Here is a 144,179-nt window from a genome sequence, read left to right on the forward strand (position 1 = left end):
CACAATGGGCTCTGCAGATGACGTTAGCTGAAGTCCAGTGTCTGGAATTCATACTGAACTCAGGTTTTGTCTGAACTCAGTTTTTATCTGCATCAGCAAGTAGTGTGGTGCAGTAGGAGCAGTCCTGTAGAGCACTTTCACTTGCTGTTGACAATAGGCTACCTATACTATATGTGGACATGGACACAATCTAACTACCAACTTTGTATCTTAAACATCAGCTGTATCCCTAGTTGGCACCTCAGCAAGGGTTCCGAGTACGAATACCTGTACAGAGCCCAGAAGGCCACATCTGTGTGTAAAGTTTCTCTCTATTCATGGGCCTGAAGGTAAAGCCTCATCCCAAAACTGACAACTAAACTGAATGGAGAGTTTTTTCCAAAACAACACAGTGGAGATTTTAAGAGATGGAAAAAAGACTCCAACAAAGCCAAGTGCGTATGAGACTTGTCCCCTTCTCCCAAATAACAAGTGGTAGAATGAGAGGAAACAGCCGAAGTTGTGCCAAGGGAGGTTTAGATTGGATATTGGGAAAAAATTTATTCACTGAAAGGGTTGTCAGGCACTGGAACAGGCTGCCCAGGGAAGTGGTTGAGTCATGATCCCTGGAGGTATGTAAAATACCTTTATATGTGGTGCTTAGGAACACAGTTTAGGGTGATGCTAGGTTTATGGTTGGACTCAATGATGTTAAAGGTTTCTTCCAACCTGAATGATCCTATGATTCTAAACCAGCAGCTGGGATGCACACACATTCTTTGGGGTTGAAATGCCATAAACTGGAAAGAAACACAGAGCAGAGAGTTATGTGAAAGTCAAGTCATGTTCACAGGGACAGGTATCTCTCTGAAGAGTCTTCATAACCTTTCAAAGAGTGCTGGGCACTGGGGTACAATATTTCTTAAAAGAAATATTTTAAAATAACGTTTTTTACCCTTTTTCCTCCCCTCACGTTTGTCTTCCTGGTGTTGCCCACTCCGGCTTGTGCCCTGTGGAGCACGTCACGGCACAACCCTGCGGGAAACAGCCACGGAGAACCAGGTGTCCAAAACGCTGCTTTACCTCATCACTGCACTTTGCAGCAAGTTAAAAGAAGCACGGGGTGGCAGGATATCTAGGGCAAGCACGGGGAAAGGCAGAGGGGAGACCGGCACAGACGCGTCCAGCCTTGCCTGCGGGTGACGGCGGGAGGGCTTCTCCCTGTGCCTGCGCGGTGGGAGCGAGCAGAGCCCCCACGGCCGGCAGGGCTGGGGCGGCCGGTCAGAGGCGGGAGCCGCCGCGAACCACCGCCCGTGCCCGCCCGCTCCCCGCCGCCTCCGGGGCGGGCCGGGCCGCGGCGGGACTTCGGCCGGCGGGGCGGGCGCTGGCGGGAGCGGCGCGGAGCGGGGCCGGCAGCGATGTGCGCGTCGCTCGGCAGGGTCACGGAACCGGCCGGCCCCAGGGCAGCCAGGGGCCGCTTCTGGGCTGTCGTCCTGGGAGCAGCGGCGGTGTGCTTCCTCCTCGGGTTCCTCATCGGTACAGTGCAGACGCCCTTCGGATCAGGGGGGGCTCTCCCGGCCACCCCCGGCTGCCGCGGGAGGGGGCTCGGGCCAGGTGGGGGGAAGGAGCGGGCGGGCTTCCAGTGCCCTGGGGTTTGTGCCAGGGGTGCCCCGGGTGAATCCGTGCTCGGCCCGGCCGGCACCTCCCTCCCTCCCTGCTCCTCGGGCCAGGCCGGTGCTGTCGCCGACCCCCCGGGATTTTCTGGCTCTGCCGCAGGTAAAGGGTTGGGGTTTTTTTAGAGCATCTTTTTGACTTGTTTTTCGATTTCCCTTTAAATAAAGTGGTTATTATTGTACCATATCATTCTCCTGCTATGAGCAAGAGAAGAGGCTCAGGGTCTGTGAAGAGGGGACAGAACATGGGCCCCTCGACCCTGCTGCATCGAAACCGCACATGCCCAAACCAGAAAGGTGGGACCACTGACAGGAGGGCTGAAATAGTCTTTAATTTAATGTGCTGCCAGCTCCTCGGTCCAAAAAGGCAGGCCTGCGGGTTGCTGCCACAAGAGATTTCACCTCCTTTGCCGCCCTTTTGTTTCATCGATGGATCAGGCTCAGTTTGGAGGAGGAGGCAAAACAAAAGAGACACTTGTATTTTGAGTGCCTTTTGGTATGTACTTGGGGTTCCTGCTATTGGAAGTCCTGACTTAATTGCTTTTTCCTGTGGAAAGAGCTTTTTTGCCGTGCTGGAGACCAGTATCTTGTTGGTGCCAGCTTGTTACCCGCTCTCTGCTCCCCACCAGTTCTCTCATTTGCACTATTCATGTAGCTGCTGCAGCATTTGCACTGAACATGTCCAGTCTGACTTAAAAATGAAAACCAGATGTCAGAAACACTTCATTTCTAGCCAGGTGTTCTTCTCATCACTTACCGAGGTAATGCTGTACAGTAAGGGAAGGATTCCTGAGTAAGAGCCAGACAGACCAGAGAGTGAGAAAGGAGTTACAAGACATCTGTTCCTTACAAAGGGGGTCTGTTTCTGTGCTTTTTTGTAAAGCTGCTGCCTTATTAGTCACATGACTTACAGCAGGATGTTCTGGTGCTAAAGGAAGATAGTAAAGTCACCTTAGCATCTACAATAAAATAACTGTGGTGAATAAATACAGTATTTTATTCCCCTCGATATCTGCCTAGGTAAATAAGTTATCTCACTGTGTGGGTGACTGCCAGTGCCATCACTGTGGAGGCAGCATTAGGTTGTGGCTGCTTGTCTGTGCTGAGACAAAAGCAGTTGTAAAGTACACAGTGAAAATCTTGTGGTGATACCAAAGAGAAATGCTGGTGTTGTGGGTACACTGCTCTGATGTTTTTACTCTTGTATTTTGGTGTGTTGAACAGGCTGGTTTGCAAAACCTGCAGGAAAGAAGACATCTGCAAGTCCTCATGAGGACATGAAGGCGACATTTATGGCTGAAATGAAAGCTGAAAACATCAAGCAGTTTCTTTAGTAAGCAACATGTCGACTAATCGGTCAGAAAAATTATAGTTCAAGCCCGAACCAACCCAAGGATGCCACCAGACATTTATGTAATGTGTCCCAGTGAGCTGTGATTGACAGTCCATCTCAGCTCCTGTCATTCTTGTTTGCATTGGAAACCACTGAGGAGTTGTCAGTAGTCTCACTACATAAGTAATTCAAGATTGGCTGAGTTCTTGCTCAGCCTTTGGTAAATGCTTGTGCAGTAGAATAGAGTAGCCTTTCTCCTACATGTCCTGTCTACAGTTTCTATCTTACGTTGTGGTTTATGGAGAAGTTATTCACTTCAAATTAGGCTGTATGAATGAAGACATTAAATGGAAAATAGGGGAGTACATCAATGTAAAATAGAAGAAAATCGTACTAGTGTTCAAGTTTTTACTTATTCCTACACCCTGGGCCTAATACCTTTTTTCTACTTTCCCTTCACACTTCCTCATTCTCTAATCAAATTTATGTGTTAATCTGTCACTATTCAGATCTTGTACTCATTTTCATGAAGAAAGAAATATTTCTAAACTCTATTCCTGCACAATGAATAGCTAGAAGAGACTCAGTAGATACCAGCTAATAATCTGATGATACATTAGACTATTTGTAATAAATCCAATAGTCCTCCATAGACTCTTTAGATTCTTTTTAAAGACCATATTTTCCCCAATGTTTTCATCTTATCTATCCTTTAGTACTTAAAGTAGGTGTTTTAAAATATACTAAGTATAAAAATACACTCTTTTCAGATAAAGTATCTTTTATTAAATCCTAAAAGCAAAGCTGCTGACATTTGTTCCTGAAAATTCAAACAATGGAAGATGTTAATACAGATTTTAAAAAATATATTACAGTTTACGTACTGTAATTAATGTCAAAATTTCTGTAACTTAGAAGCTTGAACTACGAGGAAGCTGGTGTACTATTTGCTTATTTTAGGAATCTTATAAACAGATTCTTTTTCACTTCTGAGAGTGTAGGATTTGTTAAAAGCTATGTTTATTCCAGTTAGTAATAGAGCAGAAATCATAATTTATTGATAGAAATTTACTTTCTGTGTAAAAAAGTGTTAGAGTATCAGTTATTTCAAAAGTAATAATCAAATTTGAGTTTGCCTTAAAGTCCCAGTCTGATTAACTAGCATGAAATTGTATCTCACTACAAAACCAAATTACGTAAAAAATCTTTTCAGTTCACAGTTTTGTGGCAATCCCACTAATTTAAGTGCACAAACAACAAACTATTGGAAACAAATTAACTGGGAAGTATGTTCTCTTTACTATATAACAGCCATGTCGAGGACTACATAAACATTAAAACCTGAAGACTTAGGGTTTTTTACAGTCTTAAGCTGTGCTTTGGCTCCTACAAAATCAACTGTTTTTAAACAGCTCTGTAACAGGACTGCTTTCTACCCTCTAAGCTCCCTGTCTTTATGCCAACAGAAAACATTGTACTGTGTTTACTGTCATGGAGCCAGTTCTGTGATGAAATAGGGCAGATACTTAGTTGCTACTTAGCAGTACAGGCAGTCAACAGATTAGGAGAAAAAACGAAGAAAAAGACAGCATTTAGTTAAATGGCAATATAATACAGGAGAATGTTACTGCATAGGTAAAATTTTAATGTAAACACAAGACTTAAAAATTCCTAACTCTTACAGAACAGCCATTGGTTCTAACAATAGCACATACCTGTGCTCTTGACTCAGTATGTCATCCAGAAAATGTTGCAGGGACTTGTACACTGTTGGTACTGGATGTTGACAGTATCAGAGGAACATGATTCTATCTAGCAGCATTCAGTACAAAAGCAGAACTATCTAGTTCTTTCTTAGCACTTTGATGGCATTGTTCTCACTGGAACTCAAAAATTCAATTTTTTCCCAACCTTATGCCCCTTCCTTATTGAAGTTCTGATTTTCTTCATTAACACCGGCTGGTGCAATACATTCTTCTGTGACTTGTTGATGGCATAGTCATATGACAGTTGAGGACATCATTATGACAGCCTCATTCAGCTGGGAGATTCTTCAGCTCACTTCCCTGAGCTTTCTCAATGGTCTGAACATTATTTTTTTTTTTTCAGACAATGGGTTGCTCACTCTTTATGGTATAATATTTCACTCTTTGTTGTGCATACTGGATAACTGTTAAGTCACAAACTGATGAGTTTTTCTGTTTCTTCTTTGTAAGCCACTGTGGATGCACTCTCTTACTTGCCAACAAGCCATGCTCAGGGTGAACTTTAGATAAATCAATATTTGTCCCAAAGTTAATTAAAATAGTGGAGTCCAAGGAGAATACCCAGTTAATGAATTGTAGGGATCAGAGTAATTATGCACATTTCTGCATTGAATACGCAGATAAAATTACACTAAATTCTTTTATCACTTTGCAAGCAAGGTCATTCTCATTATGCATAGGAGTGATTGGCCTAAGGTCACCCAGAAGACAAGGAGTAAAGCAAGGACAAGACCCCACAGCTGACATCATATGCCAATACAAGACAGACTGAAACCATTTACTTCAACTTATGTGTAAGAGAAGCAAAAACATAAATGCAGAGGACTCAGGGCACTTGTTTAGCCTCGGTACATCTGGTCGTCTCAAAGGGGCTTATTTCCAGCTAGTCTAAGGGAATTCTGATTATGAGCTGCAATGCCTGATCCTGACTCCTTGCTTCTTTTTGTCTAGCAATTTTACACGGCTTCCTCACCTGGCAGGAACAAAGGAGAATCTGCATCTGGCACAGCAAGTCCAAGCTGAATGGAAGGAGTTTGGATTGGATTCTGTTCAGTTGGTTCATTATGATGTCTTGCTCTCTTACCCTGATGACACTAAGCCCAATTACATCTCCATAATTGATGAGTATGGAAACGAGGTACAGAAAACACCAGTTTTTGTAGCCAAGGGAAAAAAATCACCTTCAAACACCTGGGAAACCTCGGAAGGAAAGCTATCCCCTGCTCTGTTAATGGTGTTTGGCCTGTTCCAAAGCTCACAGAACTGAGGAGTTCCATTTTGCTTTTTTATTTTGTTATCTTTGTTTCTTAATGTATGTGCTAGGGATTCTAGTAATTACCCTGATTCATTTAGCATACTGACATATATGGATTAAAGGAGAATTATGTAAGATACTTACTTCATATACTTCAATTATTTTAAAATTATGTTATTATTCAGAAAGAGGAAAGCAACCATGGTCAGCATCATTATTTGCATTGACTCACTATACAGTACTGGTGGTAGTGCTAAATTCAGTTCCTTGAAGAATAGAGTGTAGGTCTCAAGACGTACGGCCACAAACAGCATCAGTTCTTTAGAGAGCAGCTCTAGTGCTCATGGAAGCTCCAGGGATGAGCAGAATGTGAGCATTTTTTACCATAATGGTCTACCCTTCTCTTACCTGCTGAACTGAGACCACCTTAAGAGTTCCTGTGTTCATTTAAGCAGGATTCTCTGTGAAGGGTGGAGGTGGGATTTGCAAGATCACATACTGAACCTGTGTACTGAAGAGGTTGCCCCATGCTTGCTAAATTTTTGGCCAGTCCTCATTTAGTCCTTTAAACTGCAAATGCACTTGAAATGTGCCTGAATAAACAGTACTTCTTTTCCATATTGCCTGATTAACTTTTTTTCTTTTATTCTTTCCCACTAGATTTTCAACACATCATTATCTGAGCCGCCTCCTCCAGGATATGAAGGTGTTAAAGATGTGGTGCCACCCTACAGTGCATTTTCAGCCCAAGGAATACCTGAGGTAACATAATAGAATAGTAAAATAAAGAAAAGTAGAAAAGGAAGCAAAAATAGAAGGAGGAACAGAGGTAGAAGTAGAAATAATAGAAACAAGAAGATGGAAATCACAATGTAGTTTAACCTAGTAGGCAATACAGAATAATGTGGAAGTTCTTAGACTTTAGTTAAAAACCTGATGTATCACCAATAGGAAAGCTGTCCTAACTGATGTTTAGAGTTTTGTGATGGAGCAATGTTCAAATTGAGCAGCCATTCATATATGTTTATTTTTCTCTAATTTGATTCAGAGCTGTATTTCATTTTCATCTTTTCTTTTAAAAGTATGGTAAAAATCTTTCATGCTATCAGCTGCTATAAGCTTTTCCTGATGTTTCTGTGACTGTGCAACATTGTTTCCCATCTTGGTGAAAAAATAAGACTTACATTTACATAGTCAAATGAACAATCTAATTTTCGAAATGTTGCTTGCCCAAGGCTCACACTGACAGGTATCACAGCACAGTGTACAGCATGCTTGAAAATGGCTTTTGCTAGCATTTCTACCTGGCTGTAAAGCTTAACACTAATCCTTTGTATCTTCTTGAACTGTTGCACCAGCTGATAGGCTTTCTTTTGTAAAGCTGACCTGTATAATAGGAGTTTTCTATCCTGTGATCATTAGTGGTTTCGATAGTTTGTAAGATAAGAATTTTTTTGTCGTTCTCAATATCTTTCCCATCTGTATATAGAATAATGTAGGTTGGTAGGGCCCCCTGGAGGTCACCTGGTCCAATGTCTGCTTTAAATGGCGTTCTGACTTTGAAACCTGCACACAATGCTTTTACTCACACAGCCTTGTACTAGCCATGTGCTTTCTGAAGTTTGTTAATAAGCTGTGCAAGTCTAAAAAGCGAAAGGTGTCCTGTATTCCTTTGCCTCAGATACTCAGAGAAATCTGGAAAACCACGCCAATAGTCTGTGGTGTAGGATATAAGAGCTTTGAGTGTTTCAAGAATTGCAATGGGAATTTTGGAACATAATGTAAGGTAAAATTCATGGCTTCTGGCTTTGTATCATAAAATAATGTTCCCAAAGAAGGACAGAATAACCTCATTGCTTTATTTGGTTTGTGGAGAGCTACTAAGAGAGTTAGTGTTGGGTTATCGGAAGTAGTAAGAACAAGAAGCTGCAGGTTCCTTCTTTAGAAAATTATTTTAATTTAATTAAATATAAGAACTTAGTTTCCGGAAAAAAACAACCAACAACCAACACTTAAAAGACAGATTGTCTTTTCAAAAGGTAGTGCTTATATTCACCTTCTTACATAGCACTTTGACAAAAGCTCCAGGTACCTACCTAGTGCTGTTAACAACAACATTCTCCAGTGAGCAGTTTTTTGCACCTGTTCTGCAAACAGCACAGGAGGGAGCACCTATATAGCTCAGCAGTGGGAATGCTTAGTGGGTCCAGGGCTCTTCTGAGTTCTTCCAGGCCTGTTTATATATTTTATATTAAAACTATACTATTAAAAAGCAGAACTCAGCTGTGGAGAGAGATATTTGGACCTTTGTAAATGCAGTCGTCAGTCGTAAGTTCTCTTTCTGCTCACTAATTTGCAAATGATTCCTGCATAAACCTCCAAGCTCAATGAAGGCAGAAGGCTACAAGGTACCTGCATCCCAGGCAAACTGCAGTCTCATGAGTGGGTCATATTCCTGGAAAGTGGGAGAAATGGTCAAAGTTCTTCTTACTGAGAGTGGCAAAAAAACCAGCTCACACATTTTCTGGGTGAGTGCTATGATCAGGGAGTTGTGGAAATACAGTTCAACATTGCTAGCACTATTACTTTTCTCTTCAGCTGCTTTTAAAAAATAAGTAACAGTGACTGTGTTTTGACAGTTAAAATACTGTCAAAGTGGGATGATAGCTACTTGCCTGCTGAAGTGAGACCCTACAAAGATTTAAAAGTAGTTTCCACTCATTTCAGGTTCTCAGTAGAGTGCAGATGGAATATATACTGGCTGTCTTACAGATTGTCAGAAATTGTGTGTTTCTTCTGTGTGGTGTATTTTAACTAAATCTCAATAAAGGGTGGGATGAAAAAATAAGTTAAGTTTTGAACAGAATCTTATTTTAACAGAAATATATAGCAGAAAGCAGAAAAACTAACAAGCCTGCAAATGTGGGTATTTTGTACAATATATTCTAAAGAATCTGTGTTAAAATGCAGGACCAAATTCTCCTTTTGCTTAATCTAAATAGACTGAAATAACTTTCTTGACTTCAGTAGAGTTACACTTGATTTTACGGAGAGGGAAAACTACTCCATAAACTCAGAAAAGCCTCCCCAAGAATAATCATTGTGTTTATGAATTATTCTGTGAACAGAGAGGACCAGGATCTTATTAGGTGTGAAACTTTTCTCCTGATTTGTCTTAAATTGAGGATCTCTCTGGAGGTGTCTGGTAATATTGAGAAATGCACTAAGGAAGAGTTTCCTGTCACCTAATTTTAGTTGTCTGAAATTGTAAGCATCTTCCCTAAACCAGTCTTTGAGACTTTTTATAGGCATTTACTCTGAAACAGTCTTTGAGGTATAATCAATGAGAGGTATATCCAGAGGGCAATTTATTCCTTCCTAAAAAGGGTGTTTAAAACATGTTGGAGTGAGTTCTTTAGAAGTCAGTTGCCTACCTAAGCATGGAATCACAGGATCACAGAGTGTTAGGGGTTGGAAGGGACCTCAAAAGATCACCTAGTCCAACCCTAATTGTCTCATGATCAAAGAAGAATTCATACCATTCCCAGAGCTCATTGTTCTCAGTTTATTCTCTTAGTAGATCACATCCTCCTTTCGATGCACTTACTAACATTTTTTTCAAATTCTGCCTCTTTCTATCAGGGTGAGTTAGTGTACGTGAATTACGGCCGCACCGAGGACTTCTTTAAGCTTGAACGTGAAATGGGAATTAACTGCACAGGAAAGATTGTTATTGCCAGGTATGGGAAGATCTTCAGAGGAAATAAGGTAATGCCTCTATATAAAAATGTTACTTGTGCTGTGCTGTCCTTCAGTTGATTTCAAGAGACTGAAACATGTAAAGTGTTCCGAAAATTTTAGCATAACTGAGTTTTCATGGAGTTATGTTCAAAGATGATTCCTTAGTAGAAGATACAATATATATATATATGAAATGTATTTAATCAATCTATAGGAAAAAAGTAAATAAGTTGGAAAACCTTACATAATTTTATATTCATTTGCATACTATAAATTGTTCCAAAATGTTATTAACATGTTTGAATAAACTGTAACTCTGAACTAGATGTTTCTTCCCTATTGGTTCAGCTGTGCTTTAAGAGACATGTATTATGTTTCTCTATAATGGCCTCTGTATGCCAAGCAGAGACTATAACTATATGGAGGTTATTTGAAATTCTTTATTTGTTTATTCAGTGTCCCTATGATATGAATATTTTTAGACTACTGATTTCAGCAGATTACCATGTCCTGAGAGGAAAGGAGATAATAATGTGCATACTTCAGGCATGCACTCATGTTATTTCCTCAGTAGAGATGTAAGAAAACAAGTCTGTTTTAAGTATGTTTGGCTCTTGTACAGAATTTAGGTAAACCTTAATCTGAGCAGAAGTATAATTTGCATTTCTCAGTTACCTAAGGGTATCAAACACTGAATCTCCTCACTGGATTGCCAGCTCTTCATTATATGCTGTTGACTAATCAGTTAACTTTTAAGTGGGTAACTCACTGGTTTACATAAATACCATTATCACCAGTGAAAAGGGGCATGTAACTCACTCCGGATCAGATGATTTTTTCATGTATTTTTTACCACTCTTAAAGATACTATCTGAATGGTCAAGATTTTAAAACTGAAGAAGGTTTTTCTGTCTAGGAATCCTTTCTTAAAATGAAATACAAGGCCCTCAGGGTTACTAATGTCTAGAGGGGCAGTTGACCTGTGTTTTGGAAATTACACACCCTTGTTGACACAAAAGGATATGTTCATCCTTATAGTAGTATTTCTAATAACTGTTTGTATATTAAAGAATGTGGGAGCCAGTATAAATTCTGGAGAACTGTACTGTTGTTTTCTGACTTCCTAATGGTGTGCAAGAATAGGAAAGAGGATGAAGGAAAATAATATAATTCATTAAGAGACTCTGGTATTTCTGAATTAAAATACCCAAATTTAAAACTGTTGAGGATAAGTTGTCATTCAGTCACTACACAACGCCATGATATCTAGTAGCAAAACAGATTGGCATGTCAGAATGACATATATTTTCTCCCTTTCACCCTCTAGCAATCAATATTATGCAATAATAAAGTTGCCTGAGAAGACTTTTTTAACCAAAGCTTCATGCAAGGCAGTCCTTCTGCCATGAATAGCCTAAGATACACACTCTTTGGAGTTAGCCTTGTTCACAACCAAAGATAATTTTAAGCTCTCCAATAAAATCTTCCTTTGTAGTCTGAACCCTGAGATACATTCAGGAGACCATTTAGACAAATAAGATAAGCATGTAACTAATTGAAAAGTAAGGTTGTCTCTATGTGATGCAGTTTTTTCTATCTATGATTTAAATAGTGACTTGGTTGTGTTAATCTGTATTACAAATACAAACTCAGGTTGTATAGTAATACTGCAAAGGATGTTTTCCATGTCATTGCATTTGTCTCCTAACTAAAATTCAAAGCAACAGTAAACCTCTTACTTTCAAATGGAACCTGGTATCTGCATATATGTTTTCATTAAATTTTATTATATGAGACGATTATGGGTCCTTCACTTTGCCCAAGCTCTGTAAAAGGCCTGAGGAATAATCACTGTCATTTACAATACTTTTTTTTTGCTCCTTGAACTCTGGGATGAAGCTATAAAGAACTGGATAGGGACTAGAGATGTGCTTTGCAGGTGAAGAATGCTGAACTGGCAGGTGCCAAGGGAATTATTCTGTACTCTGACCCTGCTGACTACTGCGCCCCAGGAACAGATCCCTATCCAAACGGCTGGAACCTTCCAGGTGGAGGAGCCCAGCGTGGAAATGTTTTAAACCTCAATGGGGCAGGGGATCCTCTGACACCAGGTTATCCTGCAAAGGGTGAGTGACACTAGAGAAGTCATGCTTTGAGGATCTGGTTTCAGGAAGTGGGGAAGAAGGTAATGGGCATATCCTTTCCCTGGTAACAAAACACATTTTTTCCTGCTCTTCCTGTTGCTCAAAAGAGGCAGCTTTGGGCTTCATGTCAGTCGGCCACTTCTGTAAATGGTGTGTGAAAGAAAGTGAGGAGATATTAAGGGAGCCACACAGTGCAGTGCTATGCTGCTTAACTTCACAGACATACCCAAGTTAGCCCAGAGGTCATTACACTGAAGTTCTAGTGTTTTCTTTCTGCTTCTCATCAGTAAGTCAGCAAGGAGCCAATCCGCACAGCTCACAGGTTTCTTGGCTTTTGTAGTTCTCCTTTCTGTAGGGTTTGGGCTGCTTTCCTTCTAAAAGAGCCCTTACCAGCAATGCTGAGATGTTTCATGCTGGGACTCATGTCACCCAGCTGCAGCTGAGCCTGATGAAAAGATAATTGCTCACTGGTTCATCCCCTTCACCTTATGCTTCTTCAGCTGCTTCTTTGAGCTCTGCCAAAGCTGTTTCATTTAACACCTAACCCAGATCATTTTGACTGAAATGCATTAGGAACTGTTCATGCCAGGAGTTGAGCCAGCAGATCTGAGGGAGGCAGTCACCTGGAGAAGAGCAGTCGCTAAGTGATGGGGAAGGTTGCCTCTAGCCAGCACACTTGAGGTGGATGAGGGTATGTGTTTACAACAGCAGCGTGGCAGAAGCAGACCATGAGGAAGACTTCTGGTTCTTCATGCCAGAGTCAATGATCTCATAGATGAATCCCTGTCTGCTTCCTTCACCAAGGGAAAGTTTTATTCACAGGAGGAAACTATTCTATACCTGCTAGCTTGCAAACATCAAGTTTTGTCTGCGTTGTGAAAATTTAGATTAAAATTTGTAAAAAAACCCTGTTATTTTTATTTGAGCTTTGTTAGAACAAAACCTAGGCTTCATTTTGTTCATCAAAACAGCCAAACAGAATATTAAGTAGCCCAATACATACAATTTTATCTGCATCTGTTATCAACTGACAATTTTTTTTTTTTAGTTTCCAGCTGAATGTTCTGAGCATCAGACTAGAGGCTCCCTGTTTTCTCTTGTTCTTCACCTGTGGCTTAGTCTGAAGTTATTTTCTATGGAGAAAAATACTTCTACCTAAAAAATTTCAACACAAAAACAATAACAAAAATGTTAAGATTTCCAGCCAGCTCTAAAAGTATGCTTACAGAAACTATGGCAGAATCTTTGTTATTGTCTGTCTAAAACATGTTGATAAAGTATAAAGAATGAGATCACTGAAGAAATGCCAGCCTGACTTGGAAGAAAGTGAAATTATCTGACTCCAGTGTTAGGACTGTGCTGTGAACTGCACAGATTCCTTCTGAGAGCTGGAAATATGAAAATATCTGTGTTTTGCTTTCAGAATACACCCACCGGCTAGACAAAGCCAGTGGTGTAGGTCTCCCAAAAATTCCAGTTCATCCCATTGGCTATCATGATGCTGAGACATTACTTCGGTAAGTGTATGGGAGACATGAGCAATTCTAAACAGGCTGTTTTTTGAAAAGAGAGTTTTTTTAAGACTTTTGCACTGTGCTTCTACAGTAGCTGTTGAAATAGTGTATGTTTCTCATTAGGTTCTCTGTAGGGGCAAATGTTATCTCTTAATACATATCAGATAGGTGCAGAGTGATCTGGAAAGGATAATTTGTGATATATCACAATCAGTCAAGTATAATGAAGTTATAAAGTGCCTCTGAGTTTGAATAAAGGCAAAAAAAAAATATTTGAGAACGGCATGATACCTGTCTTGTGAAAAAAAAAAACAACAAAAAACAACAAACAAACCCCAAAACAAAACACAAATGAAGTCATTCATTTTTCCAGGGAAATATTTGCCATGCCTGGTCAATGGGACAGTATCAGTACTGTCCTCTGTGAAATTAAGGCATGTGCTTTCTCTCATCAGGTGTATTATATTGCATAAATATGAAATGATGCAGGCAAACTAATACAAGGAAAATAGGGAAACTCTGAAGTATTATAGGTAATTTAATAGACATCTATCTGTGAGTAAGTGTGCTTACTAAATATTCAAGTGACACGAAAACAGGCTGCCAACTTGCCAGAGGACAGCATTCAAATTCAGAATTACCTTAACAAACCAAGTAAAAGATCTGAAAAAAAATAGTATTTGACTGAGTTGGCAAGTGTATTTTCCCCTAAAAATGTAGAAGTTATAATCAGTATTAACTGTAGAGATACAGAGCAGGAATTACCAGGGTTTGCAACAGTACCATGGATAAGTGTTTAGGGAAATAAGTGAACATGATGTATGGGAAATTTACATCTAAATCATAAGAGCATTCATTCTGCTCTGTCTGATGCTTCAGTTTTAGTATTGAGTAAAAATATTTTAACTTTTCTTCTCTGTGCAGTTTTCTTCTGAAGTGTTGAAGCTATTCATTTTTTATATGAGTCAGAATTTTACTGTCTTTGGTGCTTTTGCACATCCGATGTTCATTAACTATTTCAGTGTTTTTCCTATTTCCTCCCAAAACTAATACATCTCCAAACTGACTTTTCTTTAAAACTTTATGGTCATGTTATGAGGAAAACTGCTTATGTTGATAGAGATATAGGTTAAAACCCCCTCTTTTTTCCACTGCAAACTAATAGTGGTAGAGCAGATTAATGTATATAAATATTATGTAGCTAGATAGTTCTCTTCAATAAGTTGGAAATAATACTAGAATTTTTTTTTTTTATAATTATGAATGAAATCTAAATTTTCTAAAAAAGACCTGCTTCTTGTCTTCACTTTTGTCTTGAGAAGTCATAACTTCTAGGTATTCCTGCTATCATATTTTCATATAAAAAATATTCCAAGGACTTGAAGATATGCTCAAGTGTTCAGTGGAATAAAGATTGACTGATATACTCTAGGTGACCCTGCCTGGCAGGGGGGTTGGACTAGATGATCTTTCGAGGTCCTTTCCAACCCCTAAGATTCTGTGATTCTAAGATTCTGTGAAGTATGCATTTACAGTAAAGGATGTGCTTTCTTTTATAATAAATATATTTTGCCTAATAAGAGCCAGAACATCCAGCATACTTTATAATATATTTTGTATTTGTTTCTCACAAATTCGTGTGCAAAATATATAACCTTTAGAATAAGTGGATAAATATTGAGATCCACTGAATTAGTGCATTTCCAGTTGTGTTAACTGAGAAAAAACATCTCACCTTTAGAACAGGAAAAGGTGACTTGAACCGATCATGTTACTTCAGTTTTAGACATCTTTGAAACATATCAGCTCTATTTATGCTACTAGATTAAACAGTGTCCAGGGACAGGCACTGGAAGACAGCTGCCTGTGCTGTCAAACTGTTAGAATGGTCCAAGTTACTCTCTGCTGACTCAAATGGAAATGCAGTTCAAGGCAGTAGAAAGTTCCAGGGAGCCTTTGCAAGAGGCAGTTTTTGTGCAAACACTATATTCCAATGCCCAGGACTATTCTGCTAAGTTAAGTTGCTAGTATTAACGTATTCCAGAAGACGTATGTTTCTTCTGTGGAAGCTTGTAGTAGAAATTGTCTAAGATTAAGACTGTCACTGTGGTCTGTGTGTGCTTGTGACCTAACAAAGTGTAGTTCCTCATTTGTGTTTGGTGCTATTGCAAGATGTCTGTACTAATAATGTTTTGTTTTTCTTTTTCTTTCATAATAGTAATATGGGAGGATATGCACCTCCACATAGTAGCTGGAAAGGAAATTTGAATGTATCTTACAACGTTGGTCCTGGTTTCACAATAAATTATTCTACAAGGTCAGTTTTGTTTCATAAGAAAATGTACTCAAAATCAGAGGAAAACAGGTGGAGCAAAAGAATTTGACCAAAAGTTGAGTAGCTGGGGTTACTTGCATCATTTCTTTGAGTATGAGTTGTCTCATTTTCTGCTGCCTGAGGTGCCACATCTGTATTGACTGTGCTGGATTACTTTCTGGATTGCACCAACCTCTAGATGATTAGAGCTGTTTATCTTTTTAGCATTGGATGGTTTGCATTTTCCTTTTACTCTTCCAAATTCAAAAACTACCTGCTAGCAAAAATTCTCTGAATTTGTTTCCCTGAGCCTGTTATCCATATAGATCTTATTTACATCAATAACAGTACATAGTTTTAAAGGGCTAAATATTGTTCTCAGTTGTACAAGTTAAATCCAGAAAAAAACTCACTGAAATATTTTCAGATTTACTTTGGTTTAATGGAGGGTCAATTTGGTGAAAATGCTTTCCTTACTTTTGATATTATACACTTCTGAAAGGTGTCAAGATATTTTATTATCTAATCTGGTGGATTTTTTCTTTGGAATTTCTTCCCAATACACTAGCAAGGTGAAAATGCACATTCATAGCCACAACAAAGTTACAAGGATTTACAACGTGATTGGTACCATCAGAGGCACAATGGAACCAGGTAAAAATCATTTGTCTTTACTGTGATTTAAGCTTGCAGTGACCTTTCCATGCACTTCATAGTTACAAGGGAGAAATGAGGAACATAGTTTTCTCTGAAACATTGCACTACATCATCATTGGTGTTGAAATATTTATTACACCAGGTTTCATATGGTTCAGGGTATGTCAGCATTTTCACTTTAAATGGTGATTTTCAAGGGGGAGTCGTAATGAGCAGAGAAACGTTTGTTTTCAGGTAAGTTACTTTACAATTGAAATAATATTTTAAAGTGGAGATTATTCCGTGCTAACATGGGAATGGATTTTGTATTCCATCTAAAGACATATCCACCACTATTGACTTTCTCTTGCAGTCTCTTGTAACCAGTGTGATTTACACCCAAAAAACCTGGACATCCCTAGAATGATGATAACATCATTTAACTCGTAACTGCAGAACTTCTCTGTTGCCTGAAACACAACTGTTAACCATATTAACAGTGGTGCAGAGAGATCTAGTCTGACTTTGGTCTTACTATTCCCATCTCTATTATAATTTGGATGATTGACTATATACGTAGTCAGAGAAATACTTCATTTATCATGCCTGAATGTTGTAAGATGGGGTGCTCTACAAATACAATCAGTGGATCAGCTTTACCGTGACCTACACTATTGTAAAATATTGAAATATGCTTTATCTTTAGAGAAAATCTGCAGTATTTCTAATAATAGAAGTAACATTATAGAATATAAGTCGTTTTAAATCTTAGGAGATCAAGTTACTGTGTTTGACAAATTTTTCATCACTGGCTGAAAATGTAGAAAAATGTCTGTGGAGATTTAAAATGTCTTTTGCTCTTCTCATATGTACTAAAAACTATTAAGGTATGTTGCCCAATACCTACATGGAAAATTAGAAATTGCTTCCAAATAACAACTCTGTTGCAGGAAAAAAGTTTTCTAAGTAAAATGACATAATTGTTTTCTTTAGACAGATATGTCATCCTGGGAGGCCACCGTGACTCATGGGTATTTGGTGGCATTGATCCCCAGAGTGGGGCAGCTGTGGTTCATGAGATTGTGAGGAGCTTTGGAAAACTGAACAAGAAAGGTAATATAACCATAGAATCATATAATCATAGAATCATCCTGGTTGGAAGGGACCTTGAAGATCATCAAGTCCAACCATAACCTAAATCCCGCTACCATAACCTAATCTACCCATTCAGTGCTTAAATCATGTCACTAAGTACTATATGTGTATTTCTTTTAAAAACTTCCAGGGATGGTGACTCTACCACCTCCCTGGGCAGCCTGTTCCACTGTCCAACCATTCTTTCGGTAAAGAAATTCTTTCTAATATCCAATCTAAACCTCTCCTGGTGCAGCTTCAGGCCATTTCCTCTTGTCCTGTCATTATTCACTTGAGAGAAGAGGCCAACACCCACCTCCCTACAACCTCCTTTCAGGCAGTTGTAGAGAGCAATGAGGTCTCCCCTCAGCCTCCTCTTCTTCAAACTAAACAATCCCAGTTCCCTCACTCTCTCCTCACAGGACTTATTCTCCAGACCTTTCACCAGCTTGGTAGCTCTCCTCTGGACACGCTCCAGCAACTTGACATCCTTCTTGTAGAGAGGGGCCCAGAACTGCACACAATGCTCGAGGTGCAGCCTCACCAGTGCTGAGTACAGGGGCAGGATCACCTCTCTACTGCTGGCCACACTATTCCTGATGCAGGCCAAGATGTTGTTCTTGATCTTCTTGGCCAACTGGGCAGCCTGCTGGCTCACGTTAAGTTGGCTGTCAACCACCACCCCCAGATCCTTCTCTACCAAGTAGCTTTCCAACCACTCATCCCCAGGCCTGTACCTTTGCACTTGGTTGTTGTGACCAAAGTGCAGCACCCGGGACTTGGCCTTGTTAAACCTCATACAAGGAGGTAATGCAACAAAGGAATAAAGCAAACCAAAAATCCCTGCTTTCAGTGTGCCCATTGATTTGTCTGGGATTTAAGTATATGCTTAAAATGAAACATATGCATATCACTGGTGTCTTAAATGAGCACACTGCTCTGCAGATGTTAAATAGTTCCAGTTACAACCTTGTTATATGTGAGGTGCTTCTACTCAAGAGAAAGCACACCTAAAGGAAAGCAAAACACAGTGGGGCGATAATGAAACAGATGTAACAGTTAGGTACAACTGATTACTGCATATTTGAGGCTAGACAGACTGGGTGTTTCAGTGGTCTTATAAAATGGATGGCAGTGGTGGATCAAGGCTTCATTTGGATAACATCAAGAGCCTTCTCAACACTTGACCACTTTGGAGACAGAGCCAAAAATAAACAAAGCATGGGTGTGTAGTGCAGAGAATGAGCTGTGCAAACATACTAGGAGGTAATGGTTAAAAATACCTCATGCCTAGTAACATTAGAATAGGAGCAAACGCCAACTGTACCAAGTTTCTGCTGCTGTTAGAGCAAATTCTTCCTGCCTGTCTGACCTGCCACGTAAAGAAGCTCTGACATAACTCACATACTGTGCTAGAGGAACTTCCTTTGCCTACCCATTATCCTTAAAACTTCCTGACATTTAGTTTTCTCTCCCTTCCCTTGCAGTTATTGAATATCAGGGGAAACTCTCTTTGGAATGTAAGCTGAAAAGAAAAAATACAGTAAAAAAGAAAGGGAGCAAAAGATGAAAAGATTCCAGAAGCTTAAAAGAAATCTTTGGGCAGAGATACAGAGGCAGGGCCATAGTGCCTGTTCCGTATGATTTGTCCTGGTTTTAAATTGAATACAGAACTTCAAGTGAAATATCTTTGTTTTGAACGTGGTCTGTCAAAGTTGGAGGGAATTTCTTAGATTTTGAAATCCAGCATTTGGGAAACAGGTCAAACAAATTCAGTAATAGATACAAAAACCTGCCAAACACTTTTCTGTCAAAGTAGACGCTGGTATACAATGTATACTGAATTGAACAGAACCAAAAGACTAGAAAAGCTTTCTTTCAAGAATTTATGCAAAACACAAAGTGTTAAAGTTGCTTAAACAGACTTCTTTCCCCACAGATCATAGAATCATATAATGGTTTGGGTTGGAAGGGACCTTAAAGATCATTTCGATCCAACCTCCCTGCTTGGGCAGGGACTCATCTCACTAGATCAGGTTGTTCAGAGCCCCATCCAACCTGCTTTTTAATACTTCCAGAGATGGGGCTTCCAGAGCTTCCCTGGACAACTCCTGCCAGTGTCTCACCACCCTCACACTAAAGAATTTCTTCCTAATGTCTAACCTAAATCTCCCCTCTTTCAGTTTTGATCCACTACCCCTTGCCCTCTCACTGCAAGTGCCTTTGTAAAAAGTCCCTTCCCAGCTTTCCTGTAGCCCCTTCAGGTACTGGAAGGTCACTATGAGGTCTTCCTGGAGCCTTCTCTTCTCCAGGCTGAACAATCCCAACTCGCTCAGCTTGTCTTCATAGCAGAGGTGCTCCAGCCCTCAGATCATCTTCATGGCCCTCCTCTGGACTTTCTCCAGGAGCTCCATGTCCTTCTTATGTTGGGAGCTCCAGAACTGGACACAGTACTCTAGATGGGGTCTCATGAGAGCAGAGTAGAGGGGGAGAAACACCTTTTATCAGGATAAAAGATGAGCTGACCAAAATGACATTGCCGTGTTAGCAAGCAGTCTTTATTTCTGTAATACAATTTTTATGGTCTTCTATTGCAGGATGGAGGCCAAGGAGAACAGTGATATTTGCAAGCTGGGATGCAGAGGAATTTGGCTTGTTCGGGTCGACAGAGTGGGCTGAGGTAAACCCAATAATGCTCAAAGAGAAATTTACAACATGACAGATCTTTAAGAAATCTGTACTAGAAAGCAACACTTTTTACCTCTCACTCTTTCTCTTCCTCTTTCTCTTCCTCACGCACACACATACAAATTCTTAAGTTTCTTTCTGAACTACTAAGAATATATGGATCCATGCACTATATGGTTTCTTTCCCTGAAACAGCTGTTCCTGCTGTGGATGTGAAAACAGTTGTGAGGGAAAAAATGTCAAACATTTTCTTCCTCTCTTCTTTCTTGTAGGAAAATGCCAAAGTATTGCAAGCACGGGGAGTGGCTTATATCAATGCAGATTCCTCCATTGAAGGTACATAGTTTTGATTTGTGTTTTATATGAATGATGGTGGTATGTACAGGTAACTGGGAGGCATTTTGGCTTAGAGATCCATGAAATCTCCAATGTGATTATTTTGTTGCATTAGCTTAAGAGAAGATAGGGTGGAAACTGTGACCCAGAATCACAAAGTATCCTTCAGAAGTTGCTGTTGCTTCACAGAAGAAGTCAATTGCAGTAGGTACACTATTTGGAAAGTCATGGGAAGGGACTAAAAGTGTTTTACCCTTGTTGGCAGTTCTATAGCAACTCTTTAGAGTCAGCTCCTCCTCTTATAATGTGCTTAATAAATATAGGGACATCAGAAAAGCTCTTAAGAGTTGCTTCAAAAGCTGGGCTGTAATTCACCCTGACCAATAAAAATGCACTGACAAAATCACAGGAGAACTCTTCTACAGGGAGAATCACCTCATTCTTTAAAGAGAATATAGGTCTCTAGTCCTTTTCTTATTAACAAATAATGGCACAAGGTTTCAGCTGAGTTGAACTTGCTTCTTCAAATAGTTTTTCCTGTTTTTCAGGAAACTACACACTACGAGTGGATTGCACACCACTGATGTACAGACTAGTGTACAGTCTGACTAAAGAGGTAATATTGCTTGGAATTTTTTCCAGCATGTTTTGTGCTCACATACTGGAGGGGGCTCTGTGTATAAAATATGGGATCAGGTGTTTCTTTTCTGACTGCTGTATACCTTTTAAGTCAATAGCTAAGTAACTGGAGCTTTTCCTCAGAAGTAGCAAAGGGATTTGAAATTGAAGTTGTGCCAGGGAAGGTTTAGACTAGATATTAGGAAGAATTTCTTTTCTGAAATTCCAGGCACTGGGATGGGCTGCCCAGGGAGGTGGTGAAGTCACTATCCCTGGAGGTATTGAAATAACATGTAGATGTGGCACTTCAGGACCTGCTTTAGCAGGCATGATGGGTTGGTATTTGGGCTTGGTGATCTTAGAGGTCTTTTCCAACTGTGGCGACTTTGTGATTCTGTGATGTCAAGCTTATTTCTTTAAATTATTAGCTATATGAGATTAGGGAATTTTTCCACTCCTTCTGTGAAAGTATTCCTTCTAACAACAAATTAATAAAAGTGAGCCAGAGTACAGAAACGAGAATAAACCTGGTTATCCAGTCAATCTGTTAGGGTCTCTATGATAATGGAAGACTAATGCCCTTCAGGCAGGAGAAGAAATCAGTGTTCTTTTTGGTATGATGTGACCGATTTGGTCAATGTGCTCAACTTCAGTGTATCCTGGTAGATATTCATTAACTCTGACCATGAAGCTCTCACACATATTTGTGTGGCAAACAAAATTAAAATGTATGAACCTTTTTCAGGAAATAGCCTCACTATCTTAGTTGCGAGATGTTCCTTGCTTTGAGAGTGGGTCATAGAGGCTGCCACTAAAGACTCTTTATTTCTCCTTTTTTTCTGTTCACCTGTATTAAAGCATGAACATTTAATTACTATTCTTTGTGTGTGTTTTATATAAATATACATATAAAATATAAATATACAGCTACTGTATATATTCTATTAATCTACTGTATCTGTCTTCATTGCTGTATATGTTCAGTCATCTCTCCTTTCCAGGGTCAATAATATGTTATCTCTTGGAAGCTGGCATTAGACTGGTACAACAATAAAGGAAATGTAGTAATTCAGTATAATAATTTTTGGGCAATTGAAATAAAAAATAACTGTTAAAATTAGCTGCCCAGATAAAGATATTTCTGTCCTGAACTGCTGAAGAGCTCATCACCTGCAGTTCCCATGGTAACCTGTGCAAAGTGCACAGGTTCAGAACAGTCTGAAAATCAGGTCAACAGGGTCTCGTTTTGGACACCAATAGCCATTGTTAAAATGTTGACCTAAATACCAGTAAACATGGTTGTGTAACCCTTCCTTGTGCTGGGAAACAGCAACAAAGGCTGATGAATGCATGTAACAGCAGCTTGTTGGTAGCTGATGTCTGAAGAGAATGCTGATCAGGAATTAGGTCCCTTGTGATCCAAAGTTAATTTATGGCAAAAAGTGTTAACTTTGTTAACGCTGTTCTGTGAGCAATTAGCTTTGTGAGTCCCTAAATATATTAGTTTTATTTTGATTCCTATTGTGAAGTAACTCTTAGATAGTAGATAAAGATTTTAATAGTAGAATAGATATTAGTAATCTTTAATAGGCTAAAGATAATAAAACCTCAGCAGCTTACCAATAAAAGGAAAGATGAAAAACCCCCACAGTGTTTAACCTGCTCAGTAATCTGGGAAGTAGTCAGAGTGATATGAATTAATTTTAGGTTGATCTTGATTTGTATATCTCTGTAGCAGCTATGATGACTTAAACACCAACTACTTGAAGCTTTGCCCTTCTAAAATTATTGCTGCATCAATTAAAATAATTTTGTGACCTAAAACAAGGCAGAAATGGTTTTGAATTAAACCAAGACAAAACAGAAATTTTCTGCCAAAGTGAAACAATGTTTTGGTTTTGTGAGGCATTTTTGTGTTGGATATTTTAAAGGGATGAAAATCTCATAAAGAAATATCAGAATGCAAATATTGCCATGAAATATTTTGCTTTTCATGTGATTTCTTCCATCTAAAATTACCTATTTTTAGCAAATAAACTGTTCCTCTCAAAAAGGCTGTGCATTTGAAATGTTAAAATGGATATGCAAAAAAGGTTAAGGGACTTGAGGCTGTGTCTTATTCATTGCCCTAAGCCATAGGATTTACATGATTGTAGGTTGTAGATTTGTTTCTTTGTAACATTTAAAATTGTACCCTTTGTCTTTTTTTTACAATATATTTTTCTAGATACCAAGTCCGGATGAAGGGTTTGAAGGAAAATCTCTTTATGAGAGCTGGTATAAAAAAAATCCATCAAAAGAATATAAAGAGGTCCCCAGGTCAGTGACAAAACAGAATAAATTATATATCAGAAGTATGGTATATTACCAGAAGTAAATTGTAGAGTATGGGTTTTAAATAAATGTCCACTTGAAAAACTGAGCACCCAAAAAATATTGTGTGATTCTCAGCTGGTATAAATTTCAGAGTTTTAATGATTGCAGCTGATACACTATTGTACAACAGTTTGTGAGCTTGCCTTTGTAGCATGAACAGGAGGCTTTATATATGAAAAGTCAGGTGTTTACTTTGTAGAGATTTAGACAAATAAGGGTGGTGTGCACAAGCCAGCAGCAGGCAGACAAATGCTTTCCCTTGCACTTGCTTCCAGTCTCCTGGAAGGCCTCTGAGTTTGGGTGGCTGGGGAGTACACCAGGGAGGATTTTACAATACTGTCCTTCAGATTTACCAGGACTTCTCTATAGAATCTGAAAGACTGATTCTATTCCATGGAGCCATGCTAGTACTGTTGAGATTTCTCTTGAGTTGGGAGCTTGAGATACTGGAAGTTCAGCAGGAGAAAGGTCATTGCTTCTTCTCAATGATTAAAGGCAGTGAGTTAAATTATCCTCCTGAGAGTTTGATTTCTCTGACCTGAGAATGATGACTTTGCTCCTCTGAGAATGCAATGAGGTGCTTGTAATGTAGGGGTCACAGACAACTCATGGTACATTGACAGAAAGAGCGTACTAGGAAAGACTGTAGTGGCTGTGACTGCAGAATAAATACTTGCCACAGTACTTGGAAGCAGACTAAAACTAGAAGTATTGTCAGTCAAGGCATTTTTCTCTTTCTTATTAAAAGAATAAATAAGCTGGGTTCTGGCAATGACTTTGAAGTCTTTTTTCAACGTCTTGGCATCGCTTCAGGCAGAGCACGTTACAGTAAAAATTGGGTAAGTCTGTGTCTTTGTAATTTTCTGTCTTCTGTAACAGCCTGAATAAAATCACCTGTAATTGAGCCATTTAGACAGCCAGATTTTTGGAGTAGTTCACTTTACGGTGTCAGAGTAGAGTCCCATTACTAGAAGTCTGTGTGCTACTACAGCACAAATATTTAATAAATATAAATGGTCACCTTAGTGTCAGTCAGATAAAAGAACCTTTGCTCAGGGTAAATGGGTGTGTTTGAAATTACCTATGGTTGATGAAGGCTTATGAGTGACTTATGATGTCTTTTGAATTATTTATAACATATGAAGCTTTGAATTAAAAATGGTTCATGTTTTATGGAAAATATGGATATGACTCTGAAGCCTACTGTGAGATTGAACAAACAGAGAAATGCTGAAGGAGCAATCTATTCAATGTAGTCTTTTCCTCTGAAAAACCATGTCCAAAGACAAAACCAGAAATGACTGTTGAGATCCAAGCAAAAAGAGGAAGGGTAATCTCAGCTTAGTTTATCCAACTAAGAGTTAGGAGTCCTTAGCTACCATCTTTGGTCTCTCTGTATATATCAGAGGAGAGAGACATCTCCAAATTACTGTTCATCTCATCGTAGGTTGATGTCTAAGAGAGCCACCACTGATCAGTTCTTCTCATTTGACTGCCTATAATGGCTGTTGATAGGATTAGTGTGACCTGAGCACTTAATTTACAGTTCCTTGGATCCTACAGCAAAGGCTTTCAAGCAAAGCTGAAGTATCTACATCTGAGTGATGGTTTTGTTTCAATTTGTTTGTTACAGGATGTAGAAAAATACAGCAGCTATCCAGTTTACCACAGTGTCTATGAGACCTATGAAATTGTGGAGAAGTTTTATGATCCCACTTTCAAGAATCATCTGACAGTAGCTCAGGTACGGGGAGGGCTGGTGTTTGAATTGGCCAACTCCGTTGTCCTTCCTTTTGACTGTAGAGATTATGCATCAGCTGTGAGCAACTACGCTCACGTCATCTATAATTTGTCAAGGAATCATGAAGAGGAACTGGCAACATACAATGTATCCTTTGGTACGTACAGTCTTTCATCACATTCCTCCTCTATTAATGGTAGCATCATCTTAATGTATTCCTTAGTTATGACCTGTTATTTACCTTGTGCTCTATGAACAGTAAATAAAACAAGAGCCACACCCTCCAATAATTTGAAATTTTAATCTATTGTCACTAGTGTGCCTGTGTAGAGACTATGAAACTGCCAAGTAGAGTTAACAATTACAGTTGAATGTTGTTTGCCATCTGCATGATTTACTGATGTGTGCAACAAGATATCTTTGTCTTGGTCCCTAGGAAAAATCACACTGCTCTGCTTATGGTGTTTGATAATTGTCTGTCCAACACCGCTCATAGGTTCATAGGGTAATTCAGGTTAAAAGGAACCTCAGGAGGTCTCTAGGTCAACCTTCCCAAGGCACAGTCAGCTCTGAGGTCAGATCAGGTTGCACAAAGCTTTATCACATCCAGAACACTGGAACAGGCTGCCCAGAGAGGTTGTGGAGTCTCCTTTGCTCAAGACATTCAAAACCCGCCTGGACACGTTCCTGTGTGATGTGCTCTAGGTGATCCTGCTCTGGCAGGGGGGTTGGACTAGATGATCTTTTCAGGTCCCTTCCAGCCCCTAAGATTCTGAGATTCTGTGATTCTGTGATCTGGTCTTGCAAATCTTCCAGGACACAGACTACAGAACCTCTCTGGACCATAATGTTTGACTGTCCTCGGGGTAAAAATATTCACTCTATATCTGGTCAGAACTTCACAGAATCACAGAATCACAAAATCACAGAATGGTAGGGGTTGGAAGAAAGGTCTGGAGATCATCTGGTCCAACCCCACTGCTAGAGCAGGATCCCCTAGAACAGATTACACAGGAACAGGTCCGTGTGGGTTTTGAATGTCTCCAGGGATGGAAACTCCACAACCTCCCTGAGCAGCTTATTCCAGTGCTCTGTTACCCTAAGAGTAAGAAAGTATTTTCTCATATTCATGTTAAATCTCCTGTGTACCAGTTTGTGACCATTACCCCTTGTTCTGTCACTGGACACCATTGAGAAGAGTCTGAGAACTTCTATTATTTTGATTTATGGGCACACAATGGCAAGTGCAAGCACCTTGAGAAGTTTGTCTCGGGGCTTGGTCAGGCAGGAGTTGTTCATCCCTATGCCACACTAGGGATCTTGTTTTGGCATGTGAAATTTTCTTTCGTTACAGGAATTCACAGGATGCTTCCTGCCTGAGAAGCCTTTATTTTATTAGCAACATTATATACTATTCAGTTTAGGACTTGGCTGCTAATGACCAATACTGGGTACATGTGCATGCGCGCACACACACACACACGTGCTCTCAGTCTTTCTCAATACTTTGCATGTTTTTACCAGTAAAACATAGGTCATTGGGATTTATAAAATCCCAGACCTACTTGAACAATCTGGTTCTGGCAATCCATGATTTAGTTTTTGGTAATTCTGTACATTCTTCAAGTAGCCAACAATAAGCAATACTCACAGAAATACTGATTTCTATTGTCTTCAAGGCAAGTTTTCACACAGAGTTATGTAGCTTTTAATGCAGGAATATGAGGTCATCTGATTTGCATTCAGTAAGAGTTGACAGATAATGATCACAGTGAAAAAAAAGCTTTAATTTGAATAATTTGCTTTAGTAAATGGTTCCTTCAGAATGTGAAGTTAAAGTCTTCCTGCTCCCTCCAGATGCTCTCTTTTCAGCTGTGAAGAATTTTACAGAAGTTGCTGCTAGCTTTCATGAAAGACTGCAACAAATAGATATCAATAAGTAAGTTTAACTCTTTTTTTCTTCCAGTCAAATACTCCATTTAGTCTTCTGGGCTTAGAGGGCGTAGTCTTCACTTGCATTTAGTTCCCTGAACACCCTTGCTGACAAATGACTGACAGTAATTTGTTTGATTATAGGTCCTTGTGGACTCTTGTATTTGCAGATCTGGTTACTCTACAAAACAAAATACAGAAATGTTGAATTAGTGAATATAGAGACACTGCAGAGCCTGGGAAACTGGCCATGTTAGCTTTGAAAATTTCCAAGTTAATTCGTGTCAGTTCTTGATGGGTTTTAGTTGAGGAGCAGTGTCAGGATGATACATGGATATGACTAGAAGTCTGGTTAGCATGAGCACATCCAGTTCAGATGTGTAAGTTTCTCTAAGTAGAGACACATCCTGAGACTTTGTAAACTGGATTATCATTAAAGAACAAGTGTTGATTTGTGGGTTTTGTTTGCCAGCATTCTAGTTTTCAAGGTACTGGTACCATTTAATGAAAAAAAAAATGAGATGGCTCTACCATGAGTGAGTGTAGGCAAGCTTTTTGGTGAGCTTTCAAAAAATTCTATGCACAGCCTATGCCAAAAGGCCTGATTTGTACTTAACTTAATGCTTAATTCATTCTTTGTAGACCATGTTCAGAATGGTCAAACATTTGTATATGTTACATTTCTTGTGAAGAATCTCATTTAGCCATATGCTTTTCCTTATGGTACACTAAGTGGGAATAAAAGCCGTATTTTTAATGGCAGCAACTTTCAAGATAAAAGAGTTACAATAATTTCTTATATAAAATATGAAAATTATGACATATGACATGTATGTGACATTTTCAAAATGGTTTTGTTGATGGATGACCTAAATTTAAGCATTAATTCAACCAACTAGTTTTGGTTTCCATTTACAACAATGAAAACTTGAACTAATCTTGTTGAGTTACTCCAGGCTTACTGTGATATAAATTCTATATTTTTTTTTATTTGTGAAAGCCTTTGAAGTTCTACAATAAGTTACTTTGGATATAAACTGCCAAACCCACATATATTCAGTATAATCTTCTCCACTGGTCTTTTATTTGTTAAGCATCAGTAGTAGTCTCAGAGCTATTCAAAGCACACAGATACAGATGGCCTCTGCTCTAGGGAATTTACAATCTGCTGTCAGAAAAACACAATTCTGGGATGATTCAAAACATGATTCTAACATCACAAGGTTCATGTTTCTCAGATGTTGTTGTTTTACATAAAAATGTGATTTTATTGAAGCAATTTGCAGCTGGCTGGCTTGATGGAAACAGGGTCTTTAGAAAACTGCCTTATGAAAGAAGAGAATGATCTGCCTAAGCATCCTAATGAAAAGGAGATTCAGGAATAACATGCAACATGAGATTAAATACCTGAAAGGCTCTGTCTTCTTTGATACTATTCTTTGGCCTGTAAAAGTATTTTTAAGAGACTTTCAGGTTATGAATGAGACTGTCTCACAGTAGAGATCAGCATCATTCTGTTGTGCAGGTCAGCTGACGTAGGCTGTCTTCTGTGGGCTACACTGTAAGTTCAACATCCTGGATCTAATGTCCTTCCTAAATCCAGAGATGTGTGCATTCAGGGATGGGATGAGAGAGGGCCCACACTAAGAGCTAACATGTTCCTCTGATTTCTTTTTAGCCTACTTGCTGTCAGATCAGTAAATGATCAGCTCATGTATCTAGAAAGGGCTTTCATCGATCCTCTTGGATTGCCTGGCAGGCCATTCTATAGGTAAGAAAGGCTTATTTTTCACTTTCTGCATGGACTACACTATAAGGATTCCTTTAAGATTTCCAGGTCTCTAAATTAAATTGTAATTATTTAATTCAACATAGTAGAAATAGATTATGCAGGACAAATAAGATTGAAAAGGGAAAACAATGTTATGAAAAACTCCAGTGAGATACAGTATATAGAATGAGGGAGTCTTGTTGGAAACCTGTTCAGGTCAGTGAACTCATCTCCATTGATTTCAGTGGGCATCTAAACAAATAAAAAAGTTTTGCCCTGGAATGAGTTTAAGTAATTTCTGTGGTAAAGGAAGTTTTTACTATTTGAAAGTGAAAAAGGATGTAATTGAAGTATCTACAATTTGATCGTTTATAGCAGAACAGTCATGGTAGAAAAAACAGTGTTGAGGGCAGTACTTCAGCAGCAGTGAATGCAGTAGTTCTCTCATCCAGTTCTAGAAGTAAATCTTGTTTGAGAGGCAGAAGAGTCAAATCAGATCTAGCTTTTTGGTCCTTCTAGCAGTCTGCATAATTCAGAACAGTAACCTTTCCAATAAAAAGTTTCACTAGAAAGTCACTGTAGAAGGAAAACTTAAGATCTACAGTCTTTGTAGCCTCATAGCTTCTGTGGAGAACAGTCTCTTGTTAAATCACCAGCTTCCCGACCTCAAAACATGCCTTTTATCTGTTTGAGATTGTGTATCCATAAGAAAAGAAGACAGCTTTTTTAACATTTCCATTTCATCTAAAATGAGGGAAAGGAAAATACTTTAGTCAACAGATTTTATCTCAAATCTTCTTAGCTGTAAAGCTTTGGAATTCAAAAAGAATAGTTTAGCTTGTATTATTTTCTTGCTACAAAGATTATAGGTATTATTGCTGCAATAATCTTATTTATTTACAACTTCAGTGTCAGGTATTCAACAGATTATATAGAAACAGATCAGTTTCATTCAGAAAGTTGTTTTCTTTTGCCAATGCATTGATATTGTCTTCCCTCAACTTCCCTACAGACATGTTATCTTTGCTCCAAGCAGCCACAACAAGTATGCAGGAGAATCATTCCCAGGGATCTATGATGCCATGTTTGACATTAAAAACAAAGCTGATCAACATGAAGCCTGGGAAGAAGTGAAGAGGCAAATTTCCATTGCAGCCTTCACTGTGCAGGCAGCTGCAGAGACACTGAAAGAAGCCACATAAGTATCAACAACATCATCATCAACAAAGACTAGGAATGACAGTTTGCAGAAGCCTTAAAAATGGAACATTTAGAAACACTAGGAGGGTTATTAAAAAGAACACAAAATTGAAATAATCTTTTTCTTTGCAAATTATGCACCCAAATGGAATGCATCTAACAATGTTAACAGGATAATGTGCTCCATTTGGAGAGCTGAGCTAGGTTTTAGACAATTTCTGAAGTGAGAGTGAAAAGGTTTCATGTTTTCTCTCAGTTTAATATTCTATGAGTTGGTAACTGCTGGATTTATTTTTAGAGCTTTGAATTTTGCTGGCTTTCTTATTATAGCACTACTCGCAGCTCATTAGGAAACCAAAAGTCATCTCATATTTCTCTCAGTTTCTGACTTTGTTGTTGTTGACTTTTTATTGTTTACCTTGGACTTGCATAATTCTACTCCAAGGTAGCCCTTTCAGGTCTCCTTATACACAAAGAATCATGCATGAAGATGGAAAAACTGTCACATACTGTGTGAGGGATGTATAATGATCACAACAAGATTTGGGCAGCCAGCCCAGAATACTCATTCATGACGTTCTTCTCTTCACATGCTTAGTCTTGCAGCTGTTTGCAAATAAAATTAAGCAAGAAACCTTCTAGTCACTGGGGTAAAAACAAGGCAATACATCTTGTCAGATGTATAATCATTTCACAAAACATGTCTTTTGAGATGAAGACCTACTTTTATTCTTTCATCCAAAATCTACCCCTGTTATGCTTTGTCCATGTCAAGGTATTTTTAATTTGAAGAGAATTAGAAGCAAAGAAAATTCATCATGTCCTTTGTTTGAAAGGATACCAAATTATTACCATCTTAGTAAAGTCTATATTTCTGATTTTGGTGTGCAGCTTACTCTTATGACATTCTGCTCAAAATACTACAGAGGGACAACAGCAATCAGACAGAGAAGAGTCAGTAAAATCAAGTCCCTTCATCTGCCAATCTGCCACCAGAGTATTCCTAGCCTCTTGCACAGCAAACATTTTTTGTAATTTGATCTGCCAGTTTTAGCTGAGGCCTCCATCATGTGTTAGGAGACTGTCCCATTATCTGATGGGTTTCAGTGTCATGGTAGATTTTTTTCTTTTCCTTAAGACCTCATTTTTTTGTAAATATTTCTGCTCTTCACATTAAAACCCTCTAGGCAAGCTACTATAATTAAGTCATTATTTTACTTAGCTGTTGATCTTTCTCATAAAATAATCCCATTTTTCCAGATAATGGGAGCTGCTCTTAACAGTTATTGCTCAGTTATTTTTCCATTTTTATGGAAGTGATTGAAGTAAAACCATGGAGACATTTCTTCCTCCAAATCTAGTTGTGCCAATGGGAGATGTTGCTGTCTCTATTTTGTTGCTGCTGGCTGCTCCACTGCTCCTTTTTGCCAATAGAGTATCCACCTCTGAAAAAATGGCTCAGATTAATTAGATCATCAGTTAGGCTGATCTAGTGGATTTTGTCTGCAGCCATCAAGGGAATGATAACACAAATCTTATTTCAAGTGTTGTTTTGGCTGAGGCAGAGCGATCATTGGTAATCAACATCTTTGACATGGGACCTGTGCTCATCTCTTGTATGAACAGTTTGAAATGTGCTGCTGGACTGCAGACAATGCCATGGTGGAGCAGAGCAGCCAACTCTCACAGCTGGAGTCAGAGTAAATTGTATTCTTACCCTTGATGGACAGCAGCTCCCCAGGGCAGGAGACTGTAATGAATGGAAGAATATCACACAGCCATACAATCACAGGGTTAGAAGAGAACTCAGGAGATCTCTAGTCTAAAATCTCAAAGCAGGGTGAACTTCAAGGTCAGACCAGGTTGCACAGAGTTTTATCAAGTCTAGTCTTGACAGCCTCCAAGGATGGAGACCACATAGCCTCTCTGTGCAACATATTTGTCTGCTTCTCTGCCCTTATGATGAAAAAGTTTTCCTTATATCCAGACAGAACCTCTTGTTTCAGTGTATGACTGTTGTTTCTCATTCTCCTGTCATGCACCACTGAGAAGGCTGGCTGTGCCTTCTTGAGGAACTTCTTGTACATGCTGGGAGATGTGATCTGGTTTGTGTTCCATGCACAGTCCTGTAGTCTCTCTGCTTCACTGGGTGCATTCCTCTTGTAGAAGAGAGGGTCAAAGTTTGCAAGCTGAACTTGTCAGCAATGTAAACTTTATTTTAGCTGGACTCTGATAATGGACACCTGAAGGCCAGGATAACAGAGTCTGACTCAGTGCAGGAAAATATACTACTTCTTTAATCTGGTAGCCAGATACACTGCAGAGGCCATGAGATTGTTGTGGGGGACTGTGCAACTGTCAGAGGTAAATACTGATTTGAAGCTGTAGTTGAGCATTCCCCTGTTGCCATTTTTCCTGCAAGATCTGCCTTTCCCACAGACCATGGCTCTTTGATCTCTCTAGCGACAAGTTCAACCTTTAGTCAAACAACAGGTCAAGCAGGACAACAGTAGCATATCACTCTTGCTGCACATACCAACCTTTGGGGCCCAGTTGCTGAGCAGCTACAAGTGAGAATTTACAAGCCCTGGCATTTGTTCTGTTCATTATGTACTGCTGCTGGGTTTGCTAATTGGCTTCATAGTGTAATTATGCATTCAACAAACAAATGCATGCTAGTTTTGCATTTGACATGGGATCTTTGCCATCTTTTGAGCTTTTCTAGTTTACAAAGGATTTTATTTTTTTTTTAATATATGTAGATATCTGCAAGTTCTGCTGCTTCAGCTGAACCTCACTCTTGTTTTCAGTCTCAACATGTGCAATTCTCACCACTCCTGAGCTCAATATGAGGCCTATGCAGTAACTGGTAGTTTTCTTGGTAGTTTTAAAAATGACATTAATTTGAAGAAGTACTGTGTGTTCAAGGGTTTCTATGTGTTTTGGACCTTTTCTCAGTTTTGTCACCTGGTCTGAGAAAAGAAATCTCTTTTCTTAATAGTTGTGGGGAACAGTTGCAACAGTAATCGTTTCACGTTGCTTTTATTGCATCATTTTTGTGACTGCTTAGGACTGGTTTTATCTCTCCCATCAGCCTCGAGTCATAACTTTGATTAAACTTAGGCTAAGGTTGCTATTTTCAGCACTGAATAAAATATCCAACTATTATCAGAGAACCCATCCCAGCAGTCTCTCATACTGATAATACCTTAGTTCTAGCAGGAAAAAAGGGGAAAAAAAAAACATGTAAAAGAATAGGGTGGCTAAGAGATGTGGGTTTTATTTGGTCAGGAAGTGACTCAAAGAGGATGACTCTTGTAGGATACTGATTGTCTTAACAGCTGTGAGCTCTGACCTTGGCTGCTAAGTGAGATGCTAAGTAACAGCTAAGAGTTAGAGTTTAGCTTGGAGCAGCTTCTTCCACCTCCTCACAGATGTGACACTGCATTCCAGGCATGCAGTTCTTCAGATGTCACCCTGTCAGGCTCATTTTTCTCTGCCTCCAGTTATTCTGAGGAGCATTTGTAAGACATGATACTACAACTTTGGCTTTGTGATTGAGTTATGTGTTTAGGCCATGACCCAAGACTCGGGAAACTATGAGATACTGCATTCCTTATGCTGTATATCTTGGCATTGGTAGTACCAGCAAAGGGGAGAAAGCAGAGGAGGTACAGAAACAAAAAGAAGGAGACAAGAAAGGAGCAGCTAAACGACGCTAAAAAGACCCCTTCACCTCAGTCCAAGCACTGAGGAAAAGGGAAGCTGGTATAGGAGGAGGTAGTTTTATTCCCCCTCCCTTCATTTGGAATGCTTAGCTCCAGCTGCTCTCTGCTGTCTCCCCACATTTTTTAAGAAGCATTTGGATGGCTGCACCCTGCTCATCCTTCCAAAAAGGGAGACAAAACTTCTGTTTTGCCTGGATGACTGGTATTTATTTAGCCTTTACATGCTGTTTTTCTCATCCTCTCAGGAACTGCATAGATGAGATAGCTCAGGGAAACTTGTGCAATGTATCAGCAAGCAATTTTAAATATCTATGTGTAAAATTGATATGATCCAAGAGGGACAGTAAAAATTACTGTGTAGTAATCTCATTCCTTACATTGGCCTCCACAGCAGACCAAGCTGATTCATAGAATAGAATAGTTTGGGGTGGAAGGGGCATCCAAAAGTCATCTAGTCCATCTCCCTGGCAGTGAGCAGGGACATCTTCAACTAGATTAGGTTGCTTAAAGCCCCATCCAACCTGACCTTGAATGTTTCCATGTAGCGAATTAGGCACAGACCTTACTTCTGGTTCAATCAGGAGAAGTTTATTGCAGGTGAAAGTTGGTACAGACGAACATTCCCTCTTGAACACCAGGTGAAAATCCTCCAACATAAATGTGTAAGTGAATCTAGCAAGCCAAGCAACAACTACAGCAGCAGTAGTAATAGCAGCATTATCATTATTAATAGCAGCAATGGTCATTCACCTATTGTTAGTACATCACTTAATTTATACCCTAAGGTTTGTTTTTCTACTGTCTCGCACACTATCTAACCAATCAGTTTCTTGCTCATGCAGTGTTCACGTAAAGATTACATAAGCACTTTACCTATTCATTGGTCAATTAAATCTAAACAAGTGTCCAACAATTATTATAAGTCCATTATTTAATCAGGGAGTCTTTTAATCTTGTGCTCCTTTTATCCTTTTAATTCCTTTTATGGAATTAGTTGCAGAGACAGAAGACATTCCTTATCTCTGTTGAGAAGCAAAGAAGAAGAAACAAAAAGAAACTGCTCAAACGTCTGCATCAATGTTTGGATCAGTCCAGGACATGCAAGATCTCTGCTCTTTTCAACCCACTCAAAATTACCACCTCCAAACATTAAAAAATGGTAGTAATTGTCACCAGGGTAAGATAAAATCCGAAAGCACATAGTTAAGAATAGGTCTGCAAGACAGTGGAATTTCTGCCTGCTCATTTTAATCCCTGCTTAGCCACTTTTATTGTACAGATTCTCACTCTCCTGAGAACACTCTGCAAGCTGCTTTTGCCTCCTGTATTGCAGTTTCACCTGGTCAGAGCAGGAAGACCAATGAGTTTAAGGTTCAGAGTCCCATCTAGAAAGTCTTCTAATTGTGTACCTTAGTGGCATTGAATTATGTAATTACCAATCCCATTGATTAAAATAATAATAAACATAATTGCAGAAAAGCACCAAATGAGGTTTCTTGCCTCTCTGCCTGTGGCCCAGCTTTCCCTTTTCCTGCCCTCTCCCCTGCTCTCTCCCCTGCCCTCTCCCCTGTCCTTTGCTCATCCCTGGGCTCACCTCCACCCTTACAGGCTCAACACACAGCCCTTTTTATGCTCTCCCTGGGCTGGCCATGGCACTGACGCCCCTGTGACACAGCCCCTGTCCACGTTCTCCCTGCTGTGACAGAGCCAGGGCCTGATGGAAGCCCTCACTGCCCAGGGAAAAAGGGCTGTTGCTCTTCAGATTTACTCAAATGCAGAAGGACAGATGATAACTCAGGCCTATGAGGAAAACGGCCAACAAAGCTAAAGCTGCTGTTGTTTCTGTGTGTGGGGGGTTAACCACTTGCCCATGGCTGCAGTCACATCACAGCCCTTCATCACACCCAGCCCATCCCACCTCCCCTTGACCTTCTTGTTGCTGTCACAGCTGGGGTAGGGGGAGGTGGAGCCCAGCATGAAGGTGCAAACACATAAATGTGGTGTCTAAACACTGGGGAGCAATTCAGGTGTTTAACATACTGACCTAGTGTAATTTTGGCTGTCTGAAAGCCTAATATCCCATGAATATACATTAAATTGGCAGAATACTGGACCTGGGAGAAATTCATACCCAGGTGGGATACACAAAGGAATCTGAAATTGCACTAGATATGTATTTTAATTTCAGTTATAGTGCCTGGAACTCCACTGACTCCATTTATGGACAGTTACTTCACAGCTGGCTGCACAGAGAAGGATTCAGTTGTCTGAAAGTGGGCTCTGCAGTATCACTTTAGGGTTGTGGGAAGTCTCATCTGATCTGTAGCCACTACACCAGAACATGCTGCCCTGTTCTTGTCTGCTCTCTGAAGAGGTGTTGGAAACTCCACGAGTTCCCAAATGGTACTGGGCATTTTTCTGTTGGGAACTGAGCACTCTGTGCAGAAAAATTCAAGTGCTTAAAGTTAGATGTCTAGTGCACTTTAGATATCCTAGGGTATCTGGCCTGATCCTAGAAGGCCTCCCATAGATCCTATGTCATATATAGCAGCTCTATGAGATAGAGGACTGGGGAGTGGAGAAGTAAAGTTAAGCTGGAAAAACTGGGTGCAGTGTGGGAGAAGATGTTTTTGTCTTTGTTTCTCACTACCCATGTCTATATTAATTTGCAATAAATTAGATTATTTTTTCCTAAGTTGAGTCTGTTTGGCCCATGATGCTAATGAGCAAATGATGTCCCTATCTTTATCTCAATCCATGAGCTTTTTCATCTTATTTCTTGCCCCTGGCCTGTTGTAGAGGGCATGTGATTCAAGGCATATATTTGATACTGGCTTTTAAACAGAACATAATATATTTCACCAGTGGCCTATCCATGGAATGTAAGAACATGCCTCAACTAATAACTAATAATACTAGGACTGTATTTTAATTGGTAGAAGCCACTTGGTTGCTGCTATTGTTCAACCTCAGCATTGCTGATTTTCTTAACACTTTCAAAAGGTGTAGGCATAGAAATAAATGCATTTCATACTTTCTCACTGTTGCTATTCTTACCTTCTTCCTCCACTGATGTTACCATCATGTGAGGTCTAATTTAGATAGTAATATCCAAAAGTCTTTGTCACTTTACTGTCTATTATGTGCCAGTCCTACACCTGTGGTGCTATATAAATGCTGATAATACATCATTATGCTCATTCTTTTTAAGTTCTGTCAGTGGAATTCCATCTGGTTTGTATATGTCAAGTGAGATGTTGGTGTGAAAAGTCCTTGCTGTTCAGAATTTGTGTTGGCTTATGAGCAGTTGGAAAATCACAGAAAAAAAAGATCTCAAAACTGGACGTGCTTATCATTTGAACTAAGACATCCAGACATATGCCTGAGACAGGGGCTGTGACTGGTGCAGAATACCCACATGCTGTAATTCTTCTCTAATCTCTGAAAAGCCTTAGTGAAATAATTAGGACATTAAACAGTCTATTCAAGTGTTTCTGAATATTTCCAACTCAACCTAGCCTATTGAAGAAAATTTTTATACTTGGAGCACTGGCATTTCTTTCACATGATGTATTTACTTTGGACTCTTGTGGGAGTGAGTGGTAAGAACTCAGATAAAGCATGTCTGGGCTCCCAGAAAACCTTTCCTCCTTTCAGCCAGATAACTGGTCTCAGATGTGCAGGTCCCCAGGTCCAGAAAGATCAGTTTTAGCTTCCACAAAGCTGTGACTGAATTCACCAGCAGGGAGTGATGTGCAGGGCCAGGGTAAGTTTGTACAAAATATGGTGATTCTATGATTTTATTAAAATATCTTGACTATTTCCTGGTCTGAAGTTGTGCTCTTTCCCATGAGATATGGATTGATTTGGCTGAATTGGACTAGGAACACTTGATTCTAAGAACCTTGTAATCCAAAATGTAAAAAGTCAGACAATATAGGAAACAATTCTCCAACTCTTTCCAGTTGCAACTGGATGATGTCTGGATGTGTTCCCATTGGCTAATCTAACTTGTATCCTGAGTTGCTCTAAGTATTCATCACTTGCCAAGGATTAATGTAACCACAGATTACAGAGAGGAGCAATTCAGTGCCTACTTGATAAAGAAAAAAAAAAGTATTTCCCTGCCTCCATTTCATCTCTTGGCCGTTTTCACTAAAACAAATACTGATTGGGATTAAGCCTAAAACAGGAATTTTCATAACCAGAAAGTTCTGATAATTAACAGAAATTAGCCTTTAAAATGGTGCATATTTGTTACAGAGATACACGTCCAGCCACACACAAACTGTTTTGTGGAGCCAGACTAAGAAGTGGAGGTGTTTCATTGCACTCAGAAAATCGTATCATCATCATCATCCAGGGATTAAGGCTGGTTAGGAAGGGCGAGAGCTGAGAATCGCAGAAGCTGGGGCAGCCCCAGGGGCTGAGGGCGGGAGGAGGAGGAGAGAGAGGAGGTGGAAGGCGGCTGCTTGGCTGCGCTCCTCGCTGCTGGCCCCGCTGCCGGTATGGCCAGGAGCAAGGGCACCCTCTGCACATGGCTGGGCTGCCCCGGGCTGCTGGGCTGTTTCTTGCTGGGCTTTCTGGCAGGTGAGTACAGAGACATCGGGGCTCAGCCCACAGCCTTTGCCTTCTACAGATACTTAGGTGTGACTCCTGTCGTGGTTAATTCCCATCAGGGAACTTTTACTGCTTTTTAGGGATGTGATAAAATATTTGTCCTTCTGTTTTACCAAGGGGTTGCTGCTTCTGGCAGTTTAGATGTTTAGAGAGTGAGGAGTATTCCAGCTGCATGCTTCAGCCCCAGACAAGCCCTGGTGAATTGACAGCTTCCCATAACAGGCAGTCAGACATTCAAATAGGAGAGATTAATAGAACAATTTGATCACAAAACCTCCAAGATTACTTTGTATTTGTATTTCCTAATTTTTACTGAAGATCTCTTTAAATGCTCCTATTTGGTTGGTATTTTAAAAATTAAGGGCAGAATGCAAAGGAGGAGGAGTTTTGACTGACACCCAAGAGTGAAGTTGCTGAATTTTCCATCACGTGGAATGAACTGCACTGGAACATCACATTCTTTTCTGCAGTCACTTGCAGCATTTCAATTTAAGTTTAGAATTGCATGTTTGCATCTGTCCTTTTTAAGCTTTTATTGTAGCACATACTTTATGTTGTAGCACATGCATGCTAAAGCATGAAAGAAAAATCCATGAGGGCTATTTAACAGAAAAAAAACCCATTAGTTTGATTTAGGAGATCCCTGAGCTGCAAATCTCTTGTGTTTCTGCTGTTCTTATACAGTTCCCTGAACATCATCCTCTGGCCACGCTCCAAAACACGATACTGGGCAAGATGGACCTTTGGTCATTGTTCTGTTCAGCGTGTTACAAAAATTACATTTAGGTCTAATGGATCATGTGTATTGTGTATGTGGCAGCACATCTACTTAGCTTTGCTATACAATTTTCTCAGTTTGGGATTTTCTAGCTGTAATAGTAAAATGATTTGGGTGGTTTTTAAAGGCAAATTCATGCAGTTGTTATACTCTCTCAGATTTATGGAAACTGAAAAATATTTAACTTCTTAAAGCAGGCCAGGGTCACAGTTAACTTTATTAATTTAATCATTAAATAGACTAACTCCACCTTTCCCCAAATCTGTTACTGTTATAGTGCTGACAGGGTGGCTGATGAGTCCGAGACCTTCACTTTAAAGATGCTTATGCACATATTTTTAAATATATGTATCAATTCAATAAGGGAATTTCAGAATGAGTATCAGTAGTTCAATCCTCCTACTGCAAATGTTTAACTGAGAATTTAAACTATAGTTTAAAATTAATGAGAGTTGAATCTGCCTTAAAAAGGGGGACTGTATTTCCCAGAGACTTAGGATGTACTCTTTTAATTATGTCCTTTTTTGGCAATTCAGTCAATGAAATATATTTTACTTTTCCGTTTCACTTCCATTTTTGAGCCAGCAAACACTGGCAGAGGGTGCTCTAAGCCCTGTTTATCCTTGTGGTTTTAATGAGACTGTTCAGTATTTTAAGTTGCACATGGGCTTAAATACATGAGGACTAGGGTTCTTGCTAAGCAGGAAGCTTTTCAAATGTATTCCAGGATGGTTTACAAAACCAACTGAAAAAAACCCCAACTCTTCAGATGTCGATCAAAATGTGAGACAGAAACTTGTGGCTGAAATGAAAGCAGAAAACATCAAAGAATTCCTTCGGTAAGCCCTCTATGTGTTGGTTTTTGAATAATTTTATGAGCCACAAAAGCCAGAAAGTGGCAACATCAGGAACAGCCTCTGAAAGCAGAGCAGTTAAGATGCTTTGGAAGTATTTGATTTGTACAGCATGTCTGGGGGAAGAAGAAGGGAGAGACTCACAATCCTCCAGTTCCCCCACCTCTATTTTTGAAGTTGCCTTTTTGGAGTGTTGTATTTTTAAGTGTATTTCCCTCAAGCTGCGTTACTGGCACCACTTATTATGCTTTTTTTCATTATGGTTTTCCATAAATTCAAAAGACACCAAGGTCAGGAAGCAATATTTGCCAAAGTTTGTTACCTCTGTGGAAATAAACACCAGGCACCAATACAGATTAGGGGTTGAACTGCTATAAAGCAGCCCCATGGAGAAGGACCTTGTGGTCCTGGTGGACAACAATTTATCCATGGGACAGCAATGTGCCCTTGTGGCCAAGACAGCCAATAGTATTCTGGGATGTGTTAAGAACAGTGTGGCCAGCAAGTCAAGGGAGGTTCTCCTCCCCCTCTACTCTACCTTAGTAAGACCACACCTGAAGTATTGTGTTCAGTTCTGGGCTCCCCAATTCAAGAGGGACAGGGATATACTGGAAAGAGTCCAATGGAGGGCTACAAGGATGATTAATGGACTGGAACATCTGTCTTATGAGGAAAGGCTAAGAGACCTGGGGCTGCTTAGTCTTGAGAAGACTAAGAGGGGACCTTATTAATGTCTACAAATATCTGAAGGGTGGATGTCAATAATAGGGCAATTTCTTTCAGTGGTGCCCTGTGATAGGAAATGGCACCAAGTTACAACACAGGATGTTCCACCTCAACATGAGGAAAATCTTATTTACTGTGAGGGTGACAGACCACTGGAACAGGCTGCCCAGAGAGGTTGTAGAGTCTCCTCTGGAGACTTTCAAGATCCATCTGGACATGTTCCTGTGTGACCTGCCCCAGATGTTCCTGCTGCAGCAGGGGTGTGTGAGTTGATGATCTTCAGAGGTCCCTTCCAACTCCTGTGATTCTGATTTTATGATTATGTGCTGTTAATTGGGTGCTTGAGGTTCTGTTATAGCCATGCACAATGTTTCTGTATGGTTGGTTAAGTTTGGCATGATGTAGTTGTTATTAAATATACTTTTCTGCATTCTAGTGTATCCATGTGGTCCTTTCAAAACATGTAAAGTGCTAGGGATATAGAAATACCCTCTTGTTTTCCATAGAATCACAGAATGGTTTGGGTTGGAAGGGACCTTAAAGATCATCTAGATCCAACCCCACTGCATTGGCAGGGACATCTTACACTAGATCAGGTTGCTCAGAGCCCATCTACCCTACCCTTGTTGTGCTTTGTATTCTGTGCAGTATTGCTTCATGGAGCATTCTTTTGCTTTTCACTCGAAAAGAAAAAAAATCATGACTGTGGACTACAGACAAAAAGTAAACAAACAACTAACCTTTGGTTATTGGTATTTAGCATGTAAGCCAGAAGTTGCATCAGAAACATTGAAGGACTACTGACAAATTTTATCAAAAAGCTTTATTTTCTAACATCAGTTAGCTTTTCAAGTCGATTTCTTGCCCTCAGTAGATCAGAGAGTTCCTGAAGATTATGTTTGAGTCAGAGTCTAGACAATGCAGAGATTGATGACAGCATGAAATAGCTCTGCAATTATGTTAAAGTTTCTTGGCCACAGGGTAGCTGGTTTGTCTGCTTACTTTGATGATGGGCCAAATGCTTCATACTGTTTGTTTTTGTGGTTTGTTTGGGTTTTCCCCTCCCCCCAAATTCCAATAAAAAGCAGAAAATGCAGAAAAATTATCTTAATAAACTATCTAAAAAGTTTGTTAGAAACATAAAAAATAGGGACTTGAGAATTTTGATCCATATTCTTAGTTTTTAAAACTACTCAATCTGCTTTTATCAATTGAGGAAAACAAACTCTAAGTCTCAGAAAATGCAGACACCTAGACTTTAGCACTGAATCATAGCTCTGGAAAGGATGAAACTGGAAGTATAAAATTTAAAAAATGCATCATATGTTGTCGAGTATATTTATCCTAATGGCGTATGTAGTATTTAGACTAGAGTACTTAAGGAATCAAAAGATAATGAAAATACCTAGAGAACTAAAGTGCAAGAAGAAAAGAGGTAACAAACTTGGGCAAATTTTGCTTCCAGACCTTCATGTATACCTGCACAGCTTAAAGAGAGGAAGAGATAGCAGCAGAGAGCAGAGGGCTCTGGTCTACAAAGAGAATCTAGATGCATTCAAATCCAGGGAGCCAGGTGGGATTGGATTCACATGAAAGACCTGCAAGTTATAACCACAAGACTGCTGCCAATGAGAAGCTCCAGTGATTAAAGGAGGTCCCTGGTGGCTGAAAAAGGCTGATGCTGTGCCCATCTTTAAGTAAGGCAAGAAGGACAACCTAGGGGGCACTGTGGGCAGGTCAGCTTCACTTCACTCCCTGGAAGGGTGACCAAACATCCTTCTGGAATTTTTTTTCCCCTATGTTTTTATATGATCACCCTTACTAGGGTGATTGTCTTCTCTGAGGAAATGACTGGCTGTGTGTATCAGTGGAGATGTTACCTCAGCTGTTACATCCTTGACTTTAACAAGGTTTTGAACACTGTCTTCCACAATATTCTCATTTGAAAGCAGAGGGAGCTCACGCTGAAGCACATATTGATGCATGGGTTGAAAATAGTCGGAACGGGCAGGTTGAAGAGGTACTGATCATGGTCTTTGGCACTACCAATTTATGATAATTAAGAGTATCTGACATCCCTGAGGCAGACATTAACAAGTAGCCTGTTGGGAATTCAAAGCTGGTGCCTCTTACCTGGTTGACTGATCAGCATTCACCATAAGTCATTTGTTCAGTGGGGCAAACAAACTCTAGACAGATTTGTGAAGGGTTGCCCAGAGGGGCTGGATATTATTTCTGACTTTTATCACCATTAAGTGTTATATCTGATCTGGATGTAAATGCTATTAAGAAGACTTTTATTATTCAAGATTTTAATTAAGAAAAAAATAATAAATAAATATGTGCAGATGATTTGACATAAAGATTTTCAAATAAAACACATTGGTATATGTCATGGCAACAATGTACAAACCCATCAACAGATACCACAATTATCTGGAAGGGGTCCTTTCTGAGTGTGTAGCTTTTCTGTATCTATTTCTGCTCCTTGCATACTGTTCATATTATTTTGTTGAATGTCTGTGATTTTCATTGCTTGTGTGTAGATATGTAGAATTCCTGTTATTCGAAGAGAATGGTTCAGCTGACTACCATGAAGGTCTTAGGAAAAATCCTCTGCTCTGGCTACATTTTGTGCTTATGCTGATGCAGACACTGATAAACAATGATGTTATACTGCTCAGACTTTAGGACCTTACTTCCTATGCATGTAGCTTGAAGATGAGCTTTATACACACTGATCTGAGTTCACTATTGTGCCTCTCTGCATTTGCTGCGTGCTAGTGATTTTCTGTTTTATTCTAGCTCATTTACCAAGTTGCCTCACCTCGCAGGAACTGAACAGAATCTTCTTCTTGCCAAACAAATTCAAGGCCAATGGAAAGAATTTGGACTAGATTCAGCAGAGCTTGTTCATTATGATGTGCTTCTTTCATACCCAAATGAAAAGCAGCCAAACTACATCTCAGTAATTGATGATCAAGGGAATGAGGTGATTTTTTAATGATTAAACTACACTTATGTAAGACTTCTTTAAAGAAACAGTGTTTTACTCTGTTTTCCACCCACTCATCACTCATGCTTTATAATATGATTAAAAAATCCAGTGCAAAGGGAACTCATATTTAGAAATAGCTTCCCAGACTGTGCAGCAGAGTGGCTGAAATATCACTGTCTCTTACAGTAGACAGAGGATGTGTGGAGAGGCTGTGATTAACACCAGTAGACTGCAAGGTGTAAGAATGTCCATAGTGCTTCAGATTAAGGATAAATCTTGGCCAGTGTGCTGCTTTCAGAAACAGCCTTAAGAGGACACACAGGGAAATTTAGGAACAAAAACATGTATTGAAGTCATCCAATTTTTCCAGTGTCTAGCTTTTTTCAGCTCAAGAGTACTCTGAGCATGGTGCAATTAGTCTCTTCAGGAATCCTCATTAGATCTCTTTTCCAAATATGTATCCAGTTAGTGACTGTCATTAGATCTCTCTTCCAAGTAACTACCCAAACCCTGCTTGAACATCTGTACCATTTTTGTTTCCACAACATGCTGGGCTCAGGAACATCACATAGGCACTATTCACTGGATGAAGTACTGCTTTGTTTCATTTCTTTGAACCTGATCCTACTGGCTTCCTATGTTGTCTCCTCAATTAGTATTGGAAGTCATAATCAACAGCCAGTCTGCAGTCACCTTCTCCATTTTGTATACTCAGGGGAATATAGAATTAGATGCAGAGTCTGACAATGTACCAGAATGAGGAGAGGAGATGGGACTGCTAGAGAAGCATTTTAGCACATAGGTAGGGAGGAAGCGCCCCCGTAGAAACTAAGGAAAATGTGCTCAGGGATGGCATAAGCTTAGAGGTGAAAGAATGGAGAAATTCTTCTAGAAGCTTCATAACAGTCTGTCAGGTATGAATCTTTCCAGGTGAGAAAGAGTGTACATGAACCTTGAGGCAACTTGGGTGTTACAATAAAAAGCAGCACATTTAACTGGAGCGTAACTAGCAAAGAGGTGAAGAGAAGAGTAATAATACACGTAGGAGTAATCTCAAAAAATACCTGTGGTGGCATGGATGAACTGTGTCTTTTTATTGTCAACACCACTGGGCAATTTTCAGCTACTTCTTTGCTTAAGTTCATGCAGTGACTGATGAGCATCTTATGACAAGCGATCTATGTCTCTATAGTCAGTCACATCTGCATTCTGTTATAAAAATTCAGCTATGTATCCCAACTGGTTTTTGTTTGAACTTGTTCTTGCTAGTTAGAATTGTGGTTTTTGCTAACACTTTATGGTAACTAGCCTATTGTTTGCAATAAGCAAGCTTAGTGTACAAACTTGTACCTGGAGGTAGAATTTTGACCAAAGACTTCTGTTATTTATTGATAGATTTTCAATACATCATTGTTTGAACCACCTCCAACAGGATATGAAAATGTTACTGATATCCTGCCACCATATAATGCTTTTTCAGCCCAGGGAGTGCCAGAGGTAAGAAAATAATTATATAAGAGTACTATTAGCTGAAGTAATATTTTGCAAAACCCTTGCTGGGTTAGATCGTTCCAGCTTCTCAAAATATTTCTTGTAGTAGTTTTAATTTACCATTAGTATAAGAGAATACAGGCCACATATCGTGTGAAGGGTAGAAGTCTCCTTATATGAAAAAAAAGGCTTTATCAAGGTGCTAGAATTCTGATTCCCATAATAAGTGAAAAGCTTTTATCTTTATGAAAAATGTTGGATACATCTCAGGTTACTCCACATTATTGGGTCATATAGAAAGGACTTACTTAAGTAGAAATAGCAATATATAAATAATTTATTAAGACATTTTGGATTAAGTAAATGTCTTATAGTACTTTCAACAAGGCCAAATGTTGGGTCCTGCACTTTGGCCACAACAAGCCCTGGCAGCACTACAGGCTGGAGAGCTGCCCAGAAGAGAGGAACCTGAGGGTGCTGATTGACAGCAGCTGAACATGAGCCAGCAGTGTGCCCAGGTGGCCAAGAAGGCCAACACCATCCTGGCCTGCATCGGGAAGAGTGTGGCCAGCAGGACCAGACAGATGATCCTGCCCCTCTACTCAGCCTTGGTGAGGCTGCACCTCGAGCACTGTGTGCAGTTTTGGGCACTGCAGGATAGGAAGGACATTGAGGTGCTGGAGAGGGTGCAGAGAAGGGCAACTAGGCTGATAAGGGGTCTGGAGAACAGTTTTTCTGAGGAGAGGCTGAGGGAGCTGGGGCTGTTCAGCCTGGAGAAGAGAAGGCAGAGGGGAGACCTCATCACCCTCTACAACTACCTGAAAGGAGGCTGTAGGGAGGTGGGTGTTGGACTCTTCTCCCAAGTAAATAATGACTGGACCAGAGGAAATGGCTGGAAGTTGTGGCAGGGGAAGTTCAGATTGAATATTAGGAAGAATATCTAAACTAAGTGGTCAGTAACTGGAACAGGCTGCCCAGGGAGGTGGTAGAGCTACCATCCATGGAGGTCAAGAAACATGTAAATGTGGCATTTCAGGGGATGCTCTAGAGGCTGAGGTTGTAGAGGGATTTTTTGTGGGTGTTTTCTGGTGGAGTGTGTGGTTGGTTGTGTTTGTTTGCGGTTTTTTCTGTGTTGATAGTTGGACTCAGTGATCTCAGAGGCACTTTCCAACCATGAGGATTCTGTGATCGTGAGTGTTTGTGCGTACGAGGAATACCACAATTTTTTTATGGCTACAGAACTTTGTCAGTTTAGCAAAGTACATTGGTTTGTTTTCCAGCTTCAGTATATACGACAGGTCTGCTTTAAGTGCAGGGCAATATAAAAAAGTCAGAAGTTTGAGCCAAGACCTCCTATAGAGTATTGTGAAAATATTTTGGGTTTATGGGTACTCATTCTCATTTGTAGAAATGCATAAAAATAACTATGTCATACATAGTACATAAAACTGTGTACTTCTGAAAAAAAAGACTGATTTTTTTTTAGTGACCTGTTGCCATGAAAGTGCTTTCCTTTCTGTCCAGGCAGATCTGATATACGTGAATTACGGCCGCACTGAAGACTTTTTTAAGTTGGAACGTGAAATGGGAATTAACTGTACAGGAAAGATTGTCATTGCCAGATATGGGAAAATCTTCAGAGGAAACAAAGTAAGGGTTGTGTTTTATTTTTCTCTCTGTGGGTCAGACACTGTTCATGGTAGAGCTGGCAGGAGCTCTAAATTGGAGCATTTGAGCAGAAGGAATCCTGCAATGTATCTGTTGTGATTTCATTCTAAGAATAACTTCTAAAACACTAGAAATAGATGAATGTATTGATATCCTGACACTGAGATAACTACAAACTTCTGTGACAGTTCTTGCAAGAGATTGGTTTGGGGAACTGAGTAGTTTATTGAGCCAAGGCTTTTAATACTTTTAATCTATAGAACTGTGATATTTTGAAGAAGTATTTGGCAAGGAATCTGGTGAGCAGAGACTGAATAACTAGCTCTTCTGACTTTAGACAACTGACAAAATGTATGGTATTTGGTCAGTGGGTATAGCAGACAGTTTTTGTGCCTCAGTTTTATGTCCTGTGCTTTTATTTTATATCCTTGAGCTATGACTAAAGGTGTGACACAAATAATGAACAGACTGTGTTTGACTGCGGTTTGTTCTTCTGCTGAGCCTGGGGTCATTTCCTCTCTTCCATGTATACAACTTCTAAAGCTACCTCTCCATGGAAGTAAATTGCAACATTCATATTTATTACTGCATTAAAAAAAAAGCAAAATAATTTCTTAAAAGCACATAATTTCACAGGTTAAAAATGCCATGTTATCAGGAGCCCAAGGGATCATACTTTATTCAGACCCTGCTGACTACTGTGCTCCAGGAGTAGATGCTTATCCACAAGGCTGGAACATTCCAGGCAAAGGAGTCCAGCGTGGGAATGTGTTAAATTTGAATGGAGCTGGAGACCCTCTAACACCAGGTTATCCTGCAAAAGGTGAGAGAAAGATCTGTTCCCTGGGCCATCAAGTCCTTTATAAACTGGTGCTGGAATTTATTGTGGCACTAGAAATCAAACTATTTTCAGTACAGATGCAAAGAAAAAAGCTGCTTAAAATTATTTTTAGCAGTAGCTAATTTTCCTATTGCAGACTAAATTCTACCTGTATGTCATGTCAACTAGTTATTGAGTTAGGCAAAGAAAGTAAGTTTTTAGGAAAATCTTGTTCTATGATTTCAGCTTTGTAACTCTTAGAATAGCAGGACATGTAGGTTTACAGGCTGTGAAGCAGTAGGAAATGGCTGAGAAATTACAGCCATTTTTAAATATCAGTGTTTCTCAAGAGAACCAGTTTAAACTATATTATAGTCTACCTTCAAAGAGTAGTAGTTTTGCTTGGAGGTATGTTTCCTTGCTGATCCTGAATTCCAAACAGAAAAACAATTTAAAATCCTCTGTACAGGTAGTAAAATTTCTGTATTAAAAGTAACAGTAGCCTGGAGTCTTTCAAAACTTGACATCATGTGCTTGGCTTGTCCCTGTGGACATCCTGGACTCAGTCTGAACTAAAGTGCCTACCGGTCCTGTCTGCTAATAGGCTGGCAACACAGGGGTGCTTCTGGAAAGCTCACTGGCTTGTATGACCATTGTTGAGGTCATAGGACAACACCTTACTGAAAAAAACAGGATAGATTGTGTGTGCTTGGCCCACCAGATATTGACTGTCTTTGATAGAGTTTAATGCATCTGTGGATGTCTTCTGTAGCTTGTCTACAGGTTGCATGGGGACAACTTCACCTCACACACCAGCTTAGTTATGCCAGTCAGCTTTGAGGAGATATAATAATATGGATGGACAAGAAATCTAACCTCGGATCAAATATGGGGACTTCTCTTCCACAGCTCAGCAGATGCAATATTGGCTTTGTGGCTCTGTCATTACATTTTGCTTTCCAAGAAGCAATATCTAAGAAAAGATGTAAATTTTTAAAAATGATGCATGCTTGTGGCTACTGTGTGACTGCACCGTTCAAAAGTATTTTCAGTTTGGCAAAAGTTGCTAAGAACACTGTAAACTTTTTTTGTTCTGGTTTCTCAGAATATACTTTCAGGTATAAGGTTAATGAAGGTGTAGGGATTCCCAAAATCCCAGTTCATCCCATTGGATTTCATGATGCAGAAGTATTATTACGGTGAGTATACATCAATCCTCCTCACCAGAAGTCAGTATTCACAAATGTGCAGTAATTTTTATTTATATTAAGTTGGCAAAGGGAGCCACAAGGATGGTCAGAGGACTGGAGGACCTGCCACATGAGGAGAGGCTGAGAAAACTGGGTTTGTTCAGCCTTGAGAAGAGAAGGGTCAAGGGAGACCTTATTACCATGTTCCAGTACTTAAGGGGCGGCTGCCAAGAGGATGGACACTTCCTATTTACAAGGAGTCACATGGAAAGACAAGGGGTCATGGGCACACGTTGCTCTTGGGGAAATTCCAATTGGACACAAGAAGTGAATTTTTCACCATGAGGGCAGTCAAACCTTGGAATAGTCTCCCAAGGGAAGTGGTAGATTTGACAGTTTTAATTCTCAGCTTGACAGGGTGCTGAGCCATCACATATAAACTATAGTATTAACTAAAAAGGTTGGACCAGATGATTCTTGAGGTTCCTTCCAACCTGGCATTCTATGAGTCTGTAATTCTATACTGTGACTTATGGTTATTGCTCTTTTGTAGCAGTATGTGCTTCAGAAAATACAGAGAATTCAAAGCAGTCTGGTTTTGGCATATGTTTTTAAGGAATTTGTAAACCTACCTTGTTTTAGGTACAGTAATCATTGTGGGAACTTAAAGGTTTAGCCTACTGGTCAACTACATTTCTCTTGGTTTTCATTTAACAGTGAAATGGGAGGACCTGCAGCTCCAGACAGCAGCTGGAAGGGAAGTCTCAATGTATCTTACAACATAGGGCCAGGATTTGCAGGAAACTTTTCTACAAGGTCTGTTTCAACACTTGCCTATTTATAAAATACTGAAAAACAATCTCAGCAAGAGAAACATGGTGAAGCAACACATCTAGAGATATTCTGGAGAAATTTCCTTCCTTCTGAATAGGCAGCACTTCGTGATTATCATAATTTGCAAAGGAACAATAAAAAAACTATGGTTTTGCTCAGTGTCAATGGATAGACAGATGCAGAGTGTACAGGTTCAGCCCTGTCATTCCAAATTTCAGCCTTACTTTAGGGTTCAGGCATTGTTTCACTGGTTGTCACAGAACAAATCAGGACATTGGTCCTTTTAAAAATGGCTATATAGTTGTATGTAGACATTTTTTAATACTATTGAATTAACCCTAAACTTCCTTCTCTCTTCAAGCTTTGGTCTTTCTGTTTCGATGACCAAGGTCACAACAGGACAACCAGCATGTAGTGATCCAACAATTCAGTAGTTCTCTTCTATGCATTTTTCCCTTGTCCACTGGAAGCCTCCCAGGATTTCTGTGAACTTAGAGCTACAAAGTGTGGAAATTATATGGGAGTCCATCCACTGCTTCCCAGAGATGGCAGGCCCCACTCTTGAAAGCCCTGGACAGTAAGAGGATGGAAGAGCACAAAGTACATGTAATTACTGATTTTTTTGGGAGGAACTGGCCTTTGACCAGTTGAATTAGGAATAATATGTTTGTGGTTTACATGTATGCAGCTCTAATAGACAAATGGATAACAGACAAGGATTTTACTGTCAGGGACTGTCATAGCATCCCTTCTTGTTTATTACTGATAATCTAGATAAAGCTAAAGATCACTTCTCTTTAGGAATAGGTAACATAAAAATAGTTTTAGTTTACATACACTTTTATGCTACAAGGAGCAGAGAGCAATGACGAGTGTGTAAAAATGATATATCATCACTGCTCTACCTCTGGCAAAACAAGAGTCTGTCTGAATATACAACTTTATAAAGACTTCCTTCATTATTATTCTTTTTTCTTCTTCTTTAACACTAGCTGAAAATAAATAAAGGAGGAAAACAAATAAGGAAACCTATCTGACATGTTTATTGTGCTGTCTGGAATGTCTTAAAGAGCAACAGTGAGGAAAGAAAATATGATTCATACACAAAACATACACATGGAAAATAGTTTTTAATGAATTTTTAAATGTCTTCCTACTTGTAGAGGTACAGTTTTTCTAAAAAATATGGGCTAATCCTACATATGCCTCTCTCTTAGCATCTCCATATCAAAGTGAACATTTTGAGTCAATGTAGAAAGTCAGTTGTACATGGAAAGTGTGCAAATAAAGGCCTAATCAAGGCACTGGTGCCAACTATTTTCTGGGCAAAGATCCATTACCCATCCTGAAGGAGGTTTTGATTTTGACAGCTATGCAGATTTGCTGCTGAAGAGAACTTCACATGTGAACCTTTTAGGGTTTTAGGGTTTTGCCAGACACACAGAAAAAAGCATTGTTTGATGTTTCTTCTACAGGTTAGGAAGGACTGAATAATACATTACTTTTAGCTCTTCTAATAACTGTATTTCATTTTTATAAAATTTCACAAGTGGTTTTACTGACAAATTAGATCTGCTGATTTCAGTTTATTCCTGGATTAATATTTCTGATTATCTTCTTTCCAGATTCTATCTGATTACATGGAATTGTGCTACCAAACCAAATTATGCTAAAACCAAAGTATATTCTTTATAAACATATGCATATCCACTATATAATTTTAATATTATATACTTTAATATTGTAATACATGTAGATGTATTTTTAATTACTGTATATGATTTTTAGTCTATTACTCTTATACATAATTATCAAATTGACTGCTATAAATAGCAATTCAATGAATTCTGTAAATGCTTGGAAGTTTATAGATTAGCCACTTCATAGGGTTTCTTCTAAGGCACTTTTCTGTCAGCAGGTTAACCTCAAATAAAAAATGGGTCACTGATACAGCATGACAGGTCAGATCAGTGCTGAACTTATGTTGACTTTTTGTTGCCTTCTCAGTCAGACATAGTGACTCCATGCTGCTTTTCATTTCAGAAAACTCAGAATGCATGTTCATACAAACAATAAAATAACACGAATTTACAACGTCATTGGGACCCTCAGAGGAGCAGTGGAACCAGGTGAGCATCAGTGCCTGAGGACTTTAATGTCTTTATTGTGTTGTGTTTGGTGAAATTGTTCTCACTTTGCAAGAAGCTTCAAATTTTAGATAGCCTGATAATGAGGTATCAGAGAAACCTTTAGTAGTTCTGTCCCTCCCATCACACTTTTTCTCATTGGCGTTCCCAAGAATTCAGTTGAATGAGAATGCTAGAATGATACCTGTCAGAGAATTTTTTTATAATCCTCTCATTTTACAGTAAGATTCCCTTTACATCATTTGTACATTTTGCCTTCTCAAAAATTAACACAATGCAAAGTACAGAAAATTAGTGATGGTTTAAGACCTCAACATACTGTTCTTGATGCTTAGTAGCAGGCCATATACAGGGAAGACTTTAAAGTGGAAAAATATGTATAAAATATTTCTTGTCTTCATTCTTATACTTCAATAGAGTAAGTGAATGTTTGCAGGTTACCTTAAAAAACTTTTAATACATTTATTTCATTTGACAAAAGAAGGGATGCAATAAAGGGAAATACAGATAACCTAAATGCATTTGTGCTTTAAGACTGACATTTTGTATTTTTTTCCAGACAGATATATTATTTTAGGAGGTCATAGAGACTCTTGGGTGTTTGGTGGTATCGATCCAACTACAGGTGCAGCTGTTCTGCAAGAGGTTGTACGGAGTTTTGGTAAAATGAAGCTGGAAGGTAACTTACTAATTACGGACACAAAATGATGGATATGGAAAACATGAGCTTTTAGGGACTTAGTTGAATGTTCCCATACACTTATTTAACTTTTTACCTCTACAGAAAGTTGTGTTTCTCCCTATGGAAGATGTAAATTCGTTGAAGAGGTGCATATGTAGCATTGCATCTTAATTGGCTGAATTTATTCCCTCACATCTCTCCTTACAGAGATAGTACCCTCTTAGTTGTATGGAATGAAAATACTACATTAAGAAGAAATGTCTCTGCAATAATATGTTTCTCTAAGGAATTTAGAGAGGATTTTCCAACTACTGTATCAATGAATTGCTATTTTTTAAAAGTGATTTCAATTAACTGTGGTGATCTTTCACTAGACTTTCTAACTTTAATTTTCAACCATGTGATTGCAGGTTGGAGACCTAAGAGAACTATCATCTTTGCTAGCTGGGATGCAGAAGAATTTGGATTATTGGGTTCCACAGAATGGGCTGAGGTAAATACAAAATAGTGTAAAGAAGGCAAAATTTGAAGGCCTGTTGCAGGCAGTTGCTGTACCTAGTGGCATCTGTTCCTAGACTGCAATCAATAGCTTCAAGGTAAAATTGGAGCACAAAAGACTCCTTCAGGTGCAGTGAGGCCTTCATATAATGATACAAATTACTTACCTAAAATCTTACAACATAAGTACACTTACTCTTCTAAGATTTAAAAATCTACCTTGATTCAAAGCTCATGTCCCTCAGTGATGTCTATATGAGGGCCTCACTGGAAATCTATCCCTTCAATTAACTGAATGATAGTATTTTATATAACTTAAATTGGTTTATTTTCTAACTTTCTATTTGAGAAATTCTGTAGTTGCTACAAACTTAAGTCCAGATCATGCTTTTAAAGTCTATAAAGTTAAATATCTGAATCTTTTTGGTTCAGTTTACTGGCATGTATTTCAGTAAACCACAAAATTACATACCAAAATGACACATCAGAGGACGTAACAAAACTAGAAATATGGTCCCAAACATCAGGAGGATTCCACCATTCTTCTATTAACAAAGCTGAGATTTCCATTCCTTTATATTTCCACTAATTCTTTCTCCCATCAACAGTTTGGATTCCAATTGCAGTAGACTGTCTGCATCTTACTTTGGTTTATGGGACAGTAGATGAAGAAAACATAATTCAAATTATCTTTAAAATAATTTACTGAGAGATTTTAAAAACTTGGCATTAAAGTTTCCTCCCACCTGAACTCCAGATAACAAAAGTATACTGTATATAGAAAACTTAATTTGTGATTGCTTTGTCTATGTATCTGGGCACATATTTAGATGCAGTCAAGAAAAAATACACAATTGTTTTAACTATGAAGGATATGAAAGAATGGTACTTAAAGGATCAATTTCTCTTGGGCAACTCGTGAATAAATTAGGGGGTTTTATGTTGGATTTGTTCACATATTGCCACTGCTGTTCTGTCATGTTTTTTGTTTAATAATTTAATATCTAGTAATCTATCATCCATTATTCCATGAAATGACAGCTGAACTAGATTAGAAAGCTATGAGCACAATTCATATTTGAGCCTCAGTGTTTTTATATATTATTGTTTTCTTGTTTTATCTTGGTGCATTCCTCCTCTTTGACACCTAAATTAGATTCAGTTTCTCTAGAGACATTCCTCACAGCTTACACTCATGTTTTCTGCAGCTGCCAGATCTGTCATCTACTGAATCCTGAGGAAAATTAACCCATGATATTCACCATCTTCTGTGTAACAAAAAGACTCTGCAGCTATGGCAATGTCTTTTTGTTACATAGACAATCTCCTTTGCTTATAAAAAGAGGAATTCCTTTATGTTGCAAACATGACTTTGCATATATGCAAGGCCTCATGTATGCATATGCAGGCTTGCTGTCTCCCTTCATATTCTTTTGCACAATCTCCTCTACTGTTTGTTTTGAAGATACTAGTTTTGTTAGGAAATTATCAATTACCAATTCCATTCTTAGTTCACATAACTTAACAATTATTAGTTGGATTGTAAATTGAATGAATCAAGTAACAATTACTAACCTAATTAGAATATCTATGACAAAGCCAAGACTCAGTAAAATACCACTGACTGATTTGAATACCAATTTCAAACATAATTATCAGTTTTCAAAAAATTAAACACGTGTGTGTACATATTTAGCATGAAAACAATGCTTGGTTGACTCCAAACAGTCAGTGAAATTAATTTAATAGGCAGTGTCAGTGCTTTGACTCACACTTTTTGAAGTGGGAGAATGTAGAATCAACAGCAATATTTGGTTTACCCAATGTTAAAATTAAGTGCAGTAGAGCGAGCTCACAGGCATAACTAGGGATAAAGGTGTGCAGGAATTCTGGCTGACCTCACAGTTGCATGTTACATGTTCAAAAAGCCCTGCAAGTACAGAGTTAAAACACATGTATAACCCTAATTTACCCTGTTTACAATGCTGTTCAGTAATTCTCCAATTCCATTTTACTCCTGTGGGATACAGCAGGTGGCACCTGTGTTTTGAGAATGTTTCCCACAACAAATTAAGTTCCAGAAAGCAGGAGTGAATTTAATATGCTCAAATCATTGACCCATCTTCAAACAAGAACTTAGGTAGTGAAGTACACAGTGCTTCTTACCCTGACTGATTTTTTAAAGCTAATGCTGTAAAAAACAATGCACATCACATGCTCTTGATAAATCTCACTAATTTAAATCAATAATTACAATTTTACAACCCTAGGAAAACTCCAGAGTCCTCCAGGAACGGGCAGTTGCTTACATCAACACAGATTCTTCTATAGAAGGTTTGGATTTTATTCTTAAACTCATTTTACTTCATAAATGACAATTTTAATAGTTCACTGTGTATTATTTATTGCACTCAGAACTGGCAAATATAACATAGATAATGTGATGTTCAGAATAAGTTTAGCAAATACAGAATTAAGTGGAGAGAGAGAACAATTTAAATTCTCATGTTGCTCTCCTGTTGCAAATAGTGCCATCCATCAGCTGCAGCCCACATGTCTGGAGTCCAGATTGTCTTCTCTAGAGGAATTTAGTATTCTGTGCTAATGAACTGAGTGGTCTGAATGTTAAAGTCTCTCTTAAATGCACTAGCTTTAATTTACAATTAAAGTTTTAATCTAGGACAGACTGCTCCTTATTCTGCTTGCAGATCTGGCTCCTTTCCCTGTGAAATTATAATAATTTGGGACAATAATTTATTAAGATCTTAAGACAATTTGTGTCAAGACCTTAGGCATGTGTTTTGTGGAAATGGGACCCATTTTGGTGCTTTGTGCCAGTGTGGTCACCTTTGTTCATTGCTATGGGCAGGGAGAATATGAAGGGGGTTACATATATAGTATGGAAGGGCTCTTCTAGAAAAATAAGCACTGAAGAGTGTTTAAAAAAACCTGATCCACCATTATCCAATTTACTGTGCCTTCAGGTTATGAGAAGAATCTGCCATACAGGGATGCTGCTTAGAAACTGGACTTTGAAATTTGGGTCCAACACTATGACCTAAATAACCAAATTATTCTTAAGTTACACTGGGTTTTATTACAGAAGGACTTGATTTGTTGTCATCTGTGCTGAAATTATAGTCAGGAGAGTCTTGTGAAGCTGTCCTGCCTCATAACCTCAGTTATTTAGAGCATTGCTCTTCTCATGTTAAACCCAACTTATTTAGGCTTATTGTGTGTGAATAAAATGGGTATCAACAGTTACATTTAAGAACTTTTATTTCTGTCAGCTGAAAGCTTTGTCTGTCACAAAAGGATTGGAAAGAAAACCCAGTTTCCAAATGCTATGTTGGAGCTGGTGTATAGGGAAGGTTAGAGCTGGTCCTTCAATTATGCAGCCTACATGCTGTGTAAAAAGTAGAGCAGAATTTCACACCTAGAAGATCTCACGAGTGAAATAATAGCTTTGCAACTGCTTCATATTCTCAGCATGGATTGTAACACGTATTTTTAGTGGTTTGCAGCCAACATGCTGCTGCCTTAGCAATTTCCTTCCAAATCTTGATTATTCAAACACGTCTCGTGCTTTATGCATTAAAGAAAATGTGAAAGTAAAGCCACTGGAAAAGAAATATGTAATAAGGAAAATAATTCTATATTCACTGCACTGTTTTAAGTGTCTTGGACAACCTTCACTGAACTGTTCATTAAAATCACCTGTAGTGCCATAGTATCCATGTACTTTGCTGATTGTTTTGTCTATCATAAAATCATCATAGAATCATATAAAGGTTTGAGTTGGAAGAGAACTTAAAGATCATTTAGTTCCAGCCCTTTGCTTGGGCCAGGGTACCTCCCACTAGATCAGTTTACTTAGAGCCCCATCCAACCTGCCCTTGAACACTTCCAGGGATGGGACTTCCACAACATCCCTGGGCAACCTGTTCCTGTATCTCACCATGCCCACACTAAAGAATTTCCTCCTAATGTCTAATTTAATTCTCCCCTCTTCCAGATTTCATCTATTACCCCTTGTCCTCTGACTACAAGTCCTTGTACAAAGTCTCTGCTCAGCTTTCCTGGAGCCCCTTCAGGTACTGGAAGGGCACTACGAGATCCCCCTGGAGCCTTCTCTTCTCCAGGCTGAAAAACCTCAGCTGTCACAGCCTGTCTTCCCAGGAGAGGTGCCCCAGACTTCAGGTCATCTTTGTGGCCCTCCTCTGGATGTTCTGCAGGAGCTCTAGGTCCTTCTTATGTTTAGGGCTCCAGAATTGGACACTTTCTATGCCACATTTTGGACAGCAAATTATTTCTATTCATTGTCCTTTAGCTATGAAAAGAATACCTGGTAATCCTTTTGAGCATTTTGGTGACATCTCTGTGATGTCCAATGATAGGACAAGGGGCAACGGGTGCAAGCTGGAGCATAGGAGTTTCCACATAAACAGGAGGAAAACCTTTTTTATTATGAGAGTGAGAGAGCCCTGGAACAGGCTGCCCAGAGAGGCTGTGGAGTCTCCTTCTCTGGAGACATTCAAAACCCGCCTGGACACGTTCCTGTGTGATGTGCTCTAGGTGATCCTGCTCTGGCAGGGGGGTTGGGCTAGATGATTTTCAAGGTCCTTTCCAACCCCTAAGATTCTGTGATTCTGTGAAATAGCTTGCAAGCCTCTTACTCAGAAGATGATCTGTCTTTAGGATACAGTTTGGAAAAACATTGAAAAAAATCCTCTCTGTGATAAGAGTAGCAGCAGCTGCACTGAAAGACTTTTTAGAACATCTCCAGAGGGACCTTGATAGGCTGGAGAGGTGGGCTAGTGCCAACTTCATGAAGTTCAACAGGGCCAACTGCAGGGTCCTGCACCTGGGTCGGTACAACCCCAGGCAAAAATACAGGCTGGGGGGAGAATGGCTGGAGAGCAGTCCTGAGGAGAGGACTTGGAGGTGGTAGTTGATGAGAAGTTTGACATGAGTCGCCAGTGTGTGCTGGAGCCCAGAGAGCAACTGCATCCTGGGCTGCATCAAAAGTAGTGTGGCCAGCAGGGCTAGAGAGGTGATTTTGCCCCTCTGCTCTGCTCTGGTGAGACTGCACCTGGAATACTGTGTACAGTTCTGGGGCCCTCAGCACAAGAAAGGTATAGACCTGTTGGAGAGGGTCCAGAGAAGGGCCACCAAGATGATCAAAGTGCTGGAGCACCTCTGCTATGAAGACAGGCTGAGGGAGTTTGGGCTGGTCAGCCTAGAGAAGAGAAGGCTCTGGGAAGACCTTATATCACCTTCCAGTACTTGAAAGGGACCTACAGGAAAGCTGGGGAGGGGCTTTTCATCAGAGAAGACAGTGATAGGACAAGGGGTAATGGTTTTAAACTGAGAGAGGGGAGATGTAGGTTAGATATTAGAAGGAAATTCTTCACTATAAGGGTTGTGAGGAGCTGGAACAGGTTGCCTAGGGACGTTGTTGATGCCCCATCCCTGGAGGTTTTTAAGGCCAGGTTGGATGAGGTTTTGTGCAACCTGGTCTAGTGGTAGGGTTCCCTGCTCAAGGCAGGGGGGTTGGAACTTGATGATCTTTAAGGTCCCTTCCAACCTTAATGATTCTATGATTCTGTCTTTCAGGGAATATGTCTTTTCTCCTGTATTGTTCCTGGATGCACCAACTTGATTTTTGACATCCTACAAAAACTAGGATGTTAGCAGTGCCTTCTGTTTAACACAAGCTTCGAGGGGAGTATGAGTGACAAGGGCTTATGGTTAATGAGGGACATTGGGGCATATTTTAGAACTACGGAAAGACTTCAATACTTTACTGTGTATGTATTATAGACAATGCATCGTTGTGTAGTAGCAGTAGTTTATACAGTGTGACCAGGTAGTCTATTCTTGTATATATTCTGAGGCAAGATCTTGCCTTGGAGTCAAGGACATTCTCTAAGAAAGGACTGAAGGGTTTAATCCATTAAAAAGATAATGCCTTTAGTGCATTAAGGGACAATTTTCATGTCTTTGTTTCATTTTCAGGTAACTACACACTAAGAGTTGACTGCACCCCTCTTCTCTACAAACTGGTGTATAATCTGACAAAAGAGGTACAGAATCTGAGTGTGTTATTTGTGACTTTTTCTAAGAGTGTTAAACTGCAAGTTTATTGGATAAAACTGGATTATTGAATAATTTTGATTTTATCTTATCACTGTGCTGGAAAAATCTTGATCCTAACAAAATCAATAGGAAAACATCTCAGCAGTGGTTGTCGTGGTTTGGGACAAACATGACAAAAATGAAGCAGCTAAGTGGCTGCTCACTCAACACCCCCCCCTGCCACACACACACTGTGGAGGAGGACAAAGGCCAACTAGAAGCTCATGGGTTGAGACAAACGACAAGGAAGGTTCTTCACCAATTAAAGTCATGGGCAAAACACTCAACTTGTGGAAAAATAATAATTTAATTTCACACTCATCAAACACACACAGGACACAGGAAACACACAGAGCAGGGCTTGCATATGTTACCCCAGCCCTCCCTTCTTCCCAGGCCCAAATCGCTTTGTTCCCAGCTTCTCTCCCTCCTTCCCCCGATGGCGCAGGGGTTTAGAGTGAGTCCACAGTCTGGTGCTTCCTCCTCAGGAAGAAGGATTCCTTACAGTCCTCCCCTGCTTCCTCATGGGGTCCCTCCCATGGGAGAGAGTTCTCCATGACTCCTTCATGAGTCCTTCCCACGAGGTCTGGAACAAGCTGTTCCAAGCAAGGACCCATGGGGCCCTTCCCACACTATCAAAAAAACTACCAAACCAGTGTAGTGGCACACAGTGCAGGCTCCCAGTTCCTCCCACAGCATTCTAAGAAAGGCTGAAATGTGTCACTGACGTAGGTGGAATATTATTTGTTATATATAGTAGTAATACTAAAATCAAGATAATAAAACACTTGAGCAAGATCAATTCTCTAAAGTGATAAGCATTCAAGGAAATAAATTGCATTTTAAATTTCCATTTAACATGCAAAAGAGAATCTTTTTATTCTCACATTGGCTAGCTACCATTTTCTCTGTCTCTTCCCCTTTAATCTCTTTCATATCTCACTGAGCCCTTAAAATACTGTAATAAAGATGGAAGGATTGAGCATGTTTTGTAACAGGCCAGATGTATGGATTTGCATAATTACAAGTGGCATAATCATGTTTCCTTTGCTTTCACCTCTCAGGATAAATTATCATAAGGCTGAAAAACTTCAGTTTGTGAAAGCATGAAACTTCAGTGGCCATATGACGAGTTAACCAGATCAGCCACCTAGCATCAGTCATTTTCACTATTCTCAGATCTGGATTAATCTCAATTAATAGAGAACATATCTGTCTCACTTAAGCAACATTTCCTTGCTGGGAAAGCAGCTGTGCTTGGTCAAACATTATTTGTGACACTTAGCACACTGAAGGCCATTCTGTTTCAGCTGTAAAGATTTCTGTGTTCCTAGTGTTGCAGGGCCGTGGATAAAATAATTTGCTTTCTTTCTGCAGCAAGCCAATTACCCAGAGATACGTTTCTTATGCAAAAGATAAACAAAGTAAAAAATGCTTTTGTGCTAAAACTAGTACCTAACTCTTGACCTTGTCAACTATCCAACTATTGTTGGGTTTGAATAGGAAAATTCCATTAAAGTATTACACAAAGTATTGAGGCTGGCTTTTTTGAAAATGTTCCTATTCAGTGTTATTTAAGCTTTTAACAGTAGAAACATAATGTAAACAGTAGAAAAGCTGACTACTTCATAATAACTATTCCATCATTGCATGCTGTCTTCCTGCTAAAAAGCTCCTAGAAGTACATTATATTCATCCATATTCTTCATAGCTCCATTTGCAAATGGATTAACTTATGGTAAAGAGTTGCGAGTGAAAAGTCTCACTATTTCTTAAGCTCCTTAAAGCCACTTCTGGAATTTCTTAGTGGTTTTGTGTGTGTGTGTGTGGGGGGGGGGGGTTTGTTTTGTTTTGTGTTTTCCTGTTAGCTTGTCATAGACAAAACTCACAACTGCTTTCCCTTTTCTGGTGTTCCACAGAGCAGGATTCTGCAACAACATTGTCATTCTCTGCTGTTCTCTGCTTTTTGTACACAGTTGAAGAACACTCTCCCCAGTTTTATTGTATAGTCCTTTTTTACTCTGCATTTTGTTGTCTTGCTAAATAAATTTGAGACACTCCTTGCAACATTTTTCAAAAGGAGTGTTTTCCTCTTTTTTTTTTTTTTTTACTGCTAAACCTGAGACTGCCTCTATTCTTTTGGAAAAATTAAATCAAGATTCAATTTTACAGTGATTCAACATGGTAGTTTTCATTTCCAAAATCTTTCATTTACCAGTGTTGATGTGCCACCAGTGCTCTCCAGTGATTCATGATTCTAGATTTGGCTCTAAATCAGGTTAAAAATAGTATGTTTTACTAAGGCTTTCAGTGTTGTATGAAAAAGCTGGCCAATGGTTTTTACATGACCAGAGCTGTCAGAATAACACCTCTGCTAGAGCACAGAGTACTTTTACTCCCATATGTCAGAGTTTAGCTTGCACTTATTAATGTGCCATTTTCAGTTTAGCCCTAGAACTTGACCTAAGTGCCCTGAAAAAGACAGCAGCCAAGCAGTTACTTCACAAAGCTGTTATTTTTCTGCTAGCTGCTGACATAATCTCAGGGGTCAGAACTCTTTGGATTTCAATTTTTGAAATCTGTGTATTTGTCAGTGCAGAATTTAAGTCTCAGCTACACTGTGGGACCCTGTATCTAGCCATAAATATTTATACTTAGAGTTTTGAAAAAAAAAAGTAGTCTTCAGCACATCATAACCAATTTTATATTTAAAGGACCATGCTTGTTAAAGATTGTTTAAGAGTACGTGGAGACCAAAGCCAGAGTCTTGGTTTATTTTTACCTCTGCCACAGATTTCCTAAGAGATTTGGTCAACTAATTTTGTACTCTTTCATAGTGTTCTTGGCTGTATGAAGGCTGTACTAATATTTACCTTTTTCATCCTGGTTACATAGCTTTTCAATTTCACTATTCTGTGATTTTGTGCTTAAGGTACGGGTGGGACCTACATTTGTCCATACAGTGTCTTACACAGTGGTCCTCCAGTCTTGGTTGAGACCCCTTGGCACTACTGTTATATAGTTAATGACTTGTTTTGACCCTTCTGTCATGAGCTGATGCCAGGGGGGCTGCCTGGCATTTTGTTTAGACTAATGTGGGGAAGAAGAAGAAGAGTTTCCCACACCTTCTTTCTGGCACAATTCCCTTTTCTCTTCCTATAGGAAAAGCAGTCAAATTTCAGGCTCAGCCTGTTGAGGGAATATTGCTGCTGTGCAAGGCAAACCTCCACAGGGCTGGGTCTCCTCTTGTCTGCTGCAAGAAAAGCAGCTGGAGCATCCTGGCTTCTGCAGGAGCTCCATGGTGCTGTATGTGCTCTTGTGTGTATACACAGTGCTATAATAAGGTGGTAAGAAGTCCTAGAAATCCCCAAGATCCATTTCCCCCAGAAGTGGCTGAGCTCCACCTACCTTCCTTGATCTTTTTATCTGCCCTTTCCCACCGTCTGTGGTTGGTTCCAAGTGCTTGTGAGATGCTTTTCATGGTTACGTGGTTACATCTGTGTAAGAAATGTAAATAGTGCATGTGTAATTCCCTGCATGCAGCAATGCTATTGATTAAGAATGATGCAGGTAGATGTAAAGGTCTCCTTTGATAATAAATGGAGTTAGAGGTACTTCCAAGGAGTTGTAATGAGATTATAATATTTTCCTCTCCAGATTTTAAGCCCTGATGAGGGTTATGAAAATAAGTCTCTTTATGAGAGTTGGCTTGAGAAAGATCCTGGAACAGAAAATAATAGCTATCCCAGGTAAGTTGTTAATCTGTTTTTTCTTTCCCAATATTTTCATCATATCATAGCATGGCTGCTCTCCAGAATTTTTAAAGATGTGCTATTGATGACCACAATACAAAACCTTTTAGTACAAGGTGACTCTCTGGCATTATATTTTAAAGTAAAATAAAAATGTATTACTTTTCTAAAATGACAGTGACATCTATGCCTCCTATAAAATGAAACCTCACACTTTTAAAGGCCTTCTACTAGTAGAAAAACAGTTTGGAAAGCAATAAAAAATTGGAGGGTGGGGAAAGAGTTCAAAATACAGTTTAGTCACCCTACTAGACAAAATTAAAATTGTTAGGTTAAGGAAATGCTCGATTGAAACTGGCTACATCAGCAATTGAAAAGCTCTCATGATACTTTTGCTTTGTTTATACAATGGATGTAAATGTAATATATTAAAATTCTGTATCTGAAGGTATTAAAGCTTCATACTTTCAGATATGGAAACACCAAAACAGTCTTTGAGCCCATGACTCATAGGGCTAAATCTTGTCCACAAAGTGGTATTCCTCACGTAAGGTAACTAGAGATGCCCCTTTGTGTGACCTGACCCAAATGTTCTGCAGGTACTACCCTGTCTTTCAGGCCCTTGTAAGATGAGTTGCTAGATTCCTTAGGCTCACTGAGGTGTCTTCCTTTTGAAAAATCTACCCGATCTGATCTTTCTCAGTTGATACAAAGAGTCAATTGCAGAAATCTATACTAACAGAACTTTAGCTGGAACAGAAGAAACTTTTTTGTTTAGTTCTGTTTTAGCAGAGAAACACCAGTTCTTCACCAGGTTGGATATATAAAAATAAACATTATTATAAAACTTCAAGAAGTATTTTAAAATACTTAGAATATTTTGTCTGTCTTTATTATAATTTTCTTTTCCTCTGCCTGTCTTGCCACTTTGACCCAGCAGATGGCAATATTTACTTGTAAGTAACAAGTACTGATTGTGTCTTCTGCCGTGGAAAATATTTATCAGTCTTTGATTGTACTGTGGAATATGCTAAGTATCTAAACACATCTGTCTTTACATATATTGCTGCCCAATTCATATTAGCTTTGAAATAGATGTTTACTGTTTTAAGATTGCAGAGTTATGTCTGATACAGTTCTATGGCTGTTCTTCATAATGTGTAAATTTTTTTTAAAATGTCCTCAATGTTATAAGACCCCTTTTAAAAGGTCTTCCTGGAAATATTGGAAACTGAATTGCTGTGGTGGAGTAAAATTAGTTAGAGTGATTAAGCTTGTCACTCACCTAGCCTCTCATCTTACTAGTGTCCCTCCAGAAGAACTGACCTCAATGTCTTTTAAAAATCTGCAGTTTGCATAAATTGCTGTTATACTATAAAGTAAGTGTTCTCATTGAGATGTTGTCTTTTCTACATGTAGAATAAACAAGCTGGGATCAGGCAGTGATTTTGAAGCTTACTTTCAGCGACTGGGAATTGCATCAGGCAGAGTCCGTTATACCAAGAACAGGGTGAGTCTTCCAGACTGCTGGAAGAAGTTTGCTAGCTCTGAGCAGTCATTCCATAGAATTATGGAATCATAGAATGGTTAAGGTTGGAAGGGACCTTAAAGATCATCAGGGTCTAACCTCCCTGCCATGAGCAGGGACACCTCCCACTAGACCAAGCTGCATGAAGCCTCATCCAACTTGGCCTTGAACACCTCCAGGGATGGGGCATCCACAGCCTCCCTGGGCAACCTATTCCAGTGCCATTTATTAAATGCATTTCTTAATAATTAACAAAAAAGCTTCAAAGAATCTTTGGTTTGTATAGCAGTGTCTTTTTTTTTTTTTTTTAAATTAGAAAGGAACCTAAATGTTTTGAGACTAAAACATTTTACAGAGATGTGAATATTCTATAGGCTGTCAAGTTCACATGAAGATATTTATAGAATATGATTGGAGGTGTATATTTCATTCCATCATACTGTTAGTAGGCCCCTTACTATGCAAATTGTGTTCAGAAGTAACCACACAAGATAAAAAGGGGCGACGACTGAGGATTTCTTCTGTTTTCACTTTTAGTGAAGGCATTTCCTGTACAATGGAACTGAAGTCAGATCTGTGTAGAAAGAGAGAAGGAAGTCTGCTCAGTTAATCTTGTGCAACAGTCCAGGTTGTTTTAGTTTCCTAAAATCAATAGACAAGGATGGAAGGATAGTAAATTGTGTTTTGTGGCATATTATAGCTTTTTTGATTTTGAAACTATGCAAAAACATCATAGGTGTTAAGTGATTAATGCATCCCTTAACTGCAGTTAGAATACAGGGCACTGACAAATTTGCTTGCTCTTTTTCAGAAAGCAGACAAATTCAGCAATTACCCTGTTTATCACACTGTGTATGAGACTTTTGAGTTAGTGGAAAAGTTTTATGACCCCAGCTTCAAGAAACAGCTAACAATTGCCCAGTTACGAGGCAAACTGGTATATGAACTGGCAGATTCCCAAGTCATTCCATTCGACTGCAGAGATTATGGAGAAGCTTTAAAAGGATATACCAATAGAATTTATAAATTGGCCAAGAAACATGAAGAAGAGCTGAAAACTTACAAAGTGTCATTTGGTGAGTAATAGCCACAATACTATTTCTTAAGTGTCTTAACTAGATTGATGCAAGGACACGTATCTGTTACAGCTCTGAAACTGAATTCCTTGCTTTCCTGGTTCAATTCTGACATCACAATACAGAACCCCTAAATGTTTTTCTAAACATAGCAGAAGTTAAATACATTATTGTCTAGATGAGAGGTTGAAAACAATTTTCATGCATGTTATTAATTATGGGTGTTATTACAGTGCTCACGAGCAGTCATGGACCACAATGAAATGCATAACAGAGACACTTATCAGTCTCCTTCTGACTTTCTTGTTTAAAAGAGAAGGCAAATTGTTTATGATAACTACCTGGAACTTGAGAGACACTGGTGTCCATTCCACCTCAGCCAAAGACTGTTTGACCCCAGCCAACCTTCTTACCATCTGCCTCAGTACCTGCATATCACTTTTAGGCCACAGAAGCACTTCTCTAACTCTTCTGCAGAAATACATCCAATTGCTGAGCACTTGAACACATTCCAATGAAGCAAATAAACCAGGTCAGAACAAGCAGAGTGTTCTGGATCCCAGGCTCAAACAGCTTCCAGAGTCACTTTCTTTCTTTGCCCACCCCTCCCCCTCTCTTTCCCCCTGGCTCTTCTTTGTGTATTCTTGCCATATTCACTCCTTGTGTTTCTCTGCCAAGGAGGATTTTCAGTCAGTTCTAATTCATTTGCTATAAGAGAAACTCATGGTTTAGGGACAAAAATTAGATTTTTGGAGATGAACTCTTGAGTTGTGTGAAACATCAGAAGTAATTCAAATCAAATCCTCATTTGGGGAAAAGTAAAAAAAAAAATGTCTGAAAAGTTATGTAATGGTTAGGTGAAAAATTCTAGACTGTTTTAGCAGCCTTCCAGTACCTGAAGGAGCTACAGGAAAGCTGGGGAGGGAATTTGTACAAGGATTTGTAGTCAAAGGACAAGGGGTAATGGATTAAAACTGGAAGACAGGAGTTTTAGGTTAGACATTAGGAAGAAATCCTTTAGTGTGAGGGTGGTGAGACACTGGCACAGGTTGCCCAGGGAACTTGTGAATGCCCCCTCCCTGGAAGTGTTCAAGGCCAGGTTGGATGGGGCTCTGAGCAGCTGGTCTAGTGGGAGGTGTCCCTGCCCACGCAGGGGGGTTGGAACTAGATGATCTTAAAGGTCTCTTGCAACTCAAACCACTCTGTGATTCTGTTATTCTATGATTTTGAAAAGTCACCCTTTTTTGTAAAAGGAGCATTCAAGACAGGATCCCCTGAATGATGGATCATCTGGTCTGATATTTTGAATAACCAAGGATTCGTTTCCATACATTCTTGTGTTTACTGCACCATATCTTGTAAGGAAACACCATGTCTGGACTTTCTTTGTGCAATAGTAGAACAACTACCAAAATTTATTTTTAAAAAATTATTTTCATTGTTGGGCTTTCTTTCTCATTTCAGATAAGAAATTGCCCAAACTGCCTTCTGACCAATGCATCTATTTTTGTTCCTGGATTCTAGAATCAATCTTTTTTTCAGCTTTCCCCCCCCCCCCAGGTGTGACTTAACTCTCTCCCTAATGTCTTTATAGATGTGTCACTTTGACCAATTTTTTCCAAGGTATGTTTTGGGTATATTTTGTCTGAAAAGACACTTCTCTGATGCCTGATCAATTTAAAATTATTCCTTGAACAATACTATAATTTAAAAATTTTGCTTATTTTTACATCAGAGTGCATTAAACTGTATAGGTAGTTTTTACAATACTGTGAAAATTAAAATTAATTTCACTCAGAATTTTCATAGACAACACTGAATGTCAGAAAACTGTTAATTAAACCTGAATAAATTGCACATTATCCTCCAAAGTAACAGATTCAAGTTTTTATTTGTCTTTGGATTCCCATTTCAGCTGCTTTTGTGCAACCATGAAGGCTGGAAACCTTTTTCAATAAATATGTATTATTAGTTGTATGCTATCATTAACTAAGGTTTGCAGGGAGAAAATAAGAAATGTTGTGACATTTTCTAAAAAGCCCAACCCTGACAGCACTGAATAGCTAATGAAAAGGAGCACAAATTTCTTACTTATTTTCACATGACCTTTCTTTTTTTTCCCCTTAAATCCTCTCCTACTGCTTCTGAAACATAATCTGTTGCCAATATATAACCATGATGTCAGCAGGGCAGAATTCTGTCCTCTGACAAACTTGTAACTATTGCCATGGTCGTGGACAAGTGTAAATTCTCACCCTCACATAGTGACATGGGTCTGTCTGTACTGCAGTCCCTAAGCAGGTTGAATACATAAAATCTTTGCCTCTAAACAAAAATGTTCATACAGGAACAAACAAGTGTAGGTTGGTGATGAATCAATAAGTTTGCTAGAAACAGAAGAGCAAACAAGACTGCAGAAGAGCTTTCAAAAGGAGTCCTGGGAGCAGTAAACCTATCACACTAAATAGTGTGATAAATCTATCTGCAGAAAGCCCATCACACTAAAATAGTGAGATAAATTTATCTGCAGTGAAGGGCCATAATTGCCAACAGAGGACTGGGTTTAGGAGGTGACCTAACCTTATGCTTCATATTCCTGTACCATCAAAGAGAAGATACTCTGGCTTATCTAAAGCTTTCTGAAAGTTTTGTGCAAAATGTGCAAGCTGTAAATCTTCCTTCTTTGTAATTGAGTTGGATTTTGGTAAGGCCAGAAGTTCTTCTCCTCATAGCATCCACCTTTTGTTTATTCTACAAAAAATTAGGTAACTAAATTGGTAATTTTCCCAGGTCTGTATTATATAGAACCTTCCACAGGAAAATCACAGCAGCTGATTTTGTCACTGAAAGAATGGCTTGCTGCTTCTTTGGCTAAGTTGTTCCACATGGCTTGAACACGTTGCCAGGGACGGAGCAGGAAAAAGTAACTGACCCCCCAGTTTGCCTGCACGTGGTCAGGCACAACAGGCAAAATGCTGGGGTTGGAGTAGCAGCCTGTGGGACATCATGTGGGGTCATGGCAGTGACACTGCCTGTGCTGCAGCTCTAGAGCACGTGTGGAGCAAGCACAGGACTTGGCTGCTTCCACCTACCTCTTCCATCACTGTTTCATGACAGTTGTGTCTTTTATGCCTGACTATACTGTTCAATATATGTCTCACAGTCTTCTGTTACAATACAAATAGGATATCATGTCCGAGAGGGAATTCCTGCTCTGCTTCCACAGCATGTTGGAGGAGCTGGTATTTTTTATGTCAGACTTTTTATACCTAAACACTGCAGTGCAGCCCTGTGCTAAAAAGGAAACTGCAGAGTTCTCCATTTGCAATGCCAGCCACTCCCTTGCCAGGCTGAGGGAAGTTGTAGATGTGGGAAAGCTTTATCAAGCATTCTGCTTTGTCACTGGCCTCATTGCACAAGGGCTTTTTGTCTGCTACTGCTCGTAGTGCAGCTCTTTAAAATCTTCTCTAGGGAAACTAATGAATTATGGAAAGACAATGAAATTAATGCAATGATATCAGCAAAACAAGTGCTGTTTTTCACTGGGCAACTGCAAAGTATATTGGGCTCAGCAGATAACTCTGAAATTGCTCACAAAATCCATCCTTTTCCAGATCCTCTTTTTTCTGCTGTGGTGAACTTTTCAAAGGCTGCTGCTGAATTTCACAGGAGACTTGAACAAGTTGACAAGAAGGAGTAAGTCTGAAAAAAACTATTGTTTATATAGATATGTATATCTGCCTTTTGTACCCAGAATGGCAGTTCTTTCTTTCCAGGGACTACACAAAGAGTCTCTCCAGTTAGTGTAGAAGAGATCCCTTGGACTCTGAGACAGGCAATACCTGCTAAAATGAATTCTGCTTTCTGTGATTAATAGTATCAGCTGTGGAGCTTATTACTAGTATCAGCTTTAATAAATTTTAATAAAATTAATGTAATACAGGGAAAGGCTGGTAGAACTGAAAGTTAAAGTTGGACTGAGCTCTGTGTTTAGATATCTACACTGAGTGTTGCAAGTGATGCCAAAATTTGTACTTTCAGTTCACCTCAAGGAGACAGGATGATGCTTCAGAGTGTCTGAGATACCCACATGATGCTGGCAAACCTAAGGAGCCTATGGGACTCCTGTGCCCTCCAAGTGCAGTAGCTGGGGGCCAGTGCTCCTGGGCACCTTATACAGTACCAGATATTTGTGATCAGGCAACTGAATCCCATCCTCACTGTGTTACTGTATAGATTAGAGCAGGAGTCTGGACTCTTGTCTTATGGGTGGACACCAAAATCTAGGTTCCTTCATCTTCACCTAAATCTCAACTTTCCTCTCCTGTTAAGTAGCATGTTTCTAGTGCTATTGAATACTAAGCAAGTATCTGACACTCAGAAAGTCTCCCACTTTATTTTCTTAGTGGGAAATGTTGTGGTTGAGTTTTCTAACACAGAAATTCTAATGTATTAATACAGCCTGTATTGAATATCTCCATTTGCATAACCTCATCTTTTTCAAAATGTAGACTTTTTTTTTTTTTTTTCCTGCCCAAAGAAGAGGGAAAGTGTTTAAATGAAACTGGGAAGTCGTGTTTCCCTGTTGTGTGAAATGTGTCTGCCTCCATTTTCTGCAGTCTGGTCGCAGTGCGAATCATGAATGATCAGCTGATGTTTACAGAAAGAGCTTTCATTGATCCTCTTGGCTTACCAGGAAGGAAGTTCTACAGGTGAGACAAGAAGTTTCTTGACCAGCTGTGTATGGCAATGTATTTTTACAGGTGAAATCCACCCAAACTAACTGGTCAGTTGAACTGCTATATAGGCCTCATATAGGAATTACAGCTCAACAGATTCTACTTTAGGTACAATCCAGTGAGTAGCAGACTTTGTTCATAGCCCTCAAGGAGAACTCCTTGGCTACACAAATCTTGTGGTACCTAATTCCTCTTCTTGGGTCAAGCACACTGTTTCTGTTAGCCATCATACTCTGTGACTTTAATTTGCAGATGTGCAGTACTACAGCTCTTACCACTTGTTCTTTTAAACCTGTGCAAAGTGAGGATTCAGTGGACAATCAACTGTGTGGAAAGAAAAAATAGGATAGAGTAAGAGAAGAGGATGAGAACAGATGTGTAGTGAGTGTCAGGTGAAGAGAGAAGTTTAGAAGAGAGAGTGAGTTTGGAGAGAGTGACCATTGAGCACAAGATAGGTAAAGTTCCATGAGCTGTGCTGCAGACATCCATCTGTTTCAGCCTGGGATGCTTCTATAGATGCTCCCATTAGCTTAAATCTCTAACTGGTTAGTTTTGAAGTTTTCTTTCTACAGGCACATGGGCTCAGAGAAAGACAATGTTCAGTGCACCACAAACCTTTTAGAGAAACCCAGTGCATTTATTAGTAACACTTTACAAGAAGATAACTTCCACTGCCAGTTGTGTGACTACCTCACTTTACTCTCAGTGTTCCTGTTTCCTGATGACTGGAGGTTCTGACTCATTCACTGATGGCTTTCACACCAAGCCAGAAGTCCCTCAGGCAGGTAGAACTGAGAATCACACTTCCAGCCTCCTAGGATAAACTGTTGTTCACACTTTTGGAAGAATGAAAAGGTTGTTTTCCACACTTCTTCTTGTTGGGTGTTGGGTATCATTTAGAGCAGTCTGGATTTTTAATTTTGCTTTTTTCAGTTTCTTGAATTTCTACACATAGTGTTTATTCTGATTTGGGAGGACTACAAATGTGCTTTGATACTTCATATGGACAAAAGAAGTTTAAAAGCAGATCTGCAACTATTCATTATTTAAGGAAAAAAAAACACAACAAAACACCAACAAATAAAATTGATCCTTTTGTGCAGTTCTGTTCTAAATATGGTCACTTCTTCTCTGAAGAATTCATGCTCTTCTCGAGAATTCTCATATAGATTTTCCCCCCATTTTGTCATTTTTCCCAGATCTGCAGACCACCATTTAATTGCTTTGTTATTTTTGAAGTGTCTCTTCCCCTTCTCATTGTACACCCATACGTAGGGTTATTCCCTGTTCCTGTTCTGGGATGCCACATTTGTTCAATAGGTTTGTTGAGCTCCCATTTTCAAAAAATGTAACATGGTTTCATTCCTACTTATACAAACGCATCATTGCTTCCCACAGAGAAAACTACTCATCCTACATCTATGCCATTCCCTTAGATTTTGCCCTTGGAGCTGCTTCCTCCTGTCCTTTTAGTGACAGATAGAGGCAGATTTCCTGTGTTTTAAGTAAGTTATCATCTTCACAGGATATGTAGCTGCTGTATGTATCACACGTACAGCTCTCCACAATTAACACGCACACACCATTAATGGTTATTTTGTTTAGAATACCTACATTTTTATTTCTCTCCCCACAGACATGTCATCTTTGCTCCAAGCAGTCACAACAAGTATGCTGGAGAGTCCTTCCCAGGGATCTATGATGCCATGTTTGATATTGGAAACAAAGAAGATCAGCATGAAGCCTGGGAAGAAGTGAAGAGGCAGATTTCCATTGCAGCCTTCACTGTGCAGGCAGCAGCAGGGATGCTGAAAGAAGTAGCATAGGATGATGGCTTCAAAAAGCTCAAACAGAAATATCTGCAGTGGGCTGTAGTCAGGCTCCTACAGTGACCCAGGATCTCCACACTGCCTACTGGATCTGAGTTTCCAACCTGAATCATAGAATCATAGTCATGGAATCACAGAATCATACAACAGTAGAATAATAGAGTGGTTAAGATTGGAAGGGACCTTAAAGATCATCAGGTTCCAACCTCCCTGTCATGAGCAGGGACAACCCACACTAGACCAGGCTGCACAAAGCCTCATCCAACCTGGCCTTAAACATCTCCAGAGAGGGGCATCCACAACCTCCCTGGGCAAACTACTCCAGTGCCTTGCTACCCTCATGGTGAATTTCTTCCTGATGTCTAACCTAAAGCTCCCCTCTTTCAGTTCAAAACCGTCACTACCCTCTCTGGTGACAAGCCCGTCCCCAGTTTTCCTGTAGCCCCTTCAGGTACTGGAAGGTGCTATAAGTTCTCCTTGGAGCCTTCTCTTCTCCAGGCTGAATAGCCCCAATTCTTGCAGTCTTCATAGCAGAGATAGCAGAACACATGCAAGTGTACTGGCAGGGTAAGCAGGAGATCTGTCTATCAAAGAACTCTCGTGCTCGAAATTTCTGTTTCTTTGATGCTGACAAAACTGTAGCTTTAAGAACAACCCTAGATGGAAATAAATTTGGGAGTGGGGAGAAGGAATAATCAGTTTCCAACTAAAGTTTTTTAAAGACCTGCCAGTTTTGAGGACCTGTTATTTTGGATGTGCAATTACAAACCCCATTATTTGCCAAGCAACCTGTAAATCTTGTCCATGCAGTGATCAACAGCACACATTTCAAGAGAAAAACTATAACATTCCTCAGCACGTGTATTTTTCTTGTTCTGATAGTTACTAAGACATGAAAGGCGTCTCTGTATTTTAGAATCTATTCTGCAGGACTGGTGAGTGCTTGCTGTACTGATTTGCTTTCTTTTCCTGAAAAAAATAAAGCATTGGCCCTCCTGCCGACTGCCAAAGCCATTCTTGATAATCAGAGAAAACGGTTATATGCAGAAGTCCAAAAGCATTTTTCTCAGGGAGTGAGAATCCAACCCTCTGAAATTACTGTGTGCATCTCCCTCTTTTATTTGCACTTTGGAATATACAGATTATGGAGGCTAACCAAAAGCTGACTTCCCTGCTCCTTTTTGGCACTTTCACTAGTCCCAAACCCATGGCAGCTTTTGTCTTTTTTATTTTATTTTTTAATTATTTTTTTATTTATATTTTTTTTTCCCCAGGAGATCTCTTTCAGGCAGATACCTTCTTCCACTTGAGGGAGCTGGAGGACACTGACACTATAGGCAAGGTTATTCTGTCTTCAAATAAGACCTGAGGAAAGTTTCCTGTCAGCAGCTGCGTTTACATTCAAAGAGAAACTGAAATCCATGAGAAGGGTAATTGTACAAAACCGTTTAATTTGTAAAAAAGAATGTATTCTTGCTTCATTTGCCCTTTAAATGTACTTCTCATCCAAATGCTTTACAACTAATAAAATTGCTAGAATTTTATTAAATCACATTCCAGTTTGTGGAAGCTGATAACAGTAATTTTTTTGTCTTATATAAAATATACTGCAATTTTTTCTCACAACCATAAATTGCAACAGTTTGTGGGAATAAAAATCCTTTTTGTTTTATGGAGAGTAGAACAGATGTGGTACTAAAAAAGACAAAATTAGAGAAACAGGCCAATTACTAGGCTAGAGAAGAGCTGTTCTCATCTCAAATGCCTTGAATTCACACAAGGGAACCAGAAATAACTATGGTTCAATCCTTTGGGAAGTTGTTTTGTGGGGTATAGAGCACCAAGAAGAACAACTTTCATTGGCATCGCTTCCAGTAAGCCTCTCTGAAAGCTGAAGGACTTTGTACCAATGGATGTTGTGCTCATAATTTACTGTTAAATTGCTTTTAACAAATCAAGCCTTAGACATGTGAGGTAGAAATTACACTTCCACAGTCCATGTTTTACTTATTCTGCTGGAAAAAGTAGGGATTAACTGATGTTCCCAGCATGCACAAAAGTGACATGAGTTGTCAATGCTGAGAACACTGGAAGAGTGACAAGATTTTGTTCTCTTTAATTCTACCCAACCGGGGCCACTTGCTGTGGTTAAGTTGTACATCTCCACATCTGTAGCTTCAGGTATTGCTGAAGGACGTGACACCCTGTGAACAGTGACTGGTATGGAATTGCACTGGTTTTTCTTCCCTTTTCCTGAATCCTCCATTCTTCCTGCTCCATCATAATTTTAACTACAATGGGCAGTAACTGAATGTACCCCAAGGAAGGGTTAGGGTATCTACATGGTGGAAAAAAGCCACTAGTCCCTCTCCCTTGTGAGCAGCAGACAGCCTTGGAGCTGTCAGTGATTCCTGGCATAGGGTCAACAGTGGACCAGGCAAACAAAGGATTTCTACATAAAAAGGAAGTATCTGACCAAATGTGCTTCCTTCTTAATTTACAGAGATCCTGGTAATAGTACAAACCAGTGAACAACTGTGGGGAAGAAAAGAACAGTTTCCCACAACCAGTAACATACTTTGGCAGTGGTAGTTAGCCTTTGAAGTTCTGTGTCATTACTTTGCTGATTCAGGAGAACTCTCTCTTCTTGTTTCCATGAGCAGCTGGAAGCTGTAAGAATGAATTACAGCCCACATCAGGGTGAGTACACAGCTGGCAGTGATTGCTTTGCTCCTCTTCCCAACTTAATTGATAACTCTGTATGAACATGCAATTCATCATGACCCACTGCATCCTGAGAAGTACACAAAATAGCTTAAATCTGTTTTCATTTCTCTCTGTAAAGTTATACTGAGGGAGAGTGATACCCAAGCCCTTATAAATAAGGAAACCAAACCAGTTATAAGTGGCTAATACTAACTGATTTCCATAAAATCTTGTATTCTTGGTAATGAAGGGATCAGTTACTCAGAGCTGAGATTGCCTTCCTGCTTCAGTCAGCAGTATCTCTTTTTCTGTAGGTGGGCAACCAAGCAACTGCTGCTGTCTCCCAGCACAAAGTCTGCTGTGTTTGTGCAGCTTTCAAAAGTGTGGGGATATTTTTAAGGCTCTCCTTCCAAATGGGTAGCACTGGATCACCCACTCTGCTCTTCCCTAATTCCATTTGCACAGTTCGTTCACCCAACCAGGCTAAAGCAATATGTGAACTAACACAGCTGGGAGAAACAGGCCCTTCAGCCTGGGCTGGGGCTGTAAAACAATTTTGCAAAATTAAATGGATGAACCAACTATCACTGGGATACTTGGCTTGCCAATTGTCTCTCTAGAAAATCAGTTTCAAACCGTTTATTTCACGTTTTCTGTGGTTGAAATGGCTTTGGTTTGCCTTTGAAAAGGAAGCCATAACACTTACTTGGTCAACTTAGTGGTGGCTGGGAAGCGGGGATAGCCAATATGCTCCCATCTCCACTGAGCAATGATGAACACAACCCAGTTACAACGCTTATTCATTTGCACCAGAACTGGCAGTAATTTAAAATAGTTATTCTGCCGTTTTTCAATTAATCTATAAAAAGAAACAGAACCATGTAAAAAATGCTCTGCAGTTCTTAAGCTTAATAAAAACTCAAACTAATTCTAAACCTTTGAAGATGAAGTGTTTGGGATTAGGTGATGCCAGTGCTTCTCTCAACACTGTAATTTAGAAACCCTTCCCCAAGCTGATTCCTGCATCAAGAGGCTGCCTTGTGGGGCAATGAAATAAAAATTTCCCTATCCCAGGATCCTGATGACTAAAGCACAAGTAGTCCAGCTGAAGAAGTTTCATAAATCTTCTCAGTAAATATATGTCAGGTGTTAGGGCATTTGGACTTGTCTGGTTATTTGATTGAGCCAAAGCAATTTGTCAAGTCCAGGTCTAACTTTTAAATTGTTTCAGCTGATCTACAATTGTATTCTTTTAAAACAGTCATAAAACCAAAACACACTGTGTGACTCAGTGAATCTATTAAGGAAAAGTCATTGCAAGAGAAAGATCCTAAAGCAGTCATGCAGCCCATTAAGCAGATGATCACAATCATGCTGACTTTTCCACAGACCAAATTTCTATTATTATGTCTTTCTTCTATAGATAACCTATAAAATGATCTCTGCATGTTCATAATGGCTGAGAGAATGTGAACTCTATGGACTGCATAGTATTTTGCAACAGAAGAGCACCTGAATACCTGGCCATAGGCCCTCAGTGACCTGAAACCCTTGTGCAGAGGAACTATTGCTGTTTCTGTCCATGCTGCCTAATCAAATACCAGGCAGCAGTTTTAAAACCAGGGGTTGCTCACACTACATGCGACTATACAGTGAAGGTCATTGCTGCAGGAGCTCGTGAAAGGTGCAATGGCTTAAAACAGGATTAGATGCATGTAAGGAGTGCTCATGCAAGATGGAACTTTTCATTCAGAAGGCCCTTAAAACACTTGGGAATCAAAACATGTATGCACAAAGGGCTTAAAACTTACCTGCTTCCTTACTTTAAGCATTTGTAATGGAGAGATTCTTGGGAAAGACAGCACTTTGCACTCTCATTGTAGTGCTTTCCACTGACTAGACAGCCCCTAAAGTGCTGCTGGTGCTCCTCTCTTCATACAAAACCCATGAGAATTAACAAACATATCTTTAAAAGGTTGCTTGTTCTCCTCTTTAAACCAAGATAATTATTAACTACGTCAATCAAAGTTGTTTAAAAAACAAAATAAAATTGCTTGAGAGCAGAAATAGTTTATCCTGTGGTGGTGTCATTCCAAGGCTAAGAGGTGCTGTGCAGCACCTGCAGAGAAGAGCTATTTCAGTGACGCTGCATTATTCCTGAGAAAAACAACACCGGGATGAGACCGGAAGATCCTGGCTGGATCTGAGTGTCACTGAGGTCTTCCTATACCTCCCAGGTAATGCTGTAGAAATCCTCCAGGAGGCAGAGCTGGAATCTTCAGGCTACACAGCATCAAAAGCAGCTTTTTTTCTATTACCCTAAACTCCTCTATTTTTATTCATGGGGTTTTTAATGTACAGTTAAAAGTGCCATTAAGAGAGCTGAATGATGGTGAACATCATGGATTTCCCTATGGCAAAGCAGAGCAGACAACACTAATTAAATGAAATACAGAAATCTTCCTTCTGCTACACTGTTCTCTTCTGAGATGAACCAAAGCATCGTGTTCCTCACTGAGAACAACTGCTTCACAGATTGTCCCTGGAGAAAGCAGTAGCAGATGAGTGAGCAGCCTTTTTTTAAGGCAAAGGACTGTTTCCATTACAGCACTGAGACTGAAAATAACTCCAGTAAAGTAGGAGTGGCTACTACTTAACCCAGTAGTTTGGCTGTAAGTCTTTGTGGTGCATTAGAGTTGAGCTCTTTGTCAAATTCAGCACTTACTTCTGTTCATCAGTGTCAGTGGGAGGCATCCAGAAAGCCTACACGGTTTAGGAACTGACTGTCCCACAGATTGCTTCTCTGCTTGCTTGTGCCACTTATAATCTGTAAAGACAAGGCAACTCCTATCAGTGCCAACATAGTCTTTGTCCTGATGGACCATTCACCTTTAAACATCTTTTTCCTCACCCAGGAAAACCTACCAGCTATTCTTAAACCCAGCATTTAAGGCACATCCATTTTCTGGAGGAGCTTGGGGAGCTCAAAGAATGCAGGAGAAGGAGGAGGACTGGTTTGTTCAGGAGGGGCTGGATCTATTTCAAATGAACTGCAAACAAGTTACAGCCTTCCAGAAAGGGAAAGAACAGGAGAGGTGTTAATGGAAAAGCATTTCACAGGAGGGTCTCAGATAAGAATAGACTTGCTGTGTTTACATGGCATCTTCCCCAGATGTGCTTTGCCAGTTTGCTGACACTGAGCTGCTGACGCGTTCCTGATACCGCCATCCACATTGCCTCCAAACTTGGCTGTATTTTTAGAAGGAAACTCAAGCCACTGTTGCTGGTCACAGCGACTGTTGTGACAACACAGCCTTAAGTACCCTGTAAGCCGTGGGACCTTCAGGCTGGGGAAACACGGGTCAGTTGCAGACACAGCACTGAAAGATTCAGCTCCCTCTGAGATCACTCGTCCCTTCAGATAATCCTGGAACCACCCCCCCTCCTCCTGAAGCACTGCTTTGGCTTCCTCAGTTCTCTCCATCTCCCAAGCCATGTTTCTATCCTCTTTCTTGCATGCCCTGGCACCTCCTACCTGCACTAAAACACCATCTTCATCCCTCAGCTCAGACAGAACTATCCTGGCCCTGTGCCTGGCAGGAGTGTGGGCACTTGTGTAGCATCACCCATTGCCATGACAGAGGAGTAAAACAGGCATCCATCCTGCCTGTCTTGCTACAGGCAGAAAAACACACACTTCATGAGACAAGTCCATTGTTACAATACTTGACATCTTAACTGTGCTATCAAAGAATGTTTAATCTCAGTTTATTACAGAAGAACAAAGAATACTACTCCTGACAAACCTTTCAATAATGAAGCAGTTAAAATGCTCATGAGCTGTTTATCTTCCTGGAGTCTCCAGTATCATCCTGTGCCTCTTCTCTAATTGCCCCATGCCCATGGTCCTCTACACCACAGCTCATGTCCCAGTTTTCAAGGTCCCTCCCTGGCTTGTATCAGGCTTGTGCTCTGCAACGTGATGTCAGAATCATAAATGTGTTGTTCTATGGAGAAAAAACCTGCCTGATACTGGTATCTGTATTAAAAATATGGTTGTGCCAGCCAACTGTAAAATGAGAAACAAAGGTGAAACAAAGAAGGCCACCACCAGCTGGTCATAAGAAAACTTTTAACAGCAAAACAAGCTGTAACAAAGCTCCAGGCAGGTGAAATTCAAACAATGCAAGTCTGGGAAGTCCCAAGATCCTGCAGAGCTGGAACAAAGCTTGTGCCCTGCTCCTAGCTGTGGCAACACTGTTTACCAAGCTGTCAGCAGAGATCAGCACTCAGGGAGTACTTGGGGAAGACCCCAAGTTTTTGAGAGAATTGTTAAAGACAGCTACTTAGATGCAGTTGTATATGCATTATCTACTCCTGGCAAATCTGAGAAATGGATGAAAGGGACCTAGCTTTTCTTTCTACCTTTTCAAACTGCCCCAGTTCACACAATTCAGCCTGACTGGATTTTGGTTTTGCAAAGATTTGTTACGCTGTCAGCTGCAGTCTGATAAATGATAGCCTGCCTGAGAACTAGATATCTACAAAGGATTCAGACAGTAACTGCAGGACTCAGCATTTGCCTCTCAGGCAGGATTATACTCTGTTTTGTGCTAAAACTGTGAACAGAATATGAAGAACTTGGTAAGTTATGTTTACTCAGATACCCCTACAGGACAGTTTAAGATAAAAGTGCATTATATAATATAACTCTGAAATGCAAAAACTCATTATAATGACATGTTAGCTTAAGAACTCAGTATTTTTGGTGCTGCTGCTCAGTCGTGTTGAAGGTTTTGGCCACTGTTCATTGTACAAGTCCCAACCACCCTAAAGTGTCCAGGCAATAAAATGCTTCAATAATAAATGCAATAGACTTAATTGTCTACATTCTAAAGTAAAATATTATTGAGGGGAAATAATAGTGAGCCAAGAAATGCTGAACAATGCCCCTGTGCTCACACAGCAACAAGGTGAACCTTTACAGAGATAGTGGAAAAAATTATAAAACATTGTGATTTGAAAAGTTTCAGCGTTTTGGGTCATTCACAGTTGAAGTTGTTGCTTTGTATTAACCTTCAGCCTTAGCGTGTTTCCCATCTACTATTTAATTTTTCTATACATATGAGAAAATCTCTCTCAAACATTCCTTTTCAAGTCCATTTTCATATTCTCCTTTCATTTTACCAGCTTCATCTTCTTTACAGCTGTAAACTGCTCTTGGAAAACACAAGTATCTCACTGAAGTTATAAATGATTGAAAGAAAAATGTAACAGAAGTATCAGCAGGTTTCCAGTTTGCAGAGCTACAATAAAGAATCATTTTTAACACTTTTGTTGTAGGTTTTGCTCATGAGGAGACACTCCAGACGTTAACTGCTTCAATAGATGCAGGCGGAACATTTAAAAGTTTGGGTTAATGTTAATATATACAACAATATAACTTGGTTACAAGGTGTTCCTGTAAGTCCCTGAGGGTCTAGATGAGCACAGTAGCATAGAACCATGGAATCATAGAATGGTTAAGGTTGGAAGGGAATTGTCCAAAATTCCTGGACAGAAAAATTTCCGTGGATGAGACAGGCCCCATCTAAGCAGCCACTCTTACTCAACTTGCTGCAGAACTCACCTAATCTTGATGGGGCATCTGAGTTAATGGAATCCCAACCAAGGGGTGGGGAAACCCTTTGCCACACGGTTTCCCTCCTATATAGACTGATCTCTGGAAAATGCCCTCTTAATATTATGACAAGCATGTTGCAAATCCAAAGGAAAGCTCTCTCCCATAACAAAATAAGTAAAAAAAAAACAACCAAATGCAACCAGCAGGTAATAAGAATTTTATTGAATACATTTAGAAAAAAACTAGAGCATGAAGACATGAGATTAATTTTTGTATGTAAGTTTTATGCATGTGCAGAATCAAACAACCATGCAAGAAGATAATCTCCCTGCTCAACTGCAATTCAAGACTCTTATAGTGGCCAAAGTATTACCACCTTAAAACAGTGTTCCAGACACATAACCCATGAAAAAGGATCTCATTCCTGAACAGAGATTAAAAAAATTTAGTAGCAGTAGAGAAAGACTAATGAGTAACAGGTAGAGTTTTTAACCAATACTCATGCCATGTGTAAAGAATGCAAGCAAAAGATGCACCATTACATAGAATAAGTAGAATTTTTTTCAAGGCAAAATTCCTAGTAAAACTAATCCCTAAACTACTGAAATGGTGACTTGATAATGTACATGTTCCAGAAGATCATCCAACAGATTTTTTTTTTTAGTCAAGTTCTGTCAGTGCCATGTCAAACATAAGTCAGAGTAGCTGAACAGTCCAGTGCTTAACAGAATTATTAACATTAAAAATAAATTCCAGCTCCTCCAAGAAATGTTGTTAGAGATACAACATGTAACACCAGGTAGGAAAAGGGACATGAAGGATAAGGTTAGATTCCTGTCACAAATTTGTATACCCATACATATTAAGAAGGGACTGTGAAGAATAGGTTTTATATGCACCTTGTCAGACAGTTCAGACATGTAATGTAAACCCACCCTGAAACACACTTCAGCTTTAAAAGAATCATTCATTATAAAAATATAGCTGAAGTGTAGCAAGTTACATGAGTTCTGAAAACATAAAAACAAAGTGTAAATTTAACTGCAAGAATTTCAAGACATGCTTGCACTTTATTACTTACTTTCACTAGTATTAGCAGGTAAAAGTCTAAGTAATGAAAAATCACTTAGCTTTCAAATCCGGCTTTTGACAAGTACTGCGATGGGCTTGGTCCACTACAGTTGGGTTCACCTTCTCTCCACATTTCCTAATAGAAGTTACTACAAACACCCCAAATGCCACTGAAGTGTCAGCTACTATGCATGTCAAGGCACTTCATCCAACACCAGGATCAAACTGATCAAACCGCTCAGACCGAGTAAGTGCTACAGCTTTTGCAGCTTGGTGATGGTTGCAGACATACGGATATAAAAGGCTGCTGAGAATTACTGCAGTTCAACAAGAGACATCTGGCAGTCTGTACTATCTGAAAGTGTATCCTTTAATTTTGAAAAGCAGGCCATTTTGAAAATCACAGGCCACATAAAATTACATTATTGGTAAAAACTACACCTTCTTGCCTGATCATAGCTGGTTTGGTGGGTTTTTCTGTTTTTTGTCTTCTCACTTGCTTTTATAAACAGATAAATTTTAAAAGTGGTTTTATTGTCACTGATGGGGAAAGTCATTATGGAACTCCTGAAGTGTAGTATCAACAACAGGAAGAGTAGGAGGCATGAAAAAAACAACAAACAAAAACTGGACACAATGTTTACAGGAGCTTTCTTCCACTACGACCAAGTTGATTCACCTACCAGCCGAATGCAGTTTGGAAGAGTTTAACGAATAGTTATGGGGTCCCAAAGCCTGCAGCACTAAGAGCAGAAGATCCATGCACCCACATTTCTCCCCATTTAGCCTTTCGTGTACTAAGGGAGCACAGTACTTGCTTAAAAACAGAAATTCTGATTTCCCAAAAGTTCCATTTCCCTTGTAGTTATTTCAAATGGATTTTACATTATGTAAACTAATTGCATGTGAGGATGTAATTAAATAAAAAATGTATTAAAAATGTGGGAATCAATATATTTAGGATATTTATATATCCATATAGATAGACAGATTTGAACTTTGTTAAATTAGAACTTTCTCCTGCCATTTAAACACTACTCATTTAGTGGCCCAAGTTCAGAACTCCGCATACAACCCCACAGATGGCACGATCCTAGCTACAGAAATCCAGAATTTTTTATTCACTGAAGTGATTTTTCTCAGTATTATACAAATAAGAGCTCTTCCTGTTGGTTCAGAACACATCAGAGAACATCTGTTCAATTTTTAGAGGACCATTTGCAGGCATACAATTTTGTAAGCTTGTACCCTATCACTTCACAGCACTTGACATTTTCAAACTTATTAGAACAAGAAAAAGAAAGCATATGAGAGGTTGACAGAATCTTCTAGGCAGAATTTAGAGCTAGAAGTTTTAATAGAGGCCCAAGGGAGTAAGTAACCACACTCCTCCGTGAGGAAACAGTAGCCTGAAATATAGGTAAAGAAGCACCATACCTTACTTGTGTTTGGGAACAGTTTCTTTGGTAATGTATTGCCTACTACTTTTAAGCATGAAGTAGGATTTCAAGTACTGCTAGAGACAGAACTCTGAGCTCAAGTCTAATTATACCCGTTGGAAAACAGTAAAATGATTTGAAAACCATATTTAACTTGAGAATGCTTTTACTGTGTTGTGTGTTTCTCTTGGCCTTATTCCAGGTCTGTCAAGGTAAGCAGATGAGCATCCTCACATTTCAACAGTCCACAGGACTGCTCGTATACATAGATAAGTCTTGGCACAATACATAATGGTGTACATTTTGCATGACTTGCATACCAAAACATCACTTCTCTTTCAGCTGCAATCCAAAACTAAGAAAATATTTCAAGCAGAAAGAGAAGGCAAGATTACTGCATGAGTTGCTGCTTGGATAAAAGTCTCATCTTTAAAGCTAGACTGTTTTCAGCCACAAATATTTACTGATGAAGAACTGAACAAAAATAATGTCTTAATTTCTAATTACAGTGTTTCGCTTACACTGCTCAAAATAAATAATATTTAAAAAATATTTTAATTCAAAGGTACAATTATAATTTGAGACAGACATTTTAAAGCTTTCCATTTGTTTCTCCTAAAATTTGTCCTGTAGATAAATTTAGTATTTAGATTTCCATCCTCAGAAACAAGAGCTATGCATATCTACATGGAAATAATTTTCCTGAGACACTTAACAGTGTGTTCTGGCTTCTCCTATTACACATATCCACCTTCTTGCAAAAAAGATTCATCATTTTTAATTTTGTAGAATAGGAATGAAAATACATTCTAAAGACTGCCAAACAGATACAGCACCTTGGTAATTTTACAATAGTCTGTACATTCTCCACAGTTAAGATGTGTTATTCAGCCATTTCATTGTCCATTCAATTTTACATTCAACAATTCATATAATAAAGGTACAGGAGTAAAAAAAATAATAAAATTCTTTCTTGCTAACTTTGTTTTTATTTTAATATGATCTCTTGCTTTTATACATGAAAGATAGCAAAATAGTCAGCAAGTACTGATATCCTTAGCAAAATACCATTTATTCCATCCTTTCAGAGCCAACAGGTACTGAAACAAACCTGGGTTTCAGAAGACAAAAATTCAAGTCTACAAGTGTTCTGTCACATTTATGTACCTTTTTATTCTAGATGTAGAGTTGCATGATAAACACTTCATAAACTCAGATTTTTGTATCTGTATTCCACATGCTTCATAATGAGCAGTGCTGAACCTAACATGTGCTACCCAGTAGATCAAGTCTAAACGGAGCAGCTGAAAAATTAACACACACAGTGGACTGAAAACACATCCATTTGAACAGTCAGAGTATGGTAGGTAAGGTTGAAAGCAAAGGGCAATAGCTCTTTTACTCTAAATCCCCACAGAGACTCTCCAACTAGAATAAATACACTGGTGGGAGCAAGAGCAGAAATAGCTATCACCCTCCAGGTTTACACCCCCATTTACTGTGTGTCAAATCTCTTTCTAGAATGGAACATGTGACCCAGGATTAAAAAAAAAAAAAAAACAAACAAACCTATATAAAAGTTAAATACTTGATTACAGTAGCAAGTCACCATTTCATAATGGGAAATAACTTGTCTCTTGGAATCATTGTTGATCTGAATTCTCTTGTTTTTGTTGTGTGTTGGATACTGGTAATTCAAGACTTGCCCATAATAGGGGCTCTGCTTTTCTCATAGTAAGCTCAATCTTTGTAGCCGTCATGTTCACGTAACTCCTCTTCACATCGATTACCTACAACAGAAAACATACTTTACACTTCAGTTTAAGAAACAGACTGTTAGGTATTTGAGAATTAAGTTAGGAAGAAAACCTCATCACTGAACTTCAGCAGATGATGAGGCAGATAAAGTTCCCTCTGTTATCTGGAAGTCAACCCTCTCCCATTCCCAAGCTGTGCCCATCTGCCTGTGCATATGGGTTAGATATGAGGAAGAAATTCTTCACCATGAGGGTGGTGAGGAACTGGAATGGGTTGCCCAGGGAAGTTGTGGCTGCCCCCTCCCTGGAGGTTTTTAAGGCCAGGTTGGATGAGGTTTTGTGCAACCTGGTCTAGTAGTAAGTGTCTCTGATCATAGCAGGGGGGTTGGAACTTGATGACCTTTTAGGTCCCTTCCAACCTTAACAATTCTATGATTCCATGATTCTATAGATTCCAGTCTAACATGTACATAAACATGCAATTACACAGTGTGTAAGGGTTTGCTGCACCACTACCACTAGTGCTGGGATCTCAGAACAAATCAGCACAGAAAGGACCTCAGAAGGTCACCTTCTGCTCAAAGCATCTACTAGGATGTCACAGATCACCACTCTGGGCATTAGATTCAGATTTAGATGTGACTGCTGAATGACATGCAACTAAATTTCTTCCAATAAGCAGAATAATGAGGAAAAACAAACTGTTTTCAAAGAGACAAAGCTGAGGGTTTGTGTTTAGTTTTTTGAGTTTTTTTAAAATAGAAAACTTATACTTACTCCCCATAATTTCACACTGCGATGAAATTCCTTTTCTCCTTCAAATACAATATGGATATTTACCTTAACAGGAAAAAACACAGAAAATTTGGTCAGGCTAATAACACATTTGACACCTCAAGAGTATTTAAGCAAATTATATCACATTAGGACTCAGATCTTATAACGAGCAAAGTGATCAAATTGTCCCTCAGACATGGAAGAGAAAATGTCTTCTAATAGAATCTGATATAGTATCAAAATCAATAGTGGCCACATATACATATGGGAAGCTGCATATTTTTGTCCAAATGTGATTAAGAAATCAGTGAAGCACTTTAACACTTGTGTAATATTAGTAGATACGAAACTGCATAGTAAGACTGATATTAAATTACATTAAGTCAAATAACATTAAATTATGAATCTATAATTATTTATACATATAGTGCTGCAAATCCATTACACTCAGGTTTTTTAATTACAGAAGTCAAATTAAGGTTTTTATTAATATATATTGTGGCTTCAAAAAAACCCAACAAACCACATTCAAGTACAGATTTCCAAACAGAAGCAGAAAAAAATTCTATACATACTTGAATGAACAGAAATGCCAAAGAAAAGACATTACTCAAAAAAGATTCTTATGCTACCTCTGCCTTGTAAATAAAGCAGAAGCCAGATTTTTCTAACTTTAAGCTGCAGTTAAATGAAAAAATATATTTATATTTTAAGGTGGATACTCACCATTGTGCTATTTGCTTCTACATAGCTCAGATCAGGAACAGAGTTTTTAGCATATACAGAAATAGTAACTTCTCCTCCAGTCTGGTGCCAGTCATGCCTGCATGGAACTACTTTCTTACCCTATATAAAATTACAAAAGAGAGACTTAAAATTGCATTCAGGAGCTTTGTTACAAGGTTAATCAGGACAAAGGCCCAGGACTATTTTAATAGCCAATAAGAATAGCTAATAAAGGACTAAATTTCATCGTAACAGGAGATTCCAAGACTCTGCTTACATCTTTTTTAATAAATACTTCAACTACTGGTCCCTGAAAAACACTTGTAGTGAGAAAAACTCCAAATATCAAAAAAAAGAAGTTATTTGTTGCTTTAACTTCCTTTCCAAGAGTACAGTTATCCAGCAGGCAGTAGAAAGGAACGGAACAAAGAAAAAGAAAACCATGACTCCAAGAAACTTCCATATTATTGCAAAAAGTTATAGAATATTGCCCTCTGTTCTCTGCTGCAGGAAAAAATAATGGAAAAAAACCCCAAAAGAACAACAAAAAGCTAAAGTCAAAAAACCCCCATTAGCTAGAAACCTACTATCTTAATATATGCACATTTCAGACACACATAGTATCTTAACATCCAGGTAAATTCTTTACAAGAATGCTCTCCTGCTTCAGGCTCATAAACTCAGCTTTTTTTAATCCCTCCTTTCTGTATTCTTCAAAGCAGGTAACAATGCCATGACTTAAAGTAAGTAAAGGACTTGTGAAGCATTTTTATAGAATGAGGTAACAGAACTACACTTTGTACACCGTATCTTTATTTTCTTCTGTTAAATGTTACTGATGGTTGCAGTGTCGAATCAATTTTGCCTCAGCAATAGGCAATATTAGTAACAAGAATTTTGTGTTCACCAGCGTCTAATGTGATCAGCTGATGCTTTTGAAGTGTTATGTATCATTATAATGTTCTATAATATCCTCTAAGAATCTTTTCAAACCTTGAATGGAAGTATTTTTTCCCTTGTTACTCTGCAACTTGTTCCCAACACTGCAACGAAACACTAAAAAATAAACAAATGCTCTCTCTGTATGTTACACCGGTATCCAAAGCACTGCATTAGATTCAGACCAGAAAAATATTCAGATAGAATGAAAACAAGACAGAAAGAAACTCACCCATCCTTGCCTCCACCCATGTAACCTCATCAACCTTATCTGCCCTGCCATGCCTACCTAGACACACCACCACCGCTCTGAAACTGGAAGTACAGTTATTTTACTGCAGAACACAAACAGCTGCTCTGTCCATGGTCTTTGGGGAAAACTTCTAATAACCTTATTTCAAAGTAATATATATGGAACATATTCTATATGGAACACTATAGACTATCAAAACTAAAAAAGGCAGAAAGAACTGGCAAATTCAGAAAAAAAAAAAAGAGGCAAAAAACCTTTTTCTACGAAATAGTGATACTATATGTATCAGTAAGAAGAAAGACTGTACTCTACTACATCCTTCTATCACAGATTACTTCAAACTGCATTTCTCTGTGTCATGCATGGTCACACTACCCCGTGTTATTTCAGAGGTAGTGATCTGTATCAGCTTGACTACAGCAGTAACTCAATCAAGCTACTACCTACCTTTAAGTATTCAACACAGAGTGGCCAGCTACAGAATGCTACTTACTGCATCCTTTTTAGTCCATACGTGTGTTCCTGTTGTGCAGCCTTCTTGAGCTAAAAATGTATTGAAGTCAGATGTTTTTCTTTTACAACAGCTCCAATACTTCATCCTTGAAAGTTCACAAAGTATTAAAAAACAATATTTAGGACACTACTGTAAGGACTTAAGATTTTTCCTTTATTACTGTTAATTTAATATACCCTCTTCAAGCTTTATCATTTTTTACTCCACAAGAAATATAGAATGAAAACAAGGCAACATCTACAAAGAAAGCAGGAACTCATAATAGACCAATTAAAAAAAAATTAAAGTTAACTGAATACTAACCCTTCATGGAATATAGGTACACCAGAATGGTATATACATACTTCTTCTGTGCTGTGTGGTCCTTCGTATGTCTAGTAAAACAAAGCATTTTAAATGGATTAATGTCACAGGATGTGGACCAAAGGATAGAGCAAAACAAAACAACAGAAACATTGAACAAGGTACCACAAAGCTTTTGAGTAAATAAGCTAAATATAATGCCTTGCCCTGGCTTTTCAAAACAATCATTCAACCTTCATTCACAAAAGGTTCCCTTGCCCTCTTTCTAACAAGCTATACTTTGCATTAGTTCAATGCAGTACATCAATGATGACATTATCTGTGCTCATTGAAGGTTACTTTAGATCCTCAGAGATATCTATCTTTAAAAATACTCTGAATACTCAGAGAAAACAAGTACTTAACTGGAAAACAAATTAAATTTATCCTTCATAAAACATATAGATTCTCAAAAGGAAGCAAATTAAACAATACACAACTCTGCCACTGAATATCAGATCAGTTCTTCTTAACACCAACAAGAGACTGCTATAAATAAACACCAGTTTCAGTAGAAAATGCAAAATATGTCAGATGTCCAGTGAAATACCTATTTAAATTCTTCTGTCCTATTCAGTACAACACAAAGGTGTCAGTGTAAAAAACTTTCAGTTTAAATGACCATGTAATATGAAGACTAGAAGTGCTAGAAGTGTTGTAACATTTTCTTGCAGACTCTGTCAGGAAGCATTAACTGGTAACATCTGCAGAAGCTTCTGACCTATATCCAGATCATCAAGAGCAATTCAAGTGTTATCAGTAAGCCATGTCTCAGCAACATTATATTTAACATTTTAACTTGAAACACGTCAGTATTATGGGTCTGGCAAGTTTACTAACTGCAACTTCTGGAAAAGCTTAAGTAAAAGTAAATTTAGACTTACTGCATCCACAGTACAAAACAGTCCACATTTGTTCATAGTAAAGTGTGTTATCAAAGGTGCATTTGCTAAACATAATTGACTCTGTGCCATTTCCAAGTAACTTTGTAGCACACACAAAACCACACAAGAAAAGCAAGAAGACAAAACCTGCATGCTTAATAGTTTTAGTAGGCGGGTTTAAGAGTAGAACTGAACCACTTACTTTTGAACAGCCTGCATTTTTACATGCTGTCCCAATCTTGATTTCATCACTGTCATCCTCTGTAAACAGAATAACATTATAGAAAATAGCAACTGAATTATATAATCATAAAATCATAGAATGGTTTGAGTTGGAAGGGATCTTAAATATCATCTAGTTCCAACCCCCCTGTATGGGCAGGGACACCTCCCACTAGACCAGGTTGCTCAGAGCCCCATCCATCCTGGCCTTGCACAGTTCCAGGGAGGGGGCTCCCACAACTTTCCTGGGCAACCTGTTCCAGATATAACGTACTAAATATTTCGCTGTTATTAAGAATTAAAGAAAGCCAAGGATTAGATCAGAAAAAAACCACTTCTCAAGCTGTCTGTTTTCTGCCTGGCACTGAAGTCTTCCAGAAAGGTACAAAGAAACAGAAATTATGCAAACATTCCAAAAGCTGTAATGCCAATGCATCAGATTCTAGGTTCTATACCTTTACACTGTTTTAAGTGGGGCAAAAAAAACCCCTACAGCACGATAAAGAGGATTATTACAATCACAGGCAAAGAGAACAATCACTCATGTTGTTTGGTTTTGTAAAACAAAGAAAGTAAAAGGCTCCAAATGATGTCTACAAATACACACAGGGAAAGAATTTGGATACCAAGTAGAAAGAAGAGCTAAATGACATTTTGGCACAAGAACAAAAGGTTATAAAATAGCTAAAAATGTAGGTTGAAATTAAAAAGCGTTTCTTAAGGAGAAGTGCAGATCTGGAACCAAACTCCAAATAAACTGTGGGAACTAAAAAAGAGGAAAAACAGTCAAGGAAGAACCACCTAGTCTTCAGAGGAGTTTCACTGGTTTATGAAAGGCTTTAGATAACATACTATTTGCAATAACATGGGAGTAAAGTTCATGTCTTGGGAACTCTTTCAGTCAGAAATGGATGCTCCCATTATGTCCATTCCAATCAGGAAATCTGACAAAACAGACAGTTCAAGTATTTTAATGGTAACATTCGCTTCTAACGCCCAAGTCTCCACATTGTTCACATCTACACTTTGAATATAATTGCCTATACTGAAAGGTATTTCCCAGATTATTAAGAACATAATGACATGAAATGATGACTTCAGAAGCAAGGAAAAAAAAGTAGGTTTCATTTATTTGTGTGAAATTAGCATCATGTACCTACATAACCTCACTATATCCTTACCTTTTTTCTCTTCATTTTCTGATGACAGCTTCAGTTTATCTAGTGCTTGCTTCAAGGAAGCTGACACTTTCAGCTGCAAATTTGTCATTGGCTCATCTGGGCTAAAAAAATATCCATGTATTCATGTCAGCTTCATGAACAGTATTTTACAAAAGACAACAAAGTAGTAACTTTTAATCTTGCTATAGGGCAAGACTCCAACCTCTCTTACAATAATGAACAAACTAGATTTGCCAATTCTTAGTGTTTACTGGGAAAACAGACTAAAAATTCAGAAAGCTATCTTAGATTTCAATAGGAAATCCTAAATACAACAATAAAAATAAATCAGGGAGTTTAGGTAATCCAAATACAAGCACCCTAAAATTATTTATGTCTTTTTAAAACATTAAACACAACGGCCAGTGGCATTTTAAGTTACAACACTTTAGATTGTAATTTTTGTTTCCTGTGAAGTTAAATGCTGAGAGATCCAGTACTTCCTTCTTCTCACCAGAATTCTTTTATCTCATTTTGAAAATTAAGATAGCATCATGACTGCTACTACAAAAGACAAGTTATTTTAAAGGTAATTTGGGAATTTTTACACTATACAAGATCTGTAATGCTGAATAACTAAATGAAATTCAACTTGGCTAACTGACCACAAAACCGGCAAAACTCAGTTCCATATACGGTACCTTGGCCTTTTAATTGTTTCCAATGGTTTTGGTGCCTGAATTATGTGTTCTTGAAATCTGGGCTTCAGTTCAGCTAGCTCCTTTCGTTCAGAGGTAGTTTTGACTTCTGGTTTAACAGGCTCAGGAGGTTTCTCACTGTTATGGAGACCCTTTGTACAGCCCTATTATGGAAAACATAAGTTTATATATATATATATATGTATATATATATATATGCAGTGTAATTTTTCTGCACAATTAAAAACTAAAAAACTGCAACGAGTTTTCTTGATTTCTTCTTTCAGCCCATCTTTTTACTCCACTCTAAACACTGACTGCAAAGAAAATCCTACAACCAAAGGGGAAAATATCTGCATCTGGATGTATGTTAAAGAAAAATGCATACTTTCCATAATCAAGCAAAGTAGCAAAACACACTGACCACCCATTAAAGCTTGACAATGAGACTCAAAGTCAACACTATGTGAAGAAAAACAGTTCATGCGAGATTTAGGACAGTTTTAACAAAAGTATGAACATTTTAAACATGTGAGCACGTGAACCATTTAATATTTATCACTGTCATTTGACAAGTATAAATAATCATGAGTACATACCGCAATGCTTAAGAAGTCAGAAAAATCTGTTGTTCTCCTCTTACAACAGGACCAACCCTATAAACATTTTGGAACAAAAACAAAACAAGCATGACTACTTTACTTGGCAACAGCTTATAAAAAGCAAAAGACTAACTACATTCTATTACAAGATGAGGCACATGATGATTAGAGGTTATTTTCTTCCCATTTTTGGACAACACTCACATCATGCACATTCTGGCTTTTAAGCCAGAAAACCTGTTGCAGCTGCCATTTCTAGTTCACTCATACTGCCTTACTGTTCTGTAAACATAAGGCAGTATTTCCATGGCAAGTTAGGTGCCAACTCTGTACAACAGAAAAGAGAGATGTTACCTTATCTCGAAAAATAACAAGTAAGCAAAACAAACAAATACTATACCTGATACTAGGCTCATCTGGGGCATAATGTACAGATCACTTCCTAAAATGATGAGGACTTTCCTTGAGCCCTAGACAAGTCTTTCAGCTCCTTACTTCCCACCACAAAAGTGGATATCTGCATTGCATAGCCATCTATCCAACTGCATCAGTCAAGACCACTTCTTATGATATAAACCAGAAATCCAATTTTAGAGAAAATTATTTGGCCACTGTCAATAGTGTATCTTAGAACTTGAAGAACCTTATTAAAGGCAATAGGTTGACAGATGCACCACTGCTTTGAGAGCTTAAGCAGTGCAAAATAATGGGTTTCAGGTAGGTGGTTCTAAAATATCCTCAAAATATTAACTTTTTCCACAGTTGAGGAGACAAAAGGTTCATCCTGCTCAATTAGATTATTTGGAATACATAGCAAGAAGAAAACTGCCCATACAGAAGTATGAGAAATTTTTAATTAGGCCAAGAGAGAGGACAGGGTGAGGGGGAAAAGTAGTATTTGTTTTAAAAATTGTGAGTATATAAGGAAAAAAGGGAGTAAAAATGAGCTTTCAAGGTAACCACGTTATTTGTTTTTATAATGAGACAGAATTTTATGTACTGTGTTACAAATACAAGTATAATTTTGTACAATCCAAATTGCATGGTCTAAGTCACTGTATTTTATTTGCTCTAAAAGCATGTGTCCAAATTTGCCAGTGGCACACGATGCCTGATTCCAGAGTCACATGCTACAATATCAGCAATAGCTCACAGAAACACACTACCCAGCACACGGGCAGGAGCTTCCACGAGCCCAGAAGACACATTACAGGACAGGGATGAGATGCACTGCCAGTAGAAGCAGTTCCTAAAGAGCAAGAAAAAAATGCTTTCCCAAAAGCTTGGTTAAATAGCTGCTTGGCATCCTAAGAAAGGTCACTTAAGCTACGCCTGTATTAAAACAATAAACAGTGCCAGGCTCCATTTCTGGACACCACATTTCTGAGCATACACAGTTAAACTGTTAGAATGATTTTCCATACTGTTTTGGCAGTTGTGTCTGCAATTATTCCCTGTAGGCACTTTGGATGAACCCAGTAGATCTTGAAGTAGGAAAACAGTTTAATATAAGAACTATGGGCTATAGAGTTTGCCTAAGTACTGGAGACCAGTCACAGGGATACTTCGTTCACTAGGGAAGATGTAGGCCAAGAATCCTGAGCTGCATCACGGGCATGGGCAACCAGTCCCAACTTTACCAACATTCTCATTTAGCTGATTAACAGGACACATTTATTGTTTACAGTAGACAAATGTCACATACACATTAGTCCACTAGACTAAACTTGCCTGAAGTTGAACCAGCTGCCTGTGGCAACTTAATGAACTGAGACTATGACACCTCTTAATGTCTCCAAAGACCTACCCAGAGGACCTAATTAAACTGCTGAGACACTTCAAGTCAATCAATAGGAAATGTGTCATAAAGACTTGCATGACCTTCACACCATATTAATACAGTTTTCATTTCTTTTTCAGGTTTGGGTAGTGTGCTTTCCTAAGTTCAATTGGTTGCTCAAACTTGATAGCCTGGACATCAATTTCTACAACTGAAAGATCTGGGATTAAAAAGGAAAACAAGCAAACAAGCAACCTGTTTTACATATATGGAAAAAAAGGTAAGACTTAGAAAGCTAGATGCATACTTACTTTGAGAGCATCGTGAAAGACTGGCACACCTGGATGATATGTGCATGAATCTAGAAGAAAATTACTATTATTAATATTCAGGCATACCAAGAATCTTTATTCATCTGATCACAAACCCAGCAAAAATTTCACACTTGCAATTCCTGTATGGCATGAGCTGTCCCACTTCCTCAAGTGAACATAATTATGAAGGGAAATACAGACTGCATGGAACAAGCTTTCTGAGGGCATATATAAAACTTACATAATTAGTATTTTTTCCTCTGAATTATAAAACAAAACAGAAAGTAGGCATTTAAAACGAACTTCTACTTTCATATGGAGCAAGTAAACTTCCTATGGACCATCCCTTGCATTCACCAATAATTAGTCCTTAATAGTAATTCTGACAGTTTTAAAATAGGGGTTTACAGCATGAAATACATCTATTTGCACCTGATCAAGCCTTTCTATCTACAAGTATTCTGTTAAAAAATTATTTTAATGCAAATCTTGAGTTCATAATTTTATCTGTTGACTTGTTCTCTTTTCAATGTTTGTACTATCCTAGGTCACTTAAAGACTTGAACCCAAAGGCCAGTCTTCCACACACACGATTTAGACACACAATTTAACTATTAATTATTAATAAGTTCTGTACAAACACCACACTGAAACACAACTTCCATTAATGGAACTGTTTATATTCATAGATGTTCATAAACTTTACATCTTTTTATGTAGCAACTGCTCCTTTTTTACTTAGCATATATATTTTTTTCAAGTGTAATATAATTGGCCCAATTTTATAACTTCTCTTTGACATATACTGCATGGATAATATTTTTATGACCTGGCTCTAGAAGTGATACAAAACACTAGCTATCTTTTAGCCCTTAAAGCAAAACTTTGCTCTTGTTAGAAACAGGTATAATTGACACAAACAGTAACAATTTTTGTAATAAGCTTCCAGAAAAGAGAAGAGCAGAAAATATCACAAGGCACTTAACAGAAAGCAAAAGAGAAAAGAGATAAATAATTGTATTAGTAATCTGCCTACAGGTATTAAATAGGCTAAAATAAGATTAATTTCATCGGTTTTGTTTTTTGTAAGTAAGTATGTCAATTTTTAAGAACTCTTGCTTAGTATAATTTTCTTTAATTTTACATTCCATGCCCAAGTTTATAGCACTAATACAGTCTTACAGACATCACTTCCCACGTTAAATCAAAAGGTGTAAGTTTTGGGACATTAGTCCCTCGGTAGGACTTACAAACATATCCATGAACTTCTACCCATCACTTCAGGATAAAAAGCAGTGTTGGTAAACCTCACAGGAAAATCTTAAAAATATGGCTGCTTTGTATAAAGAGCCCAAGCCTCCACTGCTAAATCAAATAAAACCAGAAATAGATATTATTCTTTTCCAAAAATATGAAAGTATGTCATCACAAGCATCATGGTACTAAAACTAAACTCTTTTTGCAGTTAAGATTTTTATGAATCAGAAGACGTAGATCAATATCTTGAATCCCTTACAAGCATGTGGGTTTAAATGAACAGGTGCTGTTAATCAGAGCCCAAAGCTATCTTACCAGCAATCAATTCAGAGGGGGCTATCCTCCAGCTCTTAAGTCAGACACAGACACATCTACTTCACCACCTGGCCAAGACAAATCCTTTTTCCTCATTCCCTGAAGCCCTCTCTGCAAGAGGTACACCATGCAGCAAATGACAGACCACTTTGTTGTTATGGCATGAGGAACATGGGAGTTCCATAACAGAAGATGCTGAGACAGGCTCTGTAATGCCTCATGCAGAGCCATTGGGATGCACTCATCAAGCAGTCTGACCATTCTGCGTACCAGAAGACTGTAAAACATCAACTTGTTTTCCCTGAAAGTCCAACAAGTCTTGCCCAAGTAGTTTACATCCCTAGAAGTATCCCAATGCAAGGTGGGGAAAAATGGGAATTTAGGACACAGTGACAGTCACCTGAGCAGTTAAAAGTACGTTCTATTTCTGATTTACCCTAGTTTGGATTCCAGACTTTGGTTGATATCCTATATTTTTCACCACTGCTGTTAATACCTTTCTTAATCAGAAAAATACACAGTTTTTCAAAGCAAGCCACTTTCTTTCACCCTCTGACACCCTTTGGAGATGCAAGTATCTCAAATTTTCAGGTTGTTTTTTTAAAAAATGTGATTTCATACCCAAACCAATTCCACTCTCATAATGCATACATTGCTGTCTCCATTTACCTTACTGCTACATCCTTGCTTATTCACTGAAGCACTTTCTGAAGTCTTTCTGTTAAATGTCAGACTAGAAAATAGTACAGGCCACCAAAACTTATAGGTCTTTACAGTTAAATCCCATTGAATTCTTGAGGATGAAATTACATATACACAACCTGCAAACCAACCTCCCATCCTGTGAAAACACTTCAATACTTCACAAGCTATGTTTTACACCCTCAAACCAACAGTAAGTCATTAAACCTGATGAACTTTACTCAGCATCTTGAGGAAGTTGATGCCTTCAAGTGGTACTGAAGCTAGGAAGATAACTCCACTGTGATCTGTATTCTGATCCCACTTATCCTGCAGGTGAGTATCACTCAGTTTGAACTCAGGAAAAGGGGGATACACAAACACAAGAGTATGTGCTTCTATTCTGGCAAAGGACCAAAATAAAGTGCATTAAGAAAGATGAAAATTATTGTGTTAACAAAAACCCTACACTGCTGTACAGAGAAGAAATTGGGACCAACACATATAACAGATACAATTTCAGTCTGGTTTTGCACACCATCTTTTCAACTGTCATTAAGCAACACTGCTTTCAATTTTATGCCCAAGTATGCATGTATCACCTCACACCATGGCTTTAGTGACAAAATTTGAGCTGGCCTTGAAATGGATTAGAAATGTTGACACAGAACAGTTTGGGTTGGAATGAAACTTACAGATCATGTAGATCCAACCCCCCTGCATAGGCAGGGATACCTCCCACTAGACCAGGATGGTCACTCACGGGTGAAAGGAAACCATATTAATTAAGAACTTACTACCACTTCTGAAGTTAATTTCTACCTTCCATGTCAGATACTTTAAAAGTCTTTAACAGTATGGACTAACTAGTAGTTAACATATGTAAAATGTATGTCATATCTGCAACTTGCCAGGCATGCCATGGATTAATTCATAACTCTGCACTCAGTCACAACTGTGTAGAACTAACTTTAATGGCTTCCCTCAGGCTGTTGTTTCAGCCTCTTTTTAAGAGGCATACGGTCCTTCATGTCAGCCAGTTGCCACTTGCTTGTTTTTTGGAAACAGTAAGAGTTTCTACAGAAAATACATGCCTATATTATTTCAGCCATAAGATCAAGAAGAGAAGATTAATGGCTTCTTACATCAGTTATCACTACGGGAATATCTATACTGCAGGCTGAATGTAGACAACAAAATCTGGAAGATTCAAAACCACTTTAGGGCTCAAAGTCCTTATTATCTACCAGTTTTACTTTCAGAAAACTTCCTAATAATATATTTATCCTAAACTTAACTATTAGATAATGTCAATGCAAGTATTTTGGTGTTCAACAGATGTACTAGCTTTAATCCCCTCAATATTTTAGAGGTAAATCCAAACACAGTTCTGAAACACAAACATCTGAACTTAGATGCCCAAGTAGTAATCACCCCATTGACGGTGAAGTTTAGGGATGTCAAAAGTCAGAATCACTCTGCTTCTGCAAAAAACTTCAAACTCAGTTTTCTGAAGTGGTCTGTGAGTAACTACGAGCAACGACATTTACCTTCAGAACTGCTTAGTCTAGTGCACAGTACCATGTGTCACTTAGTGAAACAAACGTCACCTCAAGAAGTTGTTCTCCCCAATCCAAGTATCACAGTTAGCATAAATCCATGCCAACCAGGTTACCTACTGCAACTTGGTCTCAAACATAGGAACACATGGTAAAGAACTATTAATTCAATAATGAATACAGGTCATGAAGCCACAATGATAATTTTTAGTATAAAAACCCTTATCTGCTCTGTTTTCTGAGGGAAAAGGTCACAGAGGATCTTGGTGGCAGAGATCATTAAATGGAAGGAAAATGCTTTTGCTGTTAAAAATATTGGCAAGTCTTATTTAAAATGCTGCCAACTCTGTTTGGAAACACTTAGCTCAGAAAATTAAACACACTTCATTCCATGTTTTTTTTAATCACAGAATTTGTACATGCTAGAACATGTTAGCCTTCCTCTAATCTTATGGGTCACTAATAATAAAGCTAATGCAAAGAAACCATTCTAGAAATTCAGCCAACAGTGTTGCTTCACAAACCAGTTAAGGATAAGCCTACTGAGAACTCAGATCACCCTTCTGCAGCCTTTGTGGAATTACGAAACCTAAAGTGACAGCACTTTCTCAGTGCACACATGGAAAGAAGCACTGCATGAGAGCACAGAACTTGGCAAAGCAGATATCTACGTAACACAAAATACTGTAATTACCCGCTGCTGCAAGTTTACATACTACAATTAGAAAGTACTTGATAACTGCTTTGTGTCTAACACCCACAGAAGCCCTCAACTCTGTTGCTCAAGGACTCCAGTTCCTATCTTTAGAACACATGACAGTAATGTACAGAACTGCTCCTTGTGTCCTCTTTTCCTTCATACTGCTGTGAACAGTTTTCTTATCACAAAAGAACTTTAGAGCCGGCCTCAGCGCCAGCCCCGCTCTTGGCACTAAGGGGACGGCCCCTTCCAGCCCGGCGGGTTTCGCTGTCCAGCTGCCGCAGCATCGCCCCAGCACCCCGCAACACCCCGAACGGCGACCGACAGCACCGCGTGAAAACACCAGTCTCCCCGGGTCCGGGCGGGGAGCCGAGTCCCGGACGGTGTAGGAGCAGACAGACGAAGGCAAGAGGCAGACAGACACACACACACACAGAGCTCCAGGGCTTTCCCTGCCCCGGCGCTGACCGTCCCCGCAGGCCTGTCTGACAGCTCCGCGCCGCGCCGCGGCTCCAGCGGCCGGGGAGGGCACAGAGGGTGGCGGGAACCTCAGATCGCCGCTCAGCCCCTCCCTGCAGACCCCTCGCAAGCCCCTCGAGAGGCCTTCCCTCGCATCCCCCTAACCGAAAACCGGGGGACACGCGGAGGCAATGCGGGAGGCACCCCGCGCCCCTCTGCCCCCTCCGCCGCCTTTCCCCGCCGCTCTCACCCTCCGTGTTGGTTTCGGGGTCAAAGCGCTGACCACAGCCCCGGTTGTAGCAGAGCAACGACATGGCGACGCTTCCTGACCGCCGCTCGCACGAGCGGGGCCCGGCGCAGCGGGAGACGGCGGCCGGAAGCCCCAGCGGAGCCGAGAGGCGGAGCGGCTCCCTCGGCGGAAAGAGGCGGCCGGAGCCTTCCTGAATCTTCACGAAGCTTCGGGGGAAGGGGACAGCGGGCAGCCGTAGCTGCGCAGGCGCTGCCGCCAGGCGCGGGAGGCGTTGCCAGAGCTAGAGGAGGAGGAGGAGGAGGATGAGGAGGAGGAAGCAGAGGAAGGTGACGGCTGGCAGGGCGCCGCGGCGCGCATGCGCAGTGAGGCGGGGCCCGGGCGGCATGGCGCCGGCGGAGCGGCTGCTGCCGTGCCCAACTGAGCCCGCGGCCTCGCCGCCCGCGGCAGGACGGGCGCCGGCGTAAAACACCTCTGGAGAGCCGGTAGCTGCAGCAGGAGGAGGCGGGTTGCCGCCGGACCCCAGCGGTGCTGTGTTTCCCGGGGCCATAGGCTTGGGGGCGCGGGGGGAGCCCGGCGCGGCCTGCCCGGCTGTGGCGGCGCTGCGGCCCGGAGGCAGCGGGCCCGGGGAGCGGCTCAGCCTGTGGCCGGTGCCGCTGGGCTCGGGGGGGGAGGGGGATGCTCAGCCTCTGGCGAGCTTTAAACTTCGTATTTTTTTGAGAATATAAGTTCTCTAAGTCGCTTAAAAAAACACCCCAAAACAACAAACTTTACTGCGTGCATTAGATTGTTTTGTTTGCACAGAAGCAAAGGTACTGACATCACAAATGACTGTGGAAGCAGGTTGTTTTTTAATGTTCTCTCAATTCCCTGGAAGTAACACTGAATGCTCCTGTCAGCTGACAGTACCTGTCCTCTATAGTGTGCCAACTTCTTTGCTGTGTTATAAAAGATTCTATATTACAATTACAGCTATCTACATTTCTGCAGACAAATACAAATTGATTTCTTCTAATTAAATCTACTGCACATTTTTAAAACATAGAAATGCCTAGGTGTTCCTATGGCAGACAACAAATCCAGAATCACATTTGCATAGAATAAGCAAATTAACATCCCTACAAGTGCTTCTTTAAAGTGAGTTTAAGGATGGCAAAAGGATAATCAAGGAGACTACTTCAGGTTTATAGGAGATGCCCTCTACTTGCTTCATTGTCTGAGTTTCTTACATAAAGATATTCTTGGTCAAGAAACCAAGCCACCATTTGCTTGAGCCATTCAATACCAAGTGCTTGCTTCTGATCTGAAGCTCCTACTGACACCTGTTACAAGACTGAGAGGATAAGCTGCTTAGGTTCAAGTTGAAAAAACGTTTTGCTATTTGCCGGGATTATTCTAGTGTATAAATACTTGTGGTGGTAAGAGTTTGGAAAGAAAGGGGAGAAGAATTAAGTTTTATACTTCCCTTTTTATACAGAAAGCATTTAAATTGTTTCTGTTTGTTGGATGGCTTATGAGAAGATTAGCAGAAACATTGCATCATTAACAGTAGGTGTGTTTGCATTGTTACCGTAGGGCAAATAATTGTTCTTAAAACTTGAACTTTACCTTATTCACTGTCAGTCAAAGTACCACATAAGAAAAAAAGTGACTTTTATCCATAAAATAAGTTTTGTGCTATTCCTGTGACTTTGGTTATATTTCATCTGCAGTGGGCAACTATGCTTCCATTTTCAAAGGAGCCAACATTTTATGGCTTTGTGCAATGCAAAAAAGTTCTGCAGAACCAGCACCAATTTCTGCTCTGAGAATATTTGTATATATAAAGTGTTACTTCACTAGGATGGTATTTACTGGATTAAACACTAGCATTCCTTGGACCTTAGTAATGGACAGTGGTTTAAACACTCACAGAAAAAACCTGTAGGAAGAAAATAAAAAACCTAAAATCCCGGAGTTCCAAAAGAAGTATCATGTGGTGCTATTGCACAGCTAATTACTATCTTAGCAGTATGGAGACGTACCTTCAGATCGTCCAGAAACAGATCCATCAAGAATGTATTTGCTTTATAGTTCAAAATTCTGTAGTGTATCCCATTAAAGAAAAAAATAATATTTTCTTCTCTTTCTAAATCCTCTCTGCTTGCCCCAAAGTGGTAGTGGGACAAACTTAACTAGTGCAACCAGGAATGAGTGTTACCTTTTAGAGTGCAGAGGCACTGACCATCCTGTGATCATAAGAACCTTTGAAAAATGTTTGCTTATTACCTACTGGAGATGACCACTGTCACAGAATCACAGAATGGTGGGTGTTGGAAGGGACCTCTGGAAATGATCTAGTCCAACCCCTCTGTGAAAGGAGGTTCACCTAGACAAGGTTGCACAGGTTCATGTCCAGGTGTGTTTTGAAAATCTCCAGAGAAGGAGACAACCTTTCTGGGCAGCCTGTTCCAGTGTTCTGTCACTCTCAAAGCAGGTTTTCCTTACGTTCAGATGGAACTTCCTGTGTTCCTGATCCATATTTTTCTGTTTTGTACCACACAAGCAGGTGTAACGAGCAGAACATGATGTGGAATTCTGTCAAAAGAGAGATTGCAGGGCAATTCTTTGTCAAAGACAGCTTTAGTCAGGCAGGACTGGTGTCTTCATAGTACTCTCAACCTGAAAATATGTTATCAATTCTGGTGTGTTTTAGTAATGTTATCCTCTTATCGGCTTTCACTGTGAGGGAGCGTATCACTGCACCTTCCCCTTAGACACTGAATGCTTTCTGTGTGTCCTGACTTGCTGGGCATGTTCTCTGGCTTATAGCAGAGGGTTTTGTATCTCCTTTTTTTGTGTAGAGCTAGATTCTGTGCAAAGATCTCCTTTGTTAAAAGCCATCTTGAGTTTAGAGCAGTCAAAATTCATCCCATCTCGCCATGTTTAATGAAATTTATACATGAGATGGATGCAAATTTTCAAGCATTGAAGCAGCAGGGTTTCACTGGAAAACCTGGGTCTTTAAAGAAACAGCATGTTTTAGATCACTTCTTGAACTACAGAATCTGCTTTCTTGCTGGTTTGTTTGGTGACAAGCCTTGGGTACCACTGTCTGCAAACCAGGATATTGTTCATGCAGAATTGGTAATCCTAGGATTGCAAAAAAATCCAAACTGGACCAATTTTGAATAAAACTGACAGAGGGTGTGGAGAAGATTGTCAAGAGTGAGCTCCAGAGTAGGGCTGCTGTGTGGTTGGCACGTGAATGTTTTGGCTTCTCATCAGTGGCAAAGGGTATTTCAGGCTCCCTCAACTTCCTTAGAACAGGCGGGCAGTCCTTGAAATTTCAAGGGATTCTGAGGGCTCATTGAGAGTCAAGGCAGGTAGCTCTGTTTCAGGTCTGGAAGTATCAAAATGTGACTACATTATTTAGGAAGCTTAGCAGAGGTTTAAAATACAAATCATAGAATCATAGAATAGTTAAAGTTGGAAGGGACCTTAAAGATAATCAGATTCCAACCTCCCTGCTATGAGCAGGGACACCTCCCACTAGACCAAGCTGCACAAAGCCTCATCCAACCTGGCCTTGAACACCTCCGGGGATGGGGCTTCCACAACCTCTCTGGACAACCTATTCCGGCACCTTACTACCCTCATGGTGAAGAATTTCTTCCTGGTGTCTAACTTAAATCTCCCCTCTTTCAGTTTAAAACTATTACCCCTTGTTCTATCACTGCCCTCTCTGGTGAAAAGCCCCTCCCTAGATTTTCTGTAGATCCTTCAAGTACTGGAAGGCCACTACAAGGTCTCCCCAGAGCCTTCTGATCTCCAGGCTGAACAGCCCCAACTCTTTCAGCCTGTCTTCATAGCAGAGGTGCTCTAGCCCTTTGATCATTTCATGGCCCTTCTCTGGACCCTCTCCAACAGCTCCATGTCTTTCCTGTGATGAGGGCTCCAGAGCTGTACACAGTACTCTAGGTGTGGCCTCATCAGAGCAGAGTAGAGGGGCAGAATCACCTCCCTGGCCCTGCTGGTCACATTTATTTTAGTGTAGCCCAGGATATGGTTAGCTCTCTCGGCTCCAGCACACACTGGTGGCTCACGTTGAGCTTCTCACTAACCAACATCCCCAGGTCCTTCTCCTCAAGGCTGTTTTCAATCCATTCTCAGCCCAGTCTGTATTTGGGTTTGCCCCAATCCAGGTACAGGACTTTGCATTTGGCCTTGTTGAACTTCATGAGGTTGGCATTGGCCCACATCTCCAGCCTGTCGAGATCCCTCTGGATGGCATGTCTTCCATCTAGGGTGTCAACCACACAACAAAGCTTGGTATCATCAGCAAACTTGCTGAGGATACACTCAAACCCATTGTCCATGTCTCCAACAAAGATGTTAAACAGCACTAGTCCCGATACTTCCCCCTGAGGAACACCACTCGTCACCTGCCTCCACTTGGACACTGAACCATTGACCACAGCTCTCTCGGTTTGGTCATTCAGCCAATTACTTACTCACTGAGTGGTCCATCTGTCAAATCCATGTCTTGTCAGTTTGGAGACCAGGATGTCCTGTGGAACAATGTCAAATGCCTTGGTAAATGATGTCAGTTGCTCTGCCACCATCCACCATCTCTGTAGCCTTGTCACAGAAGGCCACCAAATTGGTCAGGTATGATTTGCCCTTAGTGAGCCATGTTGACTGTCACCAATCACCTCCTTATTTTCCGTGTGCCTTAGCAGATTTTCAGAGGATCTGTGCCATGATCTTGCTAGGCACAGAGGTGAGACTGATCCATCTGTAGTTCACCAGGTCTTCCTTTTTCCTGTTTTTAAAAATAGGGGCTATATTCCCTTTGTTCCAATTGGTGGAAACCTCACCAGACTGCCATGACTTCTCAGATACATTGGACAGAGTCTTAGCAACTGCATCCATCAGCTTCCTCAGGACCTGTGGATGGACCCCATCAGGTCCTAGAAACTTGTGCACCTTCAGTTTCTTTAGATGGTCATGAACCATCCCTGAAAGGCTAAGAGAGTCAAGAGCCTTCAGAGCTTGCAAGAAGCTGTCCAGTTCAGCTGAATATGCTCAGGTTGAATGGCCAGAACATTTTAAAATGTCACATCCCATGGAGAAGCAGAACAAGTGACTTTTTAGGAGAGAACATTTTTCTCCCCCTTCTGTGATTGCTGTTGCTAACATTTTTAAAATATCAGTTTTCCCGGGAGGTAAGAGTGATTAAATAGCACCCACTTGTAATAATCCACCTGAGTGTTTGCTGCTAAAACATGGCCTGAATTTGAGTAGATGCTTCATTAAGGCTCACCACCTGCCTTTTGATGTGTGATTGTAAGAATTAATTTAAGGCAGAATTTTCCAAGGTGACATCTAAGTAACCTGGGCATCTACATTTCATTTTAAGAGAGGCTTAGTCACTTATGGCTGGATTCTCAAGGGGCCTTTGAAATCTAGACAGCATTATAATTTTTAATCAGTTTTCAGAAGTCTGCTTTCAGATCCTGGTAAGGAGACTGGAAATCACGTTAGGGAGTTCAATAGGATATGGACAAAGTCTAAATAATATGTCTATGCCTTCCCATTTAAATTTTTCTCAGCTTTTGACCTAGCTGCAGAGAGTAAAAACTCTTTGATGCAATCTCTACAGCCATTCTGTAGAGTGGTGTTTTGTAATAACTTGCAGTGATGCGTGTATTATAATGATGTTTTTCATCCTCCCTGCAGTAAAAATGAGGATGAAATACAACAGAATCTTTGAATAATTAGACATAAATGCTATGATGGAATTTAAAAAATTCAGCTCCCTGGTTGAGAGAAAAGACTCATAATTCATGTAGGTACATGTAGTGCACTAGTGCTGTGACTCAAAGGAATTTGTAAATAAAGTCAATGGATTCCATGAATACTGGTGGGAGAAGAATAAAAACTAAATACAGATTGATTACTTAAAAGTTACAGGGTTGTAACACGTTCACTTCACTTTGGTAGATGTTTTCACTACCACCAGACTGTTTGAGCTCATATTTGACCCACCTTCAGCCTTTTGTCCTTTTACCTTCTTTTATTCTGGAAGGAACTAATAAAACTTAAGTCTGGTTTTGTGCATGCTGAGGCGGAGTTCTGACCTCCCAATTCAGCAACAGCAGCGACTTACATTAGAAGTAGTGACTAGGTGTTAATGATGAAAAACCAGGATCTTTACTCCTGTACTCTACTCATGTGATTCCTCCCACTTGATCAGCATTGCTAAACACACAGAATCACAGAATATTAGGGGTTGGAAGGGACCTCCGAAGATCATCAAGTCCAACCCCCCTGCCAGAGCAGGAAAAAAAAACAACTAGGGCAGGTCACTCAGAAAGGCATCCAGAGAGGTCTTGGAAGTCTCCAGGAAGGAGACTCCACAACCTCTCTGGGGGAGCCTGTTCCAGTGCTCTGTAGCCCTTACATTAAAGTGCTCTCTTGGACAGTGCCCCAGATAAGATATTGTTTAAAAAAATTACTGTAGTTAAAATATTATGTTCTTTTTGCTTATCATCATGTTTCTGAACCTTTGACCTTATGCCTTCAGACTAATATTTTTTTTTTTTTTATAGTTGCTTAAAAACAAAGCTAAAAGAATGAAGTGGAAGTGCTGCATTTTGTTACGTAACTCCAAAAGTTTTAAGAATAAGCTGTGGCAATAGCAGGAAAGGTCACAACACAGCTAGCAAGACTGTGGTCTGGATTCTGCTCTTTTCTAAAATTCAGTTAACTACAAGCAGTTTTATTCCAGTAAAAGCAGCCACTCAGCATACCAATCTTCTTTGTTTCTAGTTCTGTGGAGTGAGTGAGACTAAATCACAGGTGCAAGGGGAGAACTGTGCAGAAGACTTTAAGATTGCACCTTTTCTGAAACTTTTTTTTTTTTCTTGGTGTTTATTTCCTATTTCTATATTAAAGAAAATGGGGCAGTATTGTGTGAAGAGTGCAGTCTGAACAAACATGGCATTACAAACTCGGTGTACGCTGGTTAAGTAAGTGCTAAGTATTCCTGACAGCCAGAAGGTGGTAGCAGAATTCTCCGGTAGCAGCTCTGAATTGTGTTCCAGGAGGCATTCTCAATACAAAGTGATTTTGAAGTGCAGTTCAGAAAACATATTTTTTTTAGTAGTAGGAACAAATAGCATTGACTTTTTTTTTGTTTTTTTTTTTATTTTGGCAGTGTCTTGGAGTAGAAAAGTGACTGCACTTATGCATGAGATGTCATGTCGGAAATGAATGTGGGATCTGTTACTTGGTTTTTGTCTGTTTTTTTGCAATTGTAATTATGTTTTTTACAGACTTTTTAATGCCAAAGGGAGCCATCTATAGGCTGAAATGACAAGAGATTTTTACTCGTAGTATTGCAAGACTGGAAGGTGTCAGTACTGTGATAAGAGCAGATAACACACTATTTCCATCCAGAGGAATTCTGTCATTCTTTCACAGATCCAAGCACAGAGTGTTTTCTCCATCAGCTGGGTCTGCTGCAGCACCCCAGTCAGACTATGAACAAGTATAACAACTTGAAGACGCAAAGGCATAAGTTTTATTACTCTGTTTTGTTATTTTGTGATGAACTTGTATTACTTGGGTGACCCGCTGATAGGTCAGTTCACTGTGCAAACAGGCATTCCTGCTTCAGCAGAGAAACTTTCCTGCAAGAAACTTGTGAGAATTTCAGGCTCCAAAGCACAGCTGGTCCCTCATTTCCTTCTGAACTATTGAATCACTGCTCTGATGACACTCAGTTCTCTACTGCAGACTTCTTTAAGAAGTTGTTCTGTATCTTAGAGATGGTTCCTGTGGTAACAATGGTTGTACGGTTTTTAACTTGGTGGATGGTTTGGAAATGGAGGAAGCAGAGTTTTAATGTGACATTAGGAAGACTCACCACGATAAAATAAGCTAGAAAAATAAAGCATTCTGTGCTTGGTCTATTTATCAGTACAATGAAACAGCAGTTCAAGAGAACATCATTCTCACTGCCAGGCTGGAACTGCTGGAACTACGCAGGAAAACAAATGAAAAAGAAGAGCCCCAGGGCAAGACCTGGCACTCTTACAATTTTGCAACAAGTGGTCTTCTTAAAATGACCAGCTTTTTAGAATGATTGCAGCTTTTAGTCTCCTCCTGCTGAAGTTCTGACTGAGAAAAATATTTATCTATGATTGCAACAATGGAATATTATTTCACATGTGCTTCTTTCCCCCTTTCCTGTTCTTTACAGTATAAATATAAGGGTTTTGTGTGTGCAGGTATTGAGCAGTATGTGTGGAATTACAAACAATACATTACCCTTCTGTTTCTTTGCAATATAGGGGAAAGACAGACCACATTATTAAAAAATGCTTTGCAAATATGGAGTTCAGTTCAGAATAGGACTGAAGTGCACAGTGACTGCACTTTCAAACATGCAGGATATAAAAGCATAATTTATAGATAGACACAAGTGAATATTTTAGAAGTAATATATAATTCATCTCCTAGTTTGTGAGAAGTCCTAATGAAACCCAAAGATGTTCTCATTTGCTTTAAATTGGAACTTGGCATCTCCTTTGAGGTTATTGAATGTTATTTTATCTTCATATAATGCTGAATGACTATTTGCTGAAAAATTGAGGTTCTTTTAAGATGTCTTATGTTGGACACCAAATTAATTGGGGGTATCTGAACTCAATTAGTCATCTGAAACATCTTGATCTGTATTTCCTGCTCTTACTGACTTATTAATATGCTTGTGGTAGGAGAGTAAGAGGGCAAAGAAGAAAATGTCAGTACAGTTATTTGCTGGTAATGCTTCCATTTGCAGAGAAATGACCACTGTTCTTGTGAAGAGACTGAAGGGTACAAACCTTCTGTAGAGTCGCTTTCCTAGAAATGAAGTGAAAACCTCGTGGCAGGAAAAAGTGGAAAAGACCCTGTACTGACCCCTTTAAAATTGTCCTCTATTATTGGCAATGAGAGACTACGTGAGGACTGAGGAGACCCTACTGCTGTTTGTCCTCCATACTGCTCGTATTTCCCTTTATCCTGTGGCTCTGATGGAAGTGAAGCCTGGATCTATTTAACTGTAAATAAATGGATGTGTCAGTCAGTGAGGAAATTTTAAAAAGGAGGAAAGCTGTGCAATTGATCATACGTAACCAGTATGAGAAGCTAAGCACTGAAACCGCTGACACTGATCATGTTGTCAGGCACGAGTAATTAGAAGTGGGACTGGCAAAAGCAAGGTACTTGTAATGAATGTAAGCTGCCTGGCTGGACTCATAGTTCTCCAAAGCAGGATGCAGACAGTTGTGTGACCAACTGTTTAAACATAAATTAATAATAAAAATAACAAGTTATTGCATAAATAATGTGCAGGCAATCAATTACTAGAGGTCTAAAACAAAGTGTCAGTATTTTTTTGTAAGAGAAGCCAGACATCTTCCTGGTCTTCAGACACTTGTGGTTGAAGCACAGATCTGGGTGGGTGCAAGTGCTTTGCGCACTGAGCTTATGCAGCGGTAGAAGACCACAGGGCTTTGGAACAGCTCTTCTGAGTGGATGCTCAGCTGAAGAACAGGTGATATGGCTAGGTCTGCCTAAGGGTGGTCTCACCACTGCGGATGGAGCGCTAAACAAGAACAGTGCCATGCAGTAAAAGGTAGTGGTGGATGTGCTTAGTGGTGAATATTCTTCTGAGCAATGGGCGTGTGTGAACTACATGGCATAGTCTGAGCACATCAGCACATGCATGAGGATACCTCCATGGTCTAGAAGTGCTGACACAATGTAAAAGGTGAAGACATAACATGAGATTAGACTGACGATAGATTTTCTTAATTTTAGTGTTTATTTGGTGAAATTGTCTGGGTTTGGTTTTTGGTGGGTTTTTTGGGGTTTTTTGTTTGTTTGTTTCATAGATTGTTGCTTAGATCTCTGCTGTTGATGGCAATTTCCTTTCTGTGTCTTTTGCCTTTATTACGCTGTGCCACAATCCTTGCTTAGCATCCCCACAGGAAACTATAACAGCATGCAAAATATTTATCTGCACCTTACAGCCTGTTTCTAAGCATAAGGTGATGAGATGTGTATTTTCTTGACAATCTTCTAGTAATTTCAGTTACTATTCCACATTGGGAAAACAATGTCATCAGTAAGAGCTGTGAGATTTCCCCATTTCAGTTTTGTGAATGCCACCCTTCCTAAAGTAATGATCACTTGTTAACCTTACATTTGCTGCTCTTTCAGATTTCACAGCCCGAACTGACACTGCTGACAGCTTGATAAACTGTTTGCCACTTACAATGGCTTTGCCTCTTCCAGGAACACTCTTTTCTGTATATACTCACTTCGAGGAACCACCCTGATTTTAATCTGAAGCTTCTGTGCAAATTAGGCAGCCTTTGCTGCTGCAAATTTATTGTGAGTGAAAAAAATGTGTAATTCTGGCTCAAGAAAATGTTACCTACAGTAAAAAAAAAAAAAACAGTTCACGTAGAAGAGTGTTTCTGAGGCACTAATAGTATGGGTGCATCTTGATGTTGGTCCTAGTTTCACATATGGGTCTTGGCAGTAAGATAGTACAGCTGAAGATGTAGTTTGCAGATCATATATTAGCATTTCATGTCATGGTCTGCTTTGAGAATTTTCTATTTGCTTTTTAGATAACTTGGTGACACATTTACCGACAGGTGGTGCTGCCGCACTAAATCCCGTGTATTCTGACTTGATTTGGGAAGGCAATGCTGGCAACTTGTATTTCAACATCCCAGCTATTTCTCAGGCTCTAAATAAAAATATTGTTAAATATTACTAGGGTATAATATTTTCCATGTATTTACGGGAAGATAATTATAATAATTAATAAGGATCTTTTATTATAATGATGTTATTGTGCTTGTATATGGCATCTCTCATAACAATTAGACTCATTCCACATCGCAAAGATTGTAAACTGTCTGACTCTTCTTGCCATAGTCTCTTGTAATATACAACAAACATTTTCTTAATACTGACTGAAGTAAGTAACTATTTCCATACATAGTGCTTGGGAACAGAGAGATGGGAAAATTACTTGTCTGACTCATGTGAGAAGTCTTCATCAAGGCAAGGAATTAAATCCAGGTATCCTGTGTCATACCTAATTTACTTGCTGTTGGTCAGGTGCTCTTTCCTTAGGAAACAATTTGGGAAAGGATGTCTGTCCTGTCTGACAGTGACAGAAACGTCAGTGTAACATCAGAATGAGCAGGAATGTGGTTATGCTACCTCCGTCCTCTTTTCTAAGAGCAATGAGGCATAGTTATTTTATTACGTTTGCTGTCAGTAGTCGTGGCTACTAATTGTTTGTCTGAGGCTACCAATAAACACAATGTGATTCATGCAAAACTGCTTGAGGGATGGCTTGACTCCAAAACCACAGTTTACCCTTTATTTGGCAGTTGTTTCCTTGATGCAGAAAAATGTGTATGAAAGCTATGAAAAATGAATCTGTGCTGTAACACACAGCTTGTAAAATCCACTTGATTTATCCTGCAGAAGATATTACAGTATAAAAGAATAATGAAGACAATGCCAACCTTCATTTTCTTTTATTTTTTGGTTAGGCTGTCATCTTCCATATTATCGCAAAGGGTTCTAGCCAACATAGAGTCATCGTGACTAATACAATGGCTTTGCAATCAAGGAGGATCTGAGTTGCTGAGCTTTGAAAAGGACATTTTTTTAATGCAAGTGTAACTTATGTGGAATTTTCTTTCCCTAGTATTATTCTGATTAATCCTGAACTGTATGGGAGAGATGCGGTAGCACAGAGTAGTAGGGCACATGAAGAGGCATTGTTAAATCTCCAGAAGCAGAGCATTGACTGTAAATACTGCATTGCCATTGTAACCTGATCACTGGTGCTGCCCTTTGTTCTGTGGGTAATTATAGACTCATAGAATCATAGAACTGTTCAGGTTGGAAAAGACCCTTGGGATCACTGAGTCCAATCATCATCCCTAGTCTACAAAGTTCTCCCCTAAACCGTATCCACCAACACCACATCCAAATGACCCTTAAACACATCCAGGGATGGTGACTCAACCACCTCCCTGGGCAGCCTATTCCAGTGTCTAACCACTCTTTATGTGATTTTTTTTTTTTTCCTAATGTCGAGTCTAAACCTCCCCTGTTGCAGCTTGAAGCCATTCCCTCTTGTTTATCGCTAATTACCTGTGAGAAGAGATCAGCACCAACCTCTGTGCAGTGACCTTTCTGGTAGTTGTAGAGACTGATGAGGTCTCTCCTCAGCCTTCTCTTCCCCAAACTAAACATTCCCAGCTCCTTCAAGTGTTCTTCATAAGACTGATTCTCTAGACCTTTCACCAGCTTCGTTGCCCTCCTCTGTGCTCGCTCCAGCACCTTGAGATCTCTCTTGAATTGAGGTGCCCAAAACTGGACACAATACTCTATGTGTGGCCTCACCAGTGCTGAGGACAGGGGGACAATCACCTCTCTACTTCTGCTGGTCACACTATTTCTAAGACAAGCCAGGATGCCATTGGCTTTCTCAGCCACCTGGGCACACTGCTGGCTCATATTCAGCCGCTTGTCAATTAGAACCCTCTGGTCCTTTTCTGCCAGACGCTTTCCAGCTACAGTTTCCCAAGCCTGCAGCGTTGCCTGGGGTTGTTGTGGCCCAAGTGTAGGACCCAGCACTTGGCCTTGCTGAAGGCCAGACCATTAACATTAGCCCAACCATCCAATCTATCCAAGTCTCTCTGTAGAGCCTCCCTACCCTCATGCAGATCAACACTCCTGCCTAACTTGGTGTCATCTGGAAGCTTACTGATGATACACTGTATGTACTTGTCAAGATCGTCAATAAAGATCTTCAATAAATCTAAAGCAATGGTTTCCTTCTTGGGGCCTCTGAATCTCTGCAGATTTTTGGGCTAGTTCCTTGGGGGCCTTGGCCTTGAAGGTATCAGAGAAACGCAAGCTTATTGTTTAAATGTGGTAGGCACAGACTGCCATTTCCAATGAAAAAAATAATATACTAGGGTTCTACAAAGTAGGAGGGTCTGAAAATCTTTGATCTAAATGATGCTCCCAGCAGATACTGGAAATGCAAGGTAAGTAACACAAATGCAAAAAAGAGCTTCATGCTGGGAAGGAGGCCCAGATTTTTCTGACCCAACTGAAGAGGACAAAGAAGACAATTGCCTGGAAACTCTGAGCGATTGGATTTGTCTCCAATAGTGTTTTAATTTGGATCAAACACACACATTTTAAGTGAATCTCCCCACCATCCCTCATTTTTCTGCTTTCGTTCAGAGTGGTCTTAGAGCATGTAAACTAGAACCATCTCAGATCTAGGCTGGAAGAGGCATCACAAGAGCACACCTAGCCCATTTTAGTTGGTAGTGAGCATGCAGGAGACAGGACTGGATTTGATGTAATCTGAAGGAATCCCTCTGAAATGGATGTGGTGTGGGTGTCACATCCTCAGTGACAGGGCTTTTGGTTTGCTGATCAGCTCCAAGGAGTCACTGCTACTTGCTAATGCAGGTGCAGCTTAGCAGGTACTGTGCCATGGGGTTCCACCACTGACTATGATGGGACTATAGGCCAGTGGAGATGCATGACAGCCTTCATACTTTCTAAGTACCCTTCTCAGAAGCAGGCTGGCTCTCACAGATATTTCTGTTATAGGTGAGACCTAGTTGGGTAGTAATTATCCCTGTCATTGCTGGGGAGAGAGAGAAGAGCACTGTGCTGAACTGAGCCCCAGGGTGATCAACCTGGGTGGCAGGGATCTGCAGCTGGTGGGCCCTGCCACTGAGAAAAAAGACAGCTGATAAAGGGCCAGGACCCAACTGGCTGACCAGCAAGAGAGTGAAAATCTCAAGAAACTTGAGAAGTGTGGCTTTCTCCCTGTGGGAGTCTTCTCCTAAAATTTTGATATTGTCTTGATATTAAAACATATTTTAATTTTTAACATTTGCAGGTCCTAGTAAACACAAGTTGATTTAGCTTTCCTACATAGTGTGAATAATTCTTTTCTTTCCTTGATATCACTTCCTTCAGGGTATTTAAACTGTTTTATCATCTCCCTTCAGGCTCCTTTTATCTTACAGTGTATATTAGACTCCCGTTTTCTCTATATTTATGTCACAGTCCCCAGTTTTGCTTTCATTTTTGCTTATCATTTTCTTAAATGCGTGGGATAAGCTAGCACACTGATAGGGTGTTTTGCTAAAGTAATAGAAAAATTAATATAGTTCTAGGTGGATCATTACTGCATCATATGAAGCCCCTTAAGATTCAGCTTGGACTGTTTTAAAGACACCTGCTGTTCTAGTTTCTTTTGCATAACCAGTTTTGTTAAATTATATATCTAACAATGGAGGGTTTTTTTGTTTCTTCTTTGTGTTTTTTGTTTCAGTGAGTGAGATCTACAGAAAATGCCTTGACTTAAATGACAAGCTGAAATGGTCTGATTTTTATTTATTTTTTTTTTTCTTCTTTGCTTTGCTTTGCTTTGCTTGATATTTATTCTCCTTTGCTTGCAGAGAAAGTCTGCAAAGTCTGCAGTACTGCAACAAAACTGGTATGGTTGCCTTTGCACTTGGTCATAATCTCATTAGTATCACCAGGACTAGGGACACAGGATAAGGTGCACCAATGTAAATCCCATTTAGGGATTAAGACATAGCTATGACAACAAACAAACCAAAAGAAAAGCCTTAGCTATGGAAACGATACATGGTCGGAGGATAGAGAAGGATGCTAGTGTCTAGCGAACAAGTCCTTTGCGGAAAGGCTGAGGGAACTGGGATTGTTTACTTTGGAGAAGAGGAGGCTGAGGGGAGACCTCACTGCTGTCTACAACTACCTGAGCTGAGGTTGTAGTAAGGCAGGCATCAGCCTCTTCTCCCAAATGATTAATGATAGAATCAGAGGAAATGGCCTGAAGTTGCGGCAGGGGAGGTTTAGATTGGATATTAGGAAGAATTCCTTTACCAAAAGAGTGGTCAGGCACTGGAACAGCCTGCACAGAGTGGTGGTGTAGTCACCATCCCTGGAGGTATTAAAAAAACAAGTAGATGTGGCACTTCAGGACATTCTCTAATGAGCATTGTGGGTGTTTTTGTGTTTTTTGTTTGGTGGTTTGGTGTGGGTGGCTTTTTTTTTTTTTGTTTGGGATTTTTTGGGTGGTTGTTTGATTTTTGTTTTTTTCTTCTCCTGGGTGCACAGTTGTACTTGGTGATCTTCAAGGTCTTTAGCAACCATAGCAATTCTGTGATTCTTTGATGAGACAGGAGGCTTATGTGGAAACAAGAAACATTCACAGGTTGGCCAGAGAGGTTGTGCAGCCTGTGTATCTGGAGGTTTCCAAGACCAGACTGGATAAAGTCCCATAAAATCTGGTGTGATCTCACAGCTGAACTACTTTGGGCAGAAGGTTGGACTACAGACCTTCTGAGGTTCCTTCCAATCTGAATTTCCTTGTGACCCTATGGAAAAAAATGGCTTCAGATCTACCTGGTGATGTATGGAAAAATATTAAGCTTTCTTCCTTATTAATTATTATATTAGGCTTGCACAACCTCATGAAAGAACAGATTTTCATTTCTTTAACAGTTAGGATAAACCAGATGCTACCATAATACATACTATGGAATATTTTGCTGGTCATAACTTCAAGATGGCAAAACCAAATTTACAAACATCTATAGATGTTTGTGGTTGAAAACAGAACCTGATTTTGGAACCACAGCACTAAGAGTAGCTTACAGAAGAAGTACCCTTTGTGAGGGACCAGCCCTCAGGACCTATATTTGCTGGGATTGGTGTCAAAACCTCTGCTGTAACCCCTAAACTAAGTCTCGTTTGCATCCCAAAAGGCCTGCCTGGGAGGATGGACACTGCACTGATGGCTGCATATGGCCTGAGGCTACATGTACAGAGACTGAGATGAGGATGGAGGGGTGGAGGGGGCAGGTCCTCTGCTCAGGCTTATGACTCAAACATGTTTGCTCATCCTTGTGAAACAAGGAAACTGCCTATAAATCAGGGGGCTGCAATGGTGGGCTTGGGGAGCCTCACTGACACCAACTCTCCCCCGTTGGCTGGCCCAACGCTGGATCCGGGACTGGTGATTTTCTGTTATCTATAAACTTTTCTTCTCCTACTCTCTCTCTCTCTCTCTTCCTTTCTAACATCATTAAGTAACACAAGGGCTAACCATGATTTTTTCTCAAGTTGTGCAGCTTAAACATATAGGTATTGTACTCGTGTGATCTAATTGTCAGCCTTTATGATCATGTAGCCTAAGGTAATAACTGAAGTATCTGTATTCCTTCTATAGCATTAAGTAAACCTAATATTCAAACACAGACCTTGAGTGTCATTTCACCTTAATCTGATCAAGGGGCATTGGACAGTCGAGCATTTCCTCAAACTGTGACATTTTAATCCCTCTCCCTGGAAGGGCCAGGTCTGAGACAAAGGTTGGATCCAGCTGCACCTGGGCTCCTCTCTGAGAAGGAGTTTAGAAAGCGAGAGGGTCTGATCTGAATCTCCCTGGGTTGCCTTGCTCAGGTAATGACACCCTTTTGTATGACCATTTGAATGAGTCAGGATTTATCACTGTGAACAGGCCAGGGCCATAAAATATAACATGGCATAGACTCCCTACTAAAGAATCTTCTAGACTGCTCTAAAATCTAAGAGCATTTTATAATCCTGTAACAAATTCTATAGCATGTTTCTATAAAGGTGCACACTGCTTACTCTCAGAGTATAACCTTATGTTCTGAACTACCAGAAACTGCTGGGTTGTTTTTTTTTTTCTTTTTATAGATGTGTTTTTCAGATCTTCCATCTAAATTTAAATTTAATCCAAGGCTGCTTAGCGTATGAAGTTGGAAGAGATCATGGCACTAGACAGCACAGAACAGACTCCTCTGAGATCATTCTAAATGTGCTTTAAATCAAAGAGGGCGTTAAGTATATTACACAAAGGTAGAATGAGATGAAGGATGTTGGTGTATTCAGGATGAAGCCACTGAAAAAAAGCAGTTAAACAGAAATAAGGCACAGATTTATCAGAGAGAAAAAAACTACACATGTAAACATGCTTTTTTTTTGTCCGCAAGGGTTTCCACAGGGGAGAACTGACTGAAGAAACCACCTCTTGACTTGTGCTTTGATCTACAATTCACTCAGCTCCCTTTTGCAGTGCAGTCAGATGTGTTGATTCCTCTCGCCACAGGGCAGCGGCCCATGTTCCTTTATTTCTCCCTCCCTCTCCCTCTTCTCCCCCTGATTTTTCTTTTCTTTCCTTCCTGTCTTCCTGTCTTTTTCTCACTTCTTTTTTCCCTTCTGTTTCACATATGTTTAGAATAACAACCTACAGACAGGACTTTCCCAAACATCCATTATGTTACTAGTCTAGAAATACAAAAGGAAAGGGAATTAGCCATAAAATCATTGACAGATGAAGAAAAAAACCTGCTATGCATCACATGGGAGCACAGCACTCACAATAACATAGATGTGTTTTTTATTTTATTTTATTTCTAAGGAAGAATTGTAACAATATGTAAATTAAAGGCAGAAGTAACAGAAGAATGGAGGCCCAGACTGCTACATCAATAATATTTCTGTAGTTCTGAACAATGGATGTATGAGTTTTTCAGATGGCTCACACAGCCACATCTATACTGGTCATATAGGAAACTGTATCCAGTTCTGTCCAGACATTAAAATGTCCACGTGGGGCTTTCTGTTTAGGGGGTGTTCCTGATGACCTAACATGCTGGTGAAAGGAACATCAAAAGATTGAACACAGACAACATTGTTGAGTCCAACTGATGAGTGGAGGAGATGTAGTTGCTCACCTTTCACTGACAACTCAACTGAGAGCATAACATCTAATCTTCTTTAAATTATGAAAAAAATTATTTTTGTCTTATGGCTAGAGAGTGTGTTATATTCAGTGTCAGGGCTTTTTGTTTTATTTTCATGCATGGTGCTGAAAATAATTGGGCAATAAAAAAACTGTTTAGGATTGAAATAATTATTCAAAATTGTGCATATTGTATCACTTGGATGTTCAACTGGTGCAAATCAGCTCTTGTTTGAAATCAATAGAGCTGTGGTAATTTATGGCATCAAAGGGCTTGGCTCTTTGACTTTTGAATTAATAATAAACACAAGTATTCTTTTTTCTTTCTCATACTGAGTGCCAGGTTTCAACCTGTTAATTCACAATCTGTGGAACACAACTAGTTTTAAACCACCCTGTCTCCCATAATTCAGTGCTTCCTAGGATAGAGTTTGTCAGTTTTTCTCTTCATTGTCTCCCAGGTGAAATAATGTAATTGTGACTTTAGTCATACTGCTAGTCTGAAATTAAAAGTCAAACAGGACTGGAATCCTTTCTTCCCTATGCCTCCAAAAATCTGGTGTAATGATCATGAAGTCATGAGTGTTACAGTACTGTGAAGTAATTCCTGCCCTTGTATATTTACTGACAGGAAAGAAGACAGCAGATCTAGGCTGATGAGAAGCTGTTTTTTGACAGAGATGAAGTAGTACTTTGTCAGAAATTATGCTGCAGCATTGTAGCAACAGCATAGCAGATTTCAGCAGGAAACTTTAGAGAGGGAAAGATTATTATGCTTTAAAACAACACTTCATTCATTCATTCATCCACATGTCCCTACAAGCACGTAAAACACCAAAGCGTGTGTGTCCAAATAGTCTGCCCCTCCTTGGAGCACCAAGATACCGGTGAGCAGGCAGGCAGACTGAGTTTCCCTGTGGTGATAGAGGGCAAGAGAATCAGGCGAGTTTCTCTTCACATCTTCTTGGTTCATCTTAGGTTGGTGATTCTGGATACTTCTTTTTTTGTTCCCCTTATAAAGTCTCTGCATCCTATCTCACCTGTGAGCCATCAGGTTTTATGTACTACCTTATGTTTCCCAGTCTGGTTATCCTGAGAAGAAGCATGGACGTGTGCTGGGATCTTGATGACCTCCTGATCTAAGATACACCAACATATGTCTTCTAGCCCTCCTCCTGCTGTGTGATCCTTGTGGTGCTTCCACACCCGTACATTTTTATTCATACCAATCTAAACATCTCTACTGCAATTCTCTACAATATAAGACAGATGCTGTTCTCCTAGTATTTAATGTAGACATTTGTGATGAACTGTGATGCTGAAAAACATGTTAATAGGGGCATTACAGAACTGATAACCACCTTTTGTCATAAGTTGTCATATTAAATATCAGTATATCATCACTGCTGTATTACTTCCCACTAGAAGTAATGTTGCAATAGCAGGACTATTATGGGCTTGAAAACAAAGATACATTAAGCTTGTTTCTCACTTGATCCACAGCTTAGTGTACCCCATAACATGAGTAGTTGCTGTTAAGAAGCACTAATATAATCTGCATCTCTTATTCTTGGGATTGAGTTAATTTCTTCTATCTGCAGTGCTGACATTCACTTTTGAACTACCCAAAGTTCTGTGTTACTGGTGAAGAGAAATGAGCACTTGTAAGGTGCCCATTTTAACCTATTCTTGACCTATTTTTTGACCTATTTTTGCCTACTTCAGCATAAGAAAAATACCAACTAAAAATGTTTCTTTTTCCCCAGTGTTTATAAAGGAAGCCTATGAAGGGTAGGTCAAATATAGAAATCTACATTTAGTTAGCAAATATCACCCCAAATGTCTGCATTGTGTAATGAAAGCCCCACAACTATTATTTTGGCTAGGTGTGGCCAGAATGAAATTTGCCTGTGTCCTGGTTTGGGCCAGGATGAAGCCGATTTTCTTTTTACTTATTTGTTTTTCCTCAGTGAATTCTCTTTTAAGCAGCACACTTGCGGAAAGTAGCAGCAAGTTTACCAGCCAGTGGACTGAAGATGCCCAAGTGTTTATAGTTACTGCTGAGAGACCAAGGCCACTTTGCTCTGCTCATTGAATCTGCTGCTTCAGACACCAAAGGAGTAGAAGAATCATACCTGCAGTCCTCCGTAGGGAGGAGGTGACTCAACATACAGTAAAATTGGTGAAACAGATTATTCCATCCATATTTTTACATGGGAATCGGTATAAACTCAGGGATCATGGAAGTCAAGCCCTTCTCTTCTCTTCTGTCCATGGTCAGCATCCAGGGAGGACTCCATCTATCCATCACCATTGATCTCCAGACTCATGCACTCCTGACCCTCATCACTCTCCCCTCAGCTCCTGTCTGCTCTGCCCTCTCTCCAGCAGCTCCAGGACATTTCAGAACTGCTCACAGCTCAGCAGGTGCCATGGGAGTGGGTAGGGGAGGCAATAGGGTTTTGCACATTCCTGCACATACTTGTATATATTCGTATATATTTTCCTTTATCATTAGCATTTAATTAAAGTTATCTAATTTAGTGTTCAATCTGGAAAGTCTCTCTCATTGCTCTCTCTCTTCTTCCCTACCTGGGTGGGAGGGGCGGGGGATGGAAAGCATTGTTGTCACTTGTTTAATTGCCGACCCTGAGTTAAACCGTGGCAGCCTGCTGCCCCCAGCAGAGTCACATAGGTGATGGAAATATTTCTGGAATATAAAGAATTTCAATTAAAGTGTCTTTTTCATATGTGTAGGATGGAGGGTTGACTTTCTTGGGGATATAATTATATGTATTTCCGTTTAGTACGAGGGGAAAAAATTGGTTTATACAAGGAAGGGAATTTGATCCAGAAGCTCAGTTCTTCATCTGGCTCATGACAGAACTCAATCGCATGTCTCCTCCACATGAGAGCATATTAAATATTAATATTAAATATTAAACTTCTTAATGCTAAATAAATTGATAACTCATTCAACTCCTCTAGTAGATGGAGATCAGCACCCATCATCATTACCAATTGTTATTACGTTGTAGCTGCTGTATCTTTAGTATTTTAGTTTTCAGTGGTGACTACCACAGTTTTGAGCTACTGCTGCTCTTGCAAACTTAAAGGCTCAGATTTTATCTTCTCCAGATGACCAATGCCTTTGTTTGTCATCACTGCTGGTAAGTTGCAATGGCTGTACAACTCCTGCAAAGCATTATGGCCAAGAATTGCAAATGTAGCTACTAATTTTTAGTGCTCACTCTAAAATACGTGTGTCCAGACAAAATGGCGTGGGTCCTCCCGATGCTATGGTTGACAGCTCCATACTGATGTTTGAATAACCTACTCAGTCCAAAATAGTGTTATATGCCTAAGTTTAGACAATTAAATCCTGCTCCAGCTGCTTTTTAAATTCTTGGACAAAAGTACCAGACATTTTTTTTTGAGCCCTGTTTCACTAAAGGTAATGGAGAAAGTAAATAATTTGTCATGAATGGGATTCCCTTTGAATGACTCAAGGCTCATTTCTCTACTGAAAACCACCTTTCCTGCCCCTCAAAACCCCAAACCCCAAGCTCTTTTCAACATGAGTAATTACTTTTAAATCTGAGCCAGATGTTAAGAAATAACAAACTGGTATTAAAAGCTCAGTGGAAACATTTCAGCAAAATGCAGTGAAGGTGGTCACAAATGTACATTGTCCGGTGCTGCACTGCAAGTGCTGAAGCTGTATTCAGATTTTTTACTGTAGCACACATGTTAAAAAACCAAGCCTGATTCTTTTTTCTTCTCTTCTTAAATGTTAATTTCTTCATAAAAAAATCTTAGCAAGTCATGTGCTTGTGATGTTCAAAGAGCTTGACTACAAGAAAGACTGGGTGCTTTGAAAAGCGTGCAGGATCAGGAACACTGGGTAATATTTACCAGCTTACAGCAGCAGATGCGAAATAATAATTGGCTGCACATCAACATGGAACTCAGAATATTGCACAAAACAATTAGTCATTGAGACTTTTCTCTGTTCGTAGCAGGTTCTGCTGAAGCAGATAAAGAAAAGAGGGGATCAGAAACAAGTGCTCCTTCAGAGTAAGTGTTTATAGCAAAAGGAGTGTTTGTACCATTTGAAATGGAGAGAAACTTATTGGAAGGACAAAGCTCCTGGAAGTATGCTCAGTCCCAGAACAATGCTGCAGAATGAACTCCTATGAAGTGAAAATGGACAACAGCACCAGTGTTCAAGGGCAATGCCGTATGTTGGGGTCAGTGTCAACAGTGTATTTGAGAGGCAAGCCTAGCAAAGACTACTCAGTTTCTGAGGGAAACTCTTTTTGTAAGAAGAGCTGCTAGTATTACTTCATGAAATAGATTTGATGACTACTTATACAGCCTTTCTGTAAAAGGATGAGAATATGCTATGGCTTTGCTCCTGGTATATCCCATGATCCCAGATAAGCATCATGTAAAGATGCTGTATGTAGATGAAAAAAACATGATGTAACTTCCTTGTCAGGAAGATCTACTGGTTTTTAGGGTTTTTTTTTTATTTCTTTATCTTTAGAGAAAAACTTGCTACAGCTGCTGAGTAGGAGCTTTGTCAAAAATTTAGAAAAAAAACCCAAAACTGGGAAGGAGGAAGTCCTTTAACTTACATTCTCAATAATACTTCTCACAATTTTGATTTTATTGTTCTAATTTGCACCAACACCGACAATACACTTTTTTTTGTTCTGACTGATGATCCTGTTCAGCATTATTGTTAAGTCAAAACCTATGGTTTTAGCTGTACTGGAGAACACTGATAGTGGGTTCTGTTACATTATGTCAATACTTTTTTGTCATTAGTGCTACATTTTTATACTGTTTATCATAATAATCTCCTTCCTGCTGTAGTCCATGGTGAAACTTTGCACACCCATGATCAGGTCTTGCTCTCCATACCTGCACAATGCATTAGAGCCAATGGCTCAATATCAAATGATTGCAAAATCAAGCCCTGACATTTGAGATAACCTGTGCCAAATCCATAGGCAATGAAATCAACATTATTAATCCTGTAGGACTAATAAAGGCCCCTTCTGGCGCCTTCAGGGGATGCTCTGCCATGTTCCTCCATTAATGCAGGTGACAGCCTGCCATCTCCCGTGGGCTGCAGGGGAGCTTCTGCTTGAGCACCTCCTTCCCTTTCTTCCTCACCAACCTCGAGATCTCCATTCCAGCACTGCTCTCACCTCTCCAGATCTGCTCTTCTCCTTTGTTCTCTCTGTTCCCAAGTCTTATATCAGTTCTTTCATATCTTAATCATAGAGGCTCATCTGTTGTCAGGTGGCTTTGGCCACCTGAGCTTTTAGTAGCTTCTAACAGGAGCCAGCCCTGGGACCCTCCCCCACTACCAAAACTGTACTGGAACCAAAAATACACAATAAAGCAGAACGTATTCAGTATTCTCAAGTAGAAAGTGTAGTTGATGTTAAGAACAAACCTTTCTTGACTTCAAGACATCTCTTTTAGAAGCTGTATCACAGCCTTAATTCCAAACTCCTATAACTCTTATTTATATTACAGTGAATATTAATAGAAAACAGAATAAAATTCCACATGGTGATTCTTTTTCAGGGCCTATCTGGATTTGTGCCTTCATCACATTCTTACGTTTTCATGGCCCAATGTGTAAAAAGAAAATGCCTAGATGCTATTGTGCTGCATATTTCATGTCATAAAGGCTGGGAGAATATGCAGGGATGGAGGGGAAATTCCTCTGTCTGCAAATGGCTGATACAAGCTGCATGCATCATGTAAACTCCATCCCATGCTACAAGTGTGACTTAAATAATTCAAGGTCCTCTGCTGGCTGTCTTCATAGAACAACAAATGTTACTAGTGTCATTATAAAAGAGTGTTTGAAAATATGGAGAGGAATTTAAAATATGACAGTGGAGCTCTTTCTCTGAAATATTTCACACAATCCTGAATCTGCAGAACTAATAGAAATGCAGGAGTGGAAATGGGGTAATTTATGTGACCTATCTCAAGCAGATAAAAATTTGAAGACCAAACCTGAATGTGTCATTGGAAGCACCTTCTTTAGTGTGGATGTGATTCATCACATGCAAGCCCAGAAACTCTTAAAATACCTCCCAGGACTCAAAAAAATTCAGAACTCACCTCTTTACAGCCTTCTGCACTGCGTATTTGCAGGAGCCTGTTATTACACCCATTGAGATTTTTTTAACAATTTTTTTCAAGTGTGTAAAGATAGTTATTCCATAATATTAATCAGAAGACTTTCACTTCTGACAGATGTGGTAGGGATTCAAAATTTTTGCCAAGACTTCTGAATGCTCAAGAAGGTGAAGACTCCAAAGATAAGGTGTTTCTGTATAATAATTTACACTCGAGCTATTTACACAGAGGCATTAGATGACAGAAGAAGGAAGCATTGAGTCCAAAGCATAAATGTGATTCACATTTATTGAATACAGTGATTTTGCACCTATTATAAGTTGGTGTCAATAACATTATCCAGGCTCCAGGTTTACCACACACCTCACATTTTACAGGGATTTTCACATTAATGATGACAGCAAGTTCTTGTTGCCAGACATCAGCAAAATGTCTTGGGACTGTATTTGGACTGTTCCCAAGTTGCCTAAGCAAACTGTTCCAAGATAACTTTTGTATTGGCTGCTTTGCCTCAAAGGCACTGGAAGTACTTTTCAGTCTTCACAGTATTTAGAGACAAGACCAAGTTTTGAATTGTAACATAGACTGGCCACCTGATTGAGCGATATTTTTTGAGCTTAGGCACCACAGTGACTATGATGAGGAAGTTCAGCACCTCTGTTTGAATGTGGCCTGGAGTGCCTTTCCACTTGAAAATCAACTGACAATAATAAAATCCCTTGGTGGACTTTTCTTCCTCTCCATATTAACCTGTCATACTTTAGAAGAAAGTGAATTTCCTGCTATGAAGACAGGCTGAGAGAGCTGGGGCTGTTCAGCATAGAGAAGAGAAGGCTCCGGGAAGACATAGCACCTTCCAGCACTTGAAAGAAAGCACTTGAAAGCACTTCCCCACCTACAGGAAAGCTGGGGAGGGGCTTTTCATCAGAGAAGATAGTGATAGGACAAGGGGTAATGGTTTGAAACTGAGAGAGGGGAGATTTAGGTTAGGTATTAGGAGGCAATTCTTAACTATAAGGATGGTGAGGAACTGGAATGGGTTGCCCAGGGAGGATGTTGATGTCCCATCCCTGGAGGTTTTTAAGGCCAGGTTGGGCAAGGTTTTGTGCAACCTGATCTAGTGGTAGGGTTCCCTGCTCATGGCAGGGGGTTTGAACTTGATGATCTTTAAGGTCCTTTCCAACATTTATGATTCTATGATTCTATGATATTATAGAAAACTGGTTTCATGGCTTAGTTAGTCATTATTAGTCTTTTTCCTCATAAGGTGGTTTAGATCAACATTTCATTTCACAGTACCAAAGAGGGCAAATGCTGTTGTTGAACTAAGCCTTCCCATAGAGTAACAGTTCCACTAGCTGCCTTTTTGGGGATCAAGTAACTGAGAAATATTTACACAACAAATGAGCATCAGAGCTGTCTGTCATTTCCTGGTAAACAGAGACATAGCAACCTCACAACACTATAAACTGGTTTCTTAATAGTAAATAAACCGATCTCCCACTTTGTCAGCCAGCAGTGGAATCTGATATTCCCTGCACTCCAACTCCCATAATATTGTTTATTATATACCCCCAGAGGCTATTTCCACGTTGATCTAACAGGCATTAGCATCGACCAATCTACTTGGTAAAAATCTCTGAGATGCTTCATTGCCCAGCTCCCTGGTACTCTACTTTATTCATGTACTAACACCAGCCACTTTTAACCTTTTACTGATGGAGGGAGTAAGTCATGGAAAGTCTCTTTCCTGATACAGGGAAGTGCTGTTTTCATTTCATTGCTTTTGGGGAGTGGTTTGATGCCCAGAAGTGGTGGGGATGTTGTAAGCTAAGGGCTGGTTCTTGAATAGGTCTAAACTGTGACAACTGTAATAGATACAAAGGACCTGTACTGACTTATACTGGCCAATGCAAAAGCCCAGAGCTCTGGGAACAGCTTTCTCTGGTCTTCTCATTTCGTGCTCTCCTTGCCAAGATCACACACACAAAAAAGAGGTTTGGCAGGCCTTAGTTTGAATAATGGGGTTTGCAGTGTGAATCCTTGTTCCAGAGCACATTTCCCAAGGCATTAAGGGACTGCAGCCCTTCCACTCCCACACATTAGCAGTGCTGAGTGGAAAAATGCTCAGTGTCATGGGAAGAAGGGGATTGTATGCCAAGGTGTCATGCCTGTTTAAGAGAAGCCCAGAAACCTAATCTAAAGGTGCATGGAGGCTTATGGATGGAAGAAGGGTAGAAAATTGCAGAGTAAATCTTGATGACTACACCAATAAATATACATCCCTTCTATGGGTGAATGAAGGAAACAAAGTAAATCTTTTTTGAGCTATTATAAAATTAATGTTTGAAGCAAGCAAAAAGGGAAGCCATGGCCTCACTGAAACCTCAACTAAAACTGGGAGACAGATGGAAAGAGCCTTTGCCATTAATACCAGAGCACATGTCCTGCTCAGGACCCAGATGTGATGGGAGAAAAGATTACCATCACCACTGTCCCCTTTGCTGGTGACTGTTATTACTGTAGTTCTGCTTTTGTGAAATAATTGCCTTTAAGCAAAAATAGCTGGGTTGGAATAAACAATGATATATCCATAATCAGTGCTACCACAAAGGAAATTGAAAAATGCCATGTAAACTGCTCAAGTGGTGGAGTAACATCCAGCTGGGATGTGGCAACATGCAGCTGAGGTCCATGGGGCAAATTGTCTGCTCTTGGCTTTGAGAGTCAGTGAAACTGGAAGATTAGCTGGGAAATACAAATTCGTTGGCAGAAAGGCTTCTGGAGGGGACAGCTGGCTAAAAAAAATGGAATATTCATGTTGTTTGGTCTCCTTACCTCTTCTCCCATGTTATCTTTGTGCTTCCCTCCCTGCCCCTCTCTCTGATATAGCACCTCCTCTTCCTGCTTATCAATAAATATATCTATGCCTCAAAATCCCTATATTAATTTAATCTCTCCACTCCTTCCTCACTCTGAGTTTTTCTGCAAAAAAGATAAACTCTTGTGTCTTCCCAAGATACCTGAGTTTCCTCTGCTGAAAGGAGCTATTACAGACAAGAACTTTGTTTTTTAATTATTTCAAATTTGCTTTGCAAAGCCAGGATGTGGTTTGAAAGGCCTCTGCAAATAACAGCTGAGGACAAAGAGAGTCTCTTATACCTATCAACTGTATTCAAAACTAACCTTATGGGAGAATCCAGGTAGATCTCATAGATAAAATAAAACAAAACAGAACAAAACCAAAAATAACCCCCCCAAAAAAAAAAAACAACAAAAAACCAGTGAAAGAGCAGAAAAGAAGGAAATCTGGTTTTGTCTAAATATGTCCTTTAATTAAATTAGGTTGTAGGTATATCGTAGACAACATCTAATATGCACGTGCTACATATGTGGATTTAATAGTACCTCTACAGTTTTGAAAATCAGGTACTTGAGCTGCATTTGACCAGGTCATTTTCACTCAGGGTATTTCCTGGTCGCACCAATAGATGGCAATCCATCCTAACGTCCCTTTGCTTCTTCAGGAGTGAGCTAAGAGGGGAGGAGAAAAGGGAGAAAATGCGTTTTCGTTTTTATGTGTTAAAGTTTCAAAGCTAAATGTTCAAATGCCCTGGAAATCAGAAATTATCTGAAAACTAGTGCACTGCATGCCACCACAGCACAAATTGCCCCTTGCTGTCCTGTCAGATTTAATCTGCCTGAATCACTTTTGGAAGGGATGATATGGGATTTAGTTATCATGTGAGCTCGTAAATTGAGATTAGCACTGTTCTTGACACTATTGCATATTTAATTCATGATTCATTTTATCCCCTGAGTTATAAACTGTGAAATCTTCAATAGATATTAGTAAGATTAGGAAAGGAAAAAAAAAAAAAAAAAGAAAAAAATAATTAAAAAGAAAGAGATCTCAAGTCATATAAAAGATCCCTGGTCTTCACTTCTGCATCTGTACTATACTACTGTTCTGTAATTCAGTAATAACAGCAAAGAAAGTATCTCAGTGTCAGATTAGCAGATGTGATGGTAAAATTAAACCCTGACTGTTTTGCTTGTTCACTCAGCTGTGATTGTGGGAGCACTTGTGGAGTCTGGAATTAGTTTTTTCTGGTTTTGATGGCCTCGGTTTTGCTTCGAGCATCTGATTGTTGAATTAACTTAACCTTTTTACTCCCTTTATTTACTCATACACTACCACTACATCTGCAGAGCCTGTGGGTAAACTGAGATTTTTTAAGGAAATATTTCCTACAAAAACTAATTCTATTGCTGCCAACTTGGTTAAAAAGTGAAAAATAAAACAAAATGGATGCCTTTACCCTGACTGTGCAGTTCTCTCCACCAGAGAGCTGGGGCCAGCAAGTTCAGTTCATTTGGAAAACAGTATTTATTTCAGCTGCACTTTCTTGTTGATGCAGGTTGTTCTTGCTGCTCTGAACAATGGATAAGACTTTCTGTGGAAAGCCACTCAGTGGGGATAACAGTTGCTCTCTCTGGCCTGATAGCTATTGCTGGGACAGAGCTGCATGGATGCCAGGAGGCAGGATCCTTGATGGAAAACTGGAGGCACATCCCAGGGACCCACCCAGCCCTGCCAGAACTGGCCACAAAGGCCAGAGCTGTAGCAGAGCTCAGTGCCTTCCACACTGCAGCACGGAAAGGCTGCCATGATGGGCACCTGCCACGAGCTCTTCACCCACAGCCCTCTGGTCCTGTCCATCACTCTCAACACAGGTCTTCACAGGAACTGCTTCCCTCCTGCAGTGCTTGCACCAAGTTCTGGCTTTCTGAAGGTGTATGGGGGTCTCTCATTTGGGTTTGCACCATCTGGAAGCCCCATGCTATTTGGAAATAAATTGTGCTCTCTGATACTACATACTTGTTCCTGTTGAATTCTTGGCATCCTGTAATTTATTCTGTCTTTCCTTTCTCCAGCAACCAGAATATTGCAAGCCAGTAAACTGGAAGCTAAAAGACAATGAAGTTTCATTCACAGTTTATCATAGAATCATAGAATCCTAGGGGTTGGAAGGGACCTCAAAAGATCATTTAGTCCAACCCCCCTGCCAGAGCAGGGTCATCTAGAGCACATCACACAGGAACGCATCCAGGTGGGTTTTGAATGTCTCCAGAGAAGGAGACTCCACAACCTCTCTGGGCAGCCTGTTCCAGGGCTCTGTCACTCTCACAGTAAAAAATTTTTTTCGAATATTAACCTTGAACCTCCTATGCTCCAATTTGATCCCATTACCCCTTGTCCTATCACTGGTCAACACTGAGAAAAGCCTAACTCCATCTCCCTGACACTCACCCCTTACATATTTGTAAACATTGATGAGGTCACCCCTTAGTCTCCTTTTCTCCAAGCTAAAGAGACCCAGCTCCCTCAGCCTTTCCTCATAAGGGAGATGACCCACTCCCTTCATCATATTTGTAGCTCTGCACTGGGCTCTTTCAAGCAGTTCCCTGTCCTTCTTGAACTGAGGGGCCCAGAACTGGACACAATACTCCAGATGCGGCCTCACCAATGCACAATAGAGGGGGAGGAGAACCTCTCTTGACCGACTAACCACACCCTTTCTAATGCACCCCAGGATGCCATTGGCCTTCTTAGCCACAAGGGCACATTGCTGGCTCATGGTCATCCTCCTGTCTACCAGGACCCCCAGGTCCCTTTCACCTACACCGCTCTCCAGCAGGTCAGCCCCCAGCCTGTACTGGTACATGGGGTTTCTCTTCCCCAAATGCAAAACTCTACACTTGCCCTTGTTGAACTTCATCAGATTTCTCCCCGCCCAACTCTCCAGCCTGTCCAAGTCCCTCTGAATGGCAGCACAGCCCTCCAGTATGTCAGCCACTCCTCCCAGCTTGGTGTCATCAGCAAACTTGCTGAGAGTACATTCTATACCCTCATCCAGGTCATTGATGAAGATGTTGAACCACACCGGTCCCAGTACCGACCCCTGAGGGACTCCACTAGTCACACACCTCCATTCTTCAGGCTTTCAAGTGTAACCACGTTGTGCTTCCTGGGAATAAGATGGACAGAGGCTTTCAGATACAGAAAACAACATAAACTGCTTTGCCCTGTTCTTTACCTTTCACAGCATTTCTGTCCTCAACGTGTGCTGTCTTTTTTGTAGACATTTTAATGTATCACATGCATGTCAGAGGTTTGGCATCTTTGTAGTGGGACATCTGTTTACTTCCAGACGGAATAATATTTTGCCTCTTTGCCTTTTATGAAGCTTCTCCCTTTAAGAAAAAAAAAAAAAAGAAAAAAAAAAAAAGAAAAAGCCCCAACCAACCACAGCCAAGAATTATGTGGAGTTTGGAGCAAACACACAAAACCTGGCCTTCAGCTTTAGAGCTGAGTAGCCATAATCCGAAGCCAATACCAGATGAACTGCCAAAGGGTTGCTCTTTAAGCCTTGGTACCATTGCCTCTCATCTTTGACCTGAAGGGATTGATTACCTGCTTCTGGAGCCTTAATGAATTTGCTGAGCTTCTCTGCAGCAAAACTGTGGGCATGAACTTTCTCTTGTCTGAAAGAATGGAGGAGAAATCTCTGAGCTTGTTTTCATGGCTCCTGTTTAATTGCAGATACATTGCTGGCACCTCTGCAACGAGCAGCAGCACAGTAAGAGTGTTACATTTCCTCCACAAAAAATGGGGAGAGGTGAGGGGTGAATTCCAGGATGGTATGGGATAAAAGGGAAAATGTGCTAGCATTATTTTCCTGGTTTCAGGAACGCATTTGTTCACACAGTTAATAAACAGTAACAAGGCACAAGTCTCCGTGCAGCCCCCAGCCAGTTTCCCAGTAAATCCATAGCACCCTGATCCAAGTGAAAGGGTGGCAGCTTCATTACTGGCAGCTTTCTCCAGATACACACAAGTTAATCAAGCATGTTATGTGAAGTTAATAGGCATAAAACTGATAGAGTATTTTCACTACCTTTTGTAGATACTTCTGAATAAACTGGGATGCTAATTCCTGGAGCTACAGAGCAAAGTCCAAAGACCACTAAGTCGATAGTTGTCTTATTATTCATTTTCAGTGAACTTTTAAGAAGGATCCAGTAGTAGAATCACAGCAGAGAAGTGTGACATGGGGTGGACCACCAGGATTAAAGTTGCAAGACTTTGAAGTCAGACTACTCATCTGCTGCACTTTACAGGTCTTCTCACCCATGTTGCCTCAGTTTCAGTTTCCCTCAGCAACTTCTGCTGTTATTCTTCAGGGTGGGATTGACTCTTCCTAGTGGGGAATTACTGAACTTCAATTGTGAGGAGAATGCAGACTTCTCAGGAGACCATCAGGTGTCCCCTGACTCAGAATGCCAAGCTCTGACTTGTAATCACAGGTTAGGAAATTCCTGGGCAGTAATCAAAGCCCAGGGTGCATTGCTGACCTCCACATGCTCTGTTCAGTCTCATTGCAGACCTTTGACATCCCCCCTGTTTCGGTTCTGGATCCTTTCTGTGCACAGATTGTCAATCCTGCCAAAAAAAGGGCAAAAGGACTGAATACAAGCAGTTTTCAAAACAAGTGCAGAAAACACCAGTTCATGCAACACTAAGTTTCCTGTATGAATGCTCCCTCAGTGTTCCTAGCTCAGCCACACTGCGTGTCCTGTTTATTTCATAGCGTGCACGCACATTTTATGTATGAGCTTGGAAAGGAAAAGCTAGCTTAAGGAATGTAACTTCACCTGTCATCTGGGGAAAGTTACCTTGTTAATTTTCTATTGTTTGGCATTCTGAGCTCTCGAGGAAAAGCATCAGGAGATTTACCCCTGCCAAAGGATATGGCCTTCAGTGAACTGAGAAAAAACAACCCCCAGTTTCTGTCTCACACCGGCAGTTGCATCACTCATTATGTTTATGTAAATGTCCTCTGGTGTAGCACGAGGAACCAGGAAGGTTCACATGCAGACTCAGGGGGAATTATATCTGTTTGTTCCCCAAAGAAAGATGTGCTCCCACACAACCACAGCTTTTCCCATAATGGAGGAATAGGAATAATCCTTGTATTGTATTGGAATAAATGACTATCAAATGGAAGCTACACCTTCCACTGGCAGGGGCAGTGGGGCCACGATGGGTCCCACAAGTAGAAACTGGAATTGTTCTGACAGCTCTGTTTGGCCGAGGAATGATAGATAGCTGTATTAATTCTATCCTTAGTCTAAGCTGAGATCTCTGACATTAAAAGGTCACAGCATTTTTTCTGTAGCATCTCCCTAGGCAGAGGTAAGTTTCTATGCATCCTCTAAAAGTAGGTTTCCATAATAGAGCATATAGTGATGTCTTTAACATGTTGCCTTGGCTCTCATTTTTCTGGGTTTATAGCATTGCTAGGCTTGAGGAAAAAGTCCCTTTAAGGAAGAAAGCTCTATAAAGAAGAAATAAAATAATGATCCCTTAAGAACAAGAAGGGAGATAGAGAATCCATTGCAACCCCTGAGAAGAGATTATGCAAATCAACCTTTTTTCTTTTTTTTTTTTTTTCTTTTCTGGAAAGCAGAGAGGGAGCAATGTAAGAGAGCTGGTAAAAGAGCTTCTGAGAAAGGAAGAATCTTTCTGTCATGCCAAGGGCAAACACCTTTTATTTCACACTATCCCCTTGATGCTTTTCCCAGCTTCCTTCCTTATATCTCTTGTGTCAGCAATAGATTAAAATTTATTGAGGGTTCAGATACACTGAGTGTCCCTTCATTTTTCCCAGTGTTTTTATGGCTCAGTATATCACATTCTTCCCTTCAGCCTTTAAATCCACTTCTGCTCCCCTTCGGGAAAACCTCTGGTACTTTCAGAGAATCTCTGGTGGATTTTCCCAATCTACTTTGGCTGTTTTTCTCAAAAAGACTGCCTAATGCACTAGTAGCTCTCTCCCTAAGCTCCAGTGAGGAAACCTTAAAATGTCAGCTTATGTCCAGAAAATTTTGCAAAAGGGTGTTATTTACTTGAACCTCTTTTACCTAAGCAGCAGGATTCTAAAACATTCCAGAAAGGGGGAAAATATTTCAGTAATGAAGATGGGATGGAAATTTATTCTTGTTTTATATTTTTATTTTAATAAAGATATCTGATACTTCCTATAATAAACTCTGCCTGTTAAGTGTAGCCCTGGCTGCTTGAGGACACAGGGTGTGCAGGGTGCCAGTGAAAGTGTCCTTCCTGTACTCCTGTGCCTTAGCAGCCCCCAGGGCAGCAGCTTCCAGCAGACCTGGACTGTGATATGGAGAGTGGACACAGAGGGAGAACAATTATTGGGCTGGAAGTGATGGAGAAGGAGTGAAAACAGGATCTCAACTATATGGATTAGAATTAGAGGGAAAGGAGCAGATCTCTAGCACACTGGAGGTGAAATGGGGATGTCTTGTTCAAGGATCTAAATTGGGGGAGAGAGCTGGGACTCACTGGACAAAGAGCCTGGAACACAAGGAGCAGAGAGTTGAGCAATTGACATGAATGATCATTGATAGCTCATATTGGGGTGAGGAGCCTGAATAGAAATTGGTGTGGCAAGGGTGAGGAGAAGTGATGAGGATGAACCATGTGAAGTGGGATGGAAAGGGAGAACAGAGTAATCTTAAAGAGGATCAAGCTGTGGTGGGTGAAGGGCAAATGCTTCTGCATTCACTAACTGCTTGCCTTCCCACACCAGGCAGGAGCACAGGCTGGGCTTTCCAGCCCATGTCTCCTTGCTCTCTGCACATGTAAAAGCTTCCAGCAAAGCATCTTCTCCCCTGCCCATGCTGATCCACATCAAATATGAAAATCAACTATTAATATCAATTACTCCATGTACTCCATTAGCTTGAATTGGTTGAAGACTCTTTTGATATACTTACAGGATCCAGCCTGGCTTCACAGAATCACAAAATTGTTGGTGTTGGAAGAGCCCTTTAGAAATCATCTAGTCCAACTCCCCTGTTAAAGCAGGATTGCCTAGAGGACATTACACAGGACTGCATCCAGCTGGGTCTTGAATATCTCCAGAGAAGTGGATTTCACAACCTCTCTGGGCAGCTTCTTCCAGTGTCTTTTCACCCTCACCGTAAAGAAGTTTTTCCTCGTGTTCAGATGGAACCTCCTGTGTTCCAGCTTGTGCACATTCTCCCTTGTTTTGTCATCAGCCACTACTGCAAAGATTCTGGCTCCATCCTGCTTACACCCACCTTTTAGATATTTATAGACATTAATAAGGTCTCCCCTCAGCCTTCTCTTCTCCAGGCTGAAGAGTCCCAGCTCTCTCAGCTTTTCCTCATAAGAGAGATGCTCCAGTCACCCAATCATCTTTTTCCCTCCACTGGACTCTGTCCAGCAGTTCCCTATCTCTCTTGTACTGGGAAGCCTGGAATTTGACACAGTATTCCAGGTGTGGTCTCACTAGGGCTTCAGGTCTAGGACTGACATCATGTGATAGAGAAGCTTCTGTTTTTTTTCTGATTATGCAGTTTCCCTGCATGCTACAGCAAGAAACACTTTGCCAAATTCCATTCCTTTATTTGCACATTTCAAATTAATCTCTAGGCCATTCTTACAACCTGAATCTAGTCTATTTGTTTAGCTGGGTAAATGTCTGACATGAAATCTCATTAATCCAACAATTACCTTTGACACCACAGATGAATAATCTCTGCTATGTAAATTAGGAAGTCACCCTAAGTCTCTTCCAGTTCTGAGAGGACACAGTTTTAAAACACATTCAAAATGCAGAACATCAGTAAAAGTCATTAATATTTTGGTGGTAAGTAGGGTTCATATTGGACAGCCTGGATACCACCAGCAGTAGGATTCTATTATAATTCCTTGTGATAAAGCTGTTCCTGTGCATCACATGCAGACAAAAAAGCCCAGTCACAACATTATTCATTCCATTTTATGATTCTTTCAGCTCTCCCTGTATGGCATTTTTTTGAAAATAGCAAGAAGAACTTGAAGAACATGAACTGATGAGTCCACCCGTTGCAGCACCCTTTCAGAATAACTTTTATTATCAATCTCCTTTATTAACCAGTATTAAGCACTATTGATGCAATTAATTACAGTGCCAGAAATTTAGATTTAGATCTTGATTCCCCCCTCCACTTCTCCTGTATTCTCTCTGATGTGATGAAAAAAGTCTCTGCTTAGTCAGTGTGCATGAAGCTCAAGATTTCAAAGGATCCCAAGTCCCATTCATAGCCAATGCCATTTGGAAAACTTAACTGGAATCTTTCTGAAGTGACAGGCACTGGCATCTTCAGTACTTGGTTTACCAGTCCCTCAGGTCCTTTTGCAGATATCCAAGTGGAGTATTGCTTGGAATTGAGAGCTTTTTTAATGGGCTGTGTTTGTTCAGAGAACCTTTATAAGCTAACATGAAATCATGTATGATAGGAAAAAAAAGAAGAAAAAAAAAAAGAGCTTCATATGAAGTTTGCTATTAATGTATATGTCTTGTGGCATTCTTTCTTAACAAATGGAGCTGTCTAGTTTTTTCCCACACAGAAGAAAAATAATTGAATTTCAAACAGACATGCCAGAGCCTTTTTTACACAGATGTACTTCCATTATGGTACAGTATCTCCTCTAATGCTCTAGGGCTGTTCTGGCTATCCAGGTATGTACAGGTATGATATGCCCAGAGTGAAAACTATGACTACTAAAAATAACATTGTAATTAACTGAAACATGCATCTCAGTCTGGGTGGATGTTTTTAAATACTTAAATTACATTTAACCAGTAGAGTAAAGATAAGCAGAAAGGAGTAGAGAGAAGCAAAATAATGATGTGATTAATGATCACACTATGAGGAATTAACTCTTCCCAGATGTCAGAAATCACTGTATTTTTTCTTTATGTCCCATACCTGTCTGTCCATAAATCAGAAGCAGATGGACAATTTGTAAAAAAATAATCATTTATTCTGAGAACTGCTCCTCTCTTCATGTTTTAGCTTGTCTGTTATCTTGATTTTACAAATGTGGTTATTGTCTGTGACTCATTCATAGCTTCTTTGTACAAACGTATTTTCAGCCTCAGTCAGAAAGTGTTTGTGCAAGATTGTTGTATTAAGAGTAGTAGGTCTTGACTGCTAAGTACACCTCTAATTTCTGCTGAAAGCAGTGGGATTTACAGCAATGAGCTGTAAAGATGGTTCTCCTGCTAGGCCTGGATCACTCACTTAATCTCTACAAACTATGTGGCTTTTGCTAGAGTAATTTCTTTGATCACTACACAAATCTTTATGATTGAACAAAAGTGTTCTGAGCCCAGAAGTCCTTTATTGCAAACATTTATACTGTTGTCCTCCTGACCTGAGCAGTTGGCATGTGGGGCCTGGCCAGGTTGTTTTTTTTTAAAGGAGAAACTGATGACACTGTCCTCTTGCCTTTGAGGCCAGACTCTCAGCCCACACACACCAGTGGTGCTGAGGTTCACTCTTGCTTGTCTTGACCATCAGCTACTGCTGCCACCATGTGCCTTCTTCCAGAAAGGAATGTCATTTCCTCCTGTGTCTGTGAAAAAAAAGTATTTAACTACAGCCATGGTAAATGGCAGCTGCTGAGAACTTTCAAAGACATAATGTGAGTTCACTGCCTCTCACACGAAATTATTGCCTGCATAAAAAATAGTGCCAAAAGAAAACAGAAGTTGTGAATCAATATTGATGGTTTTTTGTTTTTGTTTTTGTTTTTGTTTTCTGTTAGAATTTGCAGGTAAAAAATAATGGAATTTTTTTAGATGAAAAGCAATGTTTCTACAATGTCAAAATATTATGATGAGTTTTTTGTTTTATTTTATTTTGGTTTGTTTGTGGTTTCCTTGTTTGTTTTTTGTTTGTTTCTTTTTGGGTTTTGTTGTTTGTTGTTTTTGTTGTTGTGTTTTTTTTTTTAATTCTGTTTTAGAAAACAAACTGTTTCCCTGTCTAGGCTCTAATAGGATTATTTTAGTTTGTGTTGGGTCAGCCCAGGTAAAAGTGTTTTATTCTGCTGACCTGTCTCAGAAGATTTAGCTTGCTCTGTTTAGCAAGTTGTTATGCTGCATTCCCACTTTGTGCATTGGTCCATGAGATGGCAGTTTGAGATGCTATCACCCCTGATGATCTAGAGGTCTCCAAAGGATGGTTTCCTTCTAGCACAAGACAAAATGAATTTCTTTCTGAGTATGTTCTACATTTCAAGGTAGAAATCATCTGACTCTGGTGCATCATAACAGATGGTAAAGCAATCCAAGTTGTGAAAGAACATGGGCATCGCTACCCTGAGATATAATGCTTGTATGCTGAGGTGTTATAATGAAAATCCTACAAGTTTATTAAACTAATTCTAAACAAAGCATGTGAGATCATATCAGTAATCAGCAGTGAAGCTGTTCAACTGAACTTCAGTCAAAATATTTTATTCCAGGTAACAATGTCAAAATAAATATTTGTTTGTTAGTAAAAGCAATGTTCATAATTCAAATATTTTGTCAGCATGCAGTACAAAAAAATGCTGGCATGCCCGTGTTTCCCTCAAGATGGACTCCAAATTTTGTTCACCTCTGAGTACAAACCCTTATTTGCAGAATAAGGCCCCTTGGCAGTCTATATTGCATCTTATGTTTATGGTAAGTGTTGATGTAAAATGCCAGTAAAAGACAGATTTCAAATGAGTCTATGAGTTGTTATCCCTTTTTTTTTTTTTCTCAGCCTGTGAGTTCTCAAATTGAAAGCCATCTTTCAGAAAGTGCTTATCGACACAAGTTTCTCTTTAAGACTTCTAGATATTAACAACCTTATATAAGTTACATTTTCCTGCATTCTATCTCTCTTTCTCTTTCATGTGTCTCTGCACTCCTGTGGCTTTCAACTTCTTTCCGTTTTGAACTCCTACGATTTTTTTCTGTGGAAGTGTAGACCTCTGTATACCGTATTCCAGCCTACTCACAAAAGCCTTTTATTTCTTAGTTACCCTCTGTTGATCTCTTAGAAGCTTTCCATGGGCTGCCAGACTGAAAAAACACAGATCTGCTGTCAGACCCACATCCATTAGACTGTCTTTTTCTCTTTGTCTACTGCATACCCATGCTTTTACTTATAGTATATATTCTTGATATTCTTGAATGCAAAGTTTGTCTCTGGCCAAGGGATTCCAAATTAAAAGCTTTAGCCACGATTACCCCTTTCAGCTTTTATTGACTTTGAGTCTTGAGGGATCTCCTACTAAAGACTACTGAGGTCTTGTGCTAGTTAGAAGAAGAAAAAAAATGCCTTTTTTTTTTTTTTTAATAAAAAGAAAAAGCAAACCTGAAACAGTCTAATATCAAAGTTTCCAAGGCAGTCTGAGCACCAGCAGTCTAGACATTGTTCAGAAACCATAGTCTCAGTTTTCAGTTCTCCCTTACACTATTGTTCTCAGTCCAAACAGTCTTCCAGTACCACAGTTGTTTTCTAAATCACTGCAAGGTCTTTTTTACTTTCATTAATATTAACAGGGATTCTCAAACTTTTAGATGCTATGTCTTATTATAAGGACTCTGCCTAGACACCTGTGTGAACAAGACGGCACTGAAGAAATATTGACCTCTCTGTTGTGTCCATGTCAAGTATCTCAGCAGTAGAACTGCAAAATGCTTGTGAGACATCTAATGGTGCACATGGCACAATATATATATATAAATAACCAGATGTCAGGCAAGAGAGATTGAAAGCATATAGTTAGGAATGGTACATTTGTGTATTTGTTGTAAAAAGTTATGTGAGCTATGACTGTGCCTTTGTGTCTCCTTTGCCTTGATTTTGTACTGTGCAAACAGCAGAAGACACAAAGGACCACAAATAACCTGCCTTTTGTGCACCTGTTTTATGGAGAATCCTTTGAAATGATGCAGTATATGGTATGCAGGCTGTTTTTGTTGGGTTGTAAGGACTTCTGTTATCTCTTTTGGGTCTCTCCTCACAGAAGGATACTATCATGCTGGCTAACAAAGAAAGCTCTTGAAGCAAACTCTGTATACCTTTTCCACCTATTTCAGTATAGCAGGGAGGATACTCCTAGCTGCAGTTCCAGGCTCTGGCTGAACCCTCCTTATCCCTCATTTAGTCTACTGATGTCCTCCATAGCATGAGCTTATTGGTGGTCTCAATGCACTTTCTTTCTGAATATAAGAACATTACTAACTCTGAACAGGCTTCCCAAACAATAGCAAGAAGCTTCAAAGCACTGCGTGCAACTCATTGTAGCCATGGGGGCAGCCAAAATGACCCAAAGAGGACTTGAGAAAGGTATGCAGCTCCCCAGGTGCTGAGAGTATGTCAGAAGGCACTGCATGATCTCTGCTGATTATTTACCTTGTCCAAGCTTAGAGGGGCAATTTCAGGCAAGATGATGTTTGGAGCTTTTTAACAAGCAGGAGGAATTACGGTTCAGACATACATGATTATGGTGGCTGTGACTCCTTGATATAGCTCTTTAAATCAGGGGTGTTACATGGAGCAGTCATTGGACCCCACTGACAGTGGCTACAAGGCAAATTCTGATCAAGGAGAGTACAGTCTCTGTCTTTGCATTGGCTCAGGAATATTCAGTTTTGCAAAATGGAAATATGAAAAATTGAATGGGAAGAAATCCAGTTTTGAAGCTCTCAAAAGGGAATTGCAAAAGAACTGATCTGTTTTTAAAAGCCTTATACAGCCTGAAGCTTCTGATTAATTTATTGAAAAAGTGTTCATGAAAGATGTAACCAAACCCAAATGTCCTGCTTCGGCAAAGAACGTATTCAGGATGAAAAGCCCAGGGCTCTGCCCTGCCAGCATGGAGAGAACATTTCAGCTGTCATCCAAGTAGGCATCTGTCACTCCCATCAGAGCAGGAACAGTGTGATTTCAGGCCTAATTTATAGAGCATCCGTGATACTGAATGGAGATCAGGGTGCTCAGAAACTATGCAAACCAGGACCCAAAACTACAAACGCTGCTTCTTTTTCCTTTTTCCCTGCCTGTATGAAAACCTCAAGGAATATGAAGCTATCTCTAAGTCTATTCCTGTTCCCCAGGCTTTCTTTCCACAGTGATGGGCTGATCCTCACATATTTGCATGATGGTCTGACCCACTTTGAACAAAATTATATGCTGATCAGTAAAAAAAAGAACACTCGTTTTGGATTATTATTCAAATGGAAAGGAGACCCAGAGCAGCATGCCATGTTCACTGCTGCATGATCATGCTTCTGAGTGGCCAAGTTGTAGTAAAACAGACACGTGGAGAAGCAGGAGTCTGCCTTATGGTGCAAAAACTTTCTCCAGGCCACCAGCTTAGTACTATCCAGAATACTGCTGTGACAAGAGCTGTGGGATGTGGGTTCTTTGTATGAAAATGACGATTGCTTTTTAGTAATAGTTGTAGTTTAGCTGGGTGTCAGGGCTATGCAAACACAACGTACTTAAGGCATTAGTTCCTTGGGTGCTCCAGGATCTCCTCCTGCAAGGATGAGACAATGGACTAATCTGACATTATGGATAACCTGAAGTTAAAGCTTCAAAATTGGTGATTGATTAAAACTATAATCTTAGGTATTTGGCTGTCCCAGAAACTCTCCAGGACAATTTTAGTGCTGTGTCCAGCACTAAAGATGTTGATTAACACCCTGAGAGGAGTGTCCCAAAGACTTCTCTAGATGTTCCCTCTTCAGAAGAGGTGACATTTTACATAGCTAAGGCATTTATAGACACTCAATAGATCTGTTCCTGCATAAATTGTCATGGAAGACAGTCATGTAGTGAAGATCAATTACGTATTTGTTGAGCTGGTCACACAGGACTGTGGCCAGCTGGGTTATAAGAACTGAACAGAACAGAGGTTTGGGTTGTCTCTCTTGGTTCAGCTGATGATGCTGCTGTAGATACCATATACCCTTGCAATGGAGACTGCTTACACCACTGGTCAGGAACCTGATGCTGCATTGGGAGATTTTATTTCCTATGCAGGCATTGTCCTGTGCCAAGATTCCCCTAATTTATTCTTTTCTTTAGCAAAGACTCTGTCCCGAGTGTCCATGAGACATCTTGCTCCTTGCATTGTGGCGCATAGGAGGGATCCCAGCATGAGCCTGCAAGCAGAGAGAAGGGGCCAATGCTCTGACCACTACTGCATCCTGTGAGATCTGCCTCTTAAGTGTTCTGCTCAGAAGTAATTTACCTCATGGGCACATTCTCTGCTTAGAGACTTCTTTGCCCACTTCGTTTACGTGTAGGGATTGATCCAAGTCTGAGATCCTAAAACTGCACCATGTAAATTCTTTAGACAAAACAATTTACCTGCTGGGAAATCAGTACCAGGAAGACAGTTTGCTTCAGTGCAGAGCTTAGGGCTTGGGGTAGCGGGGATGTGCATGAAGGTGACAGCCTGTTGGACACCCCTCTCCTCGCCTGTCATGCCACCATGACGCTATAATCAGCATCAAGCTGCACTACTGGAAGGGACTTAGATTCTTTCTTCTCATGGTAAATTCAGTCTGGATATTTAAATGACAGAGGTAGAGGAAAATGTTTTTTATTTTCCATATAAACCAGAGATGAAGTATTTGTGAGAAGTGTTAAGCACCTCATAGTAAGTATAACTGAGTGCTAAGTATAATGGAATACACTGATGATTTGGGAGTTTTGATTTTTTTTACTCTCACATAAAAATCAAGATTTTCTTGCTAGGGAAAGCAGTTGCATTACAAAAAATAGTTGTTTTTTTTTTCCAATCAAACCCCTAGTTTTCTACTGAAAAAGAGTGTATTTTGATGAGGATATTTTTATCTTCCCTTCTAAGTATGCATTAGGGATTAAAGCTAGATGAGCCAATGAAATACTAGTTAAAAAAAGCAAGTTTTTAATCCTTTGTATTCCCAGTCTCTCTAATTCCAGTTCCATGTAATCAAAAGTCATTCCACCACAACATTCCTTATTACCCTGGTGATGAAAGAAACAGCTGTATTAAGAAATCACACAGTACAATTAGCAGTATTGCTGTTAACTACCAGACAGAGTGTTCAGGGAATCCCTGCCACCAGTTAGAGTGTTGTTCTGTACTAAAAATCTCTTTCTGGTTACCTAGTCCAAACCTGCTGCTTGCACTGTTGAGTCTTGCTGTCATCTACTGTTCTTCGTGCATACTTAACATTCTATTTTGGGATTTCATATTTATCTTCTCTATCAACTCTGTAAAGATTAAAACAAAATTTAATTGATAAGAAACATTTTATCCTGTCCTAAATTTCATTTAACTGCAAAATGAATGGGGCTCAGTAATTTTTTTTTTTCCCCAGACAGTGCTTAATCTAGATTTAAAAGCGATATTCCTAAATTATTTGGCTCTTTTATGTTTCATGCAGATGATTTTGTGTTATATTTACATCACTGTTTTTATGACTATATTAATTGCAGGGACTATGCAACATCTAATGCTGAACCAATTCACGTCATGGATCTGCAGCTCACCAGATCCAGTGCAAAGGCTGAAAGCCTTCCTTTTGATTGCTTTTGTTTTAAAGCCAAAGTACTGCATATAATGTGCATAAGAAGGAGAAGATCAGCTCCATCTGGAAGGTCCAGTCCTTCTAGGATTTGCCTCACCTGGCGTCCCAAGGACATCCTGTGACAAAGGTTCCCACATTTCCTGACACTCAGAGAACTTTGGAAAAACAGATACTTAGTTGTTGCCCTTATGGGACCTAGTCATAAAAATAATAATAAAAGCATGCTTTTGTGACAGTTATAATGTCTTAAACATTCGGCAAGTCTTTTGGAAAGCTTTCACTATTTGTGCCTTAAATAAGCCAGCACTCCTTAGTGACAGCAGAAAACCCCAGCAAAGAAGACAGTAAATACAGTTTAGTTTGAGATTGTCCCAGTCTTGTTTGACTTGATTCAGGTATTTTATTAGTTTTGAGACAACTCTGTGTAGGTTACAGCTTCTGTAAATGAAGAATATAATGAAGGGTTACCAGGACTAGACCAAATATTTCTATCAGTCAAGCAAAATGGATGTTTTAGGGCCAGTAGGCTGTAATGTAACAAAACCTTTAAAAGTGTGCATACAGTCAAGTCCAATGCCATTGTCATTGAATACAGAGTAGAATAATTGAAAAATTGTTCACAAATAAAACAGGTACTTTGGCAAGTTCAAGTTGGAAACACATAAGCAAGCACCTAGACTTCTTTTTTTGGCTCACACTATGGGTATTCAGTATCCCCAAACACATCCATTTAGGCTGCTGCATACTTTGGATAATAAGAATGGTCAAGAAAGATCCCCCGTTTATATTTACACGTTTCCTGCACAGTAAACTTTGCTGTCAGTGCTATTTATGAGAAATGCATGTGTGGAAGCTGTGATACCATCCTGAGTGAACACAAATACTTGGAGGCACATAATGAAGCAGCAAAGGGAGGCACAAAGAACATCCTTGCTCCTTTCTCTTTCTGATAAGTACAACTTTAGCCTTTCCTAGCTCTAAATCATACTGGGTACTCATTTTGTGCCTAAACATGGCAGGTGTTTAAGGTGTCAGGATCTAAATAGGTGGAAAAGGTACTTCCTCTTCTGGCTGTGTTTTTGAGCTAAAGTACAGTAGCTACCATACTTCATGCTGAAGTCAGGGCTGCCAGCATGTGTGAGTGTGATCTGAGAACAGCCACCAGATCTGCTCTCTCAGGTTAGTTTACACAAAAAGCACAAAGATTTTTAATCCCAAATGGCTCTAAACAAGAGACATGCTTGAACCTGAGCTGGGATGAAGGAATCCAAGACATGCAGAATCCCAGCTTTAAGTTCTTGACTCTAGGAGGGCCAGGCAGGGCTGAGGGGTTGCTCAGCTGAGCAACAGCCTAACTTTTTCTTGCTCTCTTGTTCCACATGCCCAGAAGTTAGGAGTTCTCAATGTGTGTGTTTGCAAAACGGTGGGATTTAGCTTCATCTTCAATGCTTCCTAGCCAAGCTGTGATTATATCAGTGACAATAGCTTCTTCTCATCCATGTACAGGTACTGTCTTGTATGTTCACAGAATCACAGAATTGTTCTGGTTGGAAAAGTCCTTCGAGATCATCGAGTCCAACCACTAACCTAACTCGACTGAGTCCATGTTCAAGATGCCACAACTGTTTATATGCTTTAAGTTTTATACTTAAACATATAAAAATTAACCTCCTCTTCATGAAAGTTCACTGAAAGAAATCACCAAGATTAGAGGTAAAAATGACTAAGCAATGTTTTTGATAGTCATTAATTCATATGAATGGCATCAATTAAAAACATAGCAAAAATAAATGTGGTAACAATAAATTGATTTTTGTTGTAGTTTGTGCTAAGATTAAGTATTTATATGACCTCAAAACTACTGCTGTGACATAAACAAATATTTATAGCCTCATTTAGAATGTACAATATGTAGTGCAGAGATGATGTGTGCTTTAGCATGGTCGAGGAATCAGTAGGGAAGGAGGAAGCTGGCTATAGGAGGACCTGACACCCATATGTGAGCACTTGTGACCTCCTTATGGTTTGATCTGTGCCTATGTTAAGTGATTTAAGGATGAGATTTTCAGGCCTCTTGGAGACATTAGTTGTAATTAGAGCTATGCCTCCCAGGTCCTTTTTATTTGCACTGAAGTATCTCCAGTTATAGATTGGGGAAAATATGTAAAAAAACCAACCCAAAACCAAAGCAAACCACCAAAAACCCCACAACAAACAAACAAAAAAAAACAAACAAAAAAAACCAACCAAACAAAAAAAAAAGACAATTCCTTCTTCCAGCAGCAGCAGCACAGGGCTAATCCCTGCAATGTAGGTTTGTCCTGG

General features: G+C 39.7%; 3 protein-coding genes across 9 annotated transcripts; 2 read left to right on the forward strand and 1 right to left on the reverse strand.

The window, feature by feature from the left end:
- The first annotated feature begins 1,364 nt into the window (after nt 1–1,364).
- LOC127385125 (glutamate carboxypeptidase 2-like) lies at nt 1,365–34,792 on the forward strand. 4 transcript variants are annotated; one of them, XM_051620526.1, is made up of 19 exons: nt 1,365–1,515; nt 2,877–2,985; nt 5,703–5,889; nt 6,667–6,768; nt 9,649–9,774; nt 11,687–11,873; nt 13,315–13,408; nt 15,624–15,722; nt 16,288–16,373; nt 17,349–17,468; nt 20,087–20,169; nt 20,450–20,513; nt 21,062–21,129; nt 23,359–23,450; nt 24,256–24,346; nt 25,141–25,405; nt 27,106–27,187; nt 28,859–28,951; nt 29,964–34,792. In XM_051620526.1, the coding sequence occupies exons 1-19, from the start codon at nt 1,398–1,400 to the stop codon at nt 30,151–30,153; spliced, it is 2,256 nt and encodes a 751-aa protein (XP_051476486.1). In that variant the 5' UTR covers nt 1,365–1,397; the 3' UTR covers nt 30,154–34,792. The 4 variants fall into 4 exon arrangements, 3 of the variants coding, with proteins under 3 accessions (XP_051476486.1, XP_051476509.1, XP_051476496.1); XM_051620549.1 differs by lacking the exon at nt 1,365–1,515 and adding an exon at nt 1,694–1,755; XR_007889605.1 differs by lacking the exon at nt 29,964–34,792 and having other exon boundaries at nt 25,141–25,251; nt 28,859–28,949.
- A 3,544-nt stretch (nt 34,793–38,336) lies between these two features.
- Nucleotides 38,337–73,801, forward strand: LOC127385137 (N-acetylated-alpha-linked acidic dipeptidase 2-like). 4 transcript variants are annotated; one of them, XM_051620563.1, is made up of 19 exons: nt 38,337–38,469; nt 40,005–40,116; nt 43,663–43,849; nt 45,251–45,352; nt 46,871–46,996; nt 47,651–47,837; nt 48,940–49,033; nt 49,742–49,840; nt 51,902–51,987; nt 52,565–52,684; nt 53,098–53,180; nt 55,456–55,519; nt 59,204–59,271; nt 62,981–63,072; nt 64,495–64,585; nt 65,415–65,679; nt 69,294–69,375; nt 70,299–70,391; nt 72,055–73,801. In XM_051620563.1, the coding sequence occupies exons 1-19, from the start codon at nt 38,388–38,390 to the stop codon at nt 72,242–72,244; spliced, it is 2,223 nt and encodes a 740-aa protein (XP_051476523.1). In that variant the 5' UTR covers nt 38,337–38,387; the 3' UTR covers nt 72,245–73,801. The 4 variants fall into 4 exon arrangements, with proteins under 4 accessions (XP_051476523.1, XP_051476532.1, XP_051476543.1 ...); XM_051620572.1 differs by having other exon boundaries at nt 73,522–73,801; XM_051620583.1 differs by lacking the exon at nt 40,005–40,116 and having other exon boundaries at nt 38,397–38,469.
- A 6,969-nt stretch (nt 73,802–80,770) lies between these two features.
- CHORDC1 (cysteine and histidine rich domain containing 1) lies at nt 80,771–99,494 on the reverse strand. The gene is made up of 11 exons (XM_051620964.1): nt 99,276–99,494; nt 94,052–94,101; nt 91,958–92,014; nt 91,362–91,522; nt 90,682–90,782; nt 89,481–89,539; nt 88,356–88,426; nt 88,032–88,137; nt 86,347–86,466; nt 85,621–85,683; nt 80,771–84,876 (listed from the first exon to the last, which is right to left on the reverse strand). The coding sequence occupies exons 1-11, from the start codon at nt 99,337–99,339 to the stop codon at nt 84,730–84,732; spliced, it is 999 nt and encodes a 332-aa protein (XP_051476924.1). The 5' UTR covers nt 99,340–99,494; the 3' UTR covers nt 80,771–84,729.
- Between the last annotated feature and the right edge of the window lie 44,685 nt (nt 99,495–144,179).

This window comes from Apus apus, chromosome 1 (assembly GCF_020740795.1).
Source record: "Apus apus isolate bApuApu2 chromosome 1, bApuApu2.pri.cur, whole genome shotgun sequence".
Taxonomy (NCBI): domain Eukaryota; kingdom Metazoa; phylum Chordata; class Aves; order Apodiformes; family Apodidae; genus Apus; species Apus apus.

What these genes read in the sequence shown, in the direction of transcription:
- LOC127385137 (XM_051620563.1), top strand. Translation starts at nt 38,388, where the DNA reads ATGGCCAGGAGCAAGGGCACCCTCTGCACATGGCTGGGCTGCCCCGGG. An exon ending in TGTATAATCTGACAAAAGAG is followed by an intron (nt 59,272 to 62,980) that starts GTACAGAATCTG and finishes TTTCCTCTCCAG; the next exon opens with ATTTTAAGCCCTGATGAGGG. An exon ending in TCCGTTATACCAAGAACAGG is followed by an intron (nt 64,586 to 65,414) that starts GTGAGTCTTCCA and finishes GCTCTTTTTCAG; the next exon opens with AAAGCAGACAAATTCAGCAA.
- CHORDC1 (XM_051620964.1), bottom strand. Translation starts at nt 99,339, where the DNA reads ATGTCGTTGCTCTGCTACAACCGGGGCTGTGGTCAGCGCTTTGACCCC. An exon ending in GTACCTATATTCCATGAAGG is followed by an intron (nt 88,138 to 88,355) that starts GTTAGTATTCAG and finishes TGAACTTTCAAG; the next exon opens with GATGAAGTATTGGAGCTGTT. An exon ending in TATGGACTAAAAAGGATGCA is followed by an intron (nt 86,467 to 88,031) that starts GTAAGTAGCATT and finishes AATTTTATATAG; the next exon opens with GGTAAGAAAGTAGTTCCATG.
- LOC127385125 (XM_051620526.1), top strand. Translation starts at nt 1,398, where the DNA reads ATGTGCGCGTCGCTCGGCAGGGTCACGGAACCGGCCGGCCCCAGGGCA. An exon ending in GATGCTGAGACATTACTTCG is followed by an intron (nt 13,409 to 15,623) that starts GTAAGTGTATGG and finishes CTTTCATAATAG; the next exon opens with TAATATGGGAGGATATGCAC. An exon ending in AACATACAATGTATCCTTTG is followed by an intron (nt 25,406 to 27,105) that starts GTACGTACAGTC and finishes TGCTCCCTCCAG; the next exon opens with ATGCTCTCTTTTCAGCTGTG.